Here is a 121,896-nt window from a genome sequence, read left to right as displayed (position 1 = left end):
CAGCCTCACCTGTGAGTCACTGCCTTGGCGTTTGGCAGAAGTCGGGCACAAGGCCTCTAAGCCGGGTTGGCCCGGCACGCCCTCCAGCCCCTCATTGCCCTAGGCTGCGCCCTAGGCGGACATGCAGCAGGTTTGGGGAAACCTTAGTTAATAGCTGCGAGTTTCAACCACTCTCCACAGAGAAGCTGAGATTCTACTAAACCGGAGAGATTAAATACTCTATACTGATTGCAAAGTTTGTAGGCGGAAAGAGGTCCGTTTCCACCGCTGGGAAGTGGCCAGCTTTCTACAAAGCCACCTCCCACTAACTGTACGGATCAGCCAATCCCGAAGCCCAAGCGGGCATGATCACCAATTAAAAGACAGAGAGGGCGGAGCTGAAGCCTTAATACGTACCTGGCCGGCTGTGGACCCTCTGAAGCTGGCAGCGCCGCGTCTGAAGAGGCTTCAAGTGGGGTGGCCTGGCACTGGCTGCCATCTTTATTCCTGGCAGGTCAGCGGACTTTCGACTAGCTCAGGACCAACACGTAGGTGCTATCCCATTTCTCTAGGGAGCCTATGAGCCCCACCCCTCACACACTTCCCAGGTATCCGCGCGCGCCCCCGCCTTCCCGGGAGAGGCGGGGCCTCTTCGGCAGGGGCGGGGCCGGAACTAGACGCCAATTTGGAAGCCTTGAGCCTGTTTGGCGGGAAGTTGGCATGTTTGGCGGGAAGTTGGACCAGTTCCCTGGTCCTCGCCTTTTTTCTCTCCAGAGGCTTCTCAATCTTCCCTCCATAATCTCTGCATAGGGTATAGAACCCCTTCGCAAGGAGGACGCGATGGCTCCCAGGAAACGCCCAGAAACCCGGAAGACCCCCGAGGTGGTTGTGTGCCCCAAGAGCAAGAGGAACAGAAGCCCCAGGGAGCAGGAGCCCGAGGCCAAGAAGCTCTGTGTGAAGGGCCCCGGTACTGCCTGCGCCTGCTGCTTTCATAATTCTGTCATTTGGGGTTCTCACGCAGGAGGCTGGAGTGGGGGATTGGTGCGTCTAGGTTCCTGAGGCTGTTGCAAATTTCAGATGCCTCGAGCTGTGCAGATTGTCTGCAGGGCTTTTGACACCAAAGAGCTTGGGCTTACCCTCTTTCAGGTGACAGAGGCAGATGAGCTCCATTACATCAGCCACAGCGGACTTTTCAAATTCCTTGTTTGTATCTGGATTTTGACACACTGAGGACTACTTAAAATAATCCCACCTTGCCTGGTGGTGTGAGTACTGAATTTAAATAGTCACGGTTATTAGTTGTATGTCCTTCGTTTCAGCTGTGAGAGCCTTCAATTTCCTCCCTTCCTTAGAAAACACATTCTCAGGTTTATTGAAGCTAGAACCTAGGGCTATAAGGAGTGTGAGGGAACTCAGAAAGACTGGAGCAGGGGGTTGAAGTGTTTTTTTGTCCACGAAAAGAAAGAATTGGTTATCAAGAGGCCAGATTCATAGAGATCAGATCTTCAAATACATCTTGGTAATCCAGAGTTGTTTTATTCCTCATCTAAGTGGCTCTGCCTCCCCAAAAGTAGCTTAGTTAATTTAGAGCCATGCCAGACTCTCTGGATCCTGTTGGTTTTCAGGAGAACAGATTAGACTTGGGGCCAACAACTGGTCACCTCTATATTATTTTAATATAGGATTTAAAGATACTTCTTTTCCCAGTCACTTCTACGCTGTCCTAAACTTTTTATTGTGCATTATATGTGATTTAATTTTGTCACCCAACCTTAGCACAAGTTTTCCAATCCAAACTGGGAAGAGCTCTGCATATACTTTATTCTTGTGTGTTTCTTTGGCTCAGCTCTCAGGACCTCTGCACCATCATATTTAGTTTCACTTCAGAATTACTATTTTGGGGGAGGGGCTGAATCCCTACTCACTATTTCTTGTGCTGGGTGAGACTGAGCGGACCATGGAAGAGGCTTGGGAGGTGATGAGAGAGATTGACTATGCCAAAGGAAACAACAAGGCTTTCTTTCTGGGATTTCGGCTGAAAAGCCTTTCCTGAGTGAGATCGGAGAGGAAAATATGTGTTCTGCTTGGCAGGTTCTAGCAGAAGATTTGACTCAGGCTGCCTTTGGGCAGGGTTGGCTAGCCTTCAGGTCCCGCCACCATGCAGGAGCGTCGTCAGGGCCCTCCATCACCATAAGCTGGGCAAAGCTGCTTGGCCATCATTACAGCAGGTGAGGCATTTCCTGGCTGAACTGCTCAAGGGTTTGCTCAAGGGTGCCTTTTTACAACTGGATGCTCCAAAATTAGATGCTAGGTTGGTTCAGTGGTTTGTCAGAGTGGTCAGATCACACCCCCTTGGGGATTGGCCTACTGGGCACTCAGCCAGGTAGAAGTCTTAGGCTGTAAAGGTCCCAGCTGAAGCGTACCTGCCCTCTTACTCTCCAAGATTAGTTCATACATAACTGCAAATATTTTCACGCACAGAGCCAGGCAGTGAGTGTTCCTTTGGTGGGAGGACTTGGCCCTAGGGCTCATCGATGGAGGAGGCAGAGTTTGGCAGTTTATTTAGGACTTGGGTTTTAATTCAACTTAATTCTTTTCTTTCTGTGTCAGTGTCTCCAGCAGTCCTTTGTGCACTCTCTGGCTTCTTACCGGATATTCCATAAGGCTGCCCCCTTTGACAGAAGGGCCACATCCTTGGCATGGCACCCAACGCACCCCAACACCCTGGCTGTGGGTTCCAAAGGGGGAGATATCATGCTCTGGAACTTTGGCATAAAGGACAAACCTACCTTCATTGAAGGGGTGAGCAGTTCCCTGTGCCAGATAATTGTGCTGAAGAAGTGTGGAAGGAATGAAAAGTAATCCAGTAAAAAGGAGATAATTGGGAGCAAAAGTAACTTGTGGGTATTTTCAAACAAGTAAATGGTAATGTTACTCAAATCTTTATTGAGTGCCTGCCCTTAAAATATTAGAAGGTATAAAATGTTGATCACCCTCCATGTGGTAAGTCACCACATCGAATAGAATAGAATCTAAGCCCTTTCATAACTCTTGACCTCATCTTGTACTGCTGTATTTTCTCACTTCCTGTGCTTTATCCACACTGGCTATTTTTATTCCTGAAACTGGGTCTTTTTGCAGTTGCTCTTTGGCTGGAGTGCTCTTTTCCATGGTCTTCTCATGGCTGGCTCCCTTTTATTATTCAAGTCTCCCCTCATCACACTTCTTCAATGAACTCTCACTGACCACTCTGTCTAAAGTAGTCTGCATCCCACGCAATCAATCCTTGTCTCATTACCCTGCTTCACTTTCCTCCCCCCACAATGTTTATCAATATTTTGAAATATTTTACTTCTGTACTTACCTTGCCCACTTGAAAGTAAGCTTCATGATGGCAGGGACCATGTCTTTCTAGTACACCATTGCATCCCTCGTGCCTAGGATGATGTTTGGCCTATAGTAACGGCTTCCTATTTGTTGAATGAATGAGGAGCTTGAAGCGTAACTGGGTAGATGGGATGTATACATTCACAGTAACTAGGAAGAACCTCTTGGAAATTAGTCAGTAGAGAAGGCTTCATGGATGAGTGAGGGGTGAGGAAGAACAATATTTATTGAGAAATGGAGAGGAAAGGAGGAAAGGCAGAGTGTGTTTGGAATAAGGTTTGGCATAGAGGGTTTTCGGGATGGTCTTAGTCATGCATGTTTATCATCAATTGCTGAGGGATGGTGAGGATGTTGGCCCTCCCACCAAATAGAAGACCCTTAGCTTGCCCAGCTGAGTGCTGACATTGGATGGCTGTACTACCAAAAGTGATTCTCTGGATTTTGAGTAGGAACCACAAACTCATGCCTAAAAGAGCCAACAGATAAAAGAATGATGGAAGGTGGTGGGGTCGGTGATAAACGAGATGGTTGACATGCAAGAATCTAGGTCCCATGGTTATTCTCATTTGTTTTTTCCAAATGAAACCTGAAATCCTTATTTTTTACATAAAATGTTCTGATTTTTAAAAATTGTGATGGAATACACATAATATTTACCATCTTAACCATTTTTAAATGCACAGTTCAGTGACATCAAGTACATTCACTTTCTTGTGTAACCAGTCTCCAGAACATTTTCATCTTGCAAATCTGAAACTCTGTACTCATTAAATACTGACGCTCCATTCCTCTATCCCTCCAACCCCTAGCAACCACCTTTCTGTATCTCTGATTTTGACTATTCTAAGTATCTCACATAAGTGAAATCACACATTTATCCTTTTGTGACTGGCTTATTTCACTTAGCATAATGTCCTCAAGGTGAATCTGTGTTATAGCATGTGTCAGAATTTCCTTCCTTTTTAGACTGAATAATATTCTACTGTCTGTATTTACTGCATTTTACTTATCCAGTCATCTGTCAGTGGGCATTTGGATTGCTTCCACCTTTTAGCTATTGTGAATAATGCTGCTATGAACATGGTTGTAAAAATCTCTTTGAGTCCCTGCTTTCAGTTTTTTTGGGTAGATACCCAGAAGTGAAATTGCTGGATCATATGGTAATTCTATTTTTAATTTTTTGAGGAACTGCCATACTGTTTAAATGGTGCATAGGGGTGCCACCATTTTACATTCCCACCAAGAGTACACAAGGGTTTCAATTTAAAATATCTTGATTTTTCATGTCAGGATCTAAATAAAATTAAACATGCTCATATAGTTAAACAAAACACATCTGTGAACTGGATTCAGCTTCAGCGCACTGTTTTTCTATCTCTGGAACCCAGGACGAGTTCTCTTTAAGTGGAGGGTTAGGAGAGCAACCCATCAGAAAAGGTCAGTTTAGACAGGTTTGGGAGATTAGGACTGAAGCTATGAGATGGGTATTGAAGAAAACAAGTGCCTGAAGCTACTAGAAGAAAGGCAGCCAGTGGAGTGCTGCGGACGGAGTTCGGTGGGCTTCCTGCCCAGCCGGTGAGACAGGACCAGAAGGGGCAGTTTTAAACTGAAGTCAAAAACAAAGCTCAGGCAGGAAGAGGTTTTTTTCCCTCCTAGGAATCCAGGACATGGGCATAGAGAAAATTAAGAAGTAGCCTAAGGCTGTCCTCGGGGAAGAGCCTCCCAACCAAAAGGGGAATGACAACTGCTTTGAACTTGTGCCAGGCTGAGGCTGCTTTTGGTTTACATCACCCTTATAATGTGCGTTGAAATAAAGTTTCCTCGCACCGTTGTGGAGATTGGTCTGGGCATTTGAACTTTGTGACTAGCATGGAGCTAGGTTGGAGCAGAAGAAGATTATGGTGGTCTAGAGAAATGTCTGCTTTTACTCCCAGATACTGACAGCAGAAAGTTGATTTGAGACCAGTGACTGGAGGAGCAGCAGTGCCTCATGTTGTCACTTCTTTAGTCATCTGACCTGGACTCTGATCTTTACATCTTTCACACCATTGGCAAGGGAACATGTATTACATTTTTGAAATGAAGATAGCTTTATTTATTCTCATTATCAAAATGATCCATGCTCATCGTAAGAAATTCAAATAAAAGGAAAAGTATAAAGAATCAAGTAAATATTGCCGGAAATCCCCATTTTGTACATCTTTCTGTGTGTATATACAGTATTACACACACCCGTACTTCTACTTAGATTGTACATAAATATTCTATCCTAGAATCTGTTGTATATTACTTACCGCATCAGATATTCTAGCTTAATCATACCATATCCCATGATCACTTAACAATATCCTATAATTTCTCTTTTAAAAAATGCTTTTGATAATGGTATCAGGGTAATGCAGACCTCATAAAGAGTTAGGAAGTGTTCCCTCTTCTTGTGTTTTCTAGAATAATTTGCATTGAAATAGTACTATTTCTTCCTTAAATTTTTCATAGAATTCACTAGTCAAGCCATCTGGGCCTAGAGTTTGTTTTTTTTGTTGGAAGGTTTTTAACTATATAGTCAATTTCCTTAATAGATATAGGGCAATTTAGATTATCTGTTTCTTGTTGAATGAGCTTGATAGTTGATCTTTCAAGTAATTTGTCCATTTTATATGAGCTGTTGAATTTAGTGGTATAAAGTTGTTCATAGTATTCCCTTATCATCTTCTCTTTGTATATAGGATCTGTAGTGATGTCTTCCCTCACATTCTTGATATTGGTAATTTGTTTCTTCTCTTTTTTTTTTCCTGATCAGTCTTGCTAGAGGTTTATCAGTTTCATTGATTTTCTATAATTTTTATATTTTCTTTTTCATTGATTTTTGCTGTTTTCTTTCCTCTGCTTACCTTGGGTTTAATTTGCTCTTTTTTTTCTCATTTCTTAAGATGGAAGCTTAGACTGTTTAATACCTTTCTTCTTTTCTAATTAACCACTTAATGCTTTTAATTTCCCTCTAAGTATTTCTTTAACTTCACATCACAAATTTTGTTGTGTTTTTGTTTTCATTTAGTTCAAATTATTTTCCAAATTTTTTATGATTTCTCTTTTGACATATTGGTTATTCTTATGTTGTTTAATTTCCAAATATTTGGGGATTGTTGAAATATATCACTGTTACTGATTTCTAGTGCTATTCTGCTATGAACAGAAAGTATTTTATATGATTCCAGTCTTTTTACATTTTAAACTTGTTTTATGGCCCAGCATATCGACTGTCTTAGTGAATGTTCCATGTGCATTTGAAAAGAATGTGTATTCTGCTGTTTTGGAGTGAATTATTCTCTAAATGTCAATTAGGTTAAGTTGGTTGATAGTGTTCAAATGTTCTATCCTTATTGATTTTCTGTCTTTTTATCGATTATTGAGAGAGGAATATTGGAATCTCTAACTATAAAATTGTGTCTCTATTTTCCTTTAATTTTTGTTTCAAGCATTTGGAAACTCTGTTATTAGGTGTTTACACATTTAGAATTACATCCTTTCGACAAACTGACCCCTTTGTCATTCTGAGATGTCTCCCTTTATCCCTGGTAATATTTCTTGTTCTGAAATCTTCTTTGCTTGATATTAATATAGCTACTCCAGCTTTCTTCTGATTAATGTTTGCATGGTATATCTTTTTCCATCTTTTTATTTTTAACATATTTGTGTATTTGTATATGAAATTTGTATATAAAACAGTATTTTTTAAAAAATCAACCTGACAATAACTGGCATTTAATTGACCATTTATATTTAATATGATTATTAATATGTTTGGGTTTAAATCTGTCATCTTACTACTTCTATTTATCTCATCTCTTTGTTCCATTTTCCTGTTTTTCTTCCCTTATTTTTAGTTGAGTACTTTTTATGATTCCATTTTATATCCACTATTGGATTATTATATTATACTTTTCTTCCCTTCCATTTTCTCTCTTTTAGTGGTTGCTCCTGGCTTTCCAATATACAGCTTTAACTCATCATTGGCCCTCAAATAATATACCACTTCACATGTATTGTAAGAATCTTACAACTATATTTACTTTCATTTTCTCCATTCTCCCCTTGTCCTACATTTTATATCTATATGTGTTATAAACCTCACAATACATTAGTATTTTTGCTTTATATAGTTAGTTGTCTTTTTTTGTTTAATCTTTATGGTGTATAATTGATATATAAACTGTAGATATTTAAAGTGTACAATTTGATGAGTTTTGACACGTACACAATCATGAAACCATCACCACAATTAAAATAATGAACACATCCATCACCCCCAAAGTTTTCTCATGCCCCTTTGTAATTCCTTTCTTTCCACCTTCTGTCATGTCCCCTGAAAACCATTAATCTGCTTTTATCCCTATTGATTAATTTGCATTTTCTAGACTTATATAAATGGTGTCATACAATATACTTTTTTCTGCCTTCTTTCACTCAGTATAATTATTTGAGATTCATCTACATTTTTGTGTTTATCAATAGCTTTTATTTCTAAGTAGTGTTCCAGTGTATTGATATACCACAATTTATCCATTCACTTGTTGAAAGACATTTGGATTTTTTCTAGTTTTTGACTGTTGCAAATAAAGCTGCTATGAACATTCATGTACAAGCCTTTGTTTGGATATACAACGTATGTTTCTATTTTTCTTGAGTAAATACCTAGTTGTGGAATGGCTGGGTTGTAGGGTTAGGTATCTTTTAAAGATATTTTTTAAATGAGAAAAAAAAAACTAATAAAAACCCACATACTTGCCATTTCCAGTGCTTTTCATTCCTCTGTGAGATCCAGAATTTCTTTTGGTAACATTTTCCTTCTGATATGAAGTCTGCTCTCATTCTTATGTTTCTCTATTCATGGTTTTTCTTGTTTTCTTCTGGCTACTTTAAAAATGATTATGATTTGCTTGGTGTCTTTTATGTTTCTTCTGCTTGAGGTTCATTGAGCTTCTTGGATCTATGAGTTTATAGTTATCAAATTTGGAAAATTTTAGGCCACTATTTCTTTAAATAATTTTTCCCTCCCTGCTCCTTTTTTGGGGGGGGAATCCCGTTATGTATATGTTAGGCTACTAGGTATTGTCCTACATGCTGTTCATAGTTAGAAGCAGAAGTCCACATTTAATACTTTTAATAGTTTATTTGAGGATTTAAAATTTTTTCCTACACCATCTTTCCTACACATCTACAAATAATGGGAGTTTGATTTCTCCCTTTACCATTATACTTCTTTTTTGCTTTATTCTGTTGGCAAAGACCTCTGGTACATTGTTGAATATTGGTGAAGACAGGTATCTTTGTCTTATTCTTGATCATAGAAGACATTTATATTTTATCATCATGATTACTGCTACTGTTTATTGTGGTAAAATATACGTAACATAAAATCTACCATTTTAACCATTTTTAAGTGAATAGTTCAGTGGCATTAAGTATATTTACATTGTTGTGCAGCCATCATCACTATCCATCTCCAGAACTTTTTCATCATCCCAAAATAAAACTCTGTACCCATTAAACAATGACTCTTTAATACCCTTTCCCCCTGCCCAACTTATCTGCTTTCTGTCTCTATAAATTCAACTATTCTAGGTACCTCATATAAATGGAGTCATACAATATTTGTCCTTTTGGGTGTGGCTTTACTTAACATAATATTTGCAAGGTCCATCCAGGTTGTAGCAGGTATAAGTACTTCATTCCTTTTTATAGATGAGTAATATTCCATCATATGGATATACCACATTTTATTTATCCATTCTTCTCTTGATGGACATTTGGGTTGTTTCCACCTTTTGGTATTATTAATACAACTGCTATGAACGTTTATGTAAAAATTTTTGTTTGAATGCTTGTTTTCAGTTCTTTTGGGATTATACCTAGAAGTGCATTTGTTTTTAAAACTTGTTTGTTTTTAAGTACCCTTTATCAGATTAAGTAAGTGCCTCTTTTATTTCTACTTTGCCAAAAGTTTTTATTATAAATGATAATTGAATTTCATCAAATACTTTTTTGTATCTATTGAGATCAGCATATGATTCTTCCCCTTTATTCTGTTAATGTGGTAAACTATACTGATTGTTTTTTGTTTGGTTGGTTTATTAGTTATATTTTTTTCATTTAATTTTTCTTTTATTTTTCACTTTTTTACATTTACAATTTCTAGCAAGTGATACTGCTTATTTTTAAAATTGTGGTAAAAGAACATAACCTAAAATTTGTTATCTGAACCATTTTTAAGTGTACAGTTCAGTAGTGTTAACTATATTCACATTGTTGTGCAACAAATCTCCAGAACTTTTTCACCTTGTAAAACTGAAACTGTATATCCATTGAATAACAATTCCCCACTTCCCCTGCCCTTCAGCCCTTGGTAACCACAATTTTTCTGTTTCTGTGTCTTTGAACTGTTTTACATACCCCTAAGTTTTGATGGTCTTATTGTGGTTATGTAGGAGAATGTTCTTACATATGTGGGATATACACAATAAGGTGTTTGAGGATGATGAGACATCATGTTGGCAATTTATTATCAAATGGTCCCAGAAAAACAGTTTTTTGGGCTATTCTTGCAATTTTTCTATGAGTTTGAAATAGTTTGAAAATAAAGTTTCAAAAAAATATTAATATTATAGCTACCTTAAATATGTAGTATATTCATCAGTGAAGCCACCAAGATCTAGAATTTATTTTGCAAGAAAGTTTTTCGTCGTGAATTCAATATCTTTACTAGATCACCAGACTATTCAGATTTTCATCTTCTGTCATTTTGGCAAGTGTGTATTTTTCTAGGAATTTGCCCTTTCATCTAAATTTTCAAATTCAAGATTGTTTATGATACCCTCTTATTACTTATATTATGTCCCTTTTTCCATCCATTAAATTAGTTATTTGTGCCTTCTCGTTTGTTTGGTCAGTCTCACCAGGGATTTATCAATTTTATTAGTCTTTTCATGGAACCAACTTTTGGCTTTGTTGACTCTTCCCACTGCATATTTGTTTTGTGTTTCATTAATTTCTGTTCTTTATTTTTCTTCTACTTGCTTTGGTTTTAGTTTCTTGCTAGTTTTACAACTTCTTGACATGGATGTTTGAGTCTTTGATTTTTAGCCTCTCTTTTACTATGAATAATGCTGCTATGAATATTTTAAGCTTTTCTGTAAACATATGTATTCATTTATCTTGGTTATATATCTAGGAGTGAAATTGCTAAGTCATATGGTAACTTTATGTTTAATTTTTTTGCCAAGCTTTTCCAAAGTGACTGCTCCATTTCATGTTCCCACCAACAATGTAGGAGGACTTCAATTTCTCCACAGCTGTACCAACACTTGTTTTTATGTCCCCCCAGCTTTATCGAGGTATAAATGACAAATAAAAATTTTATGGATTTAAGATGTACAACATGATGTTTTAATACACATATACATTGTGAAATTATTACCACAAACAAGCTAATTAACATCCATCATGTCACATACTTACCTTTTTGTTTGTGTGTGCTGAGAACAATTAGCAATCTTAGCAAATTTCAAGTATACAATACACTATTATTAACTGTAGTCACCATGCTGTACATTAGATCTTCAGAATTTATTCCTCCTGCATAATTGAAACTTTGCACCCTTTGACCAATATCTCTATTTCCCCTATCGCCCAGCCCCTGGCACCTTCCATTCAACTGTCTGCATTTATAAGTTTGACTTTTTTAGATAGCACATGTAAATAAGATCATACAGTATTTATCTTTCTGTGTCTTACTTATTGCACTTAGCATAACGTCCTCCAGGTTCATCCATGTTGTTGAAAATAACAAGATTTCTTTCTTTTTAAAGGCTGAATAAAATTCTATTATATAAATACACCCCCATTTTCTTTATCCATTCATCCATCAACAGACAGGTTGTTTCCATATCTTGGCTACTGTGAATAATAGCAATAAACACAGGAGGACAGATAACTCTTTGAGAAACTGATTTCATTTCCTTTGGATATATACCCAGAAGTGTTATTTCATCATATGGTAGTTCTATTTTAAATTTTTTGAGGAAACTCCATACTGTTTTCCATAATGCCTCTACCAATTTATATTCCCATTAACAGTGTACAAAAGTTCCCTTTTCTCCACATCCTTGCTAATGCTTGTTATTTTTTTGTCATTTTGATAATAAGCTATTCTCACAGGTGTCAGGTGATATCTCACTGCAGTTTTAATTTGCATTTCCCTGATTAGAGATGTTCCGCACCTTTTAATATTCCTATGGGCCATTTGTATGTCTTCTTTGGAGAAATGTCTATTCAAATCTTTTGTCCAATTTTTAACTAGGTCTATTTTTTAGTGTATATTAATCACAATTATCTTAAAACTGGTGTCCAGTATATCCAATATCTAGATTTCCTGTGTCTTAACAACTGTTGTTTTTTCTCTTAGTTGGTTATTTGGTCTTGTCTGCTGAGATACTGGATCATTTTAGATTTAACGCCAAATACTGAGTATGAAAACTTCTAGAAGTAGTTTGAACTTCTGAGTGGTGTTGTTTTCCTCTAGAAAGAATTAATTTTTTTCCTCTGCAGGCAGTTAGGGTGGAATCAGATCATGTCGGCCTGATCAGAGATTGAAATTATTTGAATCTGGACTTCATTCTTTGTGAGGGAATGGCCTTTTTCCAGTTTGTTCTTATTTCTAGGGTCAGAGATCCTAACTGAAAGTTGGATTTTTTTCCAAGATCTCTCCTCCTCGCCAGGTCTGAACTCCAGTTTTTGCTCACGTGCCCTATGAGACTGACAAAAGCTGTGCTCAGATTCTCAACCTTTAAGCCACCACTTTCAGTTCAGCTTCTCTGCTGTTTGGTGTCTCTGCTTTGAAGCCACAGCTTTCTAATCTGAAAGGCAGCATTCAAATGTCAGGCTTACCTTTCTGCTTCTCTTCTCTCAAGGATGTTGGTCTGCAAGTCCAACTTGATGCCTCGATAGCTCTCCATTCACTTCAGAAACTTTTCTTTAAAGACCTGTATTTTATCTGCCTTTCTAGTTGTTCTCAGCAGGAGGTTGGCCTGACACAAGCTAATTCACCATCACTTGAATTAGAAGTCTCAAATATATTCCTTTTTCATGTTTTGTCCAGGTTTTCTTAGTCCATCTCAGTGCAGGAGTTGGTAATAGTCCATCCTTGCTAGAAGAACACTCATGCATTTTAACTTAAAATGTTTATGTTTGTCTTTCTTACTGATGCTTTGACATAGGGCCTGTCCTTTCCTTGGAGGAAGAGTCCACTGATTACGGTGCACCTGACCTTACATAAACCACCCACATAATGTGTTCTTTAGAGGGTCTAGTTTCCATTTACATAAAGTGGAGACATAATTTACCTATAGTTCTGAAGCAACCTGATTGCATATTCTTTCTAAATTTTCATTACTTCCCACCCTAATTTTTTATAAGTATCTTACCCATGCTTAATTGGAGAACTCTTATTTTTAGCAATTATTTTTTTTCCCCTTCTTCCACCTACCCTCCCCCCCACCTCACTCCTGTTCAAGCTGTTGTTTCTCAGTCTCGTCGTGTAGGACACAGCTCCCTGGCCCACGCTGGTGTATATTGCACTCCCCCGGCTGAGGCAATCGGTTGCCAGTTGTCAGTCGGCCGCTCACAGTAGCCCACCGCAGCACACAACAGCCTACGGCAACCCATGGCAGCTCACGCTGGCCACCGGCTGCTCATGGCGCCACACAGTAGCCTGTGGCAGTGCACAGCAGCTTAGGCCAACCTCTCGGCAGCCCAGCTCCAGGGAGAGCCATTGTTCACAATCTTAGCTGTAGAGGGCGCAGCTCACTGGCCCATGTGGGAATCAAACCGGCCACCTTGGTGTTATGAGCATTGCGTTCTAACCATTAAGCAAACCGGCCGCCCTAGAAATTCATTTTTATCTAATTTTTCTATATCATTCAACATGGCTTTCATAGATATAACAATGGTCTTACTTTTTGCATGTATTTCATCAGTTTAATTAAATGACATGTTTAAATGTTTAAATGTTTAGTTTAAATATTTAATTAATGTTTAGCAAATGTGTGACTAAATTACATGTTCAATTAAATTACATAATTACAATAAAAAGTACAACTAGCATATACAGGTTTAAGAACAAACACAACTAACCCTTGGTAAGGAGCAGATTGTCTTACAAGGAGCAAGGTTTTGACAGACAATGGGCATTGATTAGAATGTTCTATAGAGTGAATGGAAAGTGCCAGTTAGCGTGCTGAGCGAATGAAGTAGAGGTTTTGCACGAGACCTTGTAGAGGTCCATGAAGCTAGGGTAGCAGCGGCACAAGAAAGAAGTGGAGAAGGAACTCTTGGGAATGTAAAATTCTTAAAACAGTGTCTCGTGCGTAACATGCACTTCGTAAGGTTAACCTAGTAATGTTATCATGATGATTTTCATCATCATTGCTTGGGATGTCGAGAAAAAATAGAAAGGAGCTCGGATCTGTCTCCTGCCCTCCTAACCCAGCCACTGCTCCGAGCTGAAGCTCTTCTAAAAAGAGCGCGGTGTGAGAAACATCCACACAATGGAGTACTCAGCAATAAAATGGTACGAGCTATAGAAACACACAGCAACTTGGATGAATCTCAAGGGCATTGTGCTGAGTGAAATGAAAGAAGCTAGTCCTGAAAGGCTGCATACTGTACGATCATTTATATGACAGTCTATCAAAGGCAAAACTATAGTCATGGGGGGAGGTGTGGCTACAATGGGGGGAGAGCATGAGTTTTTTGTGGTGACAACAATTCTGCATCCTGATTTTGGTGGTGGTTATTCACATCAATACATGTGTTAAAACTCATCCAAACTGTATACTGAAAACAACCAAATTCACTGTATGTTAATTTAGAAAACTAAAACTAAAACTTGGAGAAATAAAGAGCATTGTGGAGAGAGTGTCTAGGCATGTAAGCGGGCCTGGCCCCATGTGCTGCCTGACTGGCACTTGTCTTGGGGACGAGTCACCCAGGCCTCCTCCTCTTCCTGGGCCATCATCACTCACTGGCTTTCCTCTCCCTGGTGTTAGATTGGAGCTGGAGGGAGCATCACTGGGCTGAAGTTTAACCCTCTCAATACCAACCAGTTTTTCACCTCATCGATGGAGGGAACAACTAGGCTGCAAGACTTTCAAGGCAACACTCTCCAAGTTTTTACCAGCTACAGCACCTACGAGTGAGTAGTTTAGTAGGGGAAAGGGCGCCTGGGCACAGTGTAGTTCTGGCAAGATCCCATTTCTTTTACCCACACCTGGGAAGAAAGGAAAGATGTTAGCCACTTTCCACGCTTCCCTCTCTTTCTTCAACTTTTTCTTTAGCTGCTCTTACTCTGATGCAGGTGCGTCACTGCTTTAGGGAGGGGCTCTGGAGCCTCAGCTCCTCTGTAAGTCGTTCCTGTGTCAGAGCAGACTTTGGTTCTCACTAGACAAGTCAACATGGTGTTGGCCTAGAAAGCCACTTAAAGTCAGGAGCAGGAACTTAAGAACTTAAAATTTCATTCCCTACATTCACTGCGGTGTAAAGACCCAAGCAGTTCCATGATGGAAGTTTAAGTGGATAGAATCATGTCCAAGAGCAAGTGGCTGCAGAAACTAAAAAGTGCTTGTCACTTTGCTTTCTAGCCAGAGACATGACCCTGCTCCCTGAGGAATTGAGGGTGTGGGGGCGTCTAACTAGCACTGGGAGTTATCCTCGGCTGCCCCACAGGAGTAAGAATCCATGAGCAATCAGGACAGGTGACGGGATAGACTCAGCTCGAGGTTTCTCTTCCACAAGAAACCCTCCCTCTGAGAGAGATTTGTAGGGGATGAAAAGGCAGTGTAGCAAGGATTTGAGAGGAAAAGAAAACATGAATCTGAGCTCTCCTGGCTGGGATGTGGATAAGCTCTCCTCCACATCCCCTCTTCCTCGAGTCTGAGGGGAAAAACGGCCAGATAGCTTCTGGGTTGTGTGTGCTCTGTTCCCTAAGTGCTCAGAAGGGGGCAGAAGTTTCTTTCTAGCCAGCTCTGAGGAACAGACCGGGACAGTCCCTGTTTGGCTTATCATCTCCTGTGACCCAGCGGGTGGAATGTGAAGGGAGAGGGCCGTGAAGGAATCTTCCTCAGAACCCAGGGCTTTAGCGGGCAAGCGAGCCTGGGGACATGCCTTATGGCTCTGAGGTGTGGCTGCTTCAGGGACTCGTACTAGCTGAGGATCCTGGGCCCTGCAATAACTGGACACATTTCTGAGCCCCATCACCCCCACACCCTCTGTCTGGATGGCAGACAAGTCTAAGTATTCTTCACTGGGAGTCTATGGCAAGACAGTTATTCACTCAACAAATATTTACTGAGTGTCTACTATGCGTTAGGCACTGGAGCTAGAGCAGTGAATAAATGGACCTTGCCTCTGTCCCCAAGAATCTTACAGCAGTCTGTCCCTCCAGCTTCTGGTTTTGCAGCCTGGATGTGTCTGCCAAAAGCCGAGTGGTGGTCACAGGAGACAATGTGGGGCACGTGATCCTGCTGAACATGGACGGCAGGGAGGTACGTTCTTGGGAGCCCAGGTTCTCCCTCTCCCTCCCTTACCCCCAGCCTCAATTCTCTGCCCCGACCTGAACCCGAGATCTTCTCTGTAGCTTTGGAATCTGAGGATGCACAAAAAGAAAGTGACCCATGTGGCCCTGAATCCATGCTGTGATTGGCTCCTGGCGACAGCCTCCGTAGATCAAACAGTGAAAATCTGGGACCTGCGCCAGGTTAAAGGGAAATCCAGTTTCCTCTACTCGCTGCCGCACAGGCACCCTGTCAACGCAGGTGTGATATAGCAGACCTCCTTCTTCCTGCAGGCCCTGCCCACGCCACCGCTTCTGGGGTTTCCCTCAACGTTTAGAAACCACTAGGTCAAACCTTTATTCCCGACAGCATTGGCCAAGCTGATGTCTTAGAACCTTTCTGACTGTAGCTGCCCCCATCAGCTGCTGAGCTGGTAGGATGTTTTGTTCACAGCCCAGATTTACCTCCCTTCCACCCCTGCCTAGACAGGAGTGGGAGCCAGGGTTCCCCTGCAGGAGAAGGCCTGTGAAGGCCAGGACAACAGGAGGCCCGTGGTGCCTTCAGCTCAGAGGCTTTTCACTTGCCAGCTCATTTCAGTCCTGATGGAGCCCAGCTGCTGACCACCGACCAGAAGAGTGAGATCCGGGTTTACTCTGCCTCCCAGTGGGACTGCCCCCCGAGCCTGATCCCACACCCTCACCGCCACTTCCAGCACTTGACGCCCATCAAGGTAAGTGATAGAGTAAAGAGCTATTGTGATCACAGGGAGAGATGGGGTCTGCCCAAGATGGAGAGAGGGCAGATAACAGAAGCCTTTAATCCCTTCCTGTCCTGACAAAGCAGCCTTATTCCCTGGCTCTCTGCTCCTTTTGTTCCACTTTTTCTTTTTCCCCTTCTTCCGCCTCCACCCTACCCCACTCCGGTTCAAGCCATTGTTTCTCGGTCTACCCTGGCCCTTGCTGATATTACGGTATGAGCCTTGCACTCCACCGGGCTGAGGCAGTCGTCGCCAGGTCACCACTCGCTGGTCGGCCGCTCACAGTGGCTCACAGCGGCTCTCACTGGCTGCCCACCACTCACACTGGCTGCCGCCCACTCCTGGCAGCACATGGCAGCCCGCGCCGACCTTCAGGCTGTTCACCTCAGCCCAGCTCCAGGGAGAGCCGTTGTTCACAATCTTAGCTGTAGAGGGCGCAGCTCACTGGCCCATGTGGGAATTGAACTGGCGAACTCGTGTAGGAGCACGATGCTCCCACCACCTGGTGCTCCCACCACCTGAGCCACTGGGCCAGCCCTTTTGTTCCACTTTTGCAATCCCACTTTGCTGGCTCTTGTCTCTCTGATAACCCATTGTCCTGAATTTTTTCTTTTCAGCCCTGATCTCCTCACTGTGGCATTTGCTAAGATCCTGACACTCACTTTCAGTTGATTCGTAAGCTAACCTTAGCCTTCTTCTTGTTAACGCCTCCCTAGCCTCCGTCCCCAAGGCTTACAATCTTTAAATCCTGTAATTCCTTCCTACCCAAGACCCTAAGCAGTGTGAACTCTGCCAGTTCTGCTCTACTAGTTTATATTCTTTTCTAGAACCACAGTCCCTCTTCAAACCTCCAGGTTTCATGCCTGTACTTCTTTGGTCAGTGTAGCACTGTGATTGGGGGGCACCCGCTTCAGGCAGGCAGACATCGCCCTTCCCCCGCCTATTAGAACATTGAGCAAATTAAATTTAGGGTCTCAATTTCCTCATCTATAAAAAGAGAATAATAGTATCTAAATGACAGCATCTAAATGTTGTTAGTCTCAATCAGTAGACTTAAAGCCACAGCACCATTCCTAGTGCCTGGTAAGTACTCAATCAACGGTGATGATTCAGTATTAGTGGCCCCCACGTACCTCCAGTCAAACCCAAGCTCTTAATAAAGCCAAGGTCCTTCGCCAGTTAATGTTCCCTTTGACCCACCTGTTCTCATCTGTCACTTCGTATCCAGCCAAGCCAACCTACAGCTTCCCAGGTGTGACTTGTTTGTGACTTAGAGTTTTTCCTCCTTCAAAACTTCCTTGACAAGTTTCATAGGGAAATCCCATCCAATCTTTCATTCCAGTAACTGTCAGATTTGTTTTAAGTGGAGCATTAACTTTGCTCTCCTGGGAACATTAACTTTCCTCTCCTTCCCAGCCACTAGCCATTTTCTCAACATTCACATTGATGGAGGAGATGGTAGTGGGGTTACTTGAGAACTTAAGTCCGATTTGGTTTTGGTTACCAGCGGCTTTTTGCTTTGTGGTAGGCTACCTCTTTGGTTAATGTCTGAGTCAGGCTGATGTTAAAACATGTATCAGTTGATATGATCTCAAGAAATGCAGGAGAGAGGACTGAAGGTGTCCTAAGGGCCCCAGAGGCCAGCTGGGGGTTTAAAATGTGCAGTTAGAGACGTACACACAATTGAAAACCATTCTTTTAGTTTCGTGTAGATCTTATCTCCACTTATTAAATTGTTGGCAACTGTATTAACAATTGTTAGTGGCAAAGAGTACTTTTGATGTCCTTCCTGATAGTGTTCTGCATTTATGCTCGTGACCAGCCTCTCCATCTCCTAGGCAGCCTGGCACCCTCGGTACCATCTCATCGTTGTGGGCCGATACCCAGATCCTAATTTCAAAAGCTGTACCCCCTATGAATTAAGGACAATCGATGTGTTTGATGGAAGCTCAGGGAAGTTGATGCATCAGCTCTATGACCCAGAATCGTCTGGTATCATTTCGGTGAGGTTTGGGCCCTCAAATAATGCTGGGAGGAAGCAGGGATTCACCCTGTCTTATTGACCAGAAATTAGTCCTCGTGTGCCCTTTTCCCAACACCTTCACCCCTTCCTCATGCTTATGCCCTTGTCTCTGCAGCTCAATGAGTTCAATCCTATGGGGGACACGCTGGCCTCTGTGATGGGTGAGTGAAGTAGGTTGTATCTTAGACTGACTAGGCCCGATCCTACTCGCCCAGGTTCAGTGCAGGCTAACCCCAGCTTAGCCCCGCCACATTCCCCCCCACGTAGCAGTTAGTAAAGAAGATAATCCGGGGACAGGGAGTGGTCTCTTTGGCCTAGGCCCTCCACCCCTCTTGTTTTGTCTTGGTCATGGCAACGCCTGGCTTCCTGGTATTTCCTTACCAAGTTCTAGATTCCCTGGGCCAGCTCCAAGCTCTGAGACTGATAATAGAAAGTGAGTCAGACTGGTCTCACTCCTCCTAGGTTATCACATTCTCATTTGGAGCCGGGAGGAAGCTGGGATGCGGAAATGAGAGCCATTAATGAAGGTGTGGGCCAAGCAAGGGCTTGGAGCCACATGAGAACAAGTCCCGTGAGAAGAGGCGGCTGTGTGTTGAAGGGCCAAAGGTATCCAAGTCTCAGGGCTGGAGCAGGGATGCTGTGGGATACTGTGGGGCTGGGCCCCCGGCACGTTATTGATCTGGACTTAGCTCCAGAAACTTCTCCAGAGTTGGCGACTCAGCTGTCCCAAGGGTCCCTGCTTTGTCTAACTTGGAGCCAAGCTTCTCCTGGAGCCAAGGTACTTTTCTCCTCTCTGACGTGTGGTGGCAGAGTGATCAGGTGGTGGGTTTGATTTGTGCTCACTATGGACATGGCCAATAAAACCATACCCAACTGAGCTTCTGAGTCGATCTGCCAGCACTGACCTGGTCAAAAAGTTCCTTGGGTCCCCCAAAATGAAGACAAGGCACAGAAACAGCATAAGAGTCTAAAACTTTCATTTTTTTAAGCTGCCTCAGCCCTGTTCTGGGCCACAGTCAACTGTCCAGCTCACAACCTGCATTTACCTCATGGCCCTGGAGACGCCAGCCCAGCTGAGGGGGACAGTAATTTCATGACGGTACCACAGTTCACTTTTCTCCGCCTCCCCCCCTCCCCAAGTACAAACACCCTTCCGACCTGCTGAGGCTGCAGGGGTGAGCAAGGCGCCCAGGGCATCACGTCTGACTCTGATGGTGACTTTAGCTACACAAAGGAAAACTTGACTGGCTGGCTGTTGGGTGATCCAGTCCCTTGGTGGCCAATGTTCGTACCCCCAATATTGTGCAAATTTTCCCACTAAAATAAGCACTGAGAGGCAAAACTGTATCCTGGGAGCCATTTGCCAAAGACTCCGGGCTGGAAGAGAGAGAGCAGGGCTTAATGCGGGAGACGAGGGCCCAAGGCAGATCAAGCACCAACTCCTTCAGTTGCTTTTATCCGAGGTCTCAAGTGAATACTTGCCTACATTTCAGGTCCTTAGGGAGAATGGAGGAGGCACATCCTGTTTGGAGACAGCCAGTGTCCAACACAGTACTTGGCAAACATTGGGCAGGTGAATGCTGAGTGACAGGTGTCATGGGCCAAGCCGAACCCCAAGTTTTCATCCCAGTTGGGATCATCAGAGGGAGGTCCAACCCAGGGTCTCCTGTCCGTGGGCTGGGGAGCAGCAACAGTCGGGAGTAAGGGCCAAGCCCACCTCCCCTAGGAGGCAGAGGGAAGGGGGCTGAGTGGTTGTCAGGCGTGATCCTCTCCGTCTGCAACGTGGCGGTAGCCAGGAGGCTGGGCCTGCATCCGGAAGAGGACGGTGAGCAGCAGCACTATGAGAAGGAAGAGGATGGAGCCACACACAGCCAAGGCCACGATCACCTCTGGGCACAGAGACGGGGGAAAAAGGGCACGTCAGCGTCCATTCAACAAATATTTGAGTGCTTACCAATATTTGAGTGCCAGGTGCTGTTCTTACAGTGGGGATGTCCACAGTTAGTGACCAATGCCATAAAGCAAAGCAAAATAAGGGGAAAGGGATGGAGAGGTAGGACACGGAAGGCATAATGTGAACAAAGACCTGGAGTCTTTGTTAGTGAGACTTACAAAAATCTGAGAGGGGAGTGTCCTGTGGCTGGGGTGGGAGTGGGGAGTGGACAGGAAGTAAGTGCAGAAGGCCCTGATATGGGAATAGCTTGGCATGTTCTAGGATCATCGTGAAAGTATCGCTAGAGCAAACTAAGTGAGGGCAAGTAGGAGATGAGAGCAGAAGACCAGGCCACGTGGGACCTGGAAGGCCATGGTAAAGACTTGGATTTTATTTCAAATATGATGGGAAGCCACTGGAAGGTTCTGAGAAGGGTAGTGATGTGAACTGATTTACGTTTTTGAGACAGTCTCTCTGCTGTGCTGAGAAACTGGTAAGGACAAGAAGAGAATCAGAAAGAACATTAGGAAGCTTATCAGGCAAGAGATGACAGCACAATGAACTAGGGAGCAAGAGCATGTATTTTAAAGGTTGAGATGATAGGATCTGCCATTGGATTGGTTGGGGAGAGTCTAAGAAAGGGGAATTCAAGGTAACTTCTAGGATTAAACTATGCAACTAGGTGACTAATACGGCATTTACTAAGATGGGGAAGCCGGGAGGAAGAGATTTGGAGGGGTAGAGCATTTGGTTTCAGTTATCAACGTTGAGATGTCACATCCATGTAGAGACCTCACGTCAGCAGCTGGCTGGATATGTTAGTCTAGCTCAGAGAAGAGGGCATGAACCTGCGAGTCATGAACAGACAGAACTTAGTATGGAGATGGTATAGAAAACCAAGAGGCTGGTCTCAGGCACAGAAAGCCAGGATGAGCCCTGGGCCATCCACTGTTTAGTGGGAAGGAGAAGCCAGTAAGGAAGCTGCCTATCAGTCAGAAGAAAAATCAGAGAAGCCAAGAAAGTGTTCAAGGAAGAAGTGACCTATTTTATGTAATGCCGCTGAGAGGTATGAGAAGCTGACTAAGAACTGGTCACTGGCTTCGGTAAGAGGAGGTCATTGGTCCTTAACAAAGTGGCTTCAATGGAGCAGAAGGTGACATAAGACTGTCTAGTGTGAGTCTGAGAGATTGGGCAGTGAGGAAGCAAAACCAGAGTCTAGGTAACTCATTGAAGGATTGTGCCCAACAGGGAATAGGAACAGAGTGGTAGCTGGAGGAAGATGGGGGTCTGAGAGGTTTCTGTTGAGCTTTTGAGATGAGACTGATCCAATAGAGAGGAAATATTGAGACATCAGGGGTCCTTGTGGAGGTGAGAAGAGATGGGCCCAAAGTGGAGAGATTGGCCTTAAGTAGCAGCTTGTACCAGCCATAAGCTGGAAGACCTGGTGGTGGGAGAATGGGACATTTCTCTCCTGATGGTTTTTATTTTCTCAATGATATAAGACGTGAGGGCATCACCTGAGTGTGAGGAGTAGGGAGAAGGTGAAAAATGGTCTCAGGGTAGGGAAGTGTACCGTCTAGGGCAGGGGTGTCCAAAGTGCGGCCCGTGGGCCAACTGCAGCCCATGATCCATTGTTAATTGGCCTACAGCAAACTCCAAAAATATATTTAGTTTACTTAAATAAACAAAGTGAGGCAATACGTACTTCACCTCAAGTGAGTGGCCCAGCTGTTCGTGTATTTTACTGCATATGGCCCTTGGTGAAAAACGTTGAAAAAAGTTTGGACACCCCTGGTCTAGGGAAATGCGATAAGATGGCTGGAAACGTGACAGTTCTTGAGACGTGTGGGTATGAATTTCAAGTTGTTCTGGGACATGACTAGCACAGAGGCAGGCAGCACCTCACCTGTGTCTGCAGGACCACTTGCCAGCTGGCATTCCTGCTGCCAATCCTTGGGCACGAAAGGCTCTGTCAGGCGAAGGAAGTCCTGCAGTGGGCAGCGGTGAGGGCAGCCAGGAAGGCTCAGCGGCCAGGGGGCCTTGTTACTCTCATTCCGAAAGTACATCTCCACTGAGAAATTCCTGAGAGTTGACAGGAGACAAGATGGAAGCTGCTCACCAGGCCTGTAAATGGAGTCCTTGGGCTGCTGCCCACAGCCACCATGCAAGTGCCCCTCCAGAGGGCAGACTGATAGCTCCACTCACCCACTATCTTCCTGGTACAGTTCAAATATATGGCAGGAGGCGTAGGGGGCTTGTTCACCATTGTAGACATACAACGCCATTTGCAGAGCGACCAAGGTGGTGTCATGCTGCAAGGGAGAGGATCTCCCCATCAGCACTGCTCCCTCACACCCCCCAGGCACTAAATAAAGAAGAAATCCAGCTCCCTGCTTGACGTTAGCACGCTGGGGACCATGGCAGCTTACCGCAGAGTAAACCAGCAGCTTAGGGAGTTGGGAGGAGGTAGCCATCAGAGTCAGGTTCTTCCGTATCTGAGCCAGCAGGACTCCTGAAGGAGAAAAGTCCCCAGTGTCTGGCTACAGCCGCCACTGTCTTCTGATCAGACCTATCTGTGGCCCTCGCTCTGCTCGTCCTGGGTCTGCTCACCAGCACAGAGAACTCTCGGCACATGGGAACTACACAGAACTATGCAGCACGCCCTGCGCTCTAACAACTCTCACATTGACAGAGGGAAGCGAGATAAAACAGTGTCTATACTTCAATACGGATGTAGTAACCTGCCCATTTATAAATGAGCTACGAGGCCCTGCCTATGTTTAAGGAATTCCTCCAATTTAGAGAAATAGAAACTTAAAATTCCTTCAGAACACACAAGGTGGCGGCTCCAGGCAGGCCAGGGGAACTCTGCCATATCAGGCCCTGAAAACCACTGAGATGTCAGAAAGGTTTGACAGCCAACACCTTGGGTGCTCAGATCAGGAAACTGGCATGCGTATTACTCTTGGCCTTCTTTCAAAGTGGCCCCCAGTGGTTCTCTTGAGGTAGGTCTTCATTTGAGGGGGAAAGGTCTTCTGACATGGGTGAAACTTAAGAACACGAATGGCAGAAAAGAAGTATGCAAACCTGACTGGTCTTTCAGAGACAAACGTGCTAAGCATTTGGAGGATTGGGGAGACTTTGATGCCTAACGTGATGACGGGGGATTTGGTTTTGAAAGAGCAGAGGATATTTCAGGTGGAGAAGTAAATGTATGAGAAGCCCCCAATAGCAGATTTTTAACACTTAAGAGTCCTGAGGAGGGGAGTGACATGCTGCTCTTGTCACTCACCCCCCTGAAGCCGGGCCTTCTCTGCCTGCTCGTAGATTCCGAAGAGGAAGCGGAAGCTGAAGTCCTTTAGCCGGCTCAGACGCTGCATGGTTTGGGGTGAGGCCCAGGGCGGCAGGACTAGCCCGTGTGTTTTCTGCGTATCGCAGTGTGCAGGTTAGCTCCCTGGCCTAGGCCAGAGCCTCTCCCAGGGCATCTCTCTTCCCCAGTGAGAAGGTGCCTGTGTGTGTGTGAGGGGAGGGAGAGGAGAGGAGAGCTGAGGCAGAGGGGCTGGAACCAGGAGACATGGCAGACAGTGTTGAGACTGCAGGGCATAGGAAAGGAGGCTCAGGCACAGAACACATGACTCAGCAGAATGGAGTCAGATAACACCAGGGCTCTGGGTGAAGGGCAGGAACTGCTGACAATTAATAAACTATGTCCCACTTTGGAGTTCTTCACCCGTGAGGGAACTTCCCTTGTTTCACAAGAAGCAGGCTGCTTGCCTGGAACTCCCCAGTGGGAATGGTGGCCAGGCATTGTGTTCTACTTGTCCTGGTCACCTGGGCCTGCTGAGTGAGAGAAGAGCGGTCACACTGGGGACCCTCAGAGGCTTACCTCACAAAAGAGTGTGTCATAAACATTCCAGACGGTCTCCAATGTCAAGTCCGTAAGCCCTGTCTCATTGGCCACCATATCCAGAAATTGCTATGAAAAATGGATCGGGCTCAGTCCTGCCCTGGGGGAAAGGAATGCGATGACCCTCCACCTCAGCCCCACTCACTGCATTCTCAATACTCTCATTCTGATACTCGGGTGTCCGCCTGGTATCGTTCTGCAGCTGCTCATAACGGGGACATGGGCCCAACGGAAACTTCAGCAGCTACAGACCAAAAGGGGGAAGCAGAGGCAGAGAAGGAGTCAGTGATCAGCAGGCCCATGGCCAGAGCTGTCCCTCTGCTTTCCGGAAAGGTCCGGCCAGTCTTACCCTGTCCTCAGCAACAGGCACAGTGTGGACGGGGATAGGCTGCCAAGAGATGTTTGGGTTGAAACGCTGCATCCCACTGGGAGGGAAGAGTCCAGCCAGGTTGGCCTCAGCACTCATGAGAGTGCGGTCAAAGTCTGTACTTCGCACATAAACCTGCAGAGATGACAACATGAGTCTCACCTGTGGGGGTGGGGTCAGAAGCTTTGGCCCCTCAGTGGGCCCTAGGGGAAAAACCTCTTCTCGATAATTACCCAGCAAATTGTAATCCTGCCATGCATCCGGCTCTTGTAGCCTCTCTGGGCTTTTTCCAGCAAAGGCCCAAACACTCAACTGAGAGCTGTCACCACTGGGACTGGCTCCTATGGGAATGGCTCCAGTTCAAATGCCCCTCCCAGTCCAAAGTGCTTAGTCAGTAAGGCTCTTGGGTTTGTCTGTCTGACTAGTTTTATCACGCCTGTCTCCCTACCTAGGCCAGGATCCTTGAGGGCAGAAACTATCTCCATTCACATCCCCTTTTATAAACTGGCTTAGAGACTAGGGAGAGGAAATAAGATAACGAACAGATAATTGCTTGTGGAAAAGGGAGGAGGAAGCTGTAGGGAAGGGCAAAGATAGAGCTGGCTCTCAAGGGAATAATAACATCTAGAGACTCTCGAGACAGCTGTGGCCGAGGGTGGTAACCAGAGGAACAGCTATCCCATCCTTGGGGTGAGGAGAGGGCCTCAAGGAGTCAACCCACTTGCCAATCTTCCCTGACATGTCCTCTCTATGTATGTCTTCCCTGCTACCTTTATCTCTTGGCTCTGTGTGGTTTATCATGTCACCCTTACTACATTCTAAAATCCACAAACACAGAGATTATATCTGTGTGGTGTACCATTATATGCAAAATGCTAGCATAGTGCTTCGCTCACAGTAGAAACTCAATAAGTGTCTTGGATGGAAATCCTGAGTTATTCCAGACCCTTCCTTAAGTCTGAGCTTGGATGCTTGAGAAGTTTTGCCTCTTTCCAGCCAAGCAGGAGCAACTCAGCCTCTAGGGTTTTGTTCTAGACTACCCTCGGATGTTTTGTCCTATTGTTGTAACCAAAAATGCATGGAGGGAGGCCACAGTACCCAGCCTCACTGAGGACATAGGGTGAGGACAGCAGATCCCATTCTCCTTGCCTCTTGAGCTCCCAGCCTTACCTCTTGCCGGTGGTAAGAGGTGTTGAGAAAGTCACGGTAGCGCTGCCGCAGAGCCTGACCCAGCTCCCAGTGCTGTAGCATCCCCTCCTAGGGGCAAACGCAAGGGTTAAGAGGGTCCAGAACAAAGGGATGGTTTGCAAGTCCCACAGGGCTTAGGCACTGTTGCTTTCCAAGTTTACCCCTGGCTGGAAGTAGGAGTGGGCTAATCTGATCCCAGAAGTCATTTATTAAGTGGCCAGCTGTGGGTGATACTGTCTTGGGCACAGAGGAAAGTAAGCTTAAGAAATCTGATCAAAGTCAGCACCCATGTGAGACACGGCAGTTTGGTGGGGCCCCAAGTTCTGTAGCTTGCCTTAGAGGTCGTTTTACAGCTCATGCTGAGGAAGGGCTGGCTTCTGACCCACCTTGGTTAACTGACCAAACCCCTGGGGCCATTCTTCTTCCTGATAGGGATCCTTGGGATATGTCTTCACTGGTGACCGGTCTCCATGTCGGTACAGCTGAGGAAGGAAAATGATTTGCCTACAGGTCAGAAGGGTCTCCATGATGGGGATATAGAGCACACTTCTGCCCCATGTTGGGGAGGGAAGTCTCACTCTGAGAAACCTTAACCTCTACCCACTGTAAAGACCCCCAACTCAGAAGTCAGTAACTTCTTCCAGATTTTAGAGATTCTAAGTTGGCTAGGCAATGACACCGGAGACCACAAACAAAGCCAAAGATACAGATGGAAAAGAGAAGTAAAAGCAACGCAATTGGGGTGGGGGGACACTGAACAAAAGATCACCTAACCATTCGACTACATCCCTGTCTAGGGCAGACTCACCGGACCTAGCTCCTGAGATAAAACTCCTTGCACCCTGCCTCACAAATACCCAAGGGCTCCACATTGATTCCGAACCCGGGCCTCCAGCACAGTTTAGTCGTCTCCTAAACCGGCTCCTCCTCCTCTACACCCCAAACCCCAGCACAAGCCCGTCCCTCCCTCCACCGGCAAGCCTAGCTCCGGCGACTGTAGCTCATTACCAAGGTAACGAAGCGCAGACTCCGGGCTTGGGTGGGTGGCATCACCATCAGGGTCACGCCAAGAAGTAGGTGGAGAAGAGCCGCCCGACTCCAGCCAAACTGTCCGCACGCCATCACCGTTATAGTCTGTGCAGCAAAGAGGCTGGAACCCGTTGGACGGCACCTGCAGCGGCCGCCCGGACGCACCCTTAGGAACACACACCGGAAGTGCGTCGCCGCCATCTTGCTAAAGGAGGGGCAGTGATGGTGCGAGAAGGAGGATTCCGGGAGGGAGTGCTTGTAGGAAACTCGTGATCCGACCGTGGCAGAGGAGCGTGGGAATGTAGCGCGACCTCGCGCGGCAGAAAGAGCTGGAAGACCTCATCTTGGTAAAGAAAACCCTGAGCTCGGGTTAGCCTTAGCCCGCGGAGAGGCTGTACCAAGGTGGCACTTGCACTGGGCTGAACTGTGACTCGGAGAGCGAGCGTCCTCACGGGCGCTGCCGGGACTGACTCCAGAGCCACAGCGGGTGCAGAATTGGGGCGAGGAGTGGTGTCGGGCGCCCCTCTTCATACCCCTGCCTTCGGGTGGAATTTGAGCCTTGGCCCTAGTTCTGTTCTCCATTAGAGGTCCTGTTTGAGGTGCTGGGCACAGCGTGTAAACAGCTCTTTGGACTTCTGGTCCTTGAGGTTGGTCATACTCTAGCCTTCTGTTCATGCCCAGAGCAAAGCCTCAGAAGGCCTCTCATTTCCCTTTCCAGTCCTTTCTCTGCCCATCCAACCATCCATTCTCAGTTTTAATTAATTAGAATCAGCATGTCATGCCTCTCCATGAAGGAGCTGGATTGCACAGGATGCTCAGACTTTGCAAAACCCAAGTAGTGAATCCCTAAGGGAGTAATTTCAGACCAGTTGGGAGATGTATAGGAGTAAGGGGAAGAAACTTACCAAGTGGCAGTAGGTGGGGCAGAATCAGAGGCCCTCTTGGCAGTGACCATTGAGGTCCAGGTGCAGCCAATTTGGTCTCAAGGCTTTGCAGACTGAGCTGGGAGTGACTCATAGCTCTTGGAGGTCAGATTATAGGTCCTTGGGGATGCTTTAATTCAATCTGCCCGCTAGAAACAAATCACCTCAAATCATCACAAAAATATCTGATCAGAACTATATGGGAGAAAGGGTCATTATCTTGCACTCGGACTCTATATTCAACTATTTATATATACCTCAGGATCTAAACTTTGCTTCCGGAGTTGTTACAGAGTAAATAGAGTATAAGAGTTGAATTCCTGGTAGCCAGGTAGTTCTTAACCTTCTTATTTAGTGACAAACTCCCTTATGAATCAGATGAAAATTTAGTTCCCTCTCCTCCAGAAAAATGTCCACACACATAAACACAAGTGGAATTTTGCATATAATCCCAAGTGGTTCACAAAGACCATTCATAGTCCATAAATCAGCATCTTTGAATCCCTGATCTAAGCTAGTCCTCTTTACATGTAAGAAAACAAACCTAGAGAGAGGAAGTGACTTTTCCAAGGTCACACAGTTGAGGAGAATGAATTAAAACTCAAGCTTTCTGATTCCCAGTTAAGCAGTCTTTATAATGGAACATTTCTCAAAGGCTGCTCAAATTGCTTTTGCTAAACTATATTGGTGGCCCCAATCCCAGTCAACTAGTCTTTATAATGGACTATTTCTGCTCAAACTACATTGTTAAACTGTATTTGGTGGTCCCCAAAATACCTTCAATAAAGATATTTCTAACAATGGAAAACTTTTCACCTTTTCAGATTGGTGGTGTTGAATGAGCATACGAATTGGTAAAGTACTGCATATTAGTGGGAGTTTTGAGTGTTTTCTTTTAATATTCCCCTATTCTACTTGCAAACTAGCCAGATCATTGTGATCTCACTAAATTTTGGCAAGTAGAACAGAAATCCCACAAATTAATCTTTGGCTTCCCGCCTCCCTGCACTTGCTAAATTCTGTCTATATCCTTTGTGCCTGCAAGTATCCCATGTAGGAAGGATTGGTGGAGCAGATATTTCAGTTTTTATAGTGAGGAACAAATCCGTGAAGGGTGAGGGTCACATCACAAGTACATGGTAGAGCCAAGAGCTGAGCCCTGGTTTCTGGACACCCAGTTTCTGCATATTTTTACTAGATTCTGTGGTCCCCACACCTTGGTTCCCAATTACAGATGCAAAATATTCATAAAAATAGACATGTAGATAGGTAGATAGATGGATACATGGGCCTACCCCAGACCAAATAAATCAGAATCTCTGAAAGTGAGGCCAGGTTTGGGAACCACTTCTCTACCCTTAATTGGCAGAAATGAACCTAAATCCCGGAGAGTTAACCATTTTTCCCATCTGGGGAGGCAGTTTTGTGTAATGGAGTAAGGAGGGTTTTGTTTTGTTTGAATTTGAGCTTTTGAGTCGGCCATACCTGTATCCAAATGTGATATTTGCCTCCTTGCTAATAACTACAAGTATCTCCTAGGCTATATATACATGTAGTAGGGCCTAAGTAAGTGTTCCTTTTCTTCTTTCCTTTCTGTCTTCTATATCATCTCTGAACTCATTGGTCTTGGAAGCAGGGATTCCTGGGTGGGTCTCTATCTTGTGATTGGGAGTTTGGGCAGAAGTCATTTGAGGGGCCTGCAAGATGCTCCCACACTCTGCACCTTTCCAGAATGGTGAGGGAGGGAGCAAGAAGCAGGTGCCCCTGACCATCACGGCAAACCGTACTTTATGGCCTGCTTCATGGGAATTTGAGCCCTTGCAGAGGAGTTATCCAGTAGTGCATACAACCGTGGGCTTGTGAATGCCTCTATTTTTGCATCATGGTTCCCCCTGGCTGCAATGAGAAGCCTTCAGAGGTTCTAGGGGTCACATGGGACTTGGAAGACCGCTGGAGTGTTCCCAGGCATACTGCCTCCTCTAGGAGCCAAGGAAACACAGGAAAGGCGCCACAGGACACGAAGGGTTTGCACCTAACGTCTGCTATGGGACTGTGCCCTGGGGGTGGGGCTGGCAAAATGGGATGTGTGGTTCCAGCGGCCAATCACCTGACTACTTGCCCTGCTTCGGGGGAGAAGTCCAGTAGTTGGTCTCTGGAAACAACGTGGAGATATTGTCAACAGGTTTTGGTCTCCCCCCATTTTTCTCCCCCTTCCCTTCTTGGGTGGGGGGGTGGGTGGGGTGGCTCCTGAACCCCTGTAACCTGAAGGGGTAGCTGGCAGTATAACACTAGTTATGTTTTCTCCTCCTCTACTTGAGACGAGGCTGAGGCTGATTCCCTGGCTTGGGGGACACGGCACCCGGACCTGCTTGTTCAGCAAATGGCTCTAGCTGGGGTCGGAAGCCTCCAGATGGGGTCCTGGGCTGTGGGGAGACTAGGGACTTGAGGATCAGAAGTGGATGAGAAAGGCTTTTGCCAACTTCCAGAAGATAAGTCATCAGGCCCCAGACCAATGTCCCATCCCGAGTTCCTTGTACGCAGGTGTTTCAGTGACATCTCTGACGGTGTTCCTGTGCTGGAGCTGCTGGGAATGGGGAAGGCCGAGGAGGGAGCCGGAGCAAGTGCTGGGACAGAACAGTGCCAGTTTCCCAGAAGCTGGAGTCCCTGGTTTCTAATTTCCCAGGACAGCTGGGCCTGTTGAAATTCGGAGAAGGAACACATGAAAGAGGAATGGAGAGCCTTGTGCTCATGACTCAGAGATGCCCAGAGGAGGGTGGGAGCCTTGTGAGGGGATGACCTTGTGATGAGAGGGAACAAGAACAAAAGCTGGAGGCAGAACTTTGAGATGGGGGTGTCAGAGGGGCTTTTCTGAAATGGGAAAGTGAGGACATGGGCAGATTTTGCAACACCACCCCGCCTGCTGTCTTCTCAAGTCTCGGCTCCCCAAACCCCGCCTGTTCCCCCTGCCCCACCCTGTGCTTCCTCCCATCTTTCACCAAGCTCCTGTTCTATTTCTGCTTTCCCTGTCCTTCTCCCATCCTGCTCCCCACACCCCCTGTACACTCTTTCCCTGTTCCCTCTGTCCTCTTCCCTGGTACCCTATTCATTTCTGTTTCAGTCACTCTGGCTGCCTGCCCTGGCCCCTGTCCTATGCTTTAATGTGGGGCCCATGGGAACTGGAGTTCACAGCAAAACAGGAAGAGTCTGTGAGCAGGAAGCTGGGAGTGGGGCATGGGGTGAACAGTCAGCAGTAACCTCAGCTCCTCGCTTCCCACATCTGGACTGAAGCATCCCCAGAGCACTCTGCCTCTCCCACTGCAGCCCCCCAGCCCTGGTTTCCTCCATTTCAGCGCTTCACTGGTCCAGCAGACCTGAGAGGCAACCAGACAAGAGTATCCTAGACTCTGGCACAGGAGAAAGAGTACAGGGACTGGAGTGAGGACATCTGGGTTCTCATCCCAGCTTGGCCCCTGTGTGTGGCCTTCTGGAAGCCCCTCCCACAAGCTTAGTCTTCTCTCTAAGATGGAGCTTGTGTTGTTGACCCTCTCTCCTGGGGCTGCTCTAAGAACCAAAGAGGTAGTGAGGGGGTTGGATGTGGAAATAAGCACTGGCAGGTTAACAGTGCACAGATTCAAGGTGATGGGAAGTCCCATAGTTGAAAGGATTGCAAATGTCGTAACTGCTACCATTTATTGAACACTTAACTAAGATCACACAGCTAATAAAAGACAAAGGCAAGGTCAGGATTTGAACCCAAAAACCTGAGCCCAGAGCCCCAAATCAATATGCTGAGATGAAATTGACTGGAGCATCAAGTATAGGATAGAAGGGGGTCATATTATTTTTCTTGTTTACTTACTCATTTAACAAGCAGAAACACAGTACCTACTCTGTTGCCTGCTCTATGCCAGGCCCTGATCCATGGGCTACATGGGAGATAAAGTCAATAAAACATGGTGCCTACCTTCAGGGATGGAGCTTACGTTCCAGGCAATAGGACAGGGGGACTAAGTCTATCATCTCAGTAGTTTCTGGACAGAGGCTGCCATCACTTCAGATGGAGCTGTTCCCCAGATGATGGAACGTGCATACCTTCCCAAGTCATCCTGGGCTGGCACCTGGGTCACTTGCCATCTCTACCTCCACCCCTATCAAAGGCCTGTCATTGCTCCTCTCTGTCCTGGCCTCTTCCCATGTCGGTGGTCCTCACAGGGCACCCACATTCAGGGACTCCCAGGAAGACCCAGCACCTGCCTTTCTCCACCGCTGGAGTTATACCAGCTTGGCTGAGGCCTGGGGCTGGTGGGGAGAGCTTCTTGGCCCCTTCCCAGAGGCAGGGGAGGAGGAGGGAGGCTGGGAAACAGGCTGGGGCTCCGTGTTGCAATTCCAGGCCGTGCTGGGACCTTTGCTCCACGAAATGTCTATGGAGGGGAGGGAACGCCAACTCTGGAGGCTGCCGGGATTGGGGTGGGGGTGCCTGGGAGGCAGTCCTTCTGTAAGAGCAGCTAAGAGCAGCTGGGGTGAGGAGAGGAAGGGGAGAGACATGGAACTGGCCAGTCTGCAGGGAAATGCCACTGTCGTGGTTGGGGGTAGGGGGGCCAGGGTGGTGCTGGGCTGAGGGGGTGGCTGGCTGGGGAGGAGTCAGCGTGGTGGGGAAGCTGCCCCGTGGGCGGGCGGGGGTGAGGAGGCCAGGGCTCCCGTCAGTCGGCTCCGGCTCCGTGCTGCCTGGCAGGAAGGAGCAGTGGCCCGACCCCTTGGCAGTCCCTCCCCTCAGCCTTTCCCCATATTACTTCCCCGGGGCTCCGGGCCCCTCTCTTGCTCAGCTCCGGCTCCTCAGCTGCCCGCTGAGGCCTCTGGACAAGGGACTGCACCTTCCTCCTCTCTCAGCAAGGGGGCTCCAGAGACTGTCCCAGCCAGGAAGTCTGGTGCCCGGGCGTTCGGTGGGTCTGCTCCTCAGAACTGGCCTGGGGTTCTGTGTGTGTGTGTCTGGTGTGTGGGGAGGAGGGGGGCGTGGGAGGGAGGGTTGTATGGGTCTTAGAGAGGGGTCTCTGAGGGATGATGATGCTGATGGAAGCTTGGGCAGCAACAGCATTCTATTTAGGTCCTTGATTAACTCCTGAGGGGTTGTGAGGAAGTCCTATGTGAATTGGGGCAACTCTTAGAGGCAACAGGTTTGTGCTGGGATCCTGGGAAAGTGGCAGGAGTGAGGTTGTCTAACAAGCAGCACGTTTCACTGGGTGGAGTGAACCTCCATCCTGTGTCCTGGTCCTGCCCAACTTCGGCTGTCCCCAGTGCTGGAGTGAGGGGGAAGGGGCTGGGACAGAACCAGGGCAGATGGCTTAAACATTCCCTGACGGCTTGGAGATGGGCCCTGGGAAGAAAAGGTGGCATGGTAGCTGAGAGCTCAGATTGCAGAGCCAGAGAGACCAGAGTTGGAGTCTTGGTCACACTGTCTAACAGTGTGACCATAGGCAATTTACTTAATCTCTTTGAACCTCAGTTTCCTCGTCTGTAAAATGGGCATCAGAATAGTCCTGCCCTCATAGGGATACTGTGAGTAAGGCATGTAAAGCCTTAGCACAGGCTGATATACATATATGTGTGTATATATATATGTGTGTATATACATACACATATATGTATATATATATGCACACACATATATATATATATATATATATATACACACACACTCATATATCATATATATCTCAAGTCAATGTTTGCTGATATGTTAGTACTGATAAAGATGAAGCCCAGTTCTGGAAGAGTATAACCTGGGTTGTTCCTGCAGGACAGTTCCTTGGTAATGTACAGGGCTCCAGGAAGAGATGTCCTTGTGGCTGGAGGCCCCTGTGCCTGACGTTTCTCCTGGTAAGCTGCTTCACTCCAGCCCTCTCCCCTGAGCCAGGTCCCAGCTCCTCTCCTCCCACAGGAATCAGTTTCCTTCACTACCTGCCTTCTGCCCTTAACCAGAGAGCAGTCTAGAACCATCCTTGACTCCTTCTGCTCAGACTACCTCTGCCCTGGTTCTGATGCCTGGCTCTTGCAGGCACCCAAGTTCCTTCTCAATCAGGTTTGCTGCTGGGGAGAGTTGGCATGTCCAGTGCTTACCCAGCTCTGGCTTTGGACAATTCTGTCTGAATAGATGCACGTCAGCGCCCCAAGGGAATAAGGGTTAACATCATCATTTAAGGTATTGAAGTGCAGGGGACTGCAAGCGACTAGCCCTAGAGCCCACACAAACCCAGGGTCCTGAAGCCTGAGCTGATGTTTTGCTGCCCTCTATGGGTGGAAATAAGTTTGTCGTTTCCCAGCCAGGACGCTGGGGAAGTGAAGGGGGAGGACTTGAGACCCTCTTGTGCCCCTTTTTCCCGGCTCAGACTCTGCAGGAGAGCTGTGGGAAGCAGACACACAAGATGCAAGCAGCCAGGCCCTGGGAGGCAGCAACTGCACCCTCAGGGAAGAAGCCAGCATGGCCCAGTCAGCTGGGGGCACTTTGGGGATGGGGCTAAAGGCAGGAGAGCCCACAGCCCTGCTCCCTGGCATGGAGGCCCTTTCAGACACCACAGGTGAGGAATGCTGGGTGTGGAGGCGGTAGGGGCTCCGTGGATCTGGGAGGGGTACCTTAGGGCTCTTTACCTTATAAGATCACGGTTATGTACCCAGGCTTTGGTGTCAAGTAGACCTGAGTGATCTGAGTGTGGATTTTGTCTCTACCTTAAGCCTTTCTGAGCCTCATTTTCCTTATTCCTAAAATGGAAATAATAAAACCATGTTTCCTCGAAAATAAGACCTAGCCAGACAATCAGCTCTAATGCATCTTTTGGAGCAAAAATTAATATGTCCCAGTATTATATTATTATATTACATTATATTATATTAGATCCAGTATTATATTATGTTATGTTATGTTATGTTATGTTATGTTATGTTATGTTATGTTATATTATATAAGACTCGGTCTTATATAACAGTAAAATAAGACTGGGTCTTATATTAATTTTTGCTCCAAAAGATGCATTAGACCTGATTGTGCGGCTAGGTCTTATTTTCGGGGAAACACGGTAGTACCTATCTCTTACTTATGGTTGTTGTCAGGATCAATGCATATAAAAGGCTCAAACAGTATATGGGACATAATTAAATAGCACTGGACATATGAGAGCTACTTTCTTATCATAGAGAGATTAGACTGCTTATTAAAAGGGTGTGAAGGTCACGGAATGCTCAGGGCAATGACCGACTGGGCACTGAGCTTGTTCGTTGGAGAAGAACATTAAGGCACTTCCCTGTATCCAGAGCTCCGTCCACAAAAGCGGAAAAAGGGGCCAGCCCCCAAAATGCTGGGCAATGAGCTGTGCAGTGTGTGTGGGGACAAGGCCTCTGGCTTCCACTACAACGTGCTGAGCTGTGAGGGCTGCAAGGGATTCTTCCGCCGCAGTGTCATCAAAGGGGCACGCTACATCTGCCACAGCGGGGGCCACTGCCCCATGGACACCTATATGCGTCGCAAGTGCCAGGAGTGTCGCCTTCGCAAATGCCGCCAGGCTGGCATGCGGGAGGAGTGTGAGTACCTGGGACCAGGAATGGGCGAGGGGCTGGTGGGAATGGGGCCAGCAGCTGCCAGGGTGTGAGGGCAGACAGGCAGCTCAGCCTGCTGGGCCTTCCTACACGGTCCCTAAATATGGGTTTAAATCTCTGCCTTTACCCAACAATCTCTGCTTTTCTGAAGCCTCAAACTACCCCTCTGGCCCATCCTTGATTCCCTTCTCCCCCTCTCCTTCCCTCATGTCTGGCCCGGTCCGTAGGTGTCCTGTCAGAAGAACAGATCCGCCTGAAGAAACTGAAGCGGCAAGAGGAGGAACAGGCTCAGGCCACATCCATGCCCCCAAAGGCATCCTCACCTCCCCAAGTCCTGCCCCAGCTCAGCCCGGAGCAACTGGGCATGATTGAGAAGCTGGTGGCTGCCCAGCAACAGTGTAACAGACGCTCCTTTTCTGACCGGCTTCGAGTCACGGTACCTCAGGGACTGGGGGAGAGGTGGCCGTGCCCGGAGTGCCAGCTGGCTTCTTGGCACCTGACTCAGAGTGGTTGTTTTTCCCTCCTTGCCCTACGGGTAGCCTTGGCCCATGGCCCCAGATCCCCAGAGCCGGGAGGCCCGTCAGCAGCGCTTTGCCCACTTCACCGAGCTGGCCATAGTCTCTGTGCAGGAGATCGTTGACTTTGCCAAACAGCTGCCCGGCTTCCTGCAGCTCAGCCGGGAGGACCAGATCGCCCTGCTGAAGACCTCTGCCATCGAGGTGGCTGGCGGGCGGGGTGGAGGGGTGAGGGGAGCCAGAGCAGGACTGCATGTGGGAGGGGCCAGCAGCCAGGCGGGAAGCCAGATCCACTGGGAAGTAGGGAGGAGGGGCTTGACCCTCCCTTGAAGATGCCAAGACCAGCCCGCCATGGCCCTGTTTGAGGTCCTGTACTTGTTCAGGTGATGCTTCTGGAGACGTCTCGGAGGTACAACCCTGGGAGTGAGAGTATCACCTTCCTCAAGGATTTCAGTTATAACCGGGAAGACTTTGCCAAAGCAGGTGAGAACTGAGATCACAAAGGGACTGGGCTGGATGGACAGACACTTTTTGTGCAGGGTGGGGGCCCATAGTGACACTGGGGCCACAGGGCCAAGATTCGGGTGGCTATAAAGGGAAAGCGTCACTTGTTTTTCTAAGACAAGAAGTCAGAATGTTGACAGGCCTCTCTCAACTGCCCCAAATAGTCTCCTGTCCTCTGTTCTGTTAGGCCAGTGGTTCTCAAACTGTGCTCCAAGGAACCCGAGGGAGCACAGGTGACACTGTGGAAGTGTCACCTTAGGGGAGAAACAAGGAGGGAGAGGAATGTCCCTCATCCTTACTTTAGCCAAACAAGAAGCTCCATTTAAATCTGCATTTTACATCATGCTTCTGCATAATGTTTTGCTTCAAGAAAAGATTTTACAGCTGGAAAAAAAGCTTGAAATCAACTATACTGAGCCTTTTAGGAGTCAGTAATGAGCAGACCTTTCTCAGATCTGCTCTTTAAGGATCACGTGGACTAATTTCCCCCTACCCTTTTACAACTGCTCTTTCTGATGAGCCATGGAACTGGAGCTGAAACACAGGCAAACATATCCAGATCGGGTAGCTTTGGGATAAGAGTGGATGCTTCTATCCCCATCCTGTACCTGGAGTATTTTCTCCAAGAATTCGTTCCCATTGTTGCTCTCTGTCTGATGCTTGCTTGCTTGCAGGCTAAGTAAGCAGTGTTGGTTTTCCTCATATCCAATTGCTGGTAATGTCTGTGTTATGGGAGCAGAGTTGGGAAGGGATGGAAGGCTGAGCGTGTTCTGGAGGGACAGGAACGGACGCTCAGCAGGAGACCGAGCAGTCTGCCGACTGAGAGAGTGGGTCTGTGCACGATGGCTGATGCGGCGGCTCCCTCTTGGGCTTGGGAGGTCCTGATCTCCAGGGCAGAGCTCAGAAAGTCTTCTCTGGTGTCTGGTGACTCAAGCCAGCTCCTGCGCCTCTTGTTGTCCCAACACAGTGTACCCAGTAAGCTTTCTAGAAAGGCCTCCCTTGACTATATAGGGGATGGGGGCTGTGTTGGCACTTCTTGCCGTCTGTGTGCTGCCTGAATGTATAGGCACCTAATAGGGGCAACTTAAGGACTTTTCCAGCCTACGCCTGCCCCCTTTCTGTACCAAACCACCTTTCCCCAAGTGGCCATCATCCCAGGCCTCCTTAACCACCGCCTCCTCCTTCATAACATGCTGCTCTCTGAACCCTTCCAGTTGTCATGCCTGTGTGTTCCTTCAGCAATTGCGGACTTGTGCTGTCTGAATCTGTTCCTATTTATAGATTCATTTATATAAGTAGTTTTGATAGCATGTTTGCCTTTCATTTGTTGGGGAGAAGGAACAGGGGCCCTCTTTTGCCGGGTCTCCTTCCCCCTCTACCTGATTAGTGATGTGGACTGATGGCGTTGGAGGTGTTCAGGCTGCGAGCAGTAGCAGACCCCTGCAGGATGCATAACCCAGCTCTAGACCCCTTCTTCTTCCCCTTGTCTTCTCTGTACAAACGGGCTAGTCAGCGCAATTCTAGGCTCAATACCTCACCAACAAATACTGTATAAAATGGGGCTTGTCCATTAAAGAGATTGACACACACTTGATAAATGTCAGTGTGAAAGTACAGAAAGTGACTAATCAAGAAGCCTCCAATGGAAGCGTTAGCAGATGGTTGCTAAAAGAAATCTGAGAAAGCCTCGGTGAGGGTGTGGGGTGGGGAGACTTTGCAAGTGTGTATAGGAGAAGTGTTCTTTAGATGTCGTGACTTTAGGTTGACGTTTGTTGAACTTCAGTCTCCTCAGCAAGAAGATTGGTTCTACTTTTTAAAATTTATTATTTATTTAGCAAATACTTATATAGTACTTACCATATGTGTCACACATTATTCTAAGGACCCATTATGAAGGACGTGCTATTATCTCCATTTTACACATGGGAAAACCAATGCCCAGAGAGGGTAAATAACTTACCCAAGGTCACACAGCCTGGTAAATCGTAAAGCCAGGACTCAAACTCAGGCAGTCTGGCACCAGAGTCCACACCCTCAACCACATTGCTAAGTTCCCCCAGGATGTGAAACATGAAATGTATGTCTAGTATTCAAATAAGTAAGGCCAATTGCCAGTGAAAAAGTCTTCTTTATAAACAAAAGTGAGTGGCTTCTATTTCTATTAGGTTGGTGCAAAAGTAATTGTGGTTTTTGCAATTATTTTTAACCTTTTAAGCCGCAATTACTTTTGCACCAACCTAACACTGTGTTTGCCCAAAAATAAGACCTAGCCAGACAATCAGCTCTAATGCGTCTTTTGGAGCAAAAATTAATATAAGACCCAGTCTTATGTTAGATAAGACTGGGTCTTATAGCAAAATAAGACCGGGTCTTATATTAATTTTTGCTCCAAAAGACGCATTAGAGCTGATTGTCCAGGTAGGTCTTATTTTTGGGGAAACACGGTAGTAATGTGGGGCCCTCAAGAATTTTAATAAGAATAATAGAATTATCATTATCATTTAATTCAGCACCTTCTATGTGCCGGGCACAGTGCTAAGTGCTCCGCATGCTTTATCATTTAACCATCACCATAGTTTTATGAGTTCAGATTTGATTCCCCTCTCACAGTCGAAGCTTGGAGAGGTCAAGAAAGTTGCGCAAGGTTACAGAGCAGAGCCCTGGAGACTTCTTATTGAGTTCCTAGTAGTTCTCTAAGTTATGCTATTGGAGGAGAGAAGGAAGTTCCTGTCGCTTGTGCCACATGCCCATCCTCCCTTCTTCTCCCCTAGGGCTGCAAGTGGAGTTCATCAACCCCATCTTTGAGTTCTCCAGAGCCATGAATGAGCTGCAACTCAATGATGCCGAGTTTGCTTTGCTCATTGCCATCAGCATCTTTTCTGCAGGTGTGGAGGAGGGGCAAGAGGGGAAATGAGCAAGAAGGAAAATGAGCAAGAGACTTGAACTAAGGGGGCTGAAGGCCCCACAGGGCAGGCATCAGGCATTGTAGGGGTGGAGGCCCTTGCTGTGTTATTTTGGGATGGGAGAGGTTGGGTGGGGCATGTCCCTGTTTTTGGTTTGACTTGGGATATGGAACTGACCCTGGCCAAACCTGCTCCTCAACTCCATTTGTGACCTATAGACCGACCCAACGTGCAGGACCAGCTCCAGGTAGAGAGACTGCAACACACATATGTGGAGGCCCTGCATGCTTATGTCTCCATCCACCACCCCCATGTGAGTCTCCCCTCGATGCCCTTTTCCCTCCTCTCCACAGGCTCATTCACTAACACACCTACTTTCCCTTCAGGAATCCACCTCTGATTATATTGTGCTACCAATTCTCTGTCTCTCCCCTGACTCTTCTACCCTTGCCTCCTTTCCTGGGGACAAAGGCTGTATTTGTCTGTCTCCTTCCCCCAGGACCGGCTGATGTTCCCACGGATGCTAATGAAGCTGGTGAGCCTCCGAACACTGAGCAGCGTCCACTCAGAGCAAGTGTTTGCACTGCGCCTGCAGGACAAAAAGCTTCCCCCACTGCTCTCTGAGATCTGGGATGTACACGAATGACCTTCCTTCACGCTTATCCTCTGTTTTCGGGCCTGGCTGAGGCCCTGTGGTTGTCTCCCAGAGGTGTAACAGACTGAGAAGGGCAAATGTTCCTGGGAGCTGGGCAATGGATATTCTCACGTGCCATTAAAGGAGAGTCAAAGGGTTAGGAGTTTTGTGACTGCTGGGCAGTGGGGGTCCTGCCAAACCTGTACTCCGTTTGAACACTGTACTGACCCGACCAAGTGGATGAACCTGGTGTCCACTTTGCACAAGGTTCTCCGGGGCCCTGCCCATCCTGCCTCCACCACTTCCTGTTTTCCCCACAGGGCCCCAAGAGAAATTCTCCACTGTCACTCTGCGGCTTGGCCATAAATGCCTCCCTGCTGCCTCACTGATAAGTCTGGCAGTGTTTGTACAGGAAGACCAAAATGAATACAGAATGAGAGATACAATTTCTAGATCGCGGCGTGGGTACGGCAATAGAGGGAAGACTGTGTCTTGTAGGATGGTCCCCAGACTCAGAGGAGGGAGACAAGTCACAAGTGCCAGCCAGACAGCCTTGGGGACCCCCTTTTACTAGCCCTATTGCGCCATGAGAATAAATGAAATGCTTAAGTTCAGATGTCCCTTCCCCTTTCATGATCCAGGGGGGATCATGTTGTCTTTCGGTGGGGGAGGAGGTGTTGAACTTTCAGAACTAGCACCTCAGCCATGTACCTGTGTTCATGTGCACGCATGTATAATGCCTTGGTTTTTCCGTTGGCATCTGAAAAAGAGGGCACAACAATCCCTTCTCTGGGCCTCCAGGCCCTGTGGGACAGGAAGAAAAATCTCCTGAGGTCAGGGACAGGCTGTCCAGTCTTGGGGTGGGACTCTCAGGACTGGACTCCATTTCCCAGTGGGCACCGCGGCGCCGCTCACGGCCCCTTCCCTTGGAGCACACCCCGTGTAGGTGATGCCGCGCCTTCCGGCCTCAATTCCCCCCGCTGCTCCTGAATTGGTAGGCTCCAGCGCTAGGGCAGCTGGCTTTGCAGCCCAGCCCTGCGCAGGGAGAGAAAGGTGAGACACGGAGGGAACGGTCGAAAATCTCAGGGGCAGTGTATCTTGAGAAGCCTCTTCCCAATTAATCCACATTTCATTGCAATGGGCATTATTTCCATGTCGAATTAAAATTTGCGCAACCTAAACAAAAGGCATTCCTTTGGGTCCTCCCCTTGGTACACAGTAGCTCTGGGTTGGCCCTGCGCTACTCCTCGCGTTCCCACCCCCGCACGTATAGGTAGGTGTGTGCGTAGCCGCCTTTCTCCGGAGGTCGGCTCCACCCTTCAGCGCTCGGCTTGGTGCCGCCTTGTTCCCCCCCGGGGGTGAATGGTACGGCCCCTGGCCCCCCTCATACTCCCCTCCATCACTGGGTCCAAGTGGTACGCGCCCACCCGGTGCAGACACGGAACTGGCGCGCGCTCGGAGCGGTTCCCGTGCCGGGGAGCGACTGACGTTCCGCTGCCGGGGGACGTCCGGCCGGGTCTGGCCGGTCCCCTGAGGCTCGGGAGGTAGGAGGGTCCGGGCCACTGGGAACCCTTGAAGGGTATTTGGCATCGAGGCTCCTAGAAGGAAACGGGCTCTGACAGAAAACAGTTTCTAGGAGGAAAGGGTCTCTAAGGAGGCCTTAAAAGGAGCGTGAGGGTGCGTGCGGTCTCGAGAGCGAGTTGGGGGGTCCGTAGAGAAGGGGCGGGGCTAGAAGTGGGGGCACTCGGAGCCGCCGAGGGGATGCAGGCTGCGGGCCTAGGCGCAGATCGAGGCTGCTGGGCTCGATTTTTGCCGGACTGGCGGCGGCACTGGTTCCGGGGCGGAGAAGAACTGTCCAGCAGGTGAGGGGGCGGGCAGAGCTGTCCAGCCTGGGGCCGACCCCGGATTAGCACCGCGCGCGCGCCTATGCGCCTTATTTCTGGTTAGGGTTTGGAGAACCACGTTTGGTTCTTTAAAAAAAAAAAAAAAATTGTAATTTGGTGTTTCAAAATTGTCTTGTTAAAGAGTGGAGACACCGTGTAATCTTTCTTGCAACCGCTTCCCTCCCCATCGTCGTGCATCTTTAAATTCTTCCTCCTTTTCCTGTCCTCGCCTCTTCCCCAACTCTGCCTGTTACCTGCCTCATCGCTTTCGTTCTCCCCCACTCTGGACCATTCTGTGCTGATGCACTTGCAAGGTCACTGCCTGGGGAGGGGGAGGAGAGCCTCCCTCCTCTTGTGCTCCCGTCAGCATAGATGTCATATCGCTCTCAGGTTCCTGTGGTTTTACTGTGACATCCTGCCCAAAACGAGGGACGAATCCAAAGGGCTGGTTAACGTGACCATTTGTGGGCTGAAAAGACATCGCTAACTTAAAGGCCTTTGGCTTCTAAATCTGCGTCTGAATGGAGTGGACGGTGATGTAGGAGTTAAGCAGATAGGTGTGCATCTTGAGCTTCGTGCTTTTGGAATATAGGAGCTAGGAACCAGGGGCTCCGCATTAGTAAATATGGTTGAGACAGGAGGCAGAGTCTGCGCTTGGGTGGGTATGAAGACGGAGTGTGACTTATAAGTGGTGTTAGAGGATTTGTGAAGAGGGAGGAGGAAAAAAACCTTGGTTATTTGTGCAGCCTGAATAACCAAAGGCAGTGACTGTTGATGAGAGAGGAGTGTGGCTAATAATCTATCCTATTGCTAGTAGCTAGAATAGTCACAAGGTCTCAGGCTCATCGTGGCTCTGGAGGGAGATGAGCACCGGAGAGCATGATAATGACTTGAGTTTTAGCAAATGATTTTCTAGTGGAGAGGGGCTGGAGAGAGGCCTGATGGGCCTAATGTATTAGTAGAAGATGCTTCAGGTGTGATCATTGAGATTTTGACAGGAAAGGGCTCCTGGTTTTCAATGTTAGTTTTCAAGGCTTAGCCTTGAGCTCTGGTGCTGTAAATTCTGTTTTATTTCAAGCTACGGCAGGTCCTTCAATAACATTGTTTTGTTCAACGTCGTGTAGTTATAAAGTTGATGAGATGCTGTAGGAACTTTTAACTCTTGTTCATGCCAATTAACCTATAGTACAATTGTTTTTGTTACACATCGTTTCACATAAAGTTGAAGAACCTCTTGACGACGTTAAGTGAGGACTTACTGTACTTTGGCTCTCACCGTTGGTATTTTCCACATAATTCTTTATAGAACAAATTATGCTTTTACCCGTCTCCCAACTCATTTTTCTGCTTCCCTTCCCTTCTTCTTCTGCTTGTGAGGAACTGAGTTCAGCTCTGAAACAGTGTACCACCTTCTGAAGTATGCTCATGGCTCCAAAGCAGTGGAGAGAACCAAAGGACTTTCTGGGTGGCAGTGATGCCTAGAAAGGAGTGGATGGCATGCTTGTGAGCTTGTTTTGGTAGTGTGGAAAGGAGATACCGCCGTAAAACCCCAGAATCAGGACAAAGTGCTAACTAAAGACAGATGGGGAGAAGAGAACATATTTAGCAGGTGCTGTCAGTGAAAGAGGTGTCTCCATATTCCAGGAGAGTGAATTGTTATGGGCCCTGGGACTCTGGAGTAGCAGCTGCTAGCACTGTGCGGTCACCAAGCAGGGGAGGGGCTGTGGCTCTGCTATAAATAGTACTGGGAGCCAGAGTTGCTATGGTGATTAAACTGAATCCTATTACCTGCAGGTCCTCTACTGGGAGCAAGAGAAAGGAGGGAGCAGTATTTTGAGGATTTGAGAGGTGTTGCAAATAGGTCTTTCTTATGATTAAGTAGGGGAGAAAAAAGATAGAACTACTCGTTATCTGAATCAAACAGGACCTTAAGCATACAGGAAGCGTGTCTGTCTGTGTGTATGGGAGTACGCGAAGCAGCAAAGAAGGGAGTGGTGTGTGAATGTTTGTGTAACGTAATGGGATTCTCTCGGTGTGTATAGTGGGCAAGGTCTTAGTGTGGCCATGTGTAGAGCACAGTAGTGGAATTCTGGAAGCCCTGAAAATAGCCTTGTAGTGGAGTGAAACATTTTATTACAGACGTGTATGGAGCCCCAATAGGAAATAAATTATAATTCAGACCATGTAAGCTTTTCCTAATTTTTGCACTATGGTTTAGAAATTCCTCTTGAGCACCTCTCCCTGTCCTTGCAGAAATCTTGTTATTTGTACATTTAATTCCTAATCTTTATAAGATACAGAAGGACAAGGCCTCATCGGTATGTATTGTATTACTGATTTCAATCCTGGGACCAAAATAGAGAAGAAAGACTATGATTCAGCACCAAGGGCAGAGCTAGTAGCAGGAGCTGCTGGGCCCCTTTTTTGCTTGAAGCAAACGGAAGAAAAATGGTTTAGATAAAGCAGGTGGGGCATAGATAGTCTTCATTTGAGATCGCACAGGGTAGAGTAGCCAGCTTTTGTCATTGTCTGAGTGCAATTAACTATACAGTTTATATGGTAGTTTCACATCAAGCTGAATGCAGAATATTGGAAGCAGAGAATAATTAGGTTTCCATCTAGAGCAAGAAGTGCAGATTCGTGCTGATTAGAGAGTCTGGTTTGATCCTGATCTACCCTGGGGCGGTCCTGGAAGTGACTTAATTTTTGTTACCATAATGATTGGGTCCAGATTAGACTAACTGGACTTATTTTTTTCAGAAACAGAGCCCCAGGGGCAAGGCTGGGAAGGAACTGGTTTGTAGGGGTGGGGAGGTGCGCCATTATTTATCCTGCTTCTTGACATTTGACTCTGCAAGCTCCTAAGCCTAGACCGAACTCGAGGCTGGGAAAAGTGTCAGGTTCTCTTATCTTCTGTACTAAAATGGAAGACCTTTTGAACTATACCTCTGGCTGGAATGAAGCTGAGAGCGCTGAGTCCCTTAGGCACAGTGATGGATCTTATCAGTACTTTTTTCCTATTAGACTTGGATTTTCAGATCGTATCAGAATTCCTGCTGGGAACGCTGACTCCTTGCTTGGTGCCTTGAAGTTTCTCTGAGATGAACTGATGAATTGGAACCATGGTGCAAAAGAAGAAGTTCTGTCCTCGGTTACTTGACTATCTGGTGATCGTAGGCGCCAGGTAACCAAGCGGGGACTGATTTTTGTCTTGTCATCTGGGATAGCCACACATTCTGCAGTTATTCCCCTTCCCCTGTCGGTTTGCATATCTGATTCCTCCCCTATTATTTTACTCTGATGGGAACATTGATGCCAGCAGCAAACATGACACAGTCAGGTGGATTGAGAGTAGTGGCCTGGAAGGACAGATAGAACACAAGTCTGCACTTAATTAGCATCTTTGTCATCTTAAGAAATATACTCCACATACCCCAACTACCTTGTTTTGTAAAAAGGAAAAGTACATTGTGCTCCTTTTCTATCCATATATGTATGCTCTTTTGGTCATTCGTTAGCTAATATACCTTGAAAGGCACTAATTCCCTTCAGATGTTAGTGATCATTTGATTGTCGTAGTTTCTCTCTCATTTCAGGTGTGTCCAGGACAGCGCAGGTCTCCTTTAGCCGACCAGCTAAATGTAGCAAACGCACCCACGTTTTTCCACAGGCTTGCAGTTAGGGCACTTTATCCAAAATAGCACTTGGAGCTTTCTTTGTTGACCGTGGTAAGAGCATCCGTACGTACCCCTTCAGGCTGCTGACTTTGTCTTTTCTGTCCCTCAGGCACCCGAGCAGTGACAGTGTGGCCCAGACTCCAGAGCTGCTCCGGCGATACCCGCTAGAGGACCATGCCGAGTTTCCCCTGCCCCCAGACGTAGTGTTTTTCTGCCAGCCCGAGGGCTGTCTGAGTGTGCGGCAACGGCGCATGAGCCTGCGGGATGACACCTCTTTTGTCTTCACCCTCACTGACAAGGACACTGGAGTCACGCGTTATGGCATCTGTGTTAACTTCTACCGCTCCTTTCAGAAGCGAATGCCTAAGGAAAAGGGGGAAGCTGGAGCAGGGTCCCGGGGGAAGGACGGAGCCCGGGCCAGCTGTGCCTCAGAAGAGCTTGGCACCGAGAGCTCGGAGAGTGGCTCGTCCCTGCAGCCCCCCAGCACTGACTCCACCCCTGATGTGAACCAGTCTCCTCGTGGAAAGCGCCGGGCCAAGGCGGGGAGCCGTTCCCGCAACAGTACTCTGACGTCCCTGTGCGTGCTCAGCCACTACCCCTTCTTCTCCACCTTCCGGGAGTGTCTGTACACCCTCAAACGTATGGTGGACTGCTGTAGCGAGCGACTGCTGGGCAAGAAGCTGGGCCTCCCTCGAGGCATACAAAGGTATGGTTTGCCACAGATGCCCAGAGGAGGGGGAGCATGTCAGAGATGAGGGGCAAAGGCAGTTTCCTCTGAAGTCTGAGGTCCTTCGCGTAGTGTGTTAGTCCTTAAGCAGAGGACCGCTGCTGAACTAGACCTCCTACCGTAATTGTGTTTGGCGTGCTCTTGAGGAATTTGGTGTTTCATGGTGAGCAGGACAAGTGCTGCCATGTGGACAGTTTTACACTTGTTCTCACCCTTGTATGTACCCTCTGGTCTGAGCCCAAAGGGTGGGCTTTTCCAGTGGTCCCCGTTATACCCTCTGTGGTTACATTGATTGCAGTGGGGTATCGGCTCCTGGGGCTCACGTGTCCGTTTCCTGCTGTTGGCCCCGCAGGGACACCATGTGGCGCATCTTTACGGGATCACTGCTAGTGGAGGAGAGGTCAAGTGCCCTTCTGCACGACCTTCGAGAGATTGAGGCCTGGATCTATCGACTGCTGCGTTCCCCGGTCCCCGTCTCTGGGCAGAAGCGAGTAGACATTGAGGTCCTGCCCCAGGAGCTCCAGCAGGCTCTGACCTTTGCTCTCCCAGACCCCTCTCGGTTCAGCCTGGTGGATTTCCCGCTGCACCTTCCCTTGGAACTTCTGGGTGTGGATGCCTGTCTTCAGGTGCTAACCTGCATCCTGTTAGAGCACAAGGTGAGAGGGCCAGCTTTCTGGACCGTTAGAGAAGGAGCTTTGCAATATGGCAGAGGCAGACCCTGCTCTTTGAGGAGAGGGACTACATCTTTTTCAGCTTTTCATCTCCAGGCAGTAACATGATGCCAGGTATATAGCAAGTACTCAGTAGGTGTGGGTTGAATTAAGGTACTGGTGTCACGTGGAATGTATTCAGAGGGCTTGCCACTCAGCTGAATTCCCTGTTACTATATTCACCTAATTCTCTGGAAATATCAGTAGTTCTATTCCAAAGAGTGGTCCTGGGATTGGGGGTACAAGAACGAGGAACATGAGTGATTTGAGGGAGGATTGCTGTGGGGCTTGGGATGGGAGGTGGCAGGTAAAGGCGGGCACAGAGCAGTGATAATTGTGGGAACTAATCTCCTGGAGCTGTGGGCATGGTGAGACAGGAATGAATTTGTAGTATTGGAAGCTGTTTGCTCATGACCTTATTTACGCTGTCGCGTGATCCTTATGGTGACGGCTGGTGACAGGTGGTGCTACAGTCCCGAGACTACAACGCACTGTCCATGTCTGTGATGGCATTTGTGGCAATGATCTACCCCCTGGAGTATATGTTTCCTGTTATCCCACTGCTGCCCACCTGTATGGCATCAGCAGAGCAGGTGAGTCGCAAGGTGTCTTCTGTCTTTGTAACCACTGTCTTCCAACTCTGGCCAGCTCTGGGGGAGAAGTTGTAAAGTTGTACTGGTCCTCAATCCCTTATCACCACTTATTTGTTTGCAAAATCTGACCTGCCTAGAACTCAGTTGGTGACAAAACCTATGCTATTTATGGTTTTTATTTGTCACCGTTCATGTTAATGATTGTAGGCTACTGGCTACACCACTTACAGGTATTACAGAATATGCAGAATACGCTCTGTTCCCTTTCTAAAATCTGAAAAATTCTAAATTTTGAAACACATCTGTGCTTAAGGGTTTTGGAAAAGGGATTTTTTTCTTTAACTAGAAAAACCCTGACTTGATAAGTGATCATGGTAGGTTTTATTTTTGTTTCTTATCTGCTTCATCCTTTCCACAGCTGCTGTTGGCTCCAACGCCGTACATCATCGGTGTCCCTGCCAGCTTCTTCCTCTACAAACTGGACTTCAAAATGCCTGATGATGTATGGCTAGTGGATCTGGACAGCAGTCGGGTGAGGTTCTTGTCTGAGGCATTGTACGGTCTAGAATAGGATCGTGTTCTGTTTTCCTGGGTTACTCCCAGGAAGGTCCTGAGTTAGTGGGTGTTTTCTATTGTGTGAGTCATTGAGGGGGAAATATATATATATATATATATACACATATATATATGTATATGTATGTGTATATATATATACACACACACACAAACACACACATATATATACGTATGTGTGTGTATGTATGTGTGTATATATATATATATATATATATGCTTAAGTCCTGCTTTTATTTTATTAGTTTATAGGCCCTTCGTTGGGACTCAAAGAATTACAAGATTTAGTTTTGCCAGAATTATGTGCTCCCCTGCATCTAAGAGTGGGAGGGCAGTTGTGGTTGCGGGACCATTACATGTGGTGTAGATCATCTAATGCTTTTCTTGGGGTTTAGTTTCTAGTAAGAAACTGTCTTTGAGTGCAGACTTTTAAAAATGTATGTTAATATTCTGCAGTGTGAGTACAAACTTTGGTAGGAAGTCCTTGTATACGTTCATTGTAAGACCTTTAGAAAATACAAGTAAGTATAAAGAAGTAAATAAAAACCATAAGCCTCTTATCTAGGGATAGTCACCAATAATACTTAGGTATATTTTTTTTCAGGTGTGTATGTATATCACATACGTGTGTATATATATACGTATATATATATTTCGTATATGTTGGTATACGATGTCTGTATTCATGTATGTATAATATTGTATATAAAACTTCCTGTTCTTGTTACTTAATAAGAGAAACTCCTGAGCAATTAAATTCTAAGGTCATGCGTTTTATCTTTTCTCTGGTGTAGGTGATTGCTCCCACCAATGCAGAAGTGCTACCTGTCCTGCCAGAACCAGAGTCATTAGAATTGAAAAAACACTTAAAGCAGGTAGGTGAAGAATGAAGAAAAGGAAGGGGAGCAAGAGCTGCTGTAGGACTGTTGTAGGCAGACAGCTGTTGTAGGAGCCAGTTTCCTTTCAGGCTTTAAGTAGAGGAGGTACTGTTTACCTTGGGTGAGCTTAGGAGGTGTAACCCATTTCTGGATGGCAGGGTGAATCTCAGAGAGGGCTTTTCACACTCCTTCTCATTCATTGTACGCCCTCCTACTCTCTGATGCTTATAATGCTGAATAAAACAGCCTTTCACTTTCCATTTCTTGTCACGTCTGCTGTTTTTTATGGCCTTGAATCATTCTCAGTCTTGTAAAGAAGGAGTTAGGACAACCTGGCTCTTTTTTGTGTTTTCCTCTTGAATTGATTCCAAGGTCCCAACAGAATCCTTTTTTCAAAAATTCCTTCTTTGGGGGCGACCAATTAGCTCAGTTGGTTAGAGTGCAGTGCTTTTAACAAGGTTGCCAGTTTGATCCCCACATGGGTCACTGTGAGCTGCGCCCTCCACAGCTAGATTGGAACAACTACTTGACTTGGAGCTGATGGGTCCTGGAAAAACACACTTAAAATAAATTTTTAAAAGTTAAAAAAAAAAAAATTCCTTCTTTGAGCAATGCCTTAAATGTATTTTTCGTTGATTTTCTTCTTCTTCTGCATGCTGAACACAGTACCTGCAGGTAAAACTGCCGAGGCCCCATTCCTTTGCCCTGCTGTATGTGTAACGTAGGACCACCAGTAGGTAGTTCTTTCTTTTTAGCAGTCCCTGCTCTCATTTGAAGGCTCTTCAGGAATCTCTCTCTGTGTTGTCTGAGTTGCTTAGCAGTACCTCTAGATGATAATCTGCTTGGATTTAAATGGATCATTGTGTATCATCCCTCTCACTTGTTTCACCACTGCTGATATAATGTGATGTCTTGTGACTGCAGTCTGTGAGGGTTGCAAGTTCAGAAAGTTCTTTAGCTGTTGTCTTCCTTTGCTGTGTTTTTTCATTCTTGACAATTGCTGTAGTATGACTGAGGTGGGGAGGTTGATAAATGGAACTGTACTTTAAATGTTGGTCGGAGCTAAGGTCCGTGGGCTCATTGATCCTGTATTCTTACCCCTGCTACTCAAAGTGTGGTCCGTGGACCAGCACTAGTGTCACCTGGGCTTGGTAAGCGTGCAGGATCTCCCCAGACCTGCTGCCTCAAAATCTGCAGTTTAACAACGTCCCCAGGTGATTTCAATGCTCGTTAACATTTAAGAAGCTCGCTGGTGTAGACCAGTGGTTTTCAAACTGCCCCCTGGAGTCACAGGCTGACTGAGGTTGGAAGCAACAGCACGTGAGGCTCTCTGTTCCTCGTCCTTCAGAGAAGCTGAGATTTCAATTGTTTATATTTCCACATGGCTTTCAATTGAAAAACAAGATTTCATGGCTAAAATAAATTTGAAAACTATTGGCCTGGACTTCAGTTTGATCAGGTTAAAATACGTGGATCCTTATATCTCATATGAAGGCTCTTTCCTGGGACATGAGCTGCCCAGGAATCTGCTTTCAGTGAGGGATTTCTTGTTGTTCCACAGGCCCTCGCCAGCATGAGTCTCAACACCCAGCCAATCCTCAATCTGGAGAAATTCCATGAGGGCCAGGAGATCCCCCTTCTCTTGGGAAAGCCTTCTAATGACCTGCAGTCCACACCGTCCACTGAATTCAACCCTCTCATCTATGGCAATGACGTGGATTCTGTGGATGTCGCCACCAGGTACGACCAAGCCGATGACACACTCACGAGCTCTTAAATTGGTCTCTGCTTACACAGTGACCTTAGGGGCAGACTACTTCCTCAGCCAGAGTTTCTTTATATATGAAATATGCGTGATACTGGGTTATATTTGCCACCTGAGTAAAAGCAAAGAGAAGAAATAGTTCGTCATACTGTCAGGCCTTTTAGGCCTTGAGTGAGGAAGAGGACTGGGGATTCTTTAAGCTCTCTCTCCCCTAATGTTGGAAGCCCGTAGACTGATGGCTAAGGGAGGTGGTCTGAGACCTTGGATTGGAGGGATCCTCACTCTGCGGGGTGTGGGGCTCAGACGATCTCATCTCCCTGTCTTCCCCAGAGTGGCCATGGTCCGTTTCTTCAACTCCCCCAACGTGCTGCAGGGCTTTCAGATGCACACGCGCACCCTGCGTCTCTTCCCGCGGCCTGTGGTAGCTTTTCAGGCTGGCTCCTTTCTAGCCTCACGTCCCCGGCAGACTCCTTTCGCTGAGAAATTGGCCAGGACTCAGGCTGTGGAGTACTTTGGGGAATGGATCCTTAACCCCACCAACTATGCCTTTCAGCGAATTCACAACAGTGAGTCCCCCGCCCTGTTCTCTGCTCCACCTTGGCCGTGTCCTCCTCATGGTTCCTCCCTTCCCTTTCGCCCTTTCCCATCTCTGGCCTGCCCCTTCCATTCCTGTTTTGCTTTAGACTTTTTCTACCTTTCTTCTCGGTGTTGCTTGCTCCCCCTCCCCACCCTTTGTTTCTAACTCTGTTCTTCTTCCTCTTTGGGTAGACATGTTTGATCCGGCTCTGATCGGTGACAAGCCAAAGTGGTATGCTCACCAGCTGCAGCCCATCCATTATCGAGTCTATGATGGCAATTCCCAGCTGGCGGAGGCGCTGAGTGTGCCCCCAGAGCGTGACTCCGATTCTGAGCCCACTGATGACAGGTGAGCAGTCCCCTATGGCAGCAAAACAGCCTTTTAAGGTAAAGAGGCTCTCACTAGCTTGTATGTAGCACAATGACAAAACTTCCTGGGAGTTAGACATCCGCATGCAAAGCCTTGGGTTATATTTTGGTTGATTGTTTTGTGTTCGCTTCCTTATTTTATATTGTTCCCTGGCCTTGAGTTAAGGGTGATGATCCTCTGTTTACTTTTCCTAATGCTGATGGTTGATTCTTACCCCCCGCCCCTTCTTTATGTTTTATTTTTGTTTGTGTGCTCTTCACTCTGCAGTGGCAGTGATAGTATGGAGTATGATGACTCAAGCTCTTCTTACTCCTCCCTTGGTGACTTTGTTAGTGAAATGATGAAATGTGACATCAATGGTGATACTCCTAGTAAGTGTGCTTGAGGGAACTGGCCACTGGGCAGGGTTTGGGGTTCTGGGATGGTGTGGGCTATACCTGCCACCCTTGGGTTTTGGCAGACGTGGATCCTCTGACACATGCGGCCTTGGGAGATGCCAGTGAGGTGAAGATTGACGAGCTGCAGAACCAGAAGGAAGCAGAGGAACCTGGCCCAGACAGCGAGAACTCGCAGGAAAACCCCCCACCGCGCTCCAGCACCGCCGCCAGCAGCAGCCCCAGCACCACCGTCCACGGAGCCAGTTCTGTACGTGAGGATGGCTGGGCTGGGGACCTCACTGCTCTTAGGAAGCTAGGATGAAGCTATTAACTTAATTGGCTTCTTCGCTATCATCCTCTCTTCCTTTCCATAGGTACTATAGCTAAGAGCCTAAGAGATAGCGTTTTGACCCCAGAAGGAGGTCACTAGGCTTTGTTCAGGGGTTAGCGAAGCTCCCCTTGGCATGGTTTGTGAGGACAGAGCGGGGATGGTCACAGAGACCTTTCCTGACACATCCCTTAGGATAGGAATCTGACGGACCTGGCTTGGCCCTGCCAAACTGAGAATATGGGGAGGCATCACTGGGCACCAGCTGATGACGTTTCATTTAATGTGGCCCCTAGGCACCTGCTGACTCAGCGGAGATGGATGATAAGGCGGCAGGAGGCCTCTGCAGACCCCTCCCTCCCGTGCCTCCCAGCGTTGGCAAATCGGGCGTGGACAGGCGTCAGACAGAAATTGGAGAGGGGTCAGTGCGCCGGCGAACCTATGACAACCCATACTTCGAGCCCCAATATGGCTTTCCCCCTGAGGAAGATGAGGATGAGCAGGGGGAAAGTTATACTCCCCGATTCAGCCAACATGTCAGTGGCAATCGGTGAGAGCCTGGGGATTCCTTCTAGATGGGTGACTGAAGGACCTCACCACAGTGGACCCTGGGCGAGGGTTACTCAGCAAGTCTGAGAAGTCTGAATGCTCTCGTGGTCCTGCCACCCCCAGAGGGTGAAGCTTTGACCTAGGTGTTTCGAGATGTGGGAAGGGAGCGGTGACTGCAGTGTAGCGTCAGGCCCACATGCCCAAGATCAGGTTCCCCTGCCGGGGGCTCATAGGTGCCACTGTGCGTTCAAGGGCTCAAAGGCTGCTGCGGCCCAACAGCTTGAAACTGGCAAGCGACTCCGATGCAGAGTCAGACTCTCGAGCGAGCTCTCCCACCTCCACCGTCTCCAACAACAGCACCGAGGGCTTCGGGGGCATCATGTCTTTTGCCAGTAAGTACTTTCGGCTCTCTCACGCCTCTGTCCCACTCTCTCCAGTAGGACCTGCCCACGGCAGATGCCGCTTAGAACTTCAGGTCTAGGGCTAGCATTACCAAGCCCCATTCAGGTCGTTTGGGTGACACTGAATAAGATATTTTCAGGGGGTCAATAAAGAACAGGGACAGATTAATCGTTATCTTTACACCTGGAGGTTTCAGTCTGTTTCTGGTAAGATAGCTGGTCAATTGAAAAATAATCATATTAAAAGTCATACACTTGTGCATATGTTTTGTGGGAATATTTTAGTCAGATTTGATTTGGGTATACATCTCATATCTTCTTTGTCTGGTGAAGGACTTTTTCACGAACACGCTTTGAACATTGTATACGAGGTTGACTTTTGTGCATAGAGAATATTTCCAGAAATAAGGGGTGGTGTCAGTTAAAGATTGAAGGCAGACTAAGCACCAGGGCAAACCAACATAGGAGATCACTGTGATTGAGTTTTTTCAGAAGCTCGGCTGGGGCAGGGAGGAGGGGAGAGGGCCAGACGGCACCAACTTCAGACCAGAAGCCCATCAACTGCCGGCTTTCATGCCAGAGCAGCAGTAGATGAGACTCGAGTGTTGTCATGGGAGGCAGCCAGAAAAAGGTGCTATTGGGTTTTGAGCAATCTTGGCAGTGGCCCTTTTGTTTGCCCTAAGTTAGACTTGGTCTTTTCTAAGATAGATGAGGCACTGGGATTGTTTGAAAAGGAGGAAGGTGAAGATGATGATACAGTCATCGGAGTATAATGCTTTGATTCTTTATCCCCTAACTCATTGCTCTCACACACTCCCCTTGATAGGCAGCCTATATCGGAACCACAGTACAAGCTTCAGTCTTTCAAACCTCACACTGCCCACCAAAGGTGCTCGGGACAAGACCACGCCCTTCCCCAGTCTGAAAGGTAACTCCCGGCCTCTGGCCAAGCCAGGACTCTCTGAGAAATGTTTCAGACCTGGGGGTGCTTGTCAGGAGCCCTGTGTATGATGAATCTTTTGACCTGGTGGTTGCCCCTCATCTCGCTTCTCATGGCTCTACCTGCACATCGTGGGCTCTTGCTGGATTTCAGATGGAAACTGTCTGTGTGGTTAAAGAGAAGGCCCTGTTACGTCATTTAGGATAGTGGTAACTGGGGTTACTGCTGCTGCCAGGGGAGCTTGGTGCGAGGTCCATAATTAACGTAGGAATCTTTTGGTGTCACCAGTTACCTGCCAGGTTCCTACTGCGTGAACTTAGGACAAACTGTCCCAAGGAGCTGGCCCACTGGGGATGGTTGTCAAGAGGCTGGCAGTGTTTAGAGTCAAGAAGCCTCTTTCTTTGGCTTCATGTCTACTTTGGGCCTGTGAGTGGGCCAGGTGATATCGGTTGGCTTCTAGGGGCAGTTGAGACCTTACTTGATTTTCATTAGCGATCTCTGACAGTTTGAGGGTCTCTTCTGAATGTACTCTTGACTTTTGTTTGTTTCCTCTGGATATCGAGCTGAAATTTTTAATCACAGTAGAAAGCAGTGAGAAGTAGCTCCATGTATTTTTTAACTGACGTCTCTTCCCAGTGATTAAAAATGTCAGGAACCTAGGGAATGTTTTTTGGGGGGTGGGAACATAGGCTAGAAGGGCAAAAGGACCTCAGAGCTAGTGGTGTAGGGAACTGACGAGCACTGTAGAGGGAATCCACACATGGCTTGGCAGGTGTCAGTGTCGCTGGCGTTCATTTGATGCGGTTGAAGAGAACAGTTGACGGGCTTCCATTGCATGCTGACGCTTCTCTTCATCTGCTGCACTGGGCACTCCCCCCACCTCCCATCCTCACGCCTCCGCCCCACTTCCCATGACAGCATCTGCAAGACGGGGCTCTTCCCTCTGCACACCCGCAGGCCCTCTGACCCCTGTGCTAGATGTTTCATGAAAACCAACGGTCCCTCTTTCTTGCATGTGCCTGTTTAGTAGTAGCTGGAGGCTCCTGTGTCACTTACCCTGCCCCTGGCTTTGAGAGGCCGTAGTCTTAGGGATGGTCTTTGGTTATCTCCTAGTCACTTGGCTTCCAGCTCTGAGGTGCCTAAGAGCCAAGGTTATGTGCACTAAGCTTTGGGAGAATGCTTAGATTACCTGACTTACAGCTCCACTGAGGGGTACAAGGGGTGTGGTATTGTGGTGTGCACCTACTAATTGTGTATTTTGTGTCCCAGTATTTGGGCTAAATACTCTAATGGAGATTGTTACTGAAGCCGGCCCCGGGAGTGGTGAAGGTGGGTCTTGCCCGTGAGCTGTGCATGATCTTTTTTTCCTAGCATCTTCTGTGCCTGCCTGAGGCCATCCTCCTCATGGAGCAAGCGGCATCACATGAGTGACCTGCCTTGCCCCGCCCCCCCCGTGACGCCCATGCTTGCCCATGGGGCATACTGCTGGTGCATGTGGAGTGGCCTGAGTGTCCATCCCCACTCCTTCCACATTGCCATGGCTGGTTTCTACCTGTGTGTGATGCCCCGGTGCCACCCTCACCCAGCCCTCTGGGAAATGGGTGTGGAACCTGGCTGCCCAGGACTGTGCTGACACTCGCTACTGGACTACAGAAGTGACGTCTCTCATTCCTACCTTCCCGGCTATAGGAAACAGGAGGGCCTTAGTGGACCAGAAGTCATCTGTCATTAAACACAGCCCAACAGTGAAGAGAGAGCCTCCATCACCCCAGGGTCGATCCAGCAATTCTAGGTAATAAATGGCAGAGCTGTTCGAAAAGTTCTTGGCTAGAGGTAGCGATTCCTGTACCAGACTTGCGGGACTCTCAAGAGTGGGTCAGAAGCTCTCAGTGGGTAGATGAAATCAGCTCTTGCCAGCACTTCCCATCCTGACTCAATCCCTGTGCAGCAGTAATAGCTCACAGTGTTGAGGCAGCAGCGGTGGGTAGTTGGGCAAACCAGGCTCCCTGGAGAGTTGAGGATGCAGTGCAAGGGGACGTGTGGACACGGCTTTGTGTGTTGCCCCTGGAGGCAGACCTAGTCTGGTGAAGCGGGGGGGTGCTCTGCAAAAGAGCTTATGACCACAGGAGTGGTCTGTGGAACCCACAGTGAGAACCAGCAGTTCCTGAAGGAGGTGGTGCACAGCGTGCTGGATGGCCAGGGGGTTGGCTGGCTCAACATGAAAAAGGTGCGACGGCTGCTGGAGAGCGAGCAGCTGCGAGTCTTCGTCCTGAGCAAGCTGAACCGCACCGTGCAGTCAGAGGACGATGCCCGGCAGGACGTCATCCCAGATGTGGTCAGTGTTTGGGCTTGGGACGTAGAGTCAGCTGGGAAGAGGGACACGGACACCAGAGGCAGTGCTGCCAGCTCTAGCCCCTGGGTTATTGTTGCAGGAGATCAGCCGAAAGGTGTACAAGGGAATGCTAGACCTGCTCAAGTGCACGGTGCTCAGTCTGGAGCAGTCCTATGCCCACGCAGGTCTCGGCGGCATGGCCAGCATCTTCGGCCTTCTGGAGATCGCGCAGACCCACTATTATAGCAAAGGTAAGCGTCGCACCAGCCGGGCAGCATGCTGACCACCACTCTCCCACTTGTCTCTGAAGAAAACGCACTTGTCCCCCTGACAAATTCCCCAGTGCCAAGCTACTTCCCATCAGGCTTTGGGATTTTACTTTTTCTAGTGCATGTCTGTATGTAATGAGTATTTTTCTGCCATGAAAAGTAAGATGTCAGTTTTTCTTTCCTTATACTTCATCCATTCCACCTCCTCCTGTGTTCTTGCTTCTCCCACCTCATTTCTATACCTTGATTCTCACTATCTCTTTTGACCTCTTCCCATATATTTGATCTTTTCCTCAGAACCAGACAAGCGGAAGAGAAGTCCAACAGAGACTGTAATTACACCAGTTGGCAAGGATCTTGGCCTGGCCGGGCGGGGAGACCCAAAGGCGATGGCACAGCTAAGAGTTCCCCAGCTGGGACCTCGGGCACCAAGTGCTACAGGAAAGGGTCCCAAGGAACTGGACACCAGAAGTTTAAAGGAAGAGAATTTTGTAGCGTCTGTTGGTATGTATCACTGTGTTTGGAGTGGGGAAGGGGTTCTGGCTTCTTAAATGTCCCTCCTTCCTTTCAATTCATCCAGAATCCTGCCTTTCTCTTTCCCATGCTTTGCTTTCTAGAGAGGGACATAGATCTGTGTCCATTTCAAATGATACTTCTTTACACTTCTCTATCCCTTATGCTTCATTTACAGCCACCCCCACCTACGTCTTAACATGGAAGTTTCACTTAGAGGCCCAGTGAGGCTTAGTAGGGTGTCTGAGCTGTACTCCTGGTCCCTCTTTTTATTTCCATCTGGATTTCTTCACATAGTGGAGAGGCCACATGAGCTCCTGGAAGTGACAAGGAAGTTATAGATGCATCTTTGGGCTATAAAATGATGGTCTCTAAAGCCAGTTTTCCCCCATGCGGCCATTTTGCTGCCCTCACATTTGGTCCTCTGGGCTGTGTCCGGCAACCCCATTTTCCTGAGTTTTGGACCTCAAGGTGTAGATTCTGAGTCAGCTTTTCTTGAACCCTTTCCTTACTGGACTTTTAGATTAAGAGCTTGTTTACATTTGGTGTTTCTCCATTCCCACTAAGGCAGGGCCCAGTGAGCTCTCTGGGTGTCACCTGTTTGACTCACTCCCTACTTGACCTTGAGTCATCTAGGTTGTGTCTTCGTTTTCCTTGTGTTAGGTCCCCGGGCAGTATGCTTCTAGCTGATGCCTCTTTGCCGCAAACATTAGCAGTTGCCTTATGCTCCCGTAAATGATAGTGAGGGACCAGTTTCCCTTTTAGGGGAGCTGCTCTTCTCTAGCCAGCAAACGACTGTTCTAGAGGCAACCATCCCTGTCTTTCTCCTGCCTGATGTGATGTTCTAGAAAATGTATTGACCTGCCCCAACTAGGAATGTGACTTTGGGGAAATCACTTCCCCTCTCAGGGTCTCCATCTCCTCATCTGGAAAATGAGGGGATTGAACTAAGTGGACGCTAAAGTTTTTCCAGAAAAAGAATCGTTATGATCGCTGTTCTCTTTTCTTTACCCCTACGAAGATGCTATTCTTGACCATTTAATGTTCTCTGTTACCTCTACTGGATTTCCAGATGACTGGCTAAGAACGGGTCTCTTATTAGCACAGGCACTGGTTCTGAGGGTGAGTTGGGTTTTTTCGTAGCAACAAGGAGGGATGCCAACTGCCTGCATGAGTGGACTCTGTCCCATCCAGTGAATCAAACAGATTTGTGCTCGTGCTTCTGAAAACCCTTGGGCTGCTTAAGGTGATCATCTCTCTTAACTGGAATCTTTAAATATTGCCGTTGCCCAGCTCCCTGGGCAGAGAGTGTGGTATGGTGGAGGTTTAAACTGATCCCAAGTTACCTGCTCTTGAGCACGTGCTCCGGCCTCTTGAGGGTCAGTCTCCTCCTGCCAAGGGACGCTTGATTGAAAGCTCTTCGAGCTCTAACGCTCCGCAGGCCTTTACTGCCACATTGAGGGTAGTCCGGAACTTGGAGTCTGTAGTTCATGAGTTGGGGTGAAGGCAGTAGATCGCTTGATTTTTAACCCCCCAAAGTGAAGATCTCTTTTTATCTCTCAATTTATAATCTTATGTCTGAAACTGAATCAACTTGGGCGGGTGGGTTTCCATTGCGTCTGTCTGACCAGCCTCTGACTCTCTCTGTCTTTCTCTCCTGCTTACATTGCATCTGGGGTAGAATTGTGGAACAAGCACCAGGAAGTGAAAAAGCAAAAAGCTATGGAAAAACAGAGTAAGGACCAAATGCCCCTTCCTGTTCCCAAGTCTCCCATACCTGCCAACTCCCCAGGCCCAGTTGGGGCAGGCTCCCTTTGCCGGCCCCACCCCACATTGGCTCTGGGGGGTATTGGCAATGAAAGCAGGTAGGTGGTACGTGCCGTAGAGGTATGTGGCTTGTAGGCTGCTGCTTTCCCCTTCCCCTCAGAGCAATCAGGCTGTAACCCAGGCGTCTGCTGAGTAAAACCCCTTAGAACTTGGCTCGCTATTGCCTCAGAGTTGGTGGGGAGGACGTTTGCCTATTTCAGTGTCCCTCATTGGCTGATACCTCCCTCACCCACTAGGAGGCCTGTGGGCACAGTTGGCAGAGATGGTTGCTGTCCCTCCGTGTTGAGTCTGTAGCTTCCCAACTCTCTCTGGTGGCTTGCCTAGGCACGCTTTCTTGCTTTCTGTCATTCTGTCCTTCTGCCATATCATGTGGGTGGGTGGGGGAAATGGGGTGGTTTTTATCTCAAATGTGGAAGTTGTAGGGTTGGGGGTAAGTAGTGTCCGTGGTAACAGCTGATGTTTCTCTGTCTCATTGGGCCTATCCTTTTCTAGCCCCTTTAGACACATTTGTTTGGGAAGCACTGAGTGACGTGGGGACCCTTAAATAGTTTGAGGTACCAGTGAAGCTCTGAGTGCAGTGGAATGAGGTTTAGGCATTTGTGGAGCTTTTCTGTTTTAGGATGATGTGCTCAGAATTTTCTCAGTTTGATAAGGTGACTGTACAATCCCTCGAGGCCACGTCTAAGTTTTCCTACTTGGTTGTTAAAGCATCTGGGGACGACTTCTTCCCGTGGGGCCGGGGATGTGGGGCATCCCTGGAAAGGTGACTGGGACGTGCTGAAAGGTCTGGGACCAGGCTGTGCCGCTCTCCCACTCCTTTAACCAGCCTGCCCCTCGCCTTTGTGTGCTGGCTAACACACGTCTTCCCCTACTCAGGGCCTGAAGTAATCAAACCTGTCTTCGACCTTGGTGAGACAGAGGAGAAAAAGTCCCAGATCAGCGCAGATAGTGGTGTGAGCCTGACATCTGGTTCCCAGGTTTGTGACAAGCTTGTTGAGAATTGCGAGCATTAAATGTACTACCTCAGAATACTTTTTTTTTTAAGTTAAAAAACAGAACAAAACAAGAAACCTTGAAACGACATAAATATCCCATATTCATTACGGGAATAATGAAATAAGTATAATATATCCATGTAGCACAATATTAGTATCCATTAACAACTATATTTTAAAAAAACTTAGTGACATGGGAAAATGTTGACAGAGCTATATACAGTATGATTCCAACATTTTATATACATTTTATAATGTATATAGAAGAGACTGAAAGGAAATAAATACACTAAAGACTTAACAGTGATTAATGTAAGTGGTCAGTTTATGGCTTATTTTTATTTCTTTTTTCTGTCGTGTATTTTCTATAGTTAGCACGTATTTCTTTAGTGTTTATTATTTTTCTCACTATGTACGTCATATATATTTTATATTCAAGAAAAAAGTGAATTTTTCATGACCTGTCTAGGGATGATTATAGAGGATGGGGATGGGAGGAAGGAAGAAGATACAGTATTTCCTAGGGAAACTGAGAGTAGATGGGGTACCACCCCTAATGTGTCTAAGTCCCTGTGTCTTGTTTCAGAGGACTGATCCCGACTCCGTCACTGGTGTGAGTCCACCTGTTATGATCCGAAGTTCAAGTCAGGATTCTGAAGTTAGCACCGTGGTAGGGGAACACCACACTGGCATCTTGGTGGGTGGAGTGTGGGTTCCCCTTTGGAAAAGGGCTACTTCCTCCTATGGAGGCTATGCTTAGTCTCAGGTCACCTTGGTTCTCATGGTGCAGATGTTTACCTGTCATAGGTCTTTGTACACGGGATCAGACCCTGAGCTTTCACCCAGGGCTTCTTCTCATCATGTATAGAAGGTACTTCCAGGGGCTATCTGGCACACCTTTGAAATCTGACTTTTTTTTATGGCAGCAGAGAGCTCTAACAGCTTGGCATTTCTGGGACTCTTCCCTGGGGAATATCCCTTACTACCTTTTTTCCTTTCCAGGTGAGTAATAGTTCTGGAGAGACCCTTGGAGCAGACAGTGACTTGAGCAGCAACGCAGGTGATGGACCAGGTGGCGAGGGAAGCACCCACTTGACAAGCTCTCGGGGTACTTTGTCTGATAGTGAAATTGAGACCAACTCTGCCACCAGCGCCATCTTTGTAAGCTTTGTTTACTAACAAAAGGAGAGTGTTTCTTTATGGAGTAAAAAAGAATGGAAAGTTAGGGGGCAATTAGAAGGAAAAGAGGAAGCAAGGAATGGATATCCTCATATATTTGGCAATATTTCTTAAGGCTTTTTTAAGAGTCACTTGACTCCATGACCTGGGGCTTTTAGGACTCTCTCCTGAATCTTTGATGAGTTAGGGTCCCACCCAGTCAGCTAAGGGCCTTGAATCCTACGTAGCAATAACCCCCATGTTTAAGGTGGACAAAGTGATACCTTTATGGCAATGTGGGGGCAGTTATAGCTCTCGTTTAGTACTAGTCCATTTCCGTGGGCTAGCCTAGTGTATTCTGGTTATTGCTCTGTTTGTAAGCACCTTATAATAGCATTTCATTTTAGCATATCCCTAACAGTTATTTGAAGTTTTCATTCATTAGTAAATATCTATTAAGTGATTTACTGAATGTGAGATTCTGTACTAAAGAAACAGGAATAAATAAGGCATGATTTCCACTCAAGAAGTTTCGATTCATTATGTTGCTATGACTAGTCTCTTCTGACAGGTGAGGGGAACAAAGCCTGAGAAAGAGAAGAACTTGTCCCAGGTCACACGATAAGTCAGTGATCCGTTGAAATTAAATGAATTCTTTTAGACATGCTGCTCTTCAGTATATACATGCCACGTTGGGCAGGAGTGTTAAGCACCGTGATACACTTGCCACTCTATTACAGAGCTGAGAATGGATATTCTCTACAGGAGCTCACAGGTCCTTATCTTTGGTCTGTGCAGAGAATAGAAGATGAAATTTAAATGAAACCAATTATTTCACACGATTATTTTCCGACCCCCCAGGGTCTCCTGAATATGTGTTTCTAATAGAGCAGGGGACATCCCAGAGTGAACGTAGGGAATAGAAGCTAGAGCCAGCAGAGCTATTCAAGTTAATGGACCTTAACTCTCCCCGAGTCTAAACAGACCTTTTTAATAAGAGTGTTTTAAATCTTGCTAGTGTGCTTGCATCCTGGAGGTGAAGATAGACGTAATGGAGTAGCAGTCTTGTAAGAAGCCACTCAGCCATGTGCTGTCTTTCCTGGCACCTTCCTGGGACAAATTTTTACTTGTCCTGTGCTGGTGGGCAAGGGCTCTTTGTACAGTTGAGTTGCTGAGAGCAGTTGCGTAAATCTCTGGGCTCAAGAAAGGCTGTTTTAGCAGGAAATATATTTAGTCCGTATGGTCCACTGAACAAAGAATTGGGCTGTGCACCAGGAGACTTGCATTTAGTCACACTAATTAAGTATTGCCTAATTACCTTTGATGAGTCGCTTCTCTGCTTATGCTGTTGTGTGTTTTGTGAAATGGGCATGAAACTTATCTCTTACACAGTTGAAAATCTTTTTTGAATGAATAGAAAGTCTAATATTACAGAAGTGGCAGATAAGTTACTGATATTTCTAAGGGGCAGATATTTCTAAGAGATGGTAGGAAAGAGGAAATTAACATTTATAAAATACCAACCATGTGCCAGGCACTATTAAGTGCTTTATATGTATTTTCTAATTTAATTCTTATAATAGTTAGATGAGGTAGGTATTGTAACCTTCCTTTTTTCAGTTGGAAAATGAGACTCAGAGAAGCTAAGTTTCATGCCTAAGGTCACATAGCTAGTAAGAGGCAGGGCTGTGAACCTCAGTCAGTCTGACTTGAAACCCAATATTCTTTCTACTACCTCATCCTGCTACAAAGAATTTACCTTTTTTTTTTTTTTTAAGAGCAAAAAGTCTTATGGAAACCAAAAGTAAAGTCTAAATGAAAACTTGATTGCATGTTTTAGGAGACAATAACAAAGCAGGATTATCAGATTGACTTCTGGTCAAATATTTGAGACCAGCAAAGTAGCAAAAGCAGGGCTGCTGGAGTATATGTTGCTAGTGATGACGATTGGTATGTGAGCGTCTTAGTGAGCTGCTTGGTTTACTTTGTCCCTATTCATTGGTACCTTGGGCGGCTTACCTGTCTCTCACCTCTTCTTGTAGGGTAAAGCCCACAGCTTGAAGCCGAGTGTAAAGGAGAAGCTGGTGGGCAGCCCAGTACGCTCTTCTGAAGATGTAAGCCAGCGAGTTTATCTCTACGAGGGACTCCTAGGTGAGAAACAGACCTGGAAGGTCTCTTGGCCTGGACTCAGCCGTGAAAGAGGGTAGCAGTGAACAAGCAGCTGCTTGGCTTTTTGCTGAGCTCAGTGCTGATGTTACAGGGCACGTTGATATCTGAAGCAGACGACTTACTGGGTCTAGAAAAAGCAGTGGGTGAAAACTAGGAGAGACTGGATTTTGGTATTAATCAACAGCTTCTGTCTGTCTGTCTTCCTTTCTTTCTTTTCTTGCTACCATGGTCCTTCCTGCTCGCAAATTGGCAGGAAGGGACAAAGGATCGATGTGGGACCAGTTAGAGGATGCTGCTATGGAGACCTTTTCTATGAGTAACCACCTTTCTTTGGTTCTGTGTGCTGTGTTCATCCCTCCTCCTTGGGAGGGATGGGGCCTCACTTGGAGGCAGCGGGGCTGGTGGCAGGATCTTAGATCTGGGGTGTTGAGGCTCGAGTTTCCTTTGTCTTGGAATTTGTAATGACTTCCTTTTATCTGGAGTTTATTTTGGTTTGGCAGCTATATTCTTTATATGTTATATACACCCCTTAAAAACTCTGTTCTATACAGGCAAAGAACGTTCTACCTTATGGGACCAAATGCAGTTCTGGGAAGATGCGTTCTTAGATGCTGTGATGTTGGAGAGAGAAGGGATGGGTATGGACCAGGGTCCCCAGGAAATGATAGACAGGTATGAGGCTTAGGAAGCCGTTGGGAAGAGGCACATTCAGCCTTTTCCCAGTTAGTTCTGTGGTCTCCCACCTGCGGGCTGACTTGTCCCTGTTCTCCTGCTTAGGTACCTGTCCTTGGGAGAACATGACCGGAAGCGCCTAGAGGATGATGAAGATCGCTTGCTGGCCACACTGTTGCACAATCTCATCTCCTACATGCTCCTGGTGAAGGTAATGCCGATTTTGCTTATGCCTAGATGCTGGAAGGTCAAGGCTTGTTCCTGGCACCTAATTTCTGGGGCAGTTGGGAAGCTGTCAGAGCATCTTACGAGGGAGAGCTCTCTTTCTGATTGAAAGTCTAAGCCTCTCTGCAGCTCACACATGAGCCATTTATCTGAAGCTGCCAAGCTATTGCGTTAAGAAATGCTGTCAAGGTGATTAATGATTCCGTACCATTTGTTTATTTTGAATTTTAAATGGGCTTCCATTGCTAAGTAGTTTTGCATGTCAGTAGAGCTCCCCACAGAATACAATGAATTTAAAAAAAAATTGTTTTTTAAGTAGCAGGTTCTAAAGCCTTAGAAAGTATGCTCAGAATTCACTTTTTACCACTACCCCTTTATCGTATAGAATTTTCCATGGATGTAAAAAGAGCTAGCCATTAAAAAAATAATGGTAGGTTCTGGTGACTTGGTTGTACTTGGTTTTCATAGCACTGGGAAAAAAGTATGTTACCAAATAGAAGAGTCCTGCTCTGAAAGGGACTGGGTGGGTAGAAGAGAGTAGTTTTGACAATGAGCCCCTGGGTTTCTCTTCCTCCTATTCTCCCAGCCTCTCTAAATGTGAAGGGATTAGTTGATGAAATGCCGAGAAGGCCCTCTTGGTATGTTTCATTTTTTGCTGTAAGGCTCACTCTACTCTCTTCAGCTCCAGGGGCACCAACTAACACTGGTTGGGAAAGGGTGTTGACCTTTAACCTTAGGAAGGTGTGTCGGCTGCAGCTGAGTCCACAGAGTTGCTTCTCTAAAGTCAGTGTCTCTCAGTTACCCTCTGAGGAGCCCCAGGGGTTTTCAGGGCCCCTTTAGGGGTGAATGTTATGGAATTGGTTGAGGGTAGGGAGGAAATGTCCCTTTAAGCCCCAGTCACTTAAACCAGAACTGCTCTAAGAGCCACTTTTCTGCGGAAGCCACCTAGAGACAGAACCTGGTTTTTCCTTCCCAGCCTGTTAGCAGAACACACAGTTGAATGTTTTCTCCTATACTCAGTGATATGGTCTTTTAGAATTCCACTTCTCTCAGACAGTAGGAAACTTACTGGGACATTTCCTCCACCTCAGTTGCAAGGTGAGCAGATCCCTTATTAAGATCCTATTTTGGCTTTCCAGGTAAATAAGAATGACATCCGGAAGAAAGTGAGACGCCTAATGGGAAAGTCCCATATTGGGCTTGTGTACAGCCAGCAAATCAATGAAGTGCTTGATCAGCTGACAGACCTGGTAAGCAAGTATCTCTGGGCCATCCCTTAGGCTCCCCTCCACTGCACTTGTCAGCCTCCCAGGCTTGGACCTTGAGGCCTAATGCAGAGTCTTCCCACGGGTCATTTCTTGGCTGGTAAATTTTCAGAATCCCCAGTTCTGAAAATAGGGCTATTACTCTTGATGAGGCTTTAGCCCTTCTGTTCTGTGATAGGAGTCTCTGTACTAACACTGTCCTAATGCAGCCATTTCAACATGTGGTCTGTGATCCCTGAGGATCCACAAGGTGAAAACTATCTTCCTAATACTAGTAAGATGTTATTTGCCATTTTCACTGGTTGACGTTTACCCTAATTGTGCCAAAAGGAATAGTGGGTAAAACCACTGGCACCTCAACACAGTGAAGACAGTGGCACCAAACCATGCTAGTGGCCACTGTGGTCCTCACTTCCATGCACTCTCAGCTTAAAAAGACAAAAAAAAACTCAGTTTCACTTATGAATGTCCTTGATGAAGCAGTTAAAATCATTAATATTATTAAACCTGATCCTTGATTATACATCTTTTTAATTGTCTGTGAGAAAATGGGAAATACACATAAAGCATGTCTGTTGCAAACCAGAATACGATGATTGTTTTGAGGAAAAGCCATTGTGATGGTTGCAAGGTGAACTGACAGCATTGTTCATGGGACATTGTTTTTACTTGGAAGAATGATTAACAAGTTATGGTTACTCAGAGCTGGGTATTTGGCAGATTTTTGAACTTGAAACTTCCTGACAGTGAAAGATTTTTCTAATGAGATTGATAATGGTATTAATAAATGTGATTTTTTTGATATTGTATAATAAATATGTGTCAACATTTGGAAATGCTGCTGAACTTGGTGAACCAGTATTTTCCAAATGACTAATGTGTGATATCATAAATTCAAGTGTGGGTAAAAGATCACTCAAAACGTAAGGTAAACGAATGGATTTGAATGTAACAAAGTACAAAATGTGTTTTCAGATCCCACATTGCAACTAACATTAAGAAACTTATCGAGTTTTGGTATAGTATCAAAGAAGAATATGCATATTTATCTAGAAAGGCTATTAAAACACTCTTCTCGTTTATAGATATACATCTTCGAGGCCAGATTTCCTCTATATATTAGGTTGATGCAAAAGTATTTATGGTTTAGGGCGGCTGGATATCTCAGTTGGTTAGAGAACCATGCTCTTAACAAGATTGCCGGTTCGATCCCCACAAGGGCCACTGTGAGCTGCACCCTCCACAACTAGATTGAAACAACTACTTGACTTGGAGCTGATGGGTCCTGGAAAAACACACCTGAAATAAATAAATGTGTTTTTTTAAAAAAAAGGAGTTACTGTTTAAAATATTAAAAATCGCAAAAACCACAATTACATTTGCACCAACCTATTATCTTAACCAAAGTAATATATCACAGCAGATTGAATGCAGAAGCAGATTTGAAAATCAGCTTTTTTTATTAAGACAAACAAAGAGATTTGCAAAAATGTAAAACAGTGCCACTCTTCTCATTTTTTGGGGTGTTGGAGAAATATTGTTATTTTACAAAAAATGTTATTTATATTATCACATTATGGATTTATTATTAAGGAATTGTGAATTAGTTTTAAATGAATTAATAAACATTTAAAAATTTTGTTTTAATTTCTAGTATGGTAAATACCTACAGATATAACATACATAAACGTAAGCTTTTGGGGGTCCTCAGTGATTTTTAAAAAGAATTGGAGTCCCAAGACCAGAAAGTTTGAGAACACTTCCCCTGGTGGTCAGTGGCCAGCAGATAGCACTGTGCTAAGAAAGCTGATATAAGTTAATTGCTGAATGGGGATAATTTCAAAGCTCAGAGCGCTTTGTGGGAGGGATGTATGGATGTCCCTAAAAGAGCTCTCTTTCCTCAGAATGGACGTGATCTTTCTATTCGGTCCAGTGGCAGCCGGCACATAAAGAAGCAGACATTTGTGGTACATGCGGGGACAGACACAAATGGAGATATCTTTTTTATGGAGGTAGGTGCTGGTTCATGCTAGGGGCCTCCAAGAATATTTGAGAGTCATAAGGAACTCCCAGAAGTGATGCCAGAGTATTTTCCTGTTTAGCTCATCTTCATGATTCGTTTATGATTGAATTGTCAGGCCCCTTGCAAGTAAGTTGGGATAGTAGATGATTCCTCCTCATTTCTTTTATATAATAGATTACATAGTCACCTTGTCCATTAGTCAGAACAACACAAAATGATATACATTGGGAAGTACTGCTCTCGTTCTTATCCCCATCACCTCTTCACCGCTTCCTCCTCTAACCACTTTTATTGGTTTCCTTTGTATCTTCCAGTTTCTTATGCAAACACAATAAAATATGAACGTAAATTCTTATTTTTGTTCTTTCTTAGCACATCATATCCACTTATCTGTACCTTGCTTTTTTCATTAAACATATCCTGGAGATCTGTATTAGTACAAAAAGAGCTTTCTCATTTTTTTTTTTAATAGCTGCGCAGTATTCTACTGTGTGACTGTACCATAGTTTATTTAACCAGTCAGCATGTACGTGCCCTTGGTTTTCTTCCAAATGTGTGCTGTTGCTAATTGTCCTACTATGGATGATGCTGAGCCTGCTTCATTTCATACATGTGCAGGTTTATCTAAGGATTCCCAGAAGTGGGATTGCTGGGTCAAAGGGAAAATATAAATATGCATTTATAATTTGGGTTGATATGACTCTGAAGTACCTCTTAACATATAATAGTCCCCCTTTCCACTTTGCCAGTAATTTTGTTGAAGAAATTTATGGAGTGGTTGACATTCTAGATTTTTTGCTGATTGCGTCTCCTTCATATTAACCTGTTTCTCTATCACTTGTGTTTCTTATAAAGGAGTAGTTCAATGAGGAGGTTTGATGAGTTTCCGGTTCAGTATTTTAGCGATAATACTTCGTAAGTGGTACTATGTATTTGCCGTTGCCTCGTATGGTTGACTCTCCTAGTGGTCTGTAGGTTCAGACATGGGCAGCCTGACCTGTCCACTTAAAGTTCCTAAGTAGTCTTCTGATTTTGCTTATGATATTTTTTGCCATGCAGAATTTTTTTTTACTTTTATGTAGTTGAATTAATCATTTCTTTTACTGCTTCTGGATCTTGAGTCACATTTAGAAAAACTCTTCTTACTCCAGGCTTATAAAGGAAATTGACTGTTTTTCTTTATTTCTGTGTTTTTAATTCCAAAATGGATCTCTTCTAAGTAACTGTAGGGACCAGGTACACCTTCTATATACAATAGTGAAATTAAATAATGTTTTACAAGTATTCTGGTTCCTTGTGGCATAGTTGAATTTGATTTTCACATTCACAGCTTTTTAAACAGGTGGTTTATGGAACACGGGCCAGGGATTCTGTTCTGAAGCAGAAATGCACAAGTTGTCGTAGCCGAGAAGGGAGTCATTTTCATGTCACCCTGAAGTGTTAGGATTTAGCCAGGTGTCTCTGAGAGCTGCGTGCTAACTTAGGACATCTGCACCACAATAGTGGTGGCAGGGGATCCTCACCCTTTCCTTTTCCTTTTAAAAAATAAATGTCTCCAGAAGGTTCCCTTAAGTATAGGACTCACTGTCACCACTGTACAGGGGAGCCTCATACAGAGTCCCTGAAGTATGGGATGGGCCATCACTTCACAGATGCCTCTGCCTAGAAGTGCTGCCATGCCAAATGAGGGTACCTCACTCCCTCTGTCATCCCCTGGCTGCTGGGAGGTTGACTTCGCCCTTCTCATCACTGCCTGCTGGCTGCATGATCAGTTGGATAGCAATTTGCAAAGACTTTATAACATCATCTTTATTGCCCTTTTTAAAAAGTCAAATGAGGTCACATTGGTTAATGACATTCTATAAATTTCAGGTGTACAATATAATTTGCTATCTGTATACGCTATCGTGTGCTTATACCCAGTCTAGTTTCCTTCAGTTACCATATATTTGACTCCCTTTACCCAATTTGCTTTGCCTCCAATGCAAAAGTGAAACGGTATATGCTTTAAAAGTTTCAAACCAGGGGCCCGCTGGTTAGCTCAGTTAGTTAGAGCGCAGTACTCATGATACCACGGTTGCCGGTTCGATCCCCACATGGGCCACTGTGAGCTGCTACCTCTACATCTAGATTGAAACAACTACTTGATTTGGAGCTGATGGGGCCTGGAAAAACACACTTTAAAAAAAAAAGTTTCAATCACTGCACTGTACACCTGAAGCTGAGCAATAATGAATGCCAACTATATATATATATATATATATATATATAGATATAGATATAGATATATATATATAGATATGTACGTATACATTTACAAGAGGCAGAGTACAGCATTGGGAGTGGAGATAGTGGAAATGGGATGGCTCGGTGCGATGTCAGAGAGATAGTGGATGGGGGAGGGGGGTCCACAGTGTGAGGGGTATAAATGATAAACGTCTAAGTAAAAAAAAACAAAAAAAAACTCATAGACACAGACAATAGTTTAGTGGTTACCAGAGGGTAAGGCGGGTGGGGGGTGGGAGATGAGGGTAAGGGGGATCAAATGTATGGTGATGGAAGGAGAACTGACTCTGGGTGGTGAACACACAATGTAATTTATAGATGATGTGATACAGAATTGTACACCTGAAATCTATGTAATTTTACTAACAATTGTCACCCCAATAAATTAAAAAAAAAGTTTCAAACCATATAGAAGTAAATAAAGTAAAAAGTCAAGTCAGTGTCTCCCTTTACTTCCTTCCAATGCCATGACTCAGAAGTAACCACTTGTTAAGGAGTTTGGTGTGAAGCCTTGCAGATTTTTTAAAAATGCATATTTGTATAAATAGAGCTTACTTACATGGAATTTTGTTTTAGTGTTTACAAAAGTGGTATCAAACTACAAATATTGTTATATAATTTGTTTTTTGTTTTTTCACTTAATGTATCGCAGACATCTTTCCATTAGGTGTTATATAGATGTACCATAATTTATTTGACTAGTCCTTCCCACCTTTTTTTTTTTAAAGCATTGCTTAATTTAATGTCCTTAAACATATATCTTTTCACATTTACATGGGAATTTCTCTAGGATAGATTCTTAGTGTGAAATTTCTGAATCAAGCTTACATACATTTACAGTTTTGATAGATCCTGCCATATTGCCATCGCAAAGGTTATACCAGTTTTCACCTGCACCAGTAGCGTATGCGAGCATGACATATTATTACCATGATCTCTCTAGGCTGGAAATCATGTGTTCTCCTAAATACCTGCTCTTCTCCTTTACATGATATTCTTTAAAAGATGATGCAGAATGGGATAGTTTTCTCCATTTTCCACATGGAGAAAGAAAACCAGGGTTAGACCGGGGCTAGAACCAAAGTTTCTAATTCTTAGCCTCTTTGGCCCTTTTTTTCATAATGCTTTTAGAACCCCAGTAAACTCTTAGGTAGTCGAGTAAACTTGGTAGTCTTGTGTATTCCTTATTCATTCACCTCATATTTATGGAGCACATATTATGTAGTAGGCATTGCTGGGTTTGGGGTTACAGCGGTGAATAAGAGAGACGTGGTTTCTGTTGCCCTTACAGGGTTGACAAACCATTGGGGAAGTCAGATAATTAAACAGTGTCATAAAGTATGATGAGCATTATGAGAGAAGATGTTCAGGGTGGGTGTTATGGGAATTACATAGCAGAGGGTCTAGGAGTCGTGGAGGACCCCTCAGAAGTGACCTCTGAGCTCAGACCTGAAGAGTAGGAGTTAATGGCTGGAGTGGGGGAGGGCAGAAGTGTTCCAGGGATATTTGAGGTGGAATGGATGGGACTCCATGGTGTGTAGAGGGAAAGGAAGGAGCCTTGCGTGACTCATTTCTGGCTTCGGCAGCTGGTTGGATGCTCATGCCATTTACTCAGTTAGGGACTTGGAAGGAGGATCTGCCCAGGAGGCGATGTTGAGTTGAGATTTATACACAGTGAGTTTGAGGGGCTGCCTGTGAGACAACCAGATAGAGGGAGGTCAGGAACAGGTCTCGTACAGAGAAAGATTTGAGAACCATCCATGTGGTCATAACAATTATATTTCTTATAGCAGAATTCTATTGTTACAGCAGCTAACGCTAGGGTACTTTCTGTGTGCCTGGCTTTGTTCTAAGAAGTTTATGCACATTGACTTATTTAATCTTCACAGTAACTCCATGAAGTTACTGCTGTTACTCTCCTCATCTTGTGCATGAGGAAATGTCCGTGCAGGTTGATGTGCTCAAGGAAGGGGACAGCGAGGATCTAAACCCAGGCAGTGTGACCTCAGCCCTCTGCTCTTCGCCCCTCCTGGAATGTCTCCCATAATAACTGGAGGCATGGAACACATACCTTCACCTGAGGGAGAATGTGGAACAAGAAAGGAGGTGAAGGAGGACTTGGCCTTTTAATTTATATCCTGTATTGTATAATTGTTTCACAATAAGCAATGTCCATGCGTCACTTGTGTGATTAATTTTTTAAAAGATTTATGCAGAACTCTGGCCAAGCCAGGGTGAGCAATGTGTTGGTGCCCTTTTTCTTCCTTGGTTACGCCTGCCATGATCCCCTGCCGTTGTGCCCGTCATCACAGAGATGACTCCCTAAGTTGCAGGAGGGAGGCATGAGCTGTCCTCCGAGTACTTTTGAGTCCAGAACATGTAAGAGGTAACACACATTGACCGAAATGAGAGGTGAGCCTCTTCCTGCTCACAGCCTCCTTTCCATGACTCTTTCTTTCAATAAGCCTTCTCGGGGACAGTATGTCCGGCCGTTTAGTGTTTGTGTGTCCACCTGAGGACGACTGTGAGCGTAAGTCAGCCCAGCTGTCCCCAGTGCAGTGTGGCCTGGGATGCTAGAAACTTGACGAGACAGGCCCACTGACCTGGCCTGTGCGCTCCCCCAGGTGTGTGACGACTGCGTGGTGTTACGCAGTAACATCGGGACGGTATACGAGCGCTGGTGGTACGAGAAGCTCATCAACATGACCTACTGTCCCAAGACCAAGGTCTTGTGCTTGTGGCGTAGAAACGGCTCTGAGACCCAGCTCAACAAATTCTACACCAAGAAGGTACCCAGGAACTCTGGGCTGGGGCTGGGCGTGGAGGCCAAAGTGGTGAGTTTCTGGTAGAGCAGTTAAAATTCCAAAACCTGTGTGTGGAGCCCCACTTTTGCCTCTGGCTGCTGCGTAAAACTGTCTCTGGGGTCCTGGCATCGGCCCAGGCCTTCAGCAGCCATCATGAAGCAGAGGGCGGGGATCTCTGGAAAGCGCGCATGACAGGCAGCCCTCTCCCCCGTGTGTGTGCAGTGTCGGGAGCTGTACTACTGTGTGAAGGATAGCATGGAGCGTGCGGCCGCCCGCCAGCAAAGCATCAAACCTGGTGAGAAGAGAAAACTCCCTGAGCGGGTGCCTTCCGTTTCTTTTCATCAGTCCTTATGCGTGTCAGAGGCCTGGCATGAAGCCAGGCTGCGGGATCCCACCTCCCAGTTAGCTGATGACCTCCTCCCTCACCACAGGACCTGAACTAGGTGGCGAGTTCCCTGTGCAGGACATGAAGACTGGTGAGGGTGGCTTGCTGCAGGTCACCCTAGAAGGGATCAATCTCAAGTTCATGCACAACCAGGTAGGTACAAGTGGCAGCACAAGGCTTCCTAGCCCTGTTGTTCCATCTGTAATAAGGATCAGTGTCCAGGACCCCAGTGCTTTCCCAGTGAGCATGAGGGCCTCTGAGGCTAGTGGGAGAATTGGGGCAGCTGGACCAGAGAGAGAAATCAGAGAGGAGGGCACAGTGACATTGACAGCCACCTTGAAGGTGCAGCAGGGAGCTCACACGGGGGACTGGGAGAGAGGGAGCCTCAGCAGCTGGGCTGCCTCCATCCGTTAGACTCAGCACAGTGTGAGTGGGAGCGTCTCACTTGGCCCTTCTTTGCCGTGTCTGCACTTCCTGTTCCCAGGGTTTGCTTTTGCTTGGTGGTTTTGCTTTGAGAGTCTAGACCAGCTGATCTCTTCACTCGTGTGTGTCTGGTGTACTTGAAGTTTGCGTGTGTGTGTGTGTGTGTGTGTGTGAGAGAGAGAGAGAGAGAGAGAGAGGGAGAGAGACAGATTGAGAGAGAGAGAGAGGCTTGTGTCTGTCTTATCTGGAGTGTGTGTGTTTGCCTTTTTCTCCTGCTGACTCTTCTTCCTATTCTTTTCCTTCCTCTGAGTGTCCCCACTCTGTCCCTGCTCCACAGGCCCCACTCCCCTTCTTTTGCCTGGGGAACACTTCGGGATACATCTTTCCCTCATTGTGATTCCACCATAGCTGACTTTTTTTTTTCTCTTGGTCTTTTAACACAGTGACACTTTTTCTCTCAGTGGACATTCCTTAAGCTAATTCCTTTCTGAGGCCAGCGCATCATCCCAGGTCCGTTCCCAGTTCTGACTCTTCACATAAGTGCCTTCCCTCCCCTTTCCCTGATGTCCTGGTTCTTCTCCTTGAGGCTCTGAGCCAGAGCCGAATGTGTGCAGCACCACAGCCCTGGCCAGGCATCAGATACTCGGGGGAGGTGACCATCTGGACTCTGTAGCTTTCTCCCTCACTTGACACTTCAGTTCTCCTTCAGGAGTCTAGTTCTGCAGCTTTGGTGTGATGGGAAATAGCTGCCCAGGCTTCTTGGAAGTGTACTTGCAATAGTATATTTACTCTTAGTAATACCGATATTTTGAATAGTACACTTGAGACCTTAGGGTCAGCCTAAAGAAGGGGTTTACTTCAGTACTTTTCTGGACCACGAAGGTGCTGGCACCTCTTGGGGAGCAGGCTTCTGACTGCGTTTTCGTGCTGTGGCCTCACCTGACGCCTCACCTTCTGAAGAAGAGCTCTTGTTCCCACCCAGCCGCCCTCTTCCGGGTCCCGCCGCACTGCAGCCCCTCTGGACTGCCTAACATCTATTACAAAGTTTGTTCAAGCTGAGAGGGAGCTTAAGGCTTTGCTCCAGAAGTTAGATCCTATGGAGGGGAAATCGGACCCTAGTGACAATGAAACAAGGGCCGTGGGGTCCACCTCCTACCGCATAACAGTCAGTGGGAGTTCAGGAAGCCTGAGACCTTCCTTCCGATGGACTTACGCAGTTGGGGTAACAAACGGAGAAAGCGTTTCTGTGGAGTTAGGATGGATTCGGAGCCCAGCTTTGTTATTCGTGGGCAAATAAACTTCCTGATCCTCAGGGTCCTCATCCACAAAGAGAGGGGAGTAGTCTGTACTGTGCCACGTAGATGTAAAGATTGCAGGTGGTGTTTGTAGAGCTCCTAGTTGGTGCCCACAAGTGGTAGCTATCGATAGCGTCACCTCATGCTTCTTGGGAGGCCTGGATCCTGTTTCCAGGAAGGTAGCAACTCCTCCACCCCAAGGACAGTCTGAGGGGAGCTTTGCGCCCGTGCCAGCCCTCTGCGCCGGAGGACGATGCATGGAAGGGTAGAGAGCCGAGGGGCTGCGTGGGGGGACCCCTGGGGCACAGTGTCCTACGAACACTGCCCTGGACACAGGGTACAGTCGGGCAGCCCAGGCCGGCAGAGGGGCCTTTGGGTTGGGTTTGACCATTAAAACTAACACCTTCATTTCTCTCCCATGCTTTCTCCTCCGGCCAGGAGCGGAAGGTACATGCCCTTTCTGCTATCTTCGCTTCTTAGCGCTTTGAGTTGTGTGTGTGTGTGTGTGTGTATTCTTCTGTCCTCCCTTTGGGAAATAGTTTCTCTGTGTGTGGGTGGGGCTCTAGCTGGGAGAGTGGGCTTTGGGGGGCAAGGGGGAGCCTCTGGGCCTTACCCCACCCTCCCTCCCTCTCTTGCAGGTTTTCATAGAGCTGAATCACATTAAAAAGTGCAATACAGTTCGAGGCGTCTTTGTCCTGGAGGAATTTGGTAATTACACTATTTTGCTCTTAGGTCTGGACTCACATGGCAGTAACTCAAACCTCGGAGCTCCAGAGGAGGGACTAGGGGCAGAGAGAAGAAGAATCTCTGCAGAGAGGTCTGGAGGGGCAGGAGTGATAGGGAAGAAAAGGGAACCCTGAGACGAGAGAAGGGGAGAAATTAAAGAGAGACAGTGGCAGCTAGGGAGTGGGTCACAGAAGAGCAAGTGGCCTTAGACGGGCTCAGAGTTTGGAGGTGGCACTAAAGAGGCTCAGTGAACTAGGGCCAGCCAGTGGTCAGAACGTTCTGAGGCAGAGCAGGCTGGCTGAGCCCCAAGCTCTGCTGTGCTCGTGTCACCTGCTGCGACCTTGCTAGTAGCCCAGTGCTCCATCCAGCCACCCTGGTGTCACTCTGGTGTTCAGCTAGCCTCTGTGCTAGCGGGGGAGTATGTGGCTGTCCAGACAGACTCACTCTGGGGGGCAGAGAGGCCTAGGGGCTCAAGCAGCCGGGGCAGTTGTAGCTGGAAGCCAGGAGCCAGCCTCTTCCCAGCCAAGCACGGACTGTGGTGTAGTTCTCACCCTGGGGCTTTGAGTTCCTGCTGTGTTTGTGCTTCATTCTTTTGTGCCCCTCATCGCTGCTATGAAAACCTTCGTTCTCCAGCAGGTAAAGTGACCTCGGCTCGGCTCGTGCTGCCTTCCCCCAAGTCCCTGTCTGGGGCCCTGCAGTGGGTGGGGCGGGCTCCCTTCAACCAAACCAGCTGCTCATATTGCCAGTTCGTCTCTTCCTTTCTCTGCCCACCCTCTTCCTCCCCAACCTGCCTCCACCCGTGCGCTGGCTCACTGGTTCTGAGTTTTCTCCCTGTGTGCCCCTTCTCTCTTCTGCTAGAGAGATATTTGGGGAAATCTTCCAACTCAGGAGAGGACCCTGGCTTCTTGCTCCACCTTTGATGAGTTAAGCCTCATTGACCCTGAGCCCCCCAAATTCTACCTCCCAGGGTCAGAAGGAGGTGTGACCAACTCTCATCCTACCTTTTCTGGCTCCCAGGGGGATGCCATGCCCCTCTGCTCCTATCTCCAGGGGCCACGATGATGGCAGAGCCCGGGGGGCCTTACTCCTTCCTCTGGCCAAGCAGAACCCCTGCATGGCTGGGGCAGGGGTGACTTGGTTTGCATTCTGGGCTGTGGACATATGTGTATTTTGCCTGATGCTCCCTATCACCTCCCTCCCGGGTGCTGTACTTGCCTGTCTCTTCTGCTCGGTGTGTCTGCTCCAGAGCCCTCTGACGCTCTCCCTCACACAGGCAGGCCTGGGGCTCTCCTGCCACTCAGGGAAGGAAACTGAGAAGTCTGGTGGGTTTAGTATCATGCCACTTCTTCATCCAGCCTCAGAACCCTCCATGTAGAGGCTGGGAATACAGGGAACCAAAGTTTCGGGCTGGTGACAGGGATGAGTTCTCAGGCATCTCAGCAAAGTAAGGCACAGGCTGGACAACCCCCTTCTCCCAATCCAAGCCTGGGAATACCCCACTGCACTTCTCAGGGGCCTGCACAGTAGCAATGACCAGGCTGGTGAAAGGCTGACCTGCACCCCTGTTGGGGCTCTCAAGGAAGTGGGTAGAGTCACGGCCATCGAGCAAGGAGCAACTGCAGACCTCAGCGGGCAGTGTCTGGGGCAGTGTCCTCTCATTCTGCAGAGGCTGGACGGAAGCTGTCATAGCCTAAGCTGCTGCAGCCATTGGGAGAGGCCACTGAAGGGAAGGGGATCCTGGTGCCGGGCGCTGCCGCCTGGGGGAGCATGGCACTATTGCTCTTAGTTTTGAACTTTCTGTTTTGTCTCTTGCCCGTCCGGTTTTAGTTCCTGAAATTAAAGAAGTGGTGAGCCACAAGTACAAGACACCAATGGTGAGTGTGCCTGTGCAGGGCTCCCAGGGGATCTCCAGACAGCAGTGGGGTGGGCCCTCTGAGAGCACAGGGGGAGGGGTAATGAGGAATGCTTTGAGAGGTGCATTCGGTCTAGATGCCAAAGATGCAACGAGGTGAAGCCCTGGGGAGAGAGACTATTCCACTCGCACCGGCTCTGAGGCCTTGCTTCGGCCAGAGCCCAGTGTTAGGGCAGAGTTTCCGGCCTGGCAGGTCTCCACGTGTGAAGATGACGGAGACTCAGTGATGTTGATCTGCCTGGTTTTCTCTCCCCTCTAGGCCCACGAGATCTGCTACTCTGTGTTGTGTCTCTTCTCGTATGTGGCTGCAGTTCGTAGCAGTGAGGAAGATCTCAGAACCCCACCCCGGCCCGTCTCTAGCTGATGGAGGAAGGTTACCGCTGCCCCAGCCCAGGGGACGCCCCTTGCCTCTTGCTGTTCCCAAGTACACGATGCTGCTATGACGAGAAGTGGATGAAGCGTGTATGTTCTCTACAAGCCCTTTGCCGTGGCTTCATTGGTTCCCAGTTTTGTGTCTCTCAGTGTGTCTTAGTGTGTCCATCACAGGGCTGAGCTTGCCTCCTCCACAGTCTCCCTCTTCACTCCCAGAAGCGAGAGAGAGAGAGAGAGAGAATGTGTGTGTGTGTGAGACCAGTGGCTTCTAAGAACTCTGAGCATAGGCCAGTGCGAGTCCACTACGCGTGTCCTTGAGACATTTGTGTTGTGGTTGCTCATCCTTGGCAATACCACCTTCCAGTGCAGGACTCTGGCTCTCCATCCTCTGTGGTTCGGCACGAATGGGCGCCTGGAGCAGTCCCACTGTGTGGGCAGTGAGGGAAGCTTGAGGCCTGTCTTCCCAGACGAGGTGTGGGCAGGGAGAGGGGCAGCAGAGTGAGTGGCGACCTCCCTGCTTCCTTATCTATTTTCTAAGCTGGCAGCTACGACCCATGGCCTCCTGCACTGCGGTGGAGTGGTACACAGGGGCGCTTTTTGCCGAGCAGCAGTTTCCCTGGTCGGCCTTGCCTTAGGCATGAGAGAACAGAGGGGCTGGGGACCACTGGCTGCCATGCCCAGGAACCCGGAGGGGTGGGAAAAGGCCAAGTTCAGTATACACATCTGTCTGCTGGCAGCTTCTCCTGACACTGGGTGCCAGAAGGGAGAGATGGCCTGGGAGTCGGCAAGAGATGATTGTATATATTTCAGCTCCACATTATTTATAGAAAATGTACAGACGTGCGAATGTGAAATAAATGTCCTTAATTCCCTTTGGGCTCCTGGCATTAAATGATGCCTCCGCTCAGCCTGAGTAGGAAAGCTGACCTTGGACTCTACAGACACCTCTGGTCTGAAGGAAGCAGGGAGAAGAGATCATACCCATCTCGAGCTCTGGCATGCTGAAGCCCCAGCCTCCCCCCGCCCGGCCCAGGGGGCTCCTCTCCGGCTTCCTGGGCTTCCAGAGAGGCTGTGGGAGGGTGCTTCCTTCAGCCTTGTGGCACCTTAGGGCCCGCAAGAGGGTTGCTGTGCTATGAATCAGCCACTAGAGGGAGCAGCCAAACTGGCTTGGACCCCTGAGCAGAAATGAATTTAGCAATGAAGGAAACCAAGGCCGGGGTCCCAGCTCATGACCTGTGATCCAGTGTTGTGACTCAGCCAGGGCCTCCCACAGGCCCTGGATCCCAGAGCTCTGGGATCGTGGCCAGGAGTGTCTTGGGTTGGGTAGAACTCTGAGTAGCAACCCTGGGATCAGCCTTTGTGGAGCTTTTTTCGATGCCGTGGAAAAGCCTGGTATTCCCTGGGCAGGAAGTACCCTCTGCACTCCATCAGGGCACCTCTGAGACCTGCTGGCTTCCTCCGCCCAAAAAGAAACTGATCAGATTTGGGCTCCCCATGAGGGAAGGCAAGCAGAGGAGGGCCTGGCCCTACATCTTCCTGGTTCCCAGTGTTTGTGCTGGGCAGGATCACTGTCTCCCAGGGGGACACGGGTATGTGTGGGTTGCAGGCCTGGTGCCCAGTGGAACCCCAGAGCAGCCTAGTGCAGAGAACCTAACGGGCAGAGAACCACACTGAGATTCAGCACTGCCCCACATCTGGGCTGCTGTGACCGTGGGTCACAAGGACAAAGCTAGTACTGAGCATGAGAGGCAGAGAGCCTGGGGATTCCGGCTCTGTTGCTAACACACTCTCCACCACAGCTTCTCAGTTTCCTCATTTGAAGAGTGTACACAATGGGGAAAGACTGAGGTCCCTTCTAGAATTGTTTTATGAATTTAGGATTCCACTTTGGGCCTTATTTAACTCTTCTGGGAGACGAATACCTGTCTTTAGTTTGCTCTGAAGATAAGTGAATTTCCCTGTGCTTTGTGTGAAAACAAGCACGTTGGACGAGAAGAGTCAGCTCTCTGCAACTGCACTGATCTTTTATTGCCCTTATACACTGAGAAAATATGGCAGGCCAGAAAGACCTGTCCACAGCCAGCATTTCCTGAGCGCACTCACTTTTTGCCCAAAAGATCTGAGAGATTCTGATGGGAGTCCCTCCACGCCTGCTCATAACTACACCGCCCTACTGGTGCCTCCCCCAGCCTAGTCCCAAGACACACACTTGCATACACATCCTACAGCAGGAAGGCAGCTCGTCCAGCTTCCTTGCAGGCTCCTGGCATGGGCTGGCATCCGGTTGCACCTGTGACACAGGTTCCCTTTGAGTGAGTGGGACTGAAATCTTGGAAAGAGCCACCTGCACCCCCATTTCCTGATGGCTGCCCAAGGGCCAGCATTCAGCCTCTGATTTGATCAGACCCTAGTTGTCCGGGTGCCCTGAAGTACATACCTGGCCATCCCGGGGAGCCAGCCTGGTCACTGAGGCACTGCAGGACAGAAGGAGGTGGTGCCACTTGTGTGCTGCACCTCCCAGCACCACGTGTCCTCCCAGCTGCCTAGAGGGCTGGGGGAGCGGCTCTAGCAGCAGAACCCAGAAGCCAGTACCCGTCTGGACATGGCAGGGTCACTGCTCTTTCAGCCAGAGCTGCTGCTTGGGCCAGGATGGCAGAGTCCCAGCTGGTGCCCTGCCTTCTCCACCACCCCAGGCTCTGGCCCAGTGGGTTCCTCACCTCGCACCTCCAGGCGGCACTCACACTGTGCCTCGCCTTGTAAGTTGGTGGCCCTGCACACATAGACACCCCCGTCGAAGGGGCATGGCTTTCTGATCTCCAGGGTCAACACTCCCTGCTTGCTGAACATGCGGAAGCGGGCGTCTTCTCCCAGGTCCAGGCCATTCTTGAACCAGGAAATCTTGGGCTATAAATTGGGATGGGAGGGAGGAAAACTGAGGTTGAAAGGGGACCTAGCAGGAATGTAGGGAGACTGGCATTTGTGTTTCTACTCCGGGGCTCTCATTGGAGCCCCAAACTGTACCCAAGGCTGGGAACAGCACAGGAGTCAACTGACAGTGCCGAGGACCTGCTCACGGAGAGGAAACTGGCCCTGATACCCAGGGGCGGAGAGTAAGCAGGCGCACAGACGGGCAGAGGACTGCTCGAGGTTGGAGCCGCCGAGCCCTGCCTCCTGGGTCTGCCTGGACCTGGGCCTGAAGTTCCCTACCTTGGGGCTACCCCTGACTGCGCAGCAGAGGGTAGCATTGTAGCCGGCAATGACTGAGCGGTTCACCAGGGGGTGGGTGAAGCTTGGGGCCTCGGAGAAGTCCAGGGCCTTGTAGTTGGGTGGCTCGTATGTGATGCCTGTTGGTAATAGGACTTTGTACCAAGAGGGCCACACCAGGCCAGGCTCCCCTCCCTGCTCCCGCTGCCTCCCTGCCCCAGCTTCCCTGGGGTGGGAGTGAGGGTACAGAACCTGGTCTGGGGATGAAGACAGGCTCCTTGGTGGTGGCGGCTTTGTCACTGGGCCCCACCATGTTATGGCTGAAGACCCGGAAGTAGTAGCCATTGCCAATGATGAGCTCGGACACCACACAGTGGGTGCGGCGGTAATGCTCCAAGACAGTGAACCACTCCTGTGGGTGTGGAGGAAAGGGAGGGGTCGCTGGGGGCAGGTCCTACTTCCTGCCAGGGGCCTCTCCTGGGCACCACAACTGTGGAGGGTACCAGATCAGAGAAGGAAGATGAGAGGAAAGCCCATTCTAAGGGCAGGGGAGGGGCAGCTGGAGGCTCGGTCTGCCTGGCCCTAGGGAGGGTGTATGTGGGGGACCCAGGACCCCAGGCTCACCATGGTCTTCTGGTCGGCTTTCTGTACCGTGTAACCCCAGATCTCCGTGTTGCCATCATCTTGGGGCGGCTTCCACTCCAGAGCCACATTGAAACCCCATGCCTCTGTGATCCGAATATCCTGGGGAGGACTTGGCTTGTCTATAGGAGACAGACCCAGGTGGAACACCACACCTAATGCTGCCCGAGCAACAGCAGGGCACTCTAGGCTCAAGGGGCCCCCTCACCCGTGCCAGCCCGGACCTGACCGCCACCTTTTGCAGGGCTCTGGGCATTCCGGAGGAGGGGGGCCCCAGGACTGGAAGATGTAAAGCTCGGGGGGTGGGGTGGGGTCCTTGCTGCTGGGCCCTGGCAGCCCAGCTCAGGGACAGGAAATGAGCAGGCACAGAGGGAGGGCCCAGGGCCACGCACCCACGATCTGTAGGACCAGTGTCGCCTTGTCTTCCATGCCCTCAATGCGCAGGGTCACCTGGTAGGTGCCAGAATGGGCACGTCGAGCGGCCCGGATGAACAGGATGGTGTCTGTGGGGCTGTTTCGGATGCTCACCTCCTCTCCTGCCAGTGGCTGCCCCTCTTTGGTCCAGGTCACCTGAGGCCGGGGCTTGCCCTGTTGGAAGGGACAGCTCACCCCCAAACCTGGCTCTTCTTGAGGGCCGGCCACCACCCCAGCCTCGCACGCCCAGTGAGGTCTCAGAGTCAGGTCAGCCCTGAGACACATCCATCTGCTGGCATGAACAATAAATACACTGAGGGACAGAGAAGGGGCCAGCCCTACCTGGAAAGGAATGAGGAGGTTCACAGGCTCCCCAACCCTCTTCTGGATGGTCTGGCGTAGGTGCCTGGGCAGCTGGAGCCGTGGCCGCTCTGTGGGTTCAGAGTAGGCGGTTCAGTGAGGACCAGCCATAGCCCAAGGCCTGAGGAGCGCCACAGCTCCATTCTCTCTTGAGGCAGGGCCCAGAGAGCTGCAGTGAAGAAAAATGCTGCCTCCTGGGCCCTCTCCTCCTTTCGCTCCCCCTAGCCCTAGCCCCAAACGGTTCACAAGCCTCCTGCTTCCACCTAAGCGTCACCACACCACTACAAGATGCAGGGATCAGAGAGGGTGAGCAACTTGTTTGAGGTCACACAGGCCAGGATACAAATCTAGGCTTTTGGACCCTATGTCCCATGCTGTTTCGACCCCACTTCACTGCCTCTTTCCCCTTTGAGAATCAATCCTTTGTTGGGAATAGAGAAATGGGAAGTGGATCCCAGATGGGCCCACGGGACCCCGAGTGGCCTCACTGCTCAGTCCTGAGCACATGACAATACCCATCTGTTGAAGCTGAGAGACTCACAGAACAGAGCTGGAAGACGATGGTATAATGACTTACATTTGCCCTGTTCCAGACTGGGGCAGACATGGAAAACCAAGAGGACACTTTCTGTACAGGTCTGCCCTGGATCTGGGACATAGATAAAGGCTCGGACCTCTCCTGTCCCTGCCCAGTGTTTAGCCCCTCCCTCTAGTAGGGTCTCACTGTCTATCCCCACCTCCACTGGCACCAAGGGTCAGGGTGTCCGTGGCAGGTCTTACAGCAGCACAAGGGGCACTCACGTAGTATCTCCTGCACCGTCACGGGCTCCTTGGTGGTGACGGGGGCTCCAGGCCCTGCCACATTGTGTGCTCGCACCCGGAAAAGCAGCCGGGCCCCTGTGGGCAGGTCCTTCACCAGCATCGATGTGCGCTCTGTCAGCCCCTGAAGGGCAGGCACCCACTCTGAGCCTGAGGGTGGGGGTGGGGAGGCAAGACCACAGGCGGTGTCAACACCCACACCCCACCCTGCTGCCCACCCTCTGGTGGCTGTCTGAGGCCTCCACTGCAGACAGGGCCTGCTGGGGGACAGTTCAGAGAAGGGTGCTGGCTGCGGGCCCAGGACTGGGCAGGGGACACTCACTGCCCTCCTGGCAGTACTCCACACTGTAGCCATCCAGGCCTCCAGCTCCCTCACGCTCCGGGGGCCGCCACTTGAGGGAGACAGTGGTGTCGGAGACATCCTCGACTGCCAAGTGGGTGGGCTCACTGGGGGGGCCTGAGCAGAGGGGAGATCAGAGAGGGGCCTGTGTCACATGGGGGGCTTCCCCTTAGGCTGGCTTTCAAATATTTCAGCTCCATTAAGACACATGTCTCTAGATAGGCTTAAAAGCAAACAATGACGAAAGAAATGTCTAAATAGGAAAAAATACCCAAGGAACACAAAAGAGCTTAGAAGGAGCCACTTCTGTCAGATAGCGTAGAAAATGCTCTAATGTAATTTAAGGAAAAACTAGCCTGAAACCTGGGAGTTTCCTGGAGCTGTATAATTAGGTGAGTTAACCAAAAGCTGAGTCAACTGCAAGGCAGGCCCTAAAGAGACAGGCCTGGAGCCTTCTCCCCTCAGGCACACCTTCCTGCCATCTCCCCAAGCTGTGCCCCTCCCTGGGCTGGAGCCGGTGCCGGCCTTGGCCTCAGCTGCTCCGCAGGCTCACGCATCCTGGTAGGGACAGCTGTCCTTGAGAAACTGCCATACCTTTATCATCTTCTCTACCCTCTCAACCCCCATTACACACATGAGGAAACAGGCTTCAGGGGAGACGATGGCTGCAGAGGGCCCTCCTGGGGATGATGGAGCTGGCTCTGCAAACCAGTCTCCAACTCCTTCCTGGCCCAGTGCCCTTTCCACAGAGATGTCCCTCGGGCCCTCGGGCACCCACTACCCTTACCCTGTCCCATGTGTGGCAAGTCCTGGTTGAAGGGAGTGTGGAACAGGGGACAATTAACTTTTATTCAATGCTTGCTGTATGACAGGTACTCTGTCTGCGTGATCTCATTTCATCCTAACAACAGTTCTATGAAGTAAGTATTGTCATTACTCCCATTTTTATAGACGTAAAAAGTGATGAACCAAGGGTCAAAGTGGCGCGTCTCAGCACCAAGCCCTCCCAGCTGGGTGACCTTGAGCAAGTCATTTAACTGCTCAGAGCCTCCCTTTCTTCGTCTGGGAAATGAAGAGGATTAAAGACCAGGGATGTAAATGCCAAGTGTGGTGGCCGCCTACACAGAGCAGCTGCTATCACTCGGTTCCTTGACCAAGGATGGCGTGGGGCAATGCCAGGCCGGGTAGGCTCACCGACAGGCATGAAGGGCTGGGAGGCCGGGCTGGGCCTGGACATGCCGATGGCGTTGACTGCATAGACACGCATCTCGTAGACCACGCCCTCGATCATGCGTCGGGCCTCGTGGCTCAGCTCCCGCAGCAGGTCAAAGTTCAGCCTCATCCACCGGTAGCTTTTCTTTTTCTTGCGCTCCAGGATGTAGCCTGAGCAAGGGAGGCAGGAGCTCTGGTCAGGGGCCCAGCCACCTGCGCATGACCTGTCCTGGGCTCTGCCCCGGTGTCCTCCACTCACCGAGGATTGGCTGCCCACCGTCATAGGCAGGTGGCTCCCACTGCACCGTGCAGGAGTCCTCGCCCACGTTACTGATCTTGGGGGCCGCAGGGGCATCTGGCACATCTGGAGGGAGTGGACCCACACATCAGCCCTGCCAGGGCCCAGGGCCAACGTTGTTCGTCCCCTCACCACCCCAACCAACAGCTACAGGCAGTCCCCATCACCCCCAGAGCCAAAGCAACCTTTCTAGAATGCAGTTCTATTCATGTCTCCAGCCTACAATCAAACGTGTATGGCTCTCGACTGCCCATGGTCACCCATGTCCTAGTCCCAATCTTGTCCATGGGTCTCAAAGCATGTTTGCCCCTTGGGGTCTCAGAGCCCCTTGATGTTTGTTGAGTGACTAAATGAGTGAATGGAAGGGCCCTCCCTGGTTGCTCCACTCTCTTCCCCGCCTGGAAGGCTAGCGGGCCTCACCGATGACCTTGACTGTCAGGTTGACCTGGTCCTCGCCCACAGGGTTCTTCACCGTGACAGTGTAGATGCCCTCATCTTCCTTCTCTGCCCCCTCGACAGTGAAGATGCTTCGGTCCTTGGTGGTCTCCACTCGGACCCGGCCCTCAGTCTCACACAGCAGCTGGGGAGAGGGGATTTGGGAGGAAGGGCGCAGGTTGAACCCCAGAGGCTTCTGCAGCCTCTGGAATGGCCAACAGCCCCGAAATGGGAAAGGAGCTCGCAGCAGGGTTCATGGGGGAGACACAGCCTCAGTGAGACCTGCACCCACGTGAGCACCTTGTTCAGATACTTTTTCTGAACACCTGCCATGGGCAAGGCACCAGGGCAAGGGTCTCTGACTCTAGCTCTACCTTTGTCATGGAACTTTAGGCAATCACTTATCCTCTGTGTGTGTCAGTTTCTTTATCTGCCAAATGAGAATAACATGACCTCCCAGAGCTACTATGAGGATCCCACAAAGACCTCAGCTGGGTAGAGCAACCAACAGTGGAAGGAGGAGGAAAAGATGACCTGAGTGGCGCTCCCGCAGCAACTCTTGCTGAAAAGTGCCAGGGAAACCTCCCCACCCGCTAGTTGGGAGGAAGCATGAAGTAACAGTTGACTCAGAAAGATGGGAGCCAGGAAGTGACCAGTCAGGAGGGCTGGCTTCCTGGAGACCCTGCCTGGGGCAGCAGCACAACTGGCCAGATGTGGTACCTTCAGTCTCGTCCCACCATCAGCCTCACTCACCTTCTTGTCAAACACCCACTCGTCAGCGGCACCTGCATCCCCTGGGGCATCGGGGGCTGGACCAGCAGGGACCTTTTTCCCCTGGCAACAGAGGGAGAAGGAAGGAGGGGGAAGGGAACTGACTCAGCCTGGAGGGAATCCCTGCCCAGCGGCCTCCCTCTGTCTCTCCTTTGCCCGGCCCCCTACCTCTGCCCACCTTGCTCGCCTCACTGCCAGGTGAGCCCTTGCACTCCCAGTCAGTGGCCAGCTGTAGGGTGTGTGGGGTGGGCAGCAGGTCCCAGCACTCATTGGTCCCAACTACCCATTTTATAGATGGGGATCCACAGTACCTGTGTGACGGTCTTCTGCCAGACCACAGTGGGAGCAGGGTCCCCGGAGATAGGGACGTCCAGGCGCAGCTTGTTCCCAGCCACAACCACGATGGTATCCGCTGTGCGGCCTGGGCAGTCCAGGTGGATCTTGGGAGGTTCTGGGGGGCAGATTGCTTAGGTCAGAAAAAGGGGAAGGGCCCAAGGCTCACGAAATGAGGGGAAACTGGAAGGAACACATGCTCCAGTTTTGTTTTGTTTTTAATCAGTTTGGTTGAGGTATAATTTACATACAATAAGATGCCAAGATTCGAGCGTACAGTTTGATGAATTTTGACAAATGTATATACTGGTGTAACTACCACCCAATCAGGATCTAGAACATTCCGTTACCCCAGGAAGTTCCCGGGGAGGTTTGTAACATCAGGTCACCTAGTGTAACATTTCTCAAACTGTTTTGGGGAGAATATCAATGTCCTGCCAGTAAAATAAATAAACAAACAAACAAATTCCCAAGGCCAAATAATTTAGGAAAACCCTGAATTAAAGAAAATTAAGCGCATTTCTTTACTGCAGGATTTTTCAGAGCCTTGGACATGCCAGTGTACCTTCTGAATCAGCTAGAGGTAAGGCAAGTATTCAGTGTTTCCCAAACTTATTTCACCATGGAACCCCTTTTAAAATGGAGTCTCTTATATTAAGTGAACCCAGTGTGTAAAGCTCTGGCCTAGAGCATGCCTCAGCCTGAATTGTTCTCCTGAAGTAAGGATTCTAAAATGCCTGACTAAAGCTTAATCTAAAAGTAGGAGAGATACTTCCAAAAGCAGAAAAGATTTAATAACGAAATCTCACATCTGTGCTGCCATTTGACAGCTCACACACACCACCTCATCTCATCTTCTCACCACCCTCTGGAGGAGGCACTACCAGGATCCCCATCTTAGAGATGAGGAAACTGAGGCTCAGAGAGATTATAATTGGCCCATGGTCCTGACTGGCAGAGCTAGGGCTGGGTCTCAGGGTGCCTCGCCCAGATCCTTGCTCTTCCCTCTGCCTGTGAGTGGAAGGGATACACGGGGGGTGGGTGCAGGGAGGTGGCACACGGGGGCCCTGAGACTCACCCTGCCTGGGCACGAAGTCAATCTTGACCTCTGCAAGAGAAGGAAGAGCCGGTGGTACCAGGGCAAAGGCAGGGCCCAGCAACAGGGGCCCCACCCCAACCTGGGCACCAGCTCACCCATGAAGTGGAGCTTGGCAGACAGGTTGCAGGCGAAGCCCTCAGGTACAAAGCTGTAGTCAGCCTCGTCCGCAGGTGTGACGTCGTCAATGGTCAGTTTGTGGACCCTGCAGGGAAGCGGTGGCTCAGAGGGCCCCACTAGGCCATAGCTGTAGCCTCACCGGACACCCTAGCCATGGATCCAGGGGGCCCTTGCCCCATCCTGGCTCACTGATGTTCTGGTGTTTTAAGTGCTTGCTTTCTTTATTTTTGAATTTCCAGCTTCCTCCTGTTTTCAGAGGTAGGCAGTACAGAAGTATTCCCTTGGCTGGGCCCTTGGACACTGGGCAGGGGCTGGTCTCACTAATCTCCATGACCTTGGGCCCAGCACGGGCCCTCCCAGATGCTCAGCGCGTGAGTAAGAGAGTGGGAGAGAGTAAGGGCCCCTGGCCAGAGCCGGCCTCCCTGTGGCCTCCTGCCCTGCCCTGGTCACCAGCTGGAGGGAGGAGGCTGGGGGCTCTGAGCCTTGTCTGACTCCCTCACTGCTCCTTCTCGGTCTCTGATGGACTCTCCTCTGTGTGCCCTCTATCTCTCCATAGCTTTCTGTCTCTCTGCCTGTCTCTGTCTCTCTTTATGTATCTCTTTTTCTTTCTTTCTATGTCAATCTCTGTCCTCTGTCGGTGTGTCTATCTCTTTTTGTCCATCTCTGTCCATTTCTGTCTGTCTCTATCTCTCTCTTTCTCTGTCTCTGTCTTTCTCAGCTTCTCCCTGTCTGTGTCTCTATCTCAGCCTCTGTCTCTTTCTGTGTGTGTGTCTGTCTCTCTGTTTATCTCAGTCTCTGCCTGTCCCCTCCACCTGCCCTCCTCTATGTTGGGGCCAAGCCCCGCACACTCACCGCCCGATGTGGGACACCTTTATTCGGCTGTCGGGCACCAGCTCCTTGCCATTCTTCAGCCACACGCCCCGCACATTCTCGTCTGACACCTCACACTTGAACACGGCTTGGTCCTTTGCACCCACTGTCAAGTCCGCGATGCTCTGGTACACCTCCAGCTTTTTCTCTGGGGGGCAGGGCACAGCCAGTGAGCTGGGCAGGGTGTGTGTGGGTGTGGTCGTGAATCCCTGTGGAGATCACGTGGGCAGGTGAAAACATGTGTGCATGTGTGTGTCACTCGTGTATGCATGTGGTGGTGCAGTGTACACAAAGAACCTGAAGAGTGTGTGGGGCGGGGGAAGCTGACGAGGCCCACCTGACCTTCCCAATACCCTCTGAGGTGGCCACCACACAGCCCCATGTTACAGATGAGAAAGGTGAGGGTCAGGGTGTCAAAGTCACTTGCCCAAGGTCATACAGGCCTCTATCTTGGCTTTGCCTGATTCCTGTACAGGGCTGGCGTTGAGTGGTCCCAAGGCCCTGAGGCCTGGTGTGCTCCCCACACCTGTCCCCATGGGCCTCACCCTGGACAATGAGCTCAGCCAGCGACTGGCCCCCACTGGTGCGCAGTGCATAGTGTCCAGCATCTTCCAGCGTTGCCTCATTGATGATCAAGTGATGTCTATGGCCGTCCTTCTTAAACCGGTATTTGAAGGTCTCCTCCCGGGTCAGTTCTACCCCATCCTTCAGCCTGGCCGGTGGGTGGACAGCAAGTGCTGAGGCCTCCTCTGGAGATGCCCGCGGGCCTCCCATCCACATCCCATGCCCCCATGCCCTGGCACTCACCATTTGACCTGGGCGCCCTCCTCAGAGACCTCACACTCAAACTCCACCCGCTGCCCCACCATCACCAGTTGGTCCTCCAGGGGCCGCATGATCAGCACAGGGGGCTCTGTCAAGGCAGGGAGAGTGTGACAGACAGGCCCTTCCGTGGCCCTCCTGTCCCAGGGTCCCAGGCTCCCAAGGTCCCGGGCCCACCTTTGACAAAGAGTTCAGTGCTGCACTTCTCACCGCCCACCACGCACTGGTAGGCCGCGTCATCTGCCAGCGAGCACTGGCTGATGGTCAGTGTGCGCTTGGCGCCATTGGACTCGAAGATGTACCTGGGCACGGGCCACGGAGGAGTGGTAGAAGAGTGATGGACTCACCTCCGGGTGACCCCACCATCCCCCCCTCGTCGGCACCCCTGGGCCCCCACCCCAAGCCTTCCAGGAGGTGGGTCTTACTTGCTGTGGAACAGAATGGGCCATTGGAACATCCCCGATGGGAGGAAGTGAGACCGAGAGAAAAAGAGCGAGGAACAGAGATGGGCAGAAACAGAAAGATGACAAATTAGACCCAGAGGGAGAAATGGGGGAAGACAGGGAGACAGGTACCAAGACAGAGGCAGAGAACATGGGTAGAGAGAGAGGCAGAGAGAGCAGGGCCGGGAGCAGCCCTCTCCCCTGAGGGCCTCCCCCCTGCCCTCACCCTCAGCCTCCCAGAACCTGCTCCCTGCCCCTGGCCCCACCTGCCGCTCATCTGGATCTCCTGTCCATTCTTAAGCCACTTGACCTCAGCGTCAGGGTCTGCCAGCTCCACTGTCAGCCGGATCTTGTGGCCCTTGCTCACCTGGTAGGCCGGCTGCAGCTTCTTCTGAAAGGCTGAGCGCCACCTCTGAGCCCTCACCACCTGCCGCCCCACCCCTCCCCCGGGCTGGCCCAGGCGCAGAAGGCTCACAGCCCACTGCGACTGTGGCAGGGGCCCAGGTCCCGCCTCCCCCTTTCTCTCTCTGGGTCTCCACTGTGACTCTGTTTCTTTATCTCTGTCCGTTCTACTGTCTGTTGCCTCTTTGTCCCTCTCTTTGTCTTCCTGTCTTCCTTGGGGTCCTCCTTACCTGCTAAGCTCAGGGATTAGGGTTAGGGGCTTCCCACACAACCAAAGCTTGTCAGGAGAACAGGGGATGGGACTGATAGACCTTGTCTACCTCTGGAATCTGTTTTAAGAGCAACCCCTGGTTTTGGCGCTCCTACCAGGTACCCCTGTTAGTGGGCAGGCAAGGCCCCTGCTTTCCAGGCTAACTTTCTAGGGGGCTGATATCATCCTGCCAACACCTTGTGGGGAAGCGCTAGCCTGAACCCTCTCCTCCCACCTGCCTTGGGGAGATGGGGGCTAGCCCTTGCCTGCCTGTTTTGTTTCCTTCTCTTTGCCTGTCAGGAAAATTAACCAGGCTAGTCTTCTTTTCCAGGTGTGGGTCTTTAGCCTAAACTGGCTCTTTCCTTTTTTCTTGGGTGTAGCGAGGGTTAAGCAGGCTTCCTTTCTTTCCCAGGGCCGGTGGGAGAAGAACACCTGGGTTTTACTCGGGTGAAGAGGGCTAACCTGTGCTCTGTCCTTTTCCTCCAGATGTCGCTGGGCTACCCTTAGCGCTTCTCACTTTCTGGGTGGAAACGGGCTCACCTGGCGCTCCTAGTTGTTTTCCAACACTCTCCTTTCCCGAGCTAAGCTGGACTTTTTCCGTGTGCGCGCCCGCGCGGCGGGACGGCTGACTTTTGCATGGAGCGGGGGCGCTTACCTGTGCTCTTCCTCTCGTCGCGTTTCATGCCCTTGAGTCTCTTGAGCATGCCACGCAGGTCGGTGACGCCGTGCTGGAAGGCGATCCGCTCGTACTCGGACGCGGGCGCCTGCCGCAGGATCTCCCACACGTCCTCCTCCGCCGGGGCCTCCAGCTTCGAGTCCCTGTGTCCCCCAGTCCAGGCGGGCAGGCCTCAGGGGATACCCCGTGGCCAGGGGCAAGATTGCAGCACCCCCCTCCCCTGGGGTGGGGCTTCCTGGGGCCAAGACCAAGGAGCTGAGCCCGCCTGGGTCCCGGGCCAGTTCCCAGGTCCAGGGGCCTTAAGGCTCAGTATGGGGGCTGGGGCTAGCTAGAGGTTCTTGAGGGAAGTAGGGGTGACCACGGGGTGCTGGACTTCACAGGGCACTCACCGCTGGGTCCGGAAACTGCTGCTCCAGGTAGGGCAGAAAGGCACGGGACACATTAGAGGTGGGCCACCTCCCCACAAAGACCTGTGGTGGAAGCCCACGGGCTCTCCCCTCCCGCCTTCCGCGCGCGCTCACGCCCCTCCATTTCACCTTGTTTATTCCTCCTGAGCCCTGGCAAGTGGGCATTGGGAGAACCCAAGGCTCAGAGACTTGCCCTAGTTCTGGGGGTCCCAGGTCTGTCTGGTTACCAGCCCCATCCATCTGTTACCAACCACGGCAAGGACAGGTACAGGGGTTCCCCCAGCATCCTGCAGCCCCAAAGCACCTGACCCCAGTGCTTACTCTCTGGGCCACAGCAGCAGGGGCGGAGGTAATGCAGGGTCCAGGAGAGAGAGGGAGAGAACACAGAGGACGTGGGTCAGTTGGGCTGAGCTGGGTGGGCAATTTCTGTGACCCTGGGACCCTCTCCCAACTTCTTCTGGGTCCCTGGAGCCTATTGAGGTGAGCTATTGCAGACTCAGGTATGGGGTAGTCGTGGGGGTGCTGTGAGGATGTTAGTTCACAGGACATAACATCTGCAGAGCCCTCTGACTCTTCCCAACACCAGGATCGTCCCGTTTGACAGACAAGGAAACCATCTCAAAGAGGTGTAGTGACCTGCTCAGGGCCACACAGCTGGAAAACCTCAGTGCCAGGATTTGAAACGGGGCCTCACCACCTGCCCTGGGAGCTGCTGCTCTGGGGCTCACCTCTTCTTCAGCAGCGAGCTGAAGTCCAGAATCCCGGAGTCCTCACTGCTGTCACTATGGAAAGGGACCCCCAGTGAGGCCACAGTGGAGCTGACCAGTAGGGGCTTGGGAGTGGGGGTGGTGGGGATAGAGTATGAGGAAGGGACACTGGCCAGCTGGGGCATCCCTGCCCATCTCAGGCCCCCAGGGTCAGTGTATGGGGCAGGTAGGGCCAGGGGAGGGGTACCTGATCCGACGACCACCTCCAGCCAAGCTCCTGTGGGGGTTAGACACAGTTCCTCATCTGCCCAGGAGAGCTTGCTTCCCCCCACCATGTCCACAGACTTCAGCCCTGCTTCCCACATCTCCCCCAGCCCTGACCCTGAGGCTAGCCTCCCCAAGCCCTGAGGAGAGATGGCCACTCACGTGCGGCGGAAAGCTGATCGGATGTCCAGGTCTCCGGGGCCAATGGCCTCTGGGTTCAAAGGGGAAGATGAGATAGCAAGGTGCTTTAGAGGGGGCCATCCCAGCAGCCCTGCCTGTGATCTCTGAGTATCACAGACCTGCCCATCCATGAGCCCTTGAGAGTGGGCATCTGCCCCAGGACCACATCCTGAGCCTTGCCAGGGTCGAGGTACCAGGGTGGGGAGGTTGGTTTACGGTCTCCAATCCATTCGAGGTGGTTGATCGTCCACTCATCTCTGAACTCACCCTTTATCTGTTCACCTGAGCCAGGATCTAGACTTGGCTGTCACCCCACCCCAGCCCTGGAAGCCTCCATGGATTTCTTTCATGCCCCTGCTTGAGCGACACTGGGCATGTGATCAGCAGTTAGTTGTCTGGCCAGCACTAGGCATCCATCCTCCTTAGTGTTGGGAAATGGAGGCAGGTGTGGGGGACAAGACCCATGAGGAGCCCAAGCTCAGGACATGTCAGGGCACCCCCCTCACCGTGGACGGTGAGGTTGAAGTTGCAGCTGTCGAATTTGTCCTTGGTGGACACCTCACAGCGGTAGCCACCAGCAAAGGTGGCTTGGGCATCTGTGATGTGCAGCTCAAACAGGTACACCTGTGTGGGTAAGGTGTCAGAGGAGACAGAGGCCAGAAGACGAGGCCCTTTACCCCTAAAGGAGAGTGGGGGTGGCTAACGGCCACCAACATTCCCACCCCTCAGGGTTTAGTTAACCCATACAGTTTTGTGTAAATAGCAAAAGGAGCCCCTTCTCAAGACACATAACTGCACAGGATGGTGATAAAATATTTTATAAATCTGGCTCCAAGGCAAATGGCATTCACTTAAGATGAGGCACTTTTGTGCAGTGCACAACCCACACAACTGAACATGTCAGCCCTGACCTGCCAGAGGGCCTCTTGCCTGGGTCAGGATTGTGCAAGAGTGGGAGGAGCAGAGGCTGGGAGTCAAAGCACAGGTTCTAGGCCTCTCTCTGATGCCCCCAGGCCAGCAACAACAGCCTCTCAAGTTTTGGTTTTCTTGTCTGTATAATGAATTGTTCTGGTTGGCCATTGAGGACATTAGTTGTAATACCCATCCATCCAGGGGCATTATACCCTCACTGGCTGGTGTCCCCATGTTTTACAATGTCCCTCAGCTTTCCTGAGCTCCCTGTGCCCCCCAAGCCTTATTATGCCCCCTTGAGACTATTATGCCCTCCAAGCTCCCCATGTCCCACAGGTCCCCTAGCCTCCCCATAACCCTTCTCTGGGTCGCCCCATGTTCCCCGTGTATCCTTGGCTCCCCAAGTTGCTTCCTAGGCTTCCCATGCCCCTTCTTCATACCGTCTGTGTGCCTCCAGTTTCACGGTGCCCCCCCCCCAGGCCTCTCCATGTGCCCTTTCCGTGTGTCCCCAAGACCCCTGTTCCCCCGGCTCCCGTGCGCTGCAGGCCTCACCTTGCTGGCCCGGTCATAGCTGTCATGCAGCTGCAGGTGTTGGCCGATTTTGCTGCTCAGGTCCACCCACTTGCCCTTGAACCACTTCACTATGGGTGGTTTCAGAAGGCTGGCCCCGGCCACACGGGCTGAGAAGGTGATGCTGCCGCCTGCAAGAGAGACGTGACAGGCTGGGCTTGGGGGATGCCCTGCTGCCTCCCTCCCCTCCACACCCCTGGCTGCAGCAGTCCCACACTCACCCATGGTCACCTCACCATCCTGTGGCCGCGTTACAAAGAGGCCAATGGGGTCATCAGGGGCACCAGGGCCATCAGGGGCTGCTGAACTTGACCCTGTGAGCAGAGGCCTTTGAGACCTGCCCTGGGCGGTGTCCCTCGCCCTCCCTGCCCAGCCCCTCTCACCTTCGGGACTTGGGGAGCCTCCTTCCAGCTCAGTAGCTGAGGCCAGGGCTTCTCCTGGAACTCCAGGAGCCTCGGCAGGGGCAGGAGCAGGAGCAGGGCTTGGCACAGGCTCCACCTTCTCGGCTGGGATCAGGTGGGGAGTCATGGAGCAGCTTCTAACCACAGACCCCTCCTGTCCCTGGTCCCTCCTCAGTCTTTGTAGTCTCATTGAACACTGCAGTGTATGCAGAGCTCCATCTGGCCCCTCTCTTTCCTCACTCCCCGCATGACCCCATCTGTCTCCTAAATTCTCTCCTTTCTCTGTCCCCACCTCTGTGAGCTCATGCATTCATCCTCTCCTCTGCCCCTCTCTTGAGCAGCAGGTCTAGAACCCCCTGTTCACAAGGCATTTCACTTGCAGGAAGATGCCACACCCCTCCTCTTCTCGCTCCCCAAGACCCTCTCAGAGGCCGAGCCAGGGTGCCAGCCTGCATAATGCCTTCTTGCCCACACACACCGCCGTCTGTGACCATGTCCCCGTGATTCTGCCCTGACCAGCTCTGAAGACCATCCCTCCTCTCCTTGCCCAGGCTCCGGCCTCGGTCCCCTCCCTCCATGCCCGCAGCTCCCGGGGGTTCCCTGGTGGTGCATAAACTGCAGGCTGTGTGGGTGTCCAGTGAGAGGGCAGGGTCATGCCTTGTTCATCTCTGAATTTCCCCCACCTCCACAATGGCTGGAACAGGCCAAAGAGCCACATGGGGCACTCAGAGAGGTCTTGCTGCAGAAAAGGGGGCTTTCCTGGCAGAGGACACAGCCAGGGCAAAGGCAAGAAAGTGGGAAATCACCTCCTATACCCCGGGTGATGGAGAGGTGGCGGGGCTGCCCTGCCTCCAGAAGCTCAAACCTCAGGGAAAATTGACCAGGGTCTTACCTGCTTCTACGACCTTGAGGTCAAACTTGACCTTGGAGGAGCCAGCGATGACTGCGTAAGACCCCTGATCAGCATGTCCCACATCCCACACTGTCAGCGTGTGCCGTGTGCCCTCTGCTGTCAGGCCAAACTTGTCACTGGCACTGATGTCATTGCCCCCTCGTTGCCAGCGCACCTTCACTCCTGTCCGCTCTGTCTCGGCCTCGAACACGGCAGGGCTGCCGGCGGCCACCTCCACTGACCGTGGCTTCTTGCTGAAGGCTGAGACTGAGGGACCAATGGAGGCTTCAGGGGTCCCTGACTTGCCCATATAGCCTCCCCTGCAGCCCCTCTTATTAAATTCGATGATAAGCACTTTAACGCGTCACCTCCTTTAATGCTCCAATGTCTCTATGAGGCAGGTGCAGTTACTATGCCCATTTCTCAGATGAGGACACCAAGGCTCAGAGAGGTTAAGTGACTTACAAAAATCACACAGCCAGTAGGCGAGAGAGCCTAACCTTCACAAAGGACTTTTGCTACATGCGCCCCTGGATATCCTACCTGGGGAAACCAGTGATGAGCCCAACTCCCCCTTAGCAAGGGCCAGGTATTCTGACTGCTTGGTGTGGCTAAATTTGTCCTCCAAGGGCCTCAGGCTGAGAATCAGCAACTGAGATAAAGCTGGCCTGGGAGGGGGCTGGGGGCCGGGGGGGCTGGATCCCTGCCCTGGACAGCCTCGGTAAGGACACAGGCCAGGACCAGGACCCCGTGGTCCTGTGAAAGGCTGTGACTTTCTCTGCCCTTGGCCCGGGCTCAGGGGCCTCTTGACTGTCCTCTCCCAGAGCAGAGTGCATTACGTCAAAGAGGGGCCATGCCTTGTGTGGGGACAACAGGAGTGCAGTCCTTCAAAGCAGAGAATCTCAGAGCTGGAAGGAACCAGCTCAACCCCTCCTTGTATAAATGGGGAAACTGAGACCCAGAGATGGGAAGGACTTGCCCAGGAGCATTCAGTGAGCCTGGCTGGAATCTAGATTCAACCCGGGTGACTGTCTGCAGCGACCTTTTTCCAAAAGACAAGCCAGGCCTAACCTTGCTGCAGAAGGAGATGTGGTGGGGGTAGGGAAGTGTCCCCCTGTGTCCTGAGAGTGGGGGGATGGCTCTAGGGGCCTCCTGCATTGGCTCTCTCTCCTCTGTGCTCCTGACCCCACTTTATCCTCATTCTCACCAGAAAAATGGGGAGAAGAAACTGAGAGCCAGAAAAAGGCTCAGGAGGACAGTCCCGCTTCAGGAACTTGATCCCAGTCCTGCCCCCCACAATGTTGATGCCCCCAGCCCTCTGTGCCCCACACTCTGCCCAACCCCTGGAGCTACCTGGCTTCTTTCCTGGCTCAGGCATCTTGAGAGAAGTCACACCAGGAACGGAGCAGGCCACCCAAGGAGGATCTGAGCAGGGACCCGTCCCCACACTATATAAGGGGCCCTCCCCCTTCCAGGCCCTCCTTATCTGCCTCCTTCCCAGCTACCTGCTAAATATAGACAAATTCCACAGAGTGAGGGCTCTTAGGAGAAGGTGGGGCCATGTTGTTCCTGGCTGGCCCCTGTCCCTTCCCCCGCCAGCCCAACATGATGGCTTGTGCCCCGACCCTCAGTGAACCTGAGGGGTACCCCCAAGCTCTGTCTATATGTCCATCTGATAGGCAAATTGTGCAATGGGAGTGTGCTGGGCTCATGACCCTGAGGTGAATGGATCAAACACGCATCCTCACTGGGCAGTGTGGGTGATAGTTACGCACACAGACCCTGGGGCCCGGCGGCCCTGAGTCCTGGCACTGCTACTCCCTTAATCTCCCATGCCTTAGTTTCCTCATCTGTAAAGTGGGGCTGCTGATAGCAACACCCACTTCATAGGATTGTTCCATGAATGAAGTGGGTTTACCAATGACAATGCCAGAGCAGTGCCAGGCATGTAGAAAACGCTGAATGGATGTTTGCTCTTATTATCTGGCCCCTAGTATTGCAGCTCACAGCGCCCTGTGCTGGCTTCAGGCTGGGGGACCCTGGGTGCATTAGTTCAGGGTCAGGTGGGGAAGGGTAACAGTGAGGGCTGACATCCCCCAAGGGCAAGACCTGGGTGAGTCAGCAGGTGGGGTCATGGGAGTAAATCTCTAAAAGGATCCTAAAGTGGAAGACACAAGCAGAGCTGGCTCTTGCCAAAGTCACAAAAATTCACACAAAAATTACTGTCAGAATGTTCTGAATCCCCTCATGCCACAACTGTTCCTCTGTGACCTCTGCCCTCTGTGATTGGCCCCCTCCCATCAGGGGCATCAGTTGCCACACAGAAAAAAAGGAAATTACACGTGACGCCCTCCCAGCAAGACCCAATATCAGAAAAGGTCATTTGTCCCCAGTGGTCAAATGAGCAATTCTCCACACAAGCATTGTCCACGCGGTCGAAACTTACCATCCCTTTCACCACCGAAATCCGTTCTTTTCTGCCATTTTAACCACTTTTAAGCCACATCCCATGCCCCTGTGCCTTCTTTAAAAGAGGCCTGTGCACCACTGACCCTCTCCCAGAGTTTGGAGACTCGCGTAGGTAGGGAGTGTCACGGTTGGGCTTCCAGGAGCCAGAGCCCTTGGGACGAGGAGGTGTGTGGAGTCTGCCCAATAGCATTGGCCCCAGAGTCTGGGTTCTCTGAGGTCTGCAGGCTGCTTCAGGAAGTTCCCTCACTCCCAGGCTGTCAGCCAACACTTCTTGCTACTGGGGAGTCAGGAGCAAGAAGCTTCTAGGCTTTCTGGCTCATCTTTTTCTGTTTCTCCCCTGCTGTGGGCTGGAAGCCAGAGAGCACAAGACACTGGATTTTACCCAAGAGGTTCGCCTGTGTCTAGGGTCCTGCTCACATGGATTCTGTGAGGACACTTCGTGGCCCACCAGAGCTCGGGGGCTTAATTCCTGCTCCCCACCATACTGAACAGGCCGATTCCAGACATGGGCAGCCTCCTACCTCACACTGATGCGACAGCCCATGTGGGATGGGATCTGGTGTTCCCCTCACCAGCTGTGTGAACTTGGACAAACTACTTGACCTCTACGAGCCTCAGTTTCACAGTCTGTAAAATGGGATGATATTAGACTTCACTTCTCAAGGTTGACATGTAATAAATGGCCAGAAAACCCAGTGTTGTTGCCCTTATTATCTTCATCATCATTGGGGGCGTAACCTAGAGATTCTGAGTTTAAGCCTCATTGAGGCTTTAAAAAAATATATATTTTCCAGGTCTGGAGGGCTTTTTAATGATTTATTCCCCTAATAATAACTGAAGACTCCTTCTTTCCACCAGGTCTAACTCCTGGTCGGGCACTGTGTGTCATTTGTCCTCGTGTCCCCAGCATCCAAACATTGGGTAGGGTCTTCAGTAAATGCCCGATGGACAAATGAGAAAAAGAGAGATCACACAGGAGGCCCAGACAAGGTGCAGAAACAATTTTAAGAGATTCTCTGTGCTGCAAAAGGACGCACAGAGAATAACTTTAATGATGTTGTTCTTTGGAGAAGCTAATGGGGGGTAGGTGTGGGAAGGGGGCGATGCTTAAAAAGGTAGGTTCGATTTACACAGATATGGTGAGTTCGAACTCCCCAGGAAGCCCTCTGGTTGTACTAAGCAAGGCTGACCCTGTCCTGGGGTCACATGCCAAGCTGCCTTCTGGAGGCTGGGCTGGAGTCCTGGTGGGAGGCGAAGCAGGGATGGGGGTCGGGGGCTTGGAGGAGAGGGGAGGGGCAACGAGGCGAGGCCTGGCCCGCCACAGTCCTACCCTGGCCCCTGGGAGCTTCACTCCCTGTGTCCGGCTGGGTGAGGGGTTAATGCTATGGCCAGCGGGGAGGCCTGGCGGGCCCAGCGGGTGTGCGGGCCAGGGCTCAGTGGGGCGGGTGGCGCCGCTCGGCCAGGCCCCCGCGGCCCAGCACCTCCCCGCTGAACTGGTAGGTGAGCTTCTTCTTGACCTTCTTGACCTCGCCCGTCTTGCCGTAGTTGCGCAGGGCGCGAGCCATCTTCTGGTAGGTCATCTTCTTGCGGTTGCCCTTCTGGATGCCCCAGCGGTGTGCCAGCGCCTCTTTGTGCTTGGACGAGAACTGGAAGGTGCCCTTGTCCTTGTCCACCCACCAGATGCTGTCCTTCATGTCGCCGCTGCGCAGCAGGTCGAGCAGGAACTGGTACAGGCGGATCTTCTTCTTGCTGCCTGTGGCGGGAGGTGGGGTGGTCAGCGCCCCAGCATGGGGACCCATGCCCACCACCCCATGGAGAGCCACGGGGGGGGACCGCCCCCCCACCCCATGCCTGGCACACACACTCACACTCACACCCACTCACACACAGCACAGACAGGGACAACACGCATACACACGTGCTCACAGACACACACGTAGGTATAAGCGGTCACAGACGCCACCACAAAACACGTGTGAACACACACATTGGCAAACAGTCTCACACACACACACTCGGCTCTGCAGTATGACTGTTGCATTAGTTGGCCATGTCTGGGGTGGGCATGGGTCACACATATGGCTAGGGTTGGCGCTGGAGCTGGGTTCCCCCTACCTGTTTCTCCATGCAGGAGGCCAGGCCCTGGCTCCAGGCCTTCGGCCTCCCCATCAGATACCTCCAGCGGGGGGCTTTGCCGCTCGCCCTCCTCCTCATCCGAGCTGGGCTGGGCCGGGGACAGGGAGGGGTATGGAAGGCACATACGGGGTAGGTAGGGGACCTGGAAAGGTGGGGGGAAGAGAGTTGAGGTCAGTGAGGGGCGTTTAAAGCTCAGAGCTCTGGGGCGGGTGTCAGTGGGGTGAGAGAAGGTGGAGTGCTGAGGGCGGGGAGGTCAGCAGGGCCAGAAGGATTTGAAAGCAGGCTGGGAAATTGGAGGCCAGGCAGGTTACCACACACAGGTGCAGGTCCTGAGGATAGGAATGCTGAAATCCTGCCAAGCTGGGGCCCGTGGTTCAGGGGCGAGAGGCCCAGGGAAGGGGCCCCATTTGCTTGCATGCACAAAGTGCCTATGGACTAGCAGTGGCCCTGGGGTGAGAAGTGGGGGTGAGGTGGGGCCTATGAGTTAGGTATCAGAGTGAATGGGGTTTAACAAGTGGGTGATGAGTGAGTGATGGGACAGTAGAGGTCAATGAAGGATGACAGAGGTCAGTGGAATCAGGATTAGAGTGGGTGGGGCTGAGGAGGGCCAATAAAGGAGGGCAGGAAGGAGATGGAGGGGCCAAGACAGGTCAGGGGAGGTCAGTGCGTGTCTTGGATGCCAGATCCATGAGGGGCCGGTAAATGGGGGTTGCAGCCAGTGCGGGTCAGGAGGGCCCGCGACAAAGCCATTGGAGTCGGGCAGATCAGTGTGGGGGGTGGGAATTATCTAGGCTCTGTCCATTGTGGGGGCAAGAAGAGATAAGGGGCGTGGGGTCATGAGGTCAGTCGGAGGGTCAGGAGGAGCCGTTGGGGCTCCGGCCGCCGTTGACACCGTGGAGCAGGAAGTCGAGTTGAGTAAGAGCCTGTGTCAGCTTCCTGTGAAGCCCGGGCCTCACCACAGGCCCAGGACGCCATTGTGCCGGCGGACACACAAACCTGGTGGCCGAGGCCGGCGTGGGTGGGAGCCATGGGGGTGTCGAGCACATGCATCTGCTCCAGCTCCATGTGACGGTAGAGCTGCTGCAGCTGCGGGGGCTGCACGCTCTGCAGCTCCGTGAAGTGGTTCTCGGCGAAGCTCTCAAACTCGCTGTGCACGTGGTGCGGGTGGAAATCCCAATAATGGTCTGCAGGGGGCGGCCAGGCAGTAAGGGGTGAGTCCCGGAGTGAGCAGGGCAGGACTGGTTAGAGTAATTTAAAAAATAAGAATGCTAGGCCTATGGGGCTATTACCAAGGGCCAGGCTGGGCTACAAGGAAATGTTAGTCATCTCCCCACCCAGCTTATTATTTGACGACCCCATTTGATAGATGAGGATCCTGAGGCTTGGAGGGGCTGCCTATGTAATATGTTCACGGTCAAAGGCCTCGTAAGTGGCGGAGCCGGGACCCAGGCCTGAAGCAAAGCCTGCTTACTCAACAACTTTTCCTTTCTGCCTCTCATGTGGCCACTAAGACACAGGCTTTCGAATCCTGACACTACCATTTACTGCCTATGCGACCTCAGACACATGCATGGACCTCTCTGGCCTCAGTTGACTCACCTGTAAAATGGAGATAACAGTTATCAGGATACCAATGAGTTCACATTTGTAAAACTCCTCGCCTCAGAATAGGCCCTTGGGGAAGGTTGGTTCCCCAACCTTAAGATCCCCTTAAGACCTCCCTGTGGTTCCTGAGCTGACTGCCTGCCCACAGTCACGTGCACATGGCCTTGTCACATGGCCAAGGTGTGTGACTGCAAAGTCACAAGGCTGACATTCCTCACACACCAGAACTAGTCCAGGCTCATGGTGCTACCCCTTCAGAGCCATGACCTTGGGCAGCTGCATCTGTGTTCCAGTGAGGTTGCTAGGACCCGAAGTTTTCCTGGAAACTCCCCCATGGGTGCTTTCAGAGTCTGTGGTAGGGTGGATTCAGGTTTGGGAACAGCCACATGCCACTGAGAGCCCTGTCTTGGGACTTGGGCGGGTCTTCAACACGGTTCCTCTGGGCACCTTTTCCAGGAACAAAACTGCCACATGTCTAAGGACTTCCTGGTTACAATTTTGGGTCCAAAAGACATGGTGATAAAGTGACAAGAGGGATTTTCTCAGGGACCCAAACAGGGAGTGTACAAGGGGACCTGCAGGGGGACCACCAACAGCCTAAATGCCCGTGTGTGTGCATGTGCGTGTGTGTGCGTGTGTGTGTGCACGTGTGTGTGTATCTTCTTTCTTTTTCTCTCACACAAGCATTTACCCACTCACACATCCCTAAGAAATGACGTGGGGTTTTTTGGCTCTGGACTGGTGATCAGAAAACTCGCTTTCTAATCCTGCTCTGTGGTGGCTTTGTCGCATGACTTTAGACAAAACATTTTATTTCCCTGAGCCTCTAAATGTTGGAGACCCAGGCAGGCAGTAACTGATGTCCTGTCCACATGTGAAATCATTTCCTGAAGGAATGAATGAACCCTATTCTCTTAAGAATTCTCACTGACTCTCCTGCACTAAATTATCTGAGCCTGAAAGGAAGACAAAACAACACTTAATTTGCACTTTTATCTTGCAGTGAGTGCATGAGATCCAGAATCTCTCCACTTGCTGTCAGAGAGTTGGCTGTCCTTTAGAGGTGGGCCTTTGGGGGTTCTGGGATTTGGTGAGCACATCCAGGTACCTCTTTAGCTATAGCTCCACCCTCCGGCCCCACTCCTGGCCCTTCCCATTTCTGCCTTCCCCTGCTCAGGCAGAAGCGCCCAGATCTTCTTAGAATGCCTCATCAATCCTGCCCAGCAAGTCCCCATCCTCACACCCACCCAGTTCGGGCTGGGAGGGCCCTGAGTGCATGCAGCTCTCCAGGTGTGGGGTGAGGGCCCCTGAGTGACCCTTCCCTCCTGCTCCTCACCGCTATTCTAGCTCTGCCTGAGACGCATGGGCTCATTCTGGTGGTCCCAGCCTGAGGCCAGCATTTCCCAAAGCAGGTCACAGTAGGCTTTCATCAGAGTCACTTATGGGGCTGAAAAAGCCTGCAGATTTTGGGGCCCACCAGAGACTCACTGGATCAGAAGCACTGAGAGGGGAGCTGGAATCGAGATTCCTTTGCTCACTGAAGTTCTGGAACCCTGCCCCAGGGCCCCCTGAAAGCTGCAACAGAGACTCTTGAGCTACAATGAAGGTTTCAAAAGGCCCAATGGAAACCTTGCCTTTACCCTTAATATGGGCGCTCAAACAATTGTGTAATAAATGCTGTCTGGTAGGCAGAGATGGGGCCCTCTGAAGGAACACAATACGTACAAGGAGTCCTTCCTCGTGCAAAGGTCAGCACTCCTGGGATCTTTGGACCTCATTTCTGGATAACTGGTCATGAATGAATTGCTTTATCCCTTTTTGTCCCTTCAATGGGCCACCCAGGCCATCCCGCAATGTATGTCTCCTTAGCACGACTCTCTGCTCCTCAAAAGAATATAATGTCATCTGCATTTCTGGAAATAGCTCTGGACCCTCTTTTCTAGAGTTTGTTAGGTACCCAACACATAGTAGGTCTCAAACAATATTTGATTAAATGACCAGTGAAAGTTAACTTTTAATGTGTTTTTTAATGTTACCAGGCACTTTGCTAAGTACTTAATCCATATTATCTCATTTAACCCTCACCTTAACTCTGGGTGGCCACTATCGTATAATCTTTCTTTTGCACATGAGGAAACTCTGACTCAAAGAGATTAAGTCCCTTGTTCATAGGCAGTCATCGGTAGAGCCAAGATCCAAACCTACCTGTGACGCCAGGGCCTGAACTCTTACCACGCTACCATGCCATCTCTGAGGAAAAAGACGGTTCATGGAAGTGTTAAGTAAGACCCATGGCGACAAAGAGACTTTACTGACCGCTCTTATCCATCTTTCTATCTACCATCATCCACCCACCCCTCATCCATCATCCATCATCCATCCTTCATCCACTCATCGTCTATTAGGTTGGTGCAAAAGTAATTGTGGTTTAAAAGGTTAAAAACAATTGCAAAAACCACAATTACTTTTGCACCAACCTAATATTATCCATCCATCATCCAGCCAGCAATGACCGATTCATCTAAATTTCTTATTTCCTCCCTCTAAACCAGCTCCCAATCTGAGACCAAAGTCCTACCCACACATCCCTATTCTTACTCAGTTTTTTTTTTTGGTGTCACTAATACCTGTATGTCACCGGGACAAAAATAAAATGATATTCAAAACAACCCCCTACACACAAAATTCAAGCCTTAAGTGTTATTCATTTGACCTTATCTCCTCAGAGCAGAAACCCCAGCCTGAAGCCAGGGCTCCTCCCCCAGGGGAACAGAAGTAAGATCACGACAGAGAAGGAAGATGAGGAATTAAGAAAGCAAGAGCTGAGAAAAAACTTTCTCAGGAAATCACAGATCATTGGACAAGGGCCTGAAGGCCAGCCTCCTGCAAATCGTTCAGAGACAGAAAATGAGGGCCCAGAGCAGACAGCTCCAGGTCTCATGGTCCTTATTACTCTCTACCTTACATCCTAGTTATTAGGGCTTCATATGTTATTTCTCATGTTGCAAAGATACATCTGGCAGGACCTGAGTTGTATTCATTCCACAGCACCTAGTAACGTGCCTAGAATATAAAAGATACCTATATATGTTTATGAGATGGTTAAGTCAGTGGGAGATGGATGGAGGGCTTGGTAGGTGGCGGGAAGGACGATTGGCAAGGGGAACGAGTGGGTGATTAGATTGATGTGTGAATAGTTGACGGATGGTTAGTAGTATGAAAGGATGCAAGAGTATATGGAAAGAGATGGATGGAGAAGAGTCATACTTTGGAACTATAGTTCCTTTATTAATCCCACCATAAATAGCAAATCCTATGAAACCCAGTAGGATGGTTATTATCAAAAAACAGAAAATGACAGGTGTTGGAGAGGATGTGGAGAAATCACAACCCTTGTGCACTGTCGGTGGGAATGTAAAATGGTGCAGCCACTATGGAAAACAGCATGGTTGTTCCTCAAAAAATTAAAAATAAAATTACTATATGATCCAGAAATTCCATTTCTGAGTATATTCCCAAAAGCACTAAAAGCAGGGACTCAAAGAGATATGTAGACACCCATGTTCACAACAGTATTATTCACAATAGCCAAAAGCAACTCTGGTATCCATTGACAGATGAATGGAGAAACAAAATGTGGTCTACGAGTACACTGGAATATTATTCAGTCTTAAAAAGGAAGGAAATTCTGCCACATGCTGCCACATGGATGAACCTTGAGGACATTATGCTAAGTGAAACATGCCAGTCACAAAAGTAAATACTACGATGTATGGTTGCACTCATACGAGATAACTAATGTAGTAAAATTCACAGAAACGGAAAGTAGAATGGTGGTTGCCAGGGGCTGCGGGGAGCGGGTAATGGGGAGTTATCGTTTAATGGGTACATCTTTCAGTCTTGCAAGATGAAAGAGCTATGGAGAAGGGTGATGGAGATGGTTCCACAACAGTGTGAGTGTACTAATGCCACTGAACTGTACATTTAAAGATGGCTAAGATGGTAAATTTTATATTATGTATATTTTACTACAATTAAAATAATAATAATAATAAATAGCAAATTCTATGAGCCCTGCCTTCACAATCTGTGCTGAATCTCTGCATTCCCTTCTGTCTCATTGCCACCACCCTTGTCCAAGCCACCGTCCTCTCTTGCCTGGATTATTCTAATACTTTCCTACTTGTGCTGTCTCCCTCTTCCTAATTTTGCCTCCTCTCCACCTATCTCCACATGGCAGACAAAGTAATCTTTTAAAAAGCTTATTCAGTGCAACCACTAGACATTGGGAGAAGATACTAAAAGCTTCCGGAGTCAAAACAAAGCTAAACAAACAGAAAAAATAAACAAACAAAAAATAGTTTACATTAAAAAAATATGGACATGGAAGGGCATCAGACTTCATAAGAAAAACTCCAGTAACCAGAAGATAACAGAGAAATGCTTTCAAATTTCTAAGGGGAAAAAAATGGTTTTCAACCCAGATTTTTATATACAGCCAAGCTAAGAGCATAGATTAAAGACACAAGGTAAAACTAACAACCACAAAAACTTACCCCCGACACAGCCTTTCTTAGGCGACTATACTGATAAGAATAACAAATCCTTATGTAACATTCACTGTTCTAAGCATTTAACACACAGTCACTCAGTGCAGCAATCCTGTGAAGTAGGTATCATTATGAGAAAGAGACGTGAAGGGGGCCCATGGTCACCCCTGATAGTACTGTGAAGATGGGGTATGAACCCCAACGGCCTGGTTCTATAGTGAGGGCTCTTATCTCCTTGCTACACTGCCCTTCAGAAACACAGGGACGAGAGAACACAGGTACTCAAAGTACGCCACGTGGCTCATCGTGAGTGATGTTCACATGGTCATAACAATGGAAATTCATATACTGATTTAGCAAAAGTTACTATACGGAGAAAGACAAATATATGATCTCACTTCTATGTGCAATCTTTAAAAACAAAAAATTCCAAACTCATAGAAAGAGATCAGATTTGTGGTTGCCAGAGGCAGGGGGTGGGGTGGAGGAATTGGATGAAGGTGGTCAAAAGGTACAAACTTACAGTATAAGATCGGTAAGTCCTGGGGATGTCACGTCCAGCATGGTGACTATAGTTAATACTGCTGTATAGCATATTTGAAGGTTGCTAAGAAAGTAGATCCTAACAGTTCTCATCACAAGGCAAAACAATATTTGTAACTATATGAGGTGATGGATGTTAGCTAAATTTGTAGTAATCATTTCACGATATATATGTGTGTGAGGTCATTATGCTGTTCACCTTAAACTTATACAGCATTGTATGTCAATTATATCAATAAAGCTGGAAAACAAGAAAAACATTACTATCTAATTATCTTGGTATGTGTGGGGAAGTGTGTGTGTGTGTGTGTGTGTGTGTGTGGGTGGGTGTGGGTGTGTGTGTGTATTATGAATGACAAGAGTCAAATTCTCATCTTTCATAGTACAAGTGAGTAGATAATGTCTCAAATTTTAAAATCAAGCTAGATTCATCTCCACCTAGAATATGGAAGCTACTCAATAAATATTTGTAAATGAATAATGTCCTAGGTCTCGATTTCAAGATAGCATGCATACATTTACCTAGCACTGTAATAGAAAGACTGGAAACATAATTTTTAATCTATCTCTGATATACTACATGTGCCGTGTCTATAAGTTTAGGTAAAAAATTGCAAATAGGAGAACAGCGTGATACCATAATTCCACTTTTGAATGGCTAGACTATGCACATGTGTATGCATATGTTTGCAAACATACAGGATTATATATGTAGAATAAAATGTCTGTGAGAATGGACTTAAGGGGCTATCAGTGGGGAGTGAGGTTGGAAAGAGGGAAATGTTTTACTTGATATACTGTTGTATTTTTTAAAAAATTTTTGCAATGAGTATTTGTTACTTTAGTAATTAAAGATTTAAAATGCATTTAGAGTTTTATCAAACACACACACATATACGATGTTATTCAGACCATGTCATTTACCTGCTCAGAACCTTCCAATGCCACCCATTGTGTGTAGGGTAAATCCAAACTCCCGCCATGGCCTCAGGCCCTGTGTGGTCTGCCTCCCTCCAGCTTCATTTTATCTTCACTGCCCATCCCCAAAGTGGCTGGTGACTCCTGCTTTTGTACTTGTGCTCTCTACCTGGGACACCCTACCCCCGCCTGTCTTTGCACGCACATTCCTTCTCTTCACTCAGATTTCCACTCAACTGCCATCCGTGACCACCCAAATTAAAGTAGCCACACACACAGACACACCACATTACATCACTCTGCTTTTCATAGGACTTATGATTACATTCTGCTTACTTGATTGTTTACTATCTCTCTCCTCACTGGAATGTAAGTTCCATGAGAGCAGTGGCCTTGTCTGTCTTGCTTGTCATGGAAGCTCCAGTGCCTGGAACAGGGTCTGGTACACGGCATATAACCAGAGGCTATTTGGTGGATGAGTGGACATGCGGAGTGGACAATAAGTGTTGGACGGATACGTGAGTGGCTGGCTGGTTGACTGTCAGCTGAGTCAGTTGAAAATGACCCAGCTGATCTGTCACAGAGCCCCCTGTGCTTCTCCTGCTCTCCCTGCCTGGGGGGATGCAGTAAAGCTAACATACCATTTCCTGAAAGTTTACTGGCCTGGTACTCAGTACGTTACCTCATACGTTATAGGCATTGCCTCATTTAATCATCAGAACTCTATGCGGTAAGTATTTTCATGTTCTCAGTTTTATAGATGAGGAAACAGGGGCACAGAAAGGTTGTCACTTGCTCCAAGGTTACACACCGGTGAGTGATGGAGCCAGGACTAGACCCAGGCCCAACCTCAATGCCTTTTCATTAAGCCTCGCTGCCTAAAAGTATAGATGCAGGTGACATGCAGGAACCGGTGGAAGGATGTGGGGCGTCTGTACACTTGAGCCTTCAGACAATACCTCCCAGCAGGTATTAGGAAGGGACTGAAAGTATGATGCCCAGATTGACAATGACGGGGTACGGGGACTGGAAGGAATAGGGGCTGGACACGGAAGGCACCGGGGCTTCGTGATCCAAATGACATCTAATCAGGAGTCATTCCTAGAGGCCCACCCCAGATAGAAGGGATCCGCCTGGGCATTGAGCCAGGAAAGTCAAGTGGTGACTCCATCAGCCAGCCCCAGGCCTAGCTCATTTCTAGATGTATGAACAGCACCCACATATTACAGGAGGGAAAAGTGAGTCTTCACTAGACCCAAAGGAAATGCACCCAAGCCCAGTGAAACTGAGAGGGGTCAGGCTCAAGGCTAAAGGAAGCAGTCCCAGGCAGCCCTGAACTTGCTGGGACTCAAGCCATCCTGCTGCCTGGAGCCACCAGGGGGCGCAAGTCCTCAAGCCCAGAGGGCTTGACTGCTCAGGTCCTGACAGCTGGGTGTCTGTGGCCCGTCTCTGGATCATGGAGACCCGCCCTTGATCCTGGCTAAGAGAGCTGGGGATGGAGTTAGATGAGGGAGACCTTCTCCCCTAATTGTCTGGATTTTTCACAGAGAGGGTGCATTTCTTGTACAATTACAAATAAGTTTAAAAGGATGAAAAAGTGGGTGTTCTAAACCCTTTCTAGCCCTGGGGTTCAGAAAGAAGCCTGTGTGTTCCCTGATGTGGCCTTGTGGTGCATCCACCACCTCCTCCCAAGACATGGCTTCTAGGTATGGTCTTTATAATAGTTGCCAGGTGTGAGAAGTGAGGTGAAGCTGTACAAAGTTGGGCATCCAGACGTGAGAGCCCTGAGTAAGGACTCGCAGCATGTGGCACCCCTGGGTGTGGCCATCAGGTGGAGCCTGCCATAGATACGCCTGCAGAATGGAGCTACAGGTGTGACTGGACCCCAGAGGTGGTCTTCAAGTGTGAAACATTCCTCAGCTATGGCACCCAGAGCACCTCTCCCTCTGGGGCTACAGACACCCCAGTATCTGGCCTGCCCAGGTCTTGGAACCCCTGGAGAATGCCCAAATGAGGACCCATTAAACTGGGCCACCTCCCCTTTGGTTCAGGGGTGTCTCCATCAACAAGCCAAGATCCACTTCGGGTGACCTCTCACAGCCCCCTGCCCAGATCCCTGGCACCTAATGCCTCTCTCTCCTCCCCCAATCGAAGCTGGGCCTTGGGGTGGGCAGTTAGGCCTATACAGGATCCCTCAGGCCAGACCCCACTCTCACCCCCACTCCAGCAAACTGAGGGCTTTAGCCACTGCTGAATGAGGGGACCCTCAGAGCCTTTCCTTTAGCTCAGCAGGTCTCAAATTGGAGTTGTTCTGCCCTCCAAGGGGCATTCATCAATGTGTGGAGACATCTTTGGTTGTCGTGACTGGTGGTTCTACTGGCATCTAGTGGGTAGAAACCAGGGACTATGCTAAAAACCCCACAATGTACAGGGCAAGCCTCACAACATAGAATGTTCTGGTTGCACATGTCAGTGGAGGTTGAGAAATGCTGCTAGCCACACACGGCAGGGAACGGGGCTGCACCAACCGTTCAGGGTAAGGAGGTGACAAGAACAGAGAGGAGGAAGGAGGAATCAGGGGGAGGGAAGAGGAAAAAGCACTGGACCTGGAGCAGACAGACCTGGGTTCCCCTGACCAGATGTGCGACCTTGTCCAGTTACTTAGCTCCCTGAGCCTGTTTCCACCTTTGTAAAAAGACCACAAGGATTGGACAAGAAGATAAATGTGGAAGAAGCTGACCTTGGCACACCAAAGATGCTCAATAAAGGGAGGCTGTGGTGTGGGGTGTGGGGGAGCAGGAGTGTGGAGTTTTAGGGTAGTGAATTCACTTCCCCTGGGAACTAGCTTGATCCAATTCTCAGAATTCCAAAGAAGCCCTGGGAATCATTTCTTCTTTTTTCCTCTCTCCAGACCCCAGAAGTCACTTAGGCGCCCAGGCCAGGCTAAGGAAGTTGGGGGAGGGAAGGCAGCTGGGGGGGGGTGGCGTCCTGCTCTGTACTCACCACTGTGGCTTTCTCCATCACTGCTGAGATAGGGGTAATATTCGTGCGTTTGTCGTTGGTACAGATCTGTGTCGTAGGGAACTAGGTCTTCCGATGGCTGCTGAGAGAAGAGGGTGTCAGAACTTGGACTGTGGCAGGGAGACCCCAGCCAGGTTTGCAGCCCCCCAATGTGTTGGGTCCACCCCGCCCTCCCAGACTGAGTGGCTGCATCAGCCTACAGCCCTCTCTCTGGCTGGAACTGGGAGAGTCCACAGAGAGTGGGAGCAGGGACCCAGGACAGCAAGAGCCTTGGCTCCTGCAGAAAAGGGGTGACAGACCCTGGAGGTCAGAGGTCAAAAGAGGACCAGGGCTGAGGAGAGAGCAGGCCTCCCTCCACTCACCCCATCCCTTTCACAGGCACTGCACACACACTCACACCTGTGTGCCCAAGTCCCAGTCTCACATACTCACCTTTTCACCCTCACATTGATGTACCTCCAGTCCTAAAATGTACACATACTCCCCATGACACACTCACACCCACACTCCTACATGGGAACTCACGCCCACACGTCCTCTACACTCGCTCTCACGCTCACTCTAAAGCTCACTCACATTCACACACACTTGTGGTCACACACACCCATTATCCACTCACCCAGTTCACACAGAGACGCGAGGATTAACACAAGTCTCCACATTTGCCTTCAAGCACATTAACCGTGTTAACACTTACATTCATACCCATATCCTTCCACCGTCACTCGTATTCCACTTGCACACTCATCCTCACACCATACATGCTTGTCCTCCTGCCACAGTCTCCACAGCCCCACCCCAAACCCCATTCTCTCTCACGGCCTGTGCCCAGGCCCCAGGCATGTTCAAGGCCACCACGATGACCAATGGCCATTACACTGATGGGTTTTACAGTGTTCACCCAGGTAGGGTTTGGGGGCCACGGGATGGCCAGAGCTTTGATCCTCTCACTCCCCCTCATCCATCCTCCTTCTGACACCCTCACTGGGATCCTCCCTTCTGTTCCTCCCTTCCTTTCTTCTCCTTCTCTTCCTCCCCTCACTCCTCACTCCTCCCTCTACTCCTCACTCCTCCCCCCATTCTTCACTCCTCCCCCCACTCCTCACTCCTCCCCCCACTCCTCAGTCCTCCCCTCACTCTTCCCCCCACTCCTCACTCCTCCCCCACTACTCACTCTTCCCCCCACTCTTCCCCCCTCCCCCCACTCTTCCCCCCTCCCCCCACTCTTCCCCCCACTCCTCACTCCTCCCCCCACTCCTCACTCCTCCCCTCACTCCTCCCCCCACTCCTCACTCTTCCCCCCACTCCTCACTCCTCCCCCCACTCCTCACTCTTCCCCCCACTCCTCACTCCTCCCCCACTCCTCACTCCTCTCCTCACTCCTCCTCCCACTCCTCACTCCTCCCCCCACTCTCCCCCCCACTCCTCACTCCTCCCCCCACTCTCCCCCCCACTCCTCACTCCTCCCCCCACTCCTCACTCCTCCCCTCACTCCTCCCCCCACTCCTCACTCCTCCCTGGCCTCCTCCTGCCCTCCCCCTCCTCACTCACTCACTGGCACAGACACAGGGACATACATACCCAGAGGCTTCCCAGCAGTCATCAGGCCTCTCCCCATCCCACAGTGTGTGCCCAAGGATTGCACAACAGCTACTCTGGCCCTCAGGGGCCAGGACTGCCTTGGGAGCCCAAACTCCCAGGAATACTCAGAGTAGCACCTGGCCTGGGAGAGGGGCCGAAGGGTTTGGTATGGAAGCCCAAGATGTGCTTCCTGCCCTGCTCTCTTTGGCATTCAGGGATTGAGAGGTCAAGGGTCAGAGACAATATTGCCAAACCCCTGGGCCTGTGGCTTTCTTGAGGCAGAGCTGGCTCTTACTGGGACCACCTCTATCACCCCCTGTCTGCCCCCCACCTTCTTGGTCCCAGGTGGGGGAAGGATGGGACAGGGCCAGGTGGGGGGACTAGCTGGTTGGTGGTGTGTCTGGCCCAGTGAGGTGACCAGGAGCCCAACACCGGGTTTCCAGGCAGAGCAGCCCAGCAGAAAGATGTCAGGCCTGGGATGCCTCCCTGGGGCTCTGACGTCCAGCTAGGATGGGCAGGGAAGGGAGCTGCCTCTAGGCCAGGAAAGCTAAATCAGGTGGACAGACCCTGCCAAGCCCTTCCCAGCTTCCCCCAGGGCTCCCTGCCCTTGCTGAGTGGAGATGGGGTGAGGAAAAGGAGAGGGGTCCTCTCCGAGGGGCCTAAGTCTGACACCTGCCTAAGGCTGCAACTGTCACCCAGAGCAGGAACAGTGTGGCTCTGCCCCAGCCTCCTGCCTTATCCTTCCTGAGATGCCCTGTGTCCTGCTTCTTCACCTCCAGCCTCAGCCCCTGCCCTAACTCCAGTCCTGCCTCCAGCCAAGTCTTACCCTGCTTTCTTTTCCCCGACCCCCAGCCCTAGCCCCCACCTTAACCGTAGCCCTAGTCTCGACTCCACTCCTTGCTCCGGCCCAGCCCCTGTCCCTGACTGCCCCAGCCTCTTGGGGACCTGGAGGCCCAAGGCCCAGACCCTTCCGTCAACAATCATGTCAGGGGACCCGGCACAGGGGACCCAGACTTATGGCAGCCTCAGTGTCCAGGAGCACCCAGGCCATGGGCTGACACCTCTGTCCCATTGCCTTCTGCTCCCAAGCCTTTACTGTCCTAAGGACTGGCTTCTCCCCATGCCAATCTCCCCATCTCCTCCTACACCACCTCTCTGCCACCTCCCTCACAGTCCTCAGCCCAGCACCCTGCCCTGGAGCTCCGGCTGCCACCCAAGCCCCATCTATAAATAACTGTTCAGGCCCCACCGATCACAGCCCCACTGTGGGCCCAGCCCTCAGCCCGCCAGGGTACGCTCTGAGGATCCAATGGCCCCCTTGCTGGGTCGCAGGCCAGGAGCTCCAGGGAGGAAACACCAACTTCCCACTGATAGCAAGCCGGCAGAGCAGCCAGTGGGCTGGTGGGCTGCTGGGCAAGCGGGCGGGTGTCCGAGGGCCTCGGGTTGGGCTAATGGAGGAGTCCCAGTACTTACAGGGGGGACGAGGGGAAACCCTTCCATTTTGCACGCCTGTAACATCCAGCCGAGCTCCGAGCCGGTCAGGTCCCCTGCCTCGGTGGGGGCCAGTGCGGAGCCCCTTGAGATGGGGAGCCCCGTCTGGGGCTGGACGGACTCAGGCGGGTGCAGGGCTCAGGCCTGCCCCCTGAGCTACAGGAGCCCTGGGTGAGCCCCCTCCCTTGACATTGAAGGGCCAGCACAAGTTCCTGATTTTATCGAAGGGCCTGCCGCTGGAAGATAGTCCCCTTGGGGTGACATCACCGCCCCAGCCCGTTTGCATAAATCTCTTGCGCTACAGGAAGTCTCTGGCCGACTGGGGCAGGTGGTGCTCCAGGGGCTGGCCTGGGAGGCCATGGGGGCCAGGCCCCCTACCCAGAGGAAGCTGGGACTGTGAGGGGCGGCCTTGGGGGTTGGGGTAGGGAGGAAGAGTGGGAGGGATGAAGGGTAGCTCCACCACAGGGAGGCCTTTGCTGCCCCTGGGGCTCTGCTGAGTCTCTAACCCCTAACCCCACAAATGCTTACTTCTCTTGAGACCCCCCCCCATGTGACCAACAGTCACTTCTTTGGGGTCAGAACTGGAAGGGGTGTCTTGGGGCCTCCAGTTTCTGGGGTCAGCCTGACTGGCTGAAGGCTCTGATACAGCACAGTGCCAGGCCTGGCTCTTCCTGGGCCCGAGGGCCCCCAATGCCTCAGTTCTACCCAGCCAGGGGTGGGCTCCAGGACAGGGTCTTCTGCACAGTGTGCTTCCCCTCCCCCCACGCCAGTCCCTTCACACGGCCTTTCCTTCTACCAAAGGACGGTCCTGGGCTCTTACAGCATCCTCTCAGTTTCCTGAGTACCACTGCTTCTTCCAGACCCCTGGGGGCTCTATTCCCAGCCCAGATTTCTCAGTTTCCCCACCCCTTGACAATGTCTGAGTATCAATCTAGTCTTCCCAGCTTACTAACCTTTCTTGTTTGTCATCATTCATCTATTTTCCCATCCATTTTTCTGTCCATCTATCCATCCATCACATTCATTTATCTATCAGTTTATCCAACTGTCCATTCATTCATTTACCTGTTACTCTATTCATCCACTCACCCATCTGTTTGTCTACTTGTCTATATGTTCATCCCATTCATCTGTTATTAAACCATCAGCCTATATGTCCGTCTATTTATCCAGTGTATATCCAACTATGAATCTGTTCAACCATTGGTCCATTCATCCAGCTACTCATCCATCCACCCATCCATCTCACCATCTGTTTATCCGTGCATCCTGCCAGTATTAATTGAGAAAAGTATTGCACAAGATCCCTGCCTTCAGAGAGCTCCTGATCTAGTCTGAAGGGCAGAGGGATGAATAGAGACATGTTTTGATCCATTGATCTCTAGTGAGTCCACTCTGCTAGGGAAGAACTGCTTGAGCATTCAATTTCCTCTCCTGTGTAGTCTAACCCTTTGCTTTATATCCTCTTCCCACTAAGATTAGCCTGCCTCCTTCCTGTCAGTGGAACCCCAGGCCCCCAACTCTTTCTTCACTGGCAGCAAAGACAGGGGATTCACAGGTCTGGGTTCACCATTAGATCACTTCCATTTTCACTGATTTTTTGCATCTGCACTTGGGACTCTCCAAGGGGTCCAGGTCACAAGTCCCCAAGACTCCCTGGGAACCTGACCCAGGCCCCTCCACAAGTGGTGGGGAGAGGTGGGCTGACTTGGGATCAACTCCATCCCTGCTCTACACTTCTCTGTCAAGAATGCAGAGTCCCAACGAACTAGATGTGTGTGGGGGTGAGTCTGCTCCATAAGAGCCAGGTCCTGCTTGATGTCTTCATTCATTCATTCATTCATTCATTCATTTATTCATTCATTATTGTCTTGGTTTGTTTATATGCTTATTTATCTACTACTTCAATCATTTAATCACTATCTTTTTATTGAGGGTCTTCCATGTGCTAGACACAAAACATGAATGAGGCATGCCCTGGACCTCCAAGAGCTCACAGGCCTGCAGAGAGAACAGACAGATAAACAGACAGTATAGTGCTTTGTGCACAAGAGGGAGATGCTAGGTGCATTGAGGAACAATTAATTTGATCAAGACCTCAGGTAGGAAAGCATGCAAGAGGAAGGGCAGGTCCGCTGAGGAACCAGCTGAGCAAAGGCAAGGAGGTGGAAAGGAGCAAGGGAAGAGTGAGTCGCCATCCTTGTGACTGGAAGCAAGACAGGACAGGAAAGCAAAGAGCCTTGAGTGTCAAGCTGAGGAACCTGGGCTGCATCCCGGGGCTACTGTGGACTCTCTGCTGGTTGTAGGCTGGGAGTGTGGGCTCTTCTCCGTGGTGCAGGCAGCAAACCAGGTCGGCTATATATTCCTGAGGCTTAAGTCTCCAGGGATCCAGGAAAAGAAAAAAGATTCCATTGTTCCAAGTCTGGCCAAGCCCAAGGGACCTGAGTGAGGAAGCCCCTAAAAGATCTAGGTCCCCACATCTCTGGAAATGGACAGAATGACTCTCACTTTCTGTCCATTCACACACCAACAAGTCCTCCCAAAGGGCACCAGGGGCCTTTTCCTGAGACCTCACATCCCCAGGGAACTGCCGTTATTCAAAGTCTTCAGAACAGTAGAACCCAAGGATCTCAGCAATTCCAAGCAGAGCAGGAAGGGTCTGATGATTCACAACCCTGGAGCTCACGGCTCCTTAAAAAGGACGGACATTATTTTCTGAGTGCCCAGCATTGGACTGGATGCCTCTTCCACCCTCATGATCTCATGTAACCAAGACAATCATCTGTTACATTAAGGCCCAAGAGGTCAGTGACTCGCCCAGGGTCACACAACTTATGAGTGGAGAGCTGGGGCGTGAAATCTGCCTTCTGGGGCTCTAGGAGAGGCTGGATCCTAGTAGGGAGGGAAGGAAGCTGAAGGAAGAAAGAAGAAAGACTGAGAAGCCAGGCACGGAGACAGCAGGAAGGACAGAGATGGGGGAAAGGCAGCGTGGATTGGAGAGGAAGAGAAAGAGAAACAAAATAAGAGAAAGGGTCAAAGGAGGGAAGTGAGGCAGCAAGAACCTCAGGCAAGAAGAGAGAACCGGGCAAGGGTGGCAGGAAGGAGGACAAAGGAGAGAGAAGAGATGGGCTAGCTGGTGGCGACGGGACCTTAGAGGAACACGTGCCCGGCCTCCTTCTTCTTCAGTGGAGGAAACGGAAAGGGTCCCCAACTTGCCGGAGGTCACCAGGTGCCTCAGGTCTGAGCTTGGGCTCTCATTCTGTCAGCAAGAAATTGGTTTAAAACCAATAAGCCTTGGGAGCTCCAGGGAATGAAAGGTCAACAAAATTCTTTTTAATTATTTTATTTTTTTAATTAGGTAAGAAAAGCATCTGGTACAAAACTCAAAAGGTACAAAAATGGAAACAGCTGCCCAGCTCCCCTTCCATAGGTTCCCCCCACTTTACTTGATTCTTGTGTAGGTTTCTAGAGATAGTCTAAGCATACACAAGCACAGAGGCATATATATTCTTTTTCAAATTTTACACAGAAGGTAACATACCGAACACACTGTACTTCCCTTCGGTTTGTTTATTTTTCTTTTCCCTGAATCCGTTCCATGCTCATGCACATAGAGCTGCCTTATTCTTTTTAACGACTGTATAGCGTTCCACTGTTTGGATGGACGGCGATATTTTTAAATCATGAGAGACCTCATTCATATAAATGAGTGCACAAAACATTTAGGTACCGTTTAAAGAATAATTATAAAACTAACACTTATGTAACCACCATCCAGGTAAAGAAAGAAAACATTTCTAGCACTCCAGAAGCATCCCCCAAATGTCCTCTTACAGACCCCTCCCTCTCTCTAGAAGTAACATTATCCTAACTTTTTCAGTAATTATTTCCTTGCTTTTCTTTATAGTTTTATCACTAATGTAAACATCCCTAGCAATATAGTTAAGTTTTTACCTTAACAGATTTTAATCTTTATAGAAAGAGAATCGTAGTGTAAATATTCTTTTGGGTCCTGCGTCTCTTTGCCACTATGTCGTTGTATGTAGCTGTGGTCCATTTTCATTGCTATATAGTACTCCAATTGTTTTAAAATTTTACTTAATGACTGTCTTATTGATGGACATTCAAGTTGTTTCCAGTCTTTTGCTATTACAAATAAGACTACAATCAATAAAATTTGCTAATTTACACATATGAAAATATATGCCTAGGATAAATTCCCAAAGTTGAAATGCTGGGTCAAAGGGCGGTGCTTTTTTCCCCCCCCAGGAAAGCTAAAGGGGAGTGTCCGTTAGAATAGTTGGAAGATGATTTGAGCTAAATGTTGTTTCCTAGGCTGAACGGACTACAGTGCTGGCTCGGGTGATGGTTCTCATGCTTTTATGTTGTCTCTAAAAAAGCACCCTTCAATAATAAAGAACAAAACATATTTTTCTGCCTTCAATGAAAACCACCGTAGGAGAAAGGCCTACTTCTGTGGAAGTAAATATTTAAAGGGAAACTAAAATACTTTAAATTCTCCTTTATCTACATTTAGCTTTTCAAGGCTAATCTCGATGGTTAAGAGATTGCTACTTTAAAGAAAATCACTACAACCAAATACAAGCTGAGTTAGAAACCCTTGTGCACCTCCTTGTAGACTAATACATAGTATCAGAAATTACATGGAAATAAAAAGCCTTTAAATTACCATATTGAAAATTACATATCTCTACCTTAACTCATTGGAATTGAGATAATTTATTTAGATTTTATGACATAGGTGCACAGGAATTTTTGACTCACCTCAAAAGAGATGTATTTTTTTAATTGACATATAATTGACATGTAATATTTTATTAGTTTCAGGTGTACTGCCTTTTCATTTTTGAGATAAATGATGATAGATGATAGATGACAGATAGATAGATAGATAGATAGATAGATAGATAGATAGATAGATAGATAGTCACATTGCCCTTGATAAAAGTTGTCCCATTTACGCTCCTACCAACAGTACGTGACAGTGCTATTTCCCCACCGCACTGGACAAATGGGTGGCCCTATAGGGTTGGGCCCTGCAGAGTGACAGGGAGGCCAGGCAGGCCCGGGGTGGTAAAGGCGGAGCAGACCTTTGCCCCCACTGGGCTGGGTGGCTGATGGGGATAGGCTGGGTGCTATTGCAATTGCAAGGTAAGCGGCAACAGGAAATGTGGGTGCTGTGTCCTCGAAGCTAAGTCCACAGAAAGAACACAACCTCTGAACTTGTAGACCCCTCACCTTCAACCCAAAAGATCTCTAAAATGAGGGAATGCCCCACCCCCCCACTTTCCTAGCAACTGGTCCCCATGGGGAGTGTCAGGGCAAGTAGTAAAACTCAGGCCTCAGACCACAAGCTGGGAAAGTTGACCAAAAAGAGCTGAACCCATGTATAGAAATGGCCGTCTTGCAACTTCCTCTCATGGTTGAGACACTGGGAGAGGCTCCTTGGGCCCCAGCTGGGGTCGACTGGGCCCCTCAGAGCTCCCTGAGCGCTGGTCAGAGCACCGGACCAGCTCTTTAGTGCATTAGGACATCCAACAAATATTCACTCAGGGCCTCTACGGGCGAGGCAACCCAAACAGGCAAAGAGCCCTGCCTGCCCTTGTGGGGCTTGCTCTGGAGCAGGAAACGCAGGGGATGAGCACAGTACATGAAAGCATTTCACTGCATGCTAGAAAGTAACAAGGGCTATAGGAAGAGAGAGAGCACGGCTGGGGAAGGGGGATCGCAGGGTGGGTAGAGTGGGTAGGGGGCGGTTTGCAGTATTAAAGAGGGTGGGCAGAGCAGGCCTCACTGAGAAGGGGACCTGTGGACAAACCCTGGAAACAGTGGGGGAGTGAGCCAAGGGGACGGCTGGGAGAAGAACTCCCCGTGGGGGGATGAACCAACACAGCCATGGGGCTGCGTGAGGGGAGCGGAGTGGGGAGGGGCTGCATCAGGCAGGGCCATGAGGGATGTTGTGTGGGATTTGGTTTGGACTCTGGAGGGGAAATGGGGCACCATAGCAGGCTGTCGTTCTCTCTTATTCAAATCTGAAATTGGTGCCATTATCGTCCCCGTGGTCCAGAAGAGGAAACTGAGGCTCAGAAGTGACCTATGACTTGCACAGCATGCCTCAGCCAATTGGTGGTACAGGGGCGCCCTAAATCCAGGTCTGCCTAAGACCCCAGCTCACAGCCATGGCAAGTGTTCATGGGTGCTTGTGGGCCAGGACAAAGGCAGCGGGAAAGCAGCTGGCCTGTGTCCGGCCCCCACCGCACCTGCAGCAGTAACTCACTCCACCCTCACATAGTGCCAGGAGGCAACCACTGCATTATCACGGCCATTTTACAGATGAGGGAAAACGAGGCTCGGCCTGGTGAGGGGAGGTGCCCAAGGACACACAGCTGGTGACCAGTTCTGAATGGCCCTGGGCCTATGCTTCCACTGTTCCTAGCTCTAGTTTCTCCCATGGGTATTTCCCTACCTAAAAATCTTGCTTAGTGCACGCTTGTCCACAGACTGAAGTCCAGACCTCTGAAGTCTATGCTGGCGCCCCCAACACCCAGAGTCTGGCCAGACTTTTCACCCTCCCCCACTCCAAGTGGACCAGCACCACCCCCACCTCCAGCCAGAAAACACTTCTCAACATTCCCAGAAGCTCTTTCTCAATCTCCCAGGGCCTTTACTCACAGGCCACCCCTTCCACACCCTCAAGGCCTCGCTGTCTCTCAAGGGCTCACCTCCTCCAGGCTGCCCTCCCTCCAGACGCCCCCTTCCTTGTTTATCTCCACCTCTCCTCCGCCTCCCGAATCTCTCCTCTCATCTGTGCCAGCTCCTTTCCCCAGTCCCAACGACAGGAGACATAGATCTCCAGAACAGGCTGACCTCCACTGGGCCCTGAATCACGGCCACCCCACCACACCCTGTCTCCTGCTGACCAGCCCTACAGACGGGGAGCTAACCTCCTGGCCACATCACTCAGCCTTCGGCACCTCAAACCCACCGCCACCCACAGCGACTTCCTTCTGCTCACCACGGGCAGCACACCCCACCCTACTCATTCACTGAGGACAGGAGCCGATTCCCTTCAGGCCCCCTCGTCTGTGGAGCCCCTGACACCATCCTCTTCTATCTAGATGCCCCTGGGTCCTTCCCCGCAATTGGATGTGTGGCCTCTGGGCTAGTTCCTTCCCTTCGCCAAAGTTCAGGGGCTTGTTTCTTTAGAGTGGCCAACAAAACCCACCTGCCAGCATTGTTCAAAGGACTGAAAAACAGTGTGTCAGTCTTTACCTGGTATACAGTAGGGGTTCAGTTAGTGCACATTTCCCTCATTGGCTACCACAAATGCTTACTGAGCCTCATAGAGGGTAGGAGCCTGGCTCTGGAGACCTTGAGTTAAATCTTGTCCCTGTTCTTTGTTCACTGTGTAGCTAAGGGCAAGTCACTTCTTAGGATCTCAGTGTCCCCATCTGTGAAATGGAGGCAATAATAGGCTGCACCTCA

At 49.3% G+C, this 121,896-nt stretch overlaps 6 protein-coding genes across 63 annotated transcripts; 3 read left to right on the top strand and 3 right to left on the bottom strand.

Annotated features, from left to right (window-relative positions):
- Positions 1 to 386: 386 nt before the first annotated feature.
- Positions 387 to 19,621, top strand: DDB2 (damage specific DNA binding protein 2). Of its 2 annotated transcripts, none has more exons than XM_033119513.1 (11): positions 387 to 493; positions 790 to 946; positions 2,071 to 2,207; positions 2,590 to 2,781; positions 14,469 to 14,614; positions 15,863 to 15,962; positions 16,055 to 16,232; positions 16,559 to 16,701; positions 18,567 to 18,731; positions 18,867 to 18,912; positions 19,214 to 19,621. In XM_033119513.1, exons 2-11 carry the CDS (start codon positions 820 to 822, stop codon positions 19,261 to 19,263), a joined length of 1,284 nt encoding a protein of 427 aa, XP_032975404.1. In that variant the 5' UTR covers positions 387 to 493; positions 790 to 819; the 3' UTR covers positions 19,264 to 19,621. The 2 variants fall into 2 exon arrangements, with proteins under 2 accessions (XP_032975404.1, XP_032975403.1); XM_033119512.1 differs by having other exon boundaries at positions 404 to 527.
- Positions 19,622 to 19,707: 86 nt separating this feature from the next.
- ACP2 (acid phosphatase 2, lysosomal) lies at positions 19,708 to 27,382 on the bottom strand. Its single transcript, XM_033119507.1, has 11 exons — positions 27,155 to 27,382; positions 26,533 to 26,628; positions 26,129 to 26,215; positions 24,941 to 25,093; positions 24,737 to 24,835; positions 24,571 to 24,660; positions 23,977 to 24,109; positions 23,114 to 23,196; positions 22,890 to 22,996; positions 22,591 to 22,766; positions 19,708 to 20,640 (listed from the first exon to the last, which is right to left on the bottom strand). Exons 1-11 carry the CDS (start codon positions 27,374 to 27,376, stop codon positions 20,507 to 20,509), a joined length of 1,380 nt encoding a protein of 459 aa, XP_032975398.1. The 5' UTR covers positions 27,377 to 27,382; the 3' UTR covers positions 19,708 to 20,506.
- A 5-nt stretch (positions 27,383 to 27,387) lies between these two features.
- On the top strand, positions 27,388 to 40,852 carry NR1H3 (nuclear receptor subfamily 1 group H member 3). 4 transcript variants are annotated; one of them, XM_033119509.1, is made up of 11 exons: positions 27,388 to 27,522; positions 32,922 to 33,038; positions 33,893 to 33,972; positions 34,482 to 34,670; positions 35,401 to 35,667; positions 35,910 to 36,118; positions 36,222 to 36,401; positions 36,581 to 36,680; positions 39,473 to 39,586; positions 39,823 to 39,917; positions 40,104 to 40,852. In XM_033119509.1, the coding sequence occupies exons 3-11, from the start codon at positions 33,930 to 33,932 to the stop codon at positions 40,248 to 40,250; spliced, it is 1,344 nt and encodes a 447-aa protein (XP_032975400.1). In that variant the 5' UTR covers positions 27,388 to 27,522; positions 32,922 to 33,038; positions 33,893 to 33,929; the 3' UTR covers positions 40,251 to 40,852. The 4 variants fall into 4 exon arrangements, with proteins under 4 accessions (XP_032975400.1, XP_032975399.1, XP_032975402.1 ...); XM_033119508.1 differs by lacking the exon at positions 27,388 to 27,522 and adding an exon at positions 32,537 to 32,618; XM_033119510.1 differs by lacking the exons at positions 27,388 to 27,522; positions 39,823 to 39,917 and having other exon boundaries at positions 32,755 to 33,038.
- A 749-nt stretch (positions 40,853 to 41,601) lies between these two features.
- Positions 41,602 to 79,102, top strand: MADD (MAP kinase activating death domain). Of its 50 annotated transcripts, none has more exons than XM_033119442.1 (37): positions 41,602 to 41,782; positions 45,146 to 45,305; positions 45,908 to 46,504; positions 46,878 to 47,181; positions 47,697 to 47,828; positions 48,247 to 48,360; positions 49,196 to 49,276; positions 50,841 to 51,019; positions 51,375 to 51,610; positions 51,813 to 51,969; positions 52,258 to 52,361; positions 52,451 to 52,635; positions 52,992 to 53,245; positions 53,497 to 53,636; positions 54,472 to 54,573; positions 55,855 to 55,914; positions 56,275 to 56,377; positions 56,734 to 56,920; positions 57,018 to 57,168; positions 57,484 to 57,690; positions 59,381 to 59,434; positions 60,403 to 60,503; positions 61,108 to 61,188; positions 61,524 to 61,682; positions 63,722 to 63,830; positions 64,102 to 64,164; positions 64,400 to 64,520; positions 64,626 to 64,731; positions 65,885 to 65,995; positions 67,915 to 68,022; positions 72,944 to 73,108; positions 73,346 to 73,418; positions 73,555 to 73,661; positions 75,665 to 75,673; positions 75,865 to 75,934; positions 77,780 to 77,826; positions 78,124 to 79,102. In XM_033119442.1, the coding sequence occupies exons 2-37, from the start codon at positions 45,244 to 45,246 to the stop codon at positions 78,226 to 78,228; spliced, it is 4,944 nt and encodes a 1,647-aa protein (XP_032975333.1). In that variant the 5' UTR covers positions 41,602 to 41,782; positions 45,146 to 45,243; the 3' UTR covers positions 78,229 to 79,102. The 50 variants fall into 50 exon arrangements, with proteins under 50 accessions (XP_032975333.1, XP_032975339.1, XP_032975341.1 ...); XM_033119444.1 differs by having other exon boundaries at positions 41,603 to 41,782; positions 61,108 to 61,179; XM_033119441.1 differs by having other exon boundaries at positions 41,603 to 41,782; positions 61,108 to 61,191; positions 78,124 to 78,455.
- Positions 79,103 to 80,405: 1,303 nt separating this feature from the next.
- MYBPC3 (myosin binding protein C3) lies at positions 80,406 to 97,472 on the bottom strand. Of its 2 annotated transcripts, XM_033119495.1 has the most exons (34): positions 97,430 to 97,454; positions 96,077 to 96,343; positions 95,167 to 95,289; positions 95,005 to 95,097; positions 94,766 to 94,914; positions 93,808 to 93,925; positions 93,284 to 93,332; positions 93,105 to 93,134; positions 92,879 to 92,932; positions 92,133 to 92,153; positions 91,723 to 91,886; positions 90,682 to 90,814; positions 90,398 to 90,400; positions 90,150 to 90,274; positions 89,958 to 90,063; positions 89,696 to 89,862; positions 89,133 to 89,298; positions 88,259 to 88,365; positions 88,143 to 88,172; positions 87,043 to 87,182; positions 86,714 to 86,794; positions 85,946 to 86,105; positions 85,487 to 85,591; positions 85,210 to 85,398; positions 83,998 to 84,132; positions 83,658 to 83,825; positions 82,839 to 82,927; positions 82,475 to 82,670; positions 82,065 to 82,204; positions 81,693 to 81,852; positions 81,444 to 81,580; positions 80,954 to 81,140; positions 80,674 to 80,710; positions 80,406 to 80,526 (listed from the first exon to the last, which is right to left on the bottom strand). In XM_033119495.1, exons 1-33 carry the CDS (start codon positions 97,452 to 97,454, stop codon positions 80,700 to 80,702), a joined length of 3,828 nt encoding a protein of 1,275 aa, XP_032975386.1. In that variant the 3' UTR covers positions 80,406 to 80,526; positions 80,674 to 80,699. The 2 variants fall into 2 exon arrangements, with proteins under 2 accessions (XP_032975386.1, XP_032975387.1); XM_033119496.1 differs by lacking the exon at positions 80,406 to 80,526 and having other exon boundaries at positions 80,652 to 81,140; positions 97,430 to 97,472.
- A 1,874-nt stretch (positions 97,473 to 99,346) lies between these two features.
- Positions 99,347 to 114,669, bottom strand: SPI1 (Spi-1 proto-oncogene). Of its 4 annotated transcripts, none has more exons than XM_033119519.1 (5): positions 114,373 to 114,669; positions 111,301 to 111,400; positions 101,678 to 101,919; positions 100,661 to 100,823; positions 99,347 to 100,298 (listed from the first exon to the last, which is right to left on the bottom strand). In XM_033119519.1, exons 1-5 carry the CDS (start codon positions 114,415 to 114,417, stop codon positions 99,979 to 99,981), a joined length of 870 nt encoding a protein of 289 aa, XP_032975410.1. In that variant the 5' UTR covers positions 114,418 to 114,669; the 3' UTR covers positions 99,347 to 99,978. The 4 variants fall into 4 exon arrangements, with proteins under 4 accessions (XP_032975410.1, XP_032975411.1, XP_032975412.1 ...); XM_033119520.1 differs by having other exon boundaries at positions 99,348 to 100,298; positions 111,301 to 111,397; positions 114,373 to 114,667; XM_033119521.1 differs by having other exon boundaries at positions 99,350 to 100,298; positions 101,678 to 101,865; positions 114,373 to 114,662.
- Between the last annotated feature and the right edge of the window lie 7,227 nt (positions 114,670 to 121,896).

The sequence above is a fragment of the Rhinolophus ferrumequinum genome, chromosome 11 (genome assembly GCF_004115265.2).
Source record: "Rhinolophus ferrumequinum isolate MPI-CBG mRhiFer1 chromosome 11, mRhiFer1_v1.p, whole genome shotgun sequence".
Lineage (NCBI taxonomy): Eukaryota > Metazoa > Chordata > Mammalia > Chiroptera > Rhinolophidae > Rhinolophus > Rhinolophus ferrumequinum.
This window is presented reverse-complemented; position numbering and strand designations above follow the sequence as displayed.

Bases quoted from the DNA above. Each gene is read 5' to 3' on its own strand.
- DDB2 (XM_033119513.1), top strand. From the start codon at position 820: ATGGCTCCCAGGAAACGCCCAGAAACCCGGAAGACCCCCGAGGTGGTT. The intron at 947-2,070 runs GTACTGCCTGCG...TCTGCTTGGCAG, and splicing joins GCTCTGTGTGAAGGGCCCCG to GTTCTAGCAGAAGATTTGAC. The intron at 2,208-2,589 runs GTGAGGCATTTC...TTTCTGTGTCAG, and splicing joins CTTGGCCATCATTACAGCAG to TGTCTCCAGCAGTCCTTTGT.
- ACP2 (XM_033119507.1), bottom strand. From the start codon at position 27,376: ATGGCGGCGACGCACTTCCGGTGTGTGTTCCTAAGGGTGCGTCCGGGC. The intron at 26,216-26,532 runs GTGGGTCAGAAG...GTTTGCCCCTAG, and splicing joins GGTTTGGTCAGTTAACCAAG to GAGGGGATGCTACAGCACTG. The intron at 22,767-22,889 runs GTGAGTGGAGCT...GTCAACTCTCAG, and splicing joins CTGTACCAGGAAGATAGTGG to GAATTTCTCAGTGGAGATGT.
- NR1H3 (XM_033119509.1), top strand. From the start codon at position 33,930: ATGTCCTTGTGGCTGGAGGCCCCTGTGCCTGACGTTTCTCCTG. The intron at 34,671-35,400 runs GTGAGGAATGCT...CCCTGTATCCAG, and splicing joins GGCCCTTTCAGACACCACAG to AGCTCCGTCCACAAAAGCGG. The intron at 39,918-40,103 runs GTGAGTCTCCCC...TCCTTCCCCCAG, and splicing joins TCTCCATCCACCACCCCCAT to GACCGGCTGATGTTCCCACG.
- MADD (XM_033119441.1), top strand. From the start codon at position 45,244: ATGGTGCAAAAGAAGAAGTTCTGTCCTCGGTTACTTGACTATCTGGTG. The intron at 47,829-48,246 runs GTGAGTCGCAAG...TCCTTTCCACAG, and splicing joins GTATGGCATCAGCAGAGCAG to CTGCTGTTGGCTCCAACGCC. The intron at 51,020-51,374 runs GTACGACCAAGC...TGTCTTCCCCAG, and splicing joins TCTGTGGATGTCGCCACCAG to AGTGGCCATGGTCCGTTTCT.
- MYBPC3 (XM_033119496.1), bottom strand. From the start codon at position 97,454: ATGCCTGAGCCAGGAAAGAAGCCAG. The intron at 96,344-97,429 runs GTAGCTCCAGGG...TTGGTCCCTCAG, and splicing joins TGAGCCAGGAAAGAAGCCAG to TCTCAGCCTTCAGCAAGAAG. The intron at 91,887-92,132 runs GTGAGTGCCCTG...TGGGGGACACAG, and splicing joins AGCAGTTTCCGGACCCAGCG to GGACTCGAAGCTGGAGGCCC.
- SPI1 (XM_033119519.1), bottom strand. From the start codon at position 114,417: ATGTTACAGGCGTGCAAAATGGAAGGGTTTCCCCTCGTCCCCCCT. The intron at 111,401-114,372 runs GTAAGTACTGGG...CTCTTCTCTCAG, and splicing joins GGTTTCCCCTCGTCCCCCCT to CAGCCATCGGAAGACCTAGT. The intron at 100,824-101,677 runs GTTTGTGTGTCC...CCACCTTTCCAG, and splicing joins ACGCCGGCCTCGGCCACCAG to GTCCCCTACCTACCCCGTAT.